The following is a 103,053-nucleotide window of genomic DNA, read 5'->3' as shown; positions in this document are numbered from 1 at the left end:
CTAAGATGGACTACTGCACAGCCTATGCCATTCCATCTAAAGAGTATGCAGCATGTACTCCTTAATAAGGTTCAGAGACCCAACTTTGGTCCCAGTGGCCCTCTCACTCAATACAGGCAACTCTGTAAACCCTGCCAGCAAAGCCTGAGATCATGATCTAAAGGGGAAGATAAGACAGTATTGGTGTCTGAGAGGAAAGGGCAGTAGTCATGATGAGATGTGTATGCCCTGTAAGCTTGTAATATCTACTTAACTGTTCCAAGTCCCCATATTATACAGTTCCCCATATTACTGCCAAGGCCAAGGGTAAGAGAAGCAACCTTCCAAAATGCAACAGCTGAAATTATCAGATAACTAAATATTAACCTGCTCTGGGCCATGGCGGAGGACGCCCTCCAACATCCATGGGACAATCTGGACATCTATGCCTTTCCCACCTTTTGTCTAATCTGCCAAGCTATCAACAGAGTGATGATTTCGCAGAACCTCAAAATGACCCTTGTAGCTCCCTTGTGGCCACACACACAATGGTATCCCGATCTTCTAATCTTATTGACAGAAGCACCGAGAGATTCCTCCTTGGCACAACCTTCCATGCCAACCACAAATCGAGAGATTTCACCAGTCGGTAGGGTTACTATCTCTTCACGGTTGGAGACTATCCAGTATCTCCTGCAAGCGAAAGGCTTTTCTCATAGAGCAGCAACGGAAATGTCAGGTTACCTCAGGTGGTCAGGTTACCTCAGGTGGTCTTCTACAGCTGTGTATCAGGGAAAGTGGGCCGTCTACTGTGATTGGTGTTGCCAATAGTGTGTCTCTCCAGTCAGAATTACTAGCCAACAAGTAGAAGACTTCCTCATTTTCCTTCATAGGGAGAAACTTCTGTCAGTGTCAGCCATCAAGGGATATAGGGTTGCTCTAGGTTTAATTCTACGCTTGAAGGACGTAGACCTTTCTTCTTCATGGGAAATTTCTACGCTTCTCCAGAGTTTTGAGCAGTCCTGTTCCCTGAGAGATCTTAAACCTCCGAATTGGGACATAACACTGTTACTTAGAAGTCTTACACGTAGTCCATATGAACCTTTGAGAGTTTCATCAGACAGGACTTTAACCCTCAAGATGGTTTCCCTTTTAGCCTTGGCCTCTTCAAAGAGAGTTAGTGAACTGCACAGACTTTCTTTTGATGTTAGACACACGAGGCCTTTGAATTTGTCCTGGAATTCATGGCTAAGACTCAAAATCCCTCTGTTCACGATGACAGATTCAAGTCTTAATCCATCCCTTTGCTTGGAGATGTTGGTAATAACCCTGACGAATTACTTTTATGAATTACGATTTAGACCGGATTGTCGAAGACATCATGGCATTGCGTATATTATAGTAAAGGCCGGAACAAAAGGAATCAAGAATACTATCGTCACGGCACTGCGTATCTAAAAAGGACCGGGTTATCGAAGACTTTTTGTTAGTACAAGCCGGAACAAAAAGGAAATGTCCAAGAATACTTTTATCTCCGAAATGTCCAAGAATACTATCTCCTTTTGGCTACGATAAGTAATAAAGCAAGTCTATACTACTACTTCAAATCCAGATGCCAATTCAGTGCGAGCAAGAGCACATGATGTCGGGTCTAGGCCCTTCCATCACTTTCAAAAAGAACCTGTCGGTTCAAAGGATCTTAAGGCTGGCACATGGCTACGCCAAACCATCTTCACATCCTTCTATCTGCAGGACGTTGCCCACAGGTCCTTGGACACTTTTTCATTGGGTCCAGTGGTGGCTGCTCAACAGATTGTGTAGCTCATCCAGTGCCCCTAGTGGGACAGTTCATATCTTATGTACGATGTTGGTTTGAAAGTGAGAGTAAATGGGATGACTGGTCATCTTCCTTTCTCTTTTTCTCCTCTACTACGGGCAGTGGAGAGAAATTATCCATAATGTGCTGGAACTGGTCAGTTAAAGGTGAATGAGCCTCTTCCCATGGGTTTTTTTATTGTTCCTACACAACACAAGCTATTATGGAAGCAAGTCCCTTCCTCTCTCTTACAAGAGCAGAGAGGAAATGACAACAAACAAGGTTGGTGGCTAATGTAGTTTTGTGTCTGTGACAGTTAAAGTTCTTTATTTTCCTGCAAGACACAATGTGTCTGGAGCTCACATAGTCTCTTAACCCAGATATCTGGCTGACAAGTAACCTTTTACTTTACAGTTCAGAGGCATATGACTCTTTCCTATGTCCTACTTTGGCCAGGAAGTGAGCCCAGGTGAGCTGAACCTCCAGTCAGTTCTGAGGCTTTCTCTATCCTCCCTCCAAGAATGAGTCTCCCTTATGTTAAGACCAAAGGTTTGCTCTACATATGAACAGATAACAAATTTGAAATCAGTTTGTATTTTTCATAACTAACAAACCTGCAGTCTTAACATATATTGCCCACTTGAAGCCAACCCTTATATAATTTTATCTGGGCTAGGGGAAACTGACACGATGGACCTGAGATGGGGTAAGGTACAGTAGGTCGGCTACCCCTCGTCCTTACTGCCATCTTGGCTAACCCCTGATGCCACCAAATTCCTTGTAACTTTTTAACCGGACTCCAGCAGGCGCTAGAGAATTTTCCCATATGCTAAGAACCCAGGTTTGTTAGTTATGAAAAGTACAAATTCATTTAAAATTTGTCATATTAACCTGCCTCACTCATTCTTCCCCTTTCCCTGCTATCAACTGTAGGTGGAGTACGAAAGAGTTTGGAAAGTTTTCCTCACTTACTTGAAGAAGGACAGGCTGAGATACTGGTCTGGGTTCAGGGAAATTAACCCAGGGAAGTTGGTTTCTGTACAACCCAAGAAGCTGAAGGCCTAACTGCACCCAAAGGTTTGGCTACAGATGGATGCCTCTAAGGGTTGATAAAATACAGTTGGTGAGAACATAGGACTCCCAGTTCTCTTTCCACTGCTGACTCCTTGTTACCCCTGAAAGAGGTGCCATGAAGTCTGACACCAATTCAAGATCTAATCTTCTTCCCTCAACATTAGTGAGAGAGAATAGAAGTGTTAAGCAGCGATTATGGGAAGGAAAGGGAATGCCACAATTCCTTCTTGCCCCTGGTTCATGTCTGACTTTCTTCACAGGAGAACCAACAGGTTATGATTGTCTTTTAGTTGTGGGAGGAGCCATGATTGATGCCACCGAGTCATCATACACAGTTGAGGGAGTTGTTTGCTTGATTGCTAGATAACAGGAACTCCCCAACATGCACTTCAGAAAGTTAACCAGATCCAAAACACCACAAGCAGAATGCAACCACAGCAGTAAGAGCAACTGCCTTGCTTCCTGAGTGAACCTTCAAGAAATCCGTCAAGGAGTTCAAAGGAGAGAGGTGGTAGTTACTTGAGAGGTGGTAGTTACTTCAAGATTGTTAGGCTCCCTGAGAGCCCAATGAGATATATATACCAACATTGCTGCAAGGGTTCTGGAAGGAGGAAAGCACCACCAAAGATATAATTCCCTGAGGTAAGAATTGGGCTTCCCATGAAAAAATTGGCAAAATCAACTCCTATTGTTAAAAATTTTTTGAGATGTTCCCTCTAAAAATCATGGTTCACCAATCCATACATTTTCTCATAATAATGATTCAGGATAAGAAGTACCCTGCCCAAATCAGGTAGAAAATCTGTACTTATGTTTAAGCAGTTGAAACTGAACTTGCTGGACTAAACATCTCATGTAATATCACAGGGATTCGTAACTCAACCGTTCTGTATGTCTATACATGATAAATCCTACATACATCCCGACAGAGGGTATTACAGCTACCCAATCTTTTCAGGAACATAAGCTAATAAAAGACTGCAGAAGAGTGGTAAAAATTGCAATCCTGTAAAAGACCATCCAGGGCCTGAGTGTATGCCATAAGCGACCAACAGCCCAACATCCATCCAACCTGATGACTGTATTCACACTGAAGGGAGGAAGTGGTGTTTGCTCAACTGCTCTCAACTAGAAAGCAACCAAATAGTCTATGCGAAATGCAGATATTCAACAGACCCATTCTTCTACTAGACTACATGTCCAGAGCAATTGCTCAAATAGAAACCTAACTTTACAAGTAACATTTAGCCTACCAACGAGAGATGGTGTTTTTCATTCTTCACATCTTCATCCCTTTCTCTGCTCTGCATCATCTTCCCTCTCTCTGCTCTTCCTCCTCATTTCTGGCTTAGTCTTCCTTCCTAAATGGCCATTTAAGCATTATATAATTACAGCTCCATATGAACAAATGGATTTTTAATAACAAATGTTAGTCATAGTTTTAATAACAACTTTTCATTTTTTGGGGCATAGAAACTTGCAGGAGGTCTGGGCCCCTTTCCTTCATGATTAAGACTCGCTGGTGTGACTGCAAGCTACTGTAAGGCATTTCCTGAGTAATGGGTTCATTCGGCAAAAGTGTTTACCCATTTAAGAGATTATACATTCTTTAAAACCTCATGATTCTGTGAAATAAGTCATTAACAATTCCTTTAGCAAATAATGTTTCAATGCACTTCCTACTGACTGTATATTGTTATATTTGTACACATGAAGACTTCATATTCTTGTAAGCTTAATCTGCTCCATTATCAAATCCATGACTTCACATAATAAGCCACTTGTATTATTTTTTGTGATACTGAACTATAGTATTTCCAGATCCATGTTTGTTCCAGACCTGAATGCTTTTTCATTTCTGTCTGTATTTAATTGAGTATGAATACAGTATAATTCAATAATGCTTCATGAAGTTAGGGAATTGGTATTTGGTTGTTTCACAAGACTTAAGACAGAGCTTTTGAAAATCTTTTATATCCCTAATAAAATTAATACATCCCTTTTGAAAAAAAACTTTTTTAAATCATGAGAAGAGAGCTTTAGTCAATGGAAATATAAATGACTTTTCCTAGTAAAATGTTTTGCTGGAGATATATAATGATATTATTCAAAGATTCTTCATCAGTTTTTACAACTACCATGGGAAGAAACAAACTATGAAATCTAATCTCACAGGAACATTAAATTTACTTATGATCATCATCCACCGAGACAATATCTTGAGAAAAATGTCTGCAATGATCTAATAAATCTTATTTCTAAAGCAAGTAAGAGGCAGGGAAAATACAGATTACCACTGATAAAATGCTAGCCAAAAATCTATTTCACAATTTCTGGTAAATTAAATTAGCACTTCCTTTCTCCTCCCTGGATTTTTAGTGCTTGGTTAATTTGTACATGTAATTTTTTTGGCACTCATAGTAATCAAAGTCATGTAATATGGTATATTTAAAGTTCAGGTGAATGAATAAATTCACCTTCTACTTCACAACAAAAGTAAAAATTGCATGCATTTAACTGTGGATTAAAAATAGTATTTAAAATTCCACAATGAATGTAATATCCAATTAATTTAAATAGTTCTAAATGAACCTACTTGACTGAATCATAGGTCAAACCGAGTACCTAAAAAGGGCCTGGAATGTACAAATATAATTAATGTGGATTTTAACATTTAATACAAAACAGAATGCTGAAAAATAATGCAGGTAGTGATATGCCTCCAATGTTATTTAAAAGGCACCCTAACAATATTTCATTCATCTTATGTTTTAAAATACTATTTCCTTATAAAACTTACATCTCTGTCCTTCCCGGTTTTGTTTCATAACATCCCACACCAAGACATAAAATATGCAATTAGCATACCAAAAAATTGACCCATAATCTAATTACCTTACATCAGACCAAACCAATATTCTGTTAGGTTCCCTGAGGATAAAATAGTAGCTGCATAAAGACAATCATGAACTCTACTCTGAATGGAAACTCACTCACATATTGTCAATAATAACCAACTTTTTAAACTTAAGTCTTCTACCAAACAGAAAATAAATATAAAAAACATGCATACCATTTATATTTGAAGGTAACTTTAACTTAATTTTTGGCATAATTTGACCCTTGCCAGTATAAAATCAATTTTTCCCTAAAGCTTTGTAAATGTGTTAGCTTGTACTAGTTAAAGAGAATGCTGAATGTTCTTAAATAGAAATAAAGTTAATCACTGCCTGAATATTGTTTACTTTATAAGTAAAAGAACACAAGTCTACCTTGTAATGGAATCAGAACTATTCATGGAATTTATTTTAATTCAGTCATGCTGATTTTCTTTTATGCCATTCCATTTGAATTCTACAGTTCAAAATTCCAAGTATCTTTACCTTTAAATAAAAATAAAAATTAAATATAGATATTTCTTATTTAGAAGCATGGAATTCTTGAAGACAAAGATAACATGACCATTCTCCTTCTGGTGGTTCTGACAACGGTGGATCAAGACAATAAAGATGGTATCCTCGATCACAGTCATCACAGAATAACAGCTGATCCTAAAACAGACAGTGATGATTAAGCTAATATTAAGTAGGCAATATCTTAAAGTTACATCCCTTAACATGTGGAGCTTTGAGGGTAAAAAAAAAAAAAACAGGTTTTGGTGTAGGAAAAACCTATTTTTGTTAGTCGCTGTTTCGTCCTCAAGGAGTTACCTTCCATGGTCTACCAGAGCTCCATGCTGACCAAACTACTATCAAAGCATTCTCTTCTAGTTGGTCTTTTTGGCCAGATATTGTGTCATAATGATTAACATTATAACACGTGATGGAGTATATAATGGACTCAAAGATAAGAGGGCACTTCCCCTTATCTTCAGCAAAGTTGAACCCAGTTTTTCCAACGTCAAAGAACCTGCAAGAAAGAGAAGTGACTATTGCGCATGAGCATCCGCCCTCTTGTTTACAATCGGGTTGTTAAAGACCAAGGAGCCATTACTCTGTTGGTCAATGCAGGATGATCCCTTGCCCAAATCCCATGCCTTTTCATCAGGAAAGTGGGAGGGTTTTTAGAACTCAACAGCGACTACCAAAAATAGGTTTTTCCTACACCAAAACCTGTTTTTTGATAGGGCAGTCGCTTGTTTCATCCTCAAGGATCTTTACAAATATACTGACAGGTGACGAAAAAGGTTTAAACTCTCAATTTTTAATCCCAACACCCCAAAGGAAAAACATTTCTGGTCTGAGGTCAAGCCACAAATTTCGAGTCCCATTCTTTACTCCAAGTACTCTTCAGGTTTTGGTACCAAGGAAACTATACACAAACCTACGTTTTAGGATATAGTTCTACAGTGGCTTACCTAAGCATGCTGGGTTTAGTTGCAGTACTGTCGCCCTTCTCTCAGTGATAGTTAGCATTAGCATACTCACTGTCAACAGCACCCCTAGTTTTCTGCTGTAGTACCTAGGGGTTAGGACTAACCATGCCACCTACTGATACACAGTGTAGTCAAATTTGTTCTAGCACATGGCAATAATGTGTGTGTGTGTCCCTGATGACCACCCTGTACATTCGGAGACTTCTTCGAAAGGGACATTTCTGAAGAAGGCCAACAGCGTACTGTACTTACCTAATATCATGTGACCTAGGAAAAGAGTGTGGATCTGCCTTTTTAATGAGACACTACAATCCTACAATCATCCCCAGCCCTTGTCGGGAGAGTGGTTAGTTTGTGCTAGGGTGTAGGAAAATAGACCCTCTGGGATGTTTGCCATGACTTCTAGGTAAACCTTAAGTGCTTGAACCAGCCATAATGTGTTGTCTGCTAAACTGAGTTTTCTTATAAGAGCAGATTTCCTTTTTAAAAGATCCTCATTCTTGGCCAGAAATGATGGCCAGGGGACAATAATAACTGATGGTCAGCTGTTTGGGTGATGCATCGTCCCTGTCTAAGAAAGCCCAGTTCACTAATATGAGCTCCTGATGTCAAAGCAATCAAGAAGATCGCCTTTCGTAGCATGTGCAGTGTGGTTGTATTGAGTTCACTGAATTGAGGGGTTGATAGAAGTCTAAGCACCTTGTTCAGGGACTAAGTGATTGGAAGCCTTTTGGGAGCGGGTCTTTGTAGAGCAAAAGACTGCAGAAGGGAAGTGACAACTTCTATACTGGAGTCAATCCCGAATCCATAAAGCAAGGGTTCTGTTATTGCAGCCTTGTATGCCATGACTGATATGGCCGCAAAGCATTTGTCTTCAAAAGGGTATATAAGAAAAATAAAGTGTTTCTCTAGAAATCTCAACCAAGCTTTCAGTATGGATATAATCTAACCATATCTTCCATACAGACTGGTGTTGCTGGATAGATGATGTCCATAATTTTTGCACTAGGTACCTAGTAATGTTGGTGAGTAATTTTCTCGATAGATATTTAAAAAATCCATAAGTGAAGGTCTTGGCTCAGAAAGGAGGATGTGTAAATGACTTTCCCTCCTACTGTCTGGGATAGAACAGCAGATGATAGTGGAATTGATCTTTTCACCAACTGTTGAAGTAACAGGAACCAATGCCTGTTTGGCATATTGGGCTACAGTAAACCGCCCCTTATTCATGGTCTCATGATTTGCGGACTCACCTATTCGCGGATTTCTCTATGGTACATATGTATTATTCGCTGAAAATTTGCCCATTCACAGTAATTTTTACTGAGAAATATTCACTAACTACTGTATTTTCATATAATTTTCATGACTAAATGCACTTTTTGTGATAAAACTACTAAAATACTCAAGTACCCAGGTAGTGCTCGAGTTATGATAAATTTGATTTTGAGATGGGGTAAGCAATTAATACTGAATTACCTAGAAATAAGTGCTGAATGGACTTTTTCACCGGGTGACACGGGACCCCGATCCAGAAATATGTAAAGCTCGTACTATGATGAAATCAAGTGAAAATAGCAAACGGAATCTTGATTTTTTTTTTTTTTTACACAAAACAAACATGCCCCAAATGGCCAACATCATCTATTAACGAAAAAATAACTAAATTAATTTCACAAGAAGACGTATTTAATTTATATTTCGACTTAAAAACGCTTCGCACAACAAAAAATAACCTTGCCACATATAAATAAAGTATCTAGAAATTCATTTTCATTAACTAGAAGCAAGAAAAGTGCTCTGAACCGAGTTAAATACGGAGAAATAAACTTACCGCGTAATCGATTTCCAAACCAAAACATTGATCGCTATGATCGCAATTTATAATACAAAAGCAATATAAGAATATACACAATAAATACTATTGGATACAGTGAATTAAAGCATAACTTTTTAAGAGATCCATGGAAAAGATGCATATTTGTTATGTTAATGTTTTCATATAATACAATATGTGAATATAGAGTATAGTATAATGTAGGCTAGGCTACCATATCTATACGATATACCATAGTGTAGGCTAAGCTAATTCTTGTTTGTTATCCAATTTCTCTTTGTATTGAATTATCATAAGTCACTCTGCCTGAACCTCCAGAATTAGCTGATATTAATAAATACTATATCATGTATGTATAGAGTATACTGTACTTTATAGTGTAGGCTAGGCTACCATACATGTATACATGGTGGTACTGAATACCCTAGTATAGGCTAGGCTATATTCAAGATATGTTTTTTCAACAAATGATAGGGTTTTTGGAACCTAACCCCATCATAAGTAGGATAATACCTCTATGCACTTTTAGTTTTGTGTGTGTGTGTGTGTGTTTGAACTATCAAAATACTGTAGGCAGTTCTAAGTATTTTTAGAAGGGTTCTAAGTATTCACTGGTTTTAGCTATTTGCGGGGGGGGAGGGGGGTGTTATGCATCCCCCGCAAATATGGGGCTTTACTGTATTAAGAAAGCTGTTCCTTTGAAGGTTAGAAGTTTGCTCAAAACCTTTGACATCTGGGACAATGGAGGAAAAAGATATCGTCCTCCCCTTGTTCCAGTCTTCAGGAAGGCATCTCTTGTTGTTGCTTGACTGTCCAGGTTCGGAGACACATATATTAGGCATTTGTGATTCTTGTATGTGACGAACAGGCCCACTTCTCCCCGCACAGGTTGGTGAAGTGGCAGTTGTCGCAGAAATAATAGGCACCAATGCTGAAAGCCATTCTCCACCCACGAACCACCTAGTCACCAGTAATGAGTACCGCACGATCGAGCGACAGCCATTAAGAAGATCACAACGGTTGGCCCACAGGTATGGGAAAACAGCCATTACATAACTGTTAAGTCCACACAGAAAGATTGTTCGATGTTTTCCTGGACTGACACGAAAATTCTTTTCAACGTCTTTTTAAGAAAAACAAGTATTTTTATTCAGTTGGCTGAAGAGGACCGTTACGCAAACGGTCCAAAGCTCCCTTGTTTTTATCCTTTTTTGTATTTTTTTTTTTTTTTTTTTGTACCTTGAAAAATACAGTTTTTCAGTTACATTATTGTGGCTTTTTTACTCTACTCATGTTGGCTATTATTTGAAAAGAGTGGTTGTCATTTTCCTTGATAGAGAGTCTACTATTACAATGAGACCCCCTGTGGGGTGAATTGCAGACTTGTGCCACTTCCTTGCTAGCATCATCCAAAGGATGGCTAGTATTATCATATTGTGAAAAAGGATGTCCTTGCTGTTGTTGTTGTCCCTTTGTAAGGAATTGTACCTTCTGACCACCTACCTGTTTTTTGAGGAAAACTTTAGGGGGAGACTGAAGGCTTATATGATTTTTGATCAAAGCAGGCCTTATTTGGGGTTGGGTAAAGGGAAATTTTGGGTTCTTTGTTTTCTGAAGTTCCCTTTCCCCAGAAGAGCGTGCACTGTACAATTCTGTTGGCGGGCATGCTTGCTGAGTTGAGCCACAACAGACTCCTCAAACAGGTCCTTACAGAAGGGGTTACAATGTAATAATGCAGTGACACTGGAGAGTGATTTGATGGAGCACTCCAATGCTTCCATTCGTGGTTTTACGCACCATTCTAGGAAGTCAGTGTGCTACCCATCAGGTTCCCATAAGACTTTTGGCCTCAATAGCAAAAATTATCCTGGAATCTTCTGGAAGCCTTTTGGTGGCAACTTCCAGCAAGGTGGAAGAGGTTATAATACTATCGAGTTGGAGCCTAGCATAAAATTCTGACGAGGCTGTCTCCTCTGAGAGTCTTCTCATAGGGGTCCCAAACTGTAACTCCGAAATTGCTGCTTAGCTATATCTAAAGGGAGCTTTTCCTTTCAAAAGGGAGTTGTGGTATTGCCTGTTCCTTGGAATTTCCCAAAACTGGGATGACCGTGGCAGATGGTTTTAATTCTGCCATTGTCTCTTGTTTTTAGTCACTAAAAATTCTGAAAATCTGTCATCATATGATTAATAATTTTGAAAGTGAAGGGACAGAAGGCTGGGGCTACTTCGTGAGCAACTTGGGTCTTATTTAAAACGGAAATAGAGATCCATTTTCCATTGGCCTGGTAAGTTAAGTATATCTTAGTTTAACCAGACCACTGAGCTGATTAACAGCTCTCCTAGGGCTGGCCCGAACCAACTGGTTACCTAGCAATGGGACCTACAGCTTATTGTGGAATCCGAACCACATTATGACGAGAAATGAATTTCTATCACCAGAAATAACTATTGATCCTAGGATACTGTTTATATTAATCATAGGCTTATTTGTTCTTTCTTAGCCTAGTATAGGGTATTGCCTAATCCAGATTATTATAGATCACTCTTACATGTATAGGCCATATAAAAGCAAAAACTTACTAATATGTAACCTTATAGTTAGTCTACTATATATGTAACCTTATAGTTAGTCTACTGTTTTTTGTCTAACCCAGGTTGTTGTTTATATCCAATCCTAGGCTATTTGGGCTACTATATAAAACAGTAACTCACTAATTGTAACCTTATAGCCAGACTATAACTTACTCTAATCTAGGCTACTGCCTAATTCAGATTATTTAATTCACACTTTTGGGTATGGGTTACATAAAACACAATTACCTTAGTATGTAGCATTATGGCTAGGATACCATCTCATCCAGCACAGATTACTATGTCATATAGTCCTACTAGGTTACAATGGTCTAGGCTAACAATTTAGTCCAAAAATGGGATGTTTCATAAAAAGCTATCACTTAACTTAATATAAGGTAATGCCTAGTCCTGGATTATTTAGATCATGCTCAAGTGCACAGGCTTACATAAAATGAAAAAATTATACTAATATGTAGCCTTATTGTTAGCCTATCAATATCTTTTGCCCAGGTATTGTAATCTGATCCTATGGTCCTTGGTCTAAGCTAGGCCACTTCAGGATACGTAATCCTAGGACATAGGCTATGGGCAATATCCACTATTACTCTAGTCTAAATTACTCTAATTTACTGCCTAGATTATTGTAGACATCGTACAATATGAAAGGATTTTCTATATTAATACTAAGTTGTGGAAAATTTCTCTTAATTAAAACATTTAGTTAGATTTAAAACAATTTTTGCATTATGAAACTAGCAGTCCAACCAGCCGGATTCCGGCTTTCACACATAAATCATCAATTCCAAAAGTTTAAAACTAAAACTTTTAACTGAAACTTAATATTAAGCATTTATCTTGCTATTTTTGATGTTTCCATGATCCTCGACAATGAAATCGGAAAAATCGGAAAAAAGTCAAATTTTTTTGAAGCGCTGGTAATGACGTAAACCGTTCACTACAGACCAACAGAGTAATGGCTCCTTGGTCTTTAACAGCCCGGTTGTAAACAAGAGGGCGCATGCAACAGTCACTTCTCTTTCTTGCAGGCGCATGCAACAGTCACTTCTCTTTCTTGCAGGTTCTTTGACATTGAAAAAACTGGGTTCAGCTTCCCTGAAGATAAGGGAAAGTGTCCTCTTATCTTTGAGTCCATTATATACTCCAACACATGTTATAATGTTAATCATTACAACACAATACCTGGCCAAAAAGAACTAGCAGAGAATTCTTTGATATTAGTTTGGTCACCATGGAGCTCTGGTAGACCATGGAAGATAACTCCTTAAGGACAAAACTAGCGACTACGCTATAAAAAAAAAGATTAAAAAATAAAAAACTAATAGTACTATACATAAAATTATGTTCAAATGTTTCACAACTAACAAATCAGTATATTTACATAACTTCACCTGCCCTCTACTTAGAAGCAATGCAAATTACAGATGGTAAATACAAGCCAATAAGTAAGCCCTTGGGAGGGTTGATGCCACTGCTCCACTCACTACTACAGATAGCCATTACATTAGTTCTAAAAATCCAATCTCCAAAGAAAGGCAGCTGAAAATCGGGTAAAATTAATGGGTTTGTAGCAAAATTTCTTCTATAAGCTTACCCTACGTTATACAGCGAAATTTCCTCTATAAGCTTACCCTAAATTATATAGGAGTTCCTATATCATACACTATAAATCGGTATTTCACTTAAGAAAAGCCCACTGTCCCATTGGACTGAGATGAGAATGAAAATCTCATCAAGAGACTGATGGTGTATCAGCAAACTATCATGAACACAGGTTGCTAGAATCTCAGCTATTGCATTTCCATGGTATGTAGTAAATAATCCACAAATCAAGAAATGAGGCAACAGTAGTTGACTGGGACAAACCACTTGGTGCCAACTAAACTGACCTTTCATAACCTTGTCTCACCAGAGGTTTTTACCTTAAGACTTCCATTATAAACACTGCATGACCTCAGAAATGAATTCAACCCCAACTATAAACATCTTGAGTAAACCTGGAAAGTCCACTCCAAATGTGGCTCTGTTAATTCTCATCAAACAAGTATAGTATTCGGAAATTAATATCTCGGTGCAGAGACTGACGGGAAGAGTCATTGTGCAGTTAACTGAAAAACATCTTGTGGAGGATAAGGCACATTCAGGGTTGCTTTACAGACATTCAAATTATGAAATTCAGAGATGATAGTATAAGACTGTGCTAATTGAAACCCTGTTTACTGACTGCAATTAGCCATGAATGGATTAATTCCTAATAAAATGAAAGATTTGAAGAGGCAAAAATTATGCTTGCAAAAGCAAAATATCATGAAAATGCAGAACATTACCACATTAGCAACATGTTTGAACAGGCACAATGAAGAGGTTGGTTATAGAGACTAGGACAATATATTAAAAACAAATTAACGAATACCCTTACTAAAGTTAAATGCTAATCAAGAGGTTATTGCCCTCTTTCCCATCAATTATGGGCTCATATACTATTATTATTACTGCAGAGTCTCCTCTATTCTTCTTGTTATATTAGTCTCGTCTGCAGGTAGATAGTATAATAATTTTCCAAAGGACTTGGAAAGATATTCTTTTGTTGTTTATTTTATTGTTGCATTTCGACACGCACGCAGGTGGTCATCAACAGAGAGAATGAATGAAACACAAAGGTGAGCAATCATTTATAGCAAGAAGGATGGATTAATCTCTTGGCTGGTCAAATTTTAATTAAACGGTTGGGGGGAGGGGGTTTACAAATGGACTGATGAAAATTCGACCTGCTAAGACATTATCCATCCTTCCTGCTATAGGCTAAATAATTGACCAACTTTGTGTTTCTTTCACTCTCTCAGTTGATGAGAGCTGCATGCGTGTTGAAACTTAACAGTAAAATAAATCACAAAATCAGAATATCTTTCCATGTCCTTTGGAAATTTATTAAACCATCTACCTACAGACGAGAATAATATAAGAAGAAGAATAGAGAAGATTCTCTATAAGCTAAATGCTGTTGAAATAGCAAATGTTTTTAATAACAACGTCACTGAGCTGACTGGCCTGAAGAGTTTCTTCTTGAAAATTGTTTAGATCTTTATTTAATATACTGCAGCTCCCTAAAACCTAGTAATTATATCAATAAAAATGGAACTGTTACAGTTCCTTTCCAAGGATATGTTTCAGATATTTAATATACATTATAGGGCGAAAATACAGTCGACCCTCGTTAAGACGGACTAACAGGGGGTCCAGGTTGTCCATCTTAGCCGTATTTCATTATTTTTATAAAGAGTATGGATAATTAACCAATGTAGAAATGTTTGAATTAAAGCTCATGGTAAAAGATGAAAAATGAAGAATAAAACATGATAAAAACGATAGAATTCAGCCACATATATAGATGCCTAGGTCGAGACATAAACGCATAACTGTTAAGTAAAATGAAGGGGTCTCCAAAATGAAGAGTAAGTTTTTATTCCTTTTTTCACTATAGTTTATTATTACCTATATTAATATCCTGTTAAATAAATGTGAGATGACTGAGATCATCAGTAATAAAATAGTGGGACAATTAAGACCATGAATTCACTAACACATTTTGTTAAAAAAAAAAAAAATTCTGTAAAATGCAAAAATATGTGATCAAAATGATTGTAATTCAACTTGTGAATTTTAATGATAAGTAAGACTATAAAATACATTTTGTCATATCTATCTTGGAGAGGGTTGTTTTTTATTGTTACTAATGTCGCCATCAGTTTGCAGTTGTAAATTTGTGGACGGTCCGGGAATAGGATTCGCAAGTGATGATGCATCACCACGACAGACTGTCGTGGGATTTTTCATACCACTATATTAAAGTTAAAATTATTGTTGAATTCATGTTTTCATGAAGAAATAATTATATAAAGCAAATTACTGAGTAATTTTTACCATCAGCAGTCAAATACTGTAATCACGATCATGGCAACGTTCAAACTTAGTGCCGTCACGACGTATGTCTATAAATAGAACAGCTAAGTTTGTCGTATGTCTATAAATAGAACAGAAGTAGAGGGCTATCACTGGCAAGCAGATCTCCATGGCAATCAGCCAGCCAATCAGGTTTTAGCTGTATTCTGTCTGAGAAAGATCTTTTGCTCCAAGAAGCTGACGATGACATAAGTGCGTGTGTTTTGAATACAAAACGTAGTTTTTAATGGTGTTTGTATTTTACTAGTTACATGAAGGATAGAACAAATTTCCTCTTATTACTTCGAGTGCAAAACTGTTGGTTCAGAGATTCTTCAGCAACAAAATATATATACAGTATATATATATCACTGAGCATCAACGGTTTTACCTATCTGCTGCCCGACTGGTAGCTACAGTACGATGCTTTGTATGTTTTTTAGGAAAGAAAAGACATGACAAAGGTAAACTTTACAAAGACAAAAGCTGAGTTACTGAACAATACTTGTGTTTATGTGGCAAATGACATGAAAGAGCAAAACAGGTTTAGTAAATATGTTCTGCATGCAATATTTTTTTGCTTCAGAACATATTTACTAAAGCTGAAAATTGCCAATTCCTGTATGTAGTGTAACTATCCTTTAAAAGAAAAATTCTTTCAACACAGGTTTTAATCTGTTCTGAAGCAATATTTTTTTGCTTCAGAACATATTTACTAAAGCTCTCTCTTTAAAACATCTCTTTAAAACAAAATTCTCTCTCTTTCTCTCTCGGAGAATCTACTCTCTCTCAGGAACTGGCTCTCTCTCTCTCTCATTTGCCACAAAAACACAGAATTACGTTGCATAGACGGAACTGGCAATTCTCTCTCTCTCTCTCTCTCTCTTATGTCATTTGCCACATAAAAACAAGTATTGTTCAGTGACTCAGCTTTTGTCTTCGTAAAGTTTATCTTTGTCATGTCTTTTCTTTCCTAAAAAACATACAAAGCATCATACTGTAGCTACCAGTTGGGCAGCAGATAGTTAAAACTGTTGATGCTCAGTGATTGGCTATGATACTTCCCACTATTCCAGACAACAGCATTTCTTAATGACGGTACGTACCGTGCGCATGTTAAATTGGTTACAAGTTAAAAGCATTTCGGTTCAGTACAGTATAAATACAGAACATTATATATAAAATAAAATATAAATGAAAAGTTTTCTATTTACCCTTGGTAAATAAAAAGGAAAACGGTACGCAACAAGCGGAGGTACAGTAACTATCTTAAATCGTGGTCGAACTTACATATTTTAAATTGGCTGACCCTTTTCAGTATCCGTCTTATCCGATATCCAGATTAATGAGGTCCTGCTTAACGAGGGTCGACTGTAAGACAATAAATACATGAGTGTAAGTGTTGACTTGCATCTTTGCATTCAGGAACTAGGCTGTGTGGGTTACTCATCAAATACTCCTAGGTCATCCAACATGATCAATTCAGACATGATATTACTCTAAAGGTCTAATGGTGTCTGGAATGAAGAATACTACAATCCAACCGTTGCTTTTCTCATATTTTCTTATTTTTTGAGATCATTAGCCCACAACACTTTTCATACCTCAACATGCATCAATCTCCAAGCATAGGTTATATTATAGGGTCATTGTTACTCATCACAGGGCCAGACCCCCAAAAGCATCTGGGGGATTTTGCCATCTGTTACACTACTGCCTTAGCCAGCAGTTGGTTGTGTCCCCAATGACCTAATTTTTCCACTGCTGTATAGAGACAAAATTTAGTGCCCTAACCCCAGAAATCTCTGGTATCCCCAAACCTGCTCAATGGCCCTTACTAAACAAACCTACAAGTGACAAGTAATAAGGGAAGAATGGCTATGGATATTCGTGGCTGTTTGGAGTTTGGATTGTTGTAACAGTCAGATGCAAATGACAACTCCATTGATGTCCAACTTCTGGCATATATGACTCCCTTAAAATATGTGAATATCACTGACCTCTCTCAATGGAGCCAATGCCAAAAGGAGAACCATCTTTAGTGTGAAATCCAGCTGTGAGGCCTCTTGTAATAACTCATAAGGAGGCATGATGAGACTTTTTAGGAACAGGGAGTGATCTCAATGAGGTAGTCTGAGCAACCCTTGAGGAACCTAAACAAACTCTTGCACAAGTCTTTTTACACCAAAAAAACAAAGCCTAGTCAACTCAGCTCAAGTATCTGCTACAGGGCAGACCTATAGCACTAGATGGTGGAGACCATACACTTTTTACATCACAAGAGGAAGAGAATAAATCTGTAGTAACAATAACAATAGACTAAACTAGTTTAGTCACTCTTTTACAGCACCAATTACATTACTGGCTTCACTTAGCCACCTAGAGGTTGATGCAAGATCTGGTGACAGCTATGGCTTCCTCCTCTGAACAACTTTACCTCAAAAGCCTTACTGTAGCATCCTGAGGTTGCTGGAGAATCTTCAGAAGTTCTACTGCTTGCATAGAAGCCTCCTGTTATTGTACCTCCACTATTGCTGCAGCCAACAGGGAGTAATAGGTAATGGGACTATGATATTTTTTTACATTTTGAGATGCAAAACATCCAATTTTACCTTTAGCCAGTATGTTAGTTGTAAAATATGGACCCTTAGACACTAAAAAATGCATATCAGTTTATATGAATGATGGGGTTGTGGTGAAATACAAATTCACTTAGGCATTTAAAACAGCAAAATCAGATAGTTCATTCACAGTTTAAAATAAAGTATACACTAAAAAATATTCATATAGCATGAGTCTAATATATTAAAGTATACATTAAAAAATATTCATAGTAACATGAGTCTTGAAATGGAGAAACAAATCCACACTTATGTATGGGTACAAATATATTTAAAATAAATTCAAACAGAGAGCTTTTGGGAATCTGTTCAATTCCCCTTTTCAATCAAACAGACTCCCTAAAGCTCTCTTGTTTAAATTTATTTTTAAAGACATTTGTACCCATACATAACTGTGGATTTGCTTTTCCAAAGTATACATTGTAGGTATTGTATTGTACAGCGAGACATCACTTACTAAACCATTATGCTGACACACACTCAACAAGAATATCACAATGCAGGATAATTTTATCAAACTAAACTAGTTTAACGTTGGCAATCATCACAGTAGCCAAAGAGGCACAATACAGTACTTAGTTGTAGATCACAAAGGACAGCAAAAACATTGCAAAAGCTAGTGGCACTAGAGGTCTGGCTTTCTGTTATTCAGCATACTAATTTGTAGCCACATAGGGATTTGGTGCATCATCCAACCATCATCTGTGATCATCTTTCATACTAGATAAATATTTTGGATCAGTTCAATATAAAATGGTAAAATATCCATCATTGCATAAGAAAATACATTTCTTACTCACGTATTGTAAATCAGTAAATACAGGTAAAAGAAATGTAAACTATCATAAAATCATAGCAGTAATTAAGATTGGCACAAATGTTAAGATGCTCATAATATAGGTACAGAATCTCCAGCATACATCACAGAGAGAAAATTAAGATACGCAATATACTTTCCGTGTTAAAAACATGTTTTATACCCTTCATCCATAGAAGTCGAAAAGAAGCATCCAGTAGCATTCAGTTGGCAATGAGCCAAACTGCTGTATTAGGCTTTACCCTGACACAAAGAGGAATACACAATGAAGTAAAAGACTATCTTCCAACTGAAAATCCTGACAGGAAAACTGAAATCAGTCTGTTGATTATGGGGGCAGATAATGAAACATGCCTCATTTTCTGCATAATACTCAATGGACCGTTACAAAAATTAAATCACTGGTTTGTATTACAAAAGCTTATGTTTGTATCATGGCCTGACTGGAAGAAACACAGCTACCTATTGTGCGTGGAGCAGTTAAATCCTAGAATTACCACATTCTTGTTAACTACCATTAGTACCTCTTAGTAGCAGATAAACTTATGTAAAATACACTATGATTGGTATAATATGTAGGAACAGTTTCTCCATGCTACTGAAATTGTACCACTTAGGTCTTGTACTTACGTCATTTTCCGAAGTCCCACATAATGTGCAGGTTTTGCATTCAATACACTGCCATCGGTACTTTACAACACTTTTCATCATATTAGCTGTAAACTGAAGGCAAGTAGGATGGCCTGTAAAAAATAAACCTTTTTATTGCATTGAAAATTTCAAATAATCCTTACTTTTATACATACTTCCCTAATGCATTTCTTAGCTTGTCTATGAAGGTTGATTTGATTATCAGGTTAGGCCGCAAAGCCATGCACGAGTTTGTCCAATCAACTAGCTATTTCACATTGTCATGTCCAAACAGCCTTGTTAACTAGGGTACAGTACTGTACTAAGCCAACCTATTGGAGACATTTCATCTTCTGTGCCATGACCATCACTTTGTTACAGAGTACAGTGTACAGACAGTCTGTCAACTAACAAACAAAGCAAAGAAGAGAATACCTGCTAAATAAGGCCTTGAAATGCAAAAATTGTTTTCCATAGTCTCCCAGTGTACAAATAAAGTGCATATTGTTAATCTACAAATACTGAGGGGGGGGGGAAGAGTGAAGACTACCAAGTTCTTGACTTCTACAATCCTTAATGACAAAATTCAAATAATTCTCTTCAAAATGCACAAATGTGTCTAATTATTCATTATGCAATAACAAAGGACTTTTAAACTGAAGTAAAAGGTCTAAAAAGACTATCTATCCAAAGGATAATTGCAAATCACAATTTCTCATCAAAGGTTCTGCCTATTGCTCACAGTGGTAAGAATGGTTCTTTAAAAGCAACGATAGGTCATGAAAGTTGGCAAAAGTTGCAAATACATATTTCAACAGGGAAGTACTTGCTTGGCCACCAACACAAGACCTAAGTATTACGAAAAACGAACGATATATCTCTAGTATAGAAAGAAGAGAAGGGGAGTGACATTTCCCAATATAACCTTTAATCATTTACTCAATAACAAGCTGTTTAACACATTCTTTATAACTAAAAGTACAGCCCATTTCCAGATTGGAGTACACTGGCACCTCAACTTATGGACTTCAACTTATTGGATTTCATTATTAATGAGATGCATCCATTTCATTAATAGATACATCCAAGTCTGGAAACATAAAAATCATATTTCATACTTAACTGAATAATCTGGACTTGTTCCTTGGACTGATGCAAGGCCAAATAACTCACCTTCATGACCCAAACCTAGGATTAACGACACCTACTGAGCAGCAGATTGGCAGCTTAACTACAACAAACCAGACTGGTTGAGTAGTCAGAAGATTAACCAGGAACTTGATATAAATAATCTGTCCTTGTACAAATTTTTATCTCTTCATTTCCTATAACAATGGGAACACTAATCCTTGTAAATCTTAAGGAGACTGGCTGGATCTTTTTTTCTTTATTTTTGCTCTGACCATGAAATTGTTAGGTCATGAAGAACCTCTTACAGTGTACATCCATTTTAGCCATGGAAGTTGTCAGTGACCCTTGGGCTTGTGACACCTTAGACTTTTCCAATAAATAGCTATTTCTGTGCAATTTTCAAAATTCTACTTCTCTTTGCTGATTGTTTCGCCTCCATGATATATATACCATAAAAGTCCTGGTATATAACTACATGATGGGGAAGATTTTTTCTTTGAAAATCATTCTTTGTGGAGTATGAATTTTTAAATTTTTATAACTAATAATGCCCCTCAAAAACAAGAAAAAGACAACTGACAATTCTATATTTCAAAGATACCAAAAATATATTTTAAAGATAACAAAAATAAACTATGTGATGTCTTACTTGACAGATCTTGCCATGTTATAAAAGGAATATTATTAAAACTAAAAAATAATAAAAAGATGGTTTCAAAGATGAATAACTTATGTTTTGAGATAAAGCCTTACAAAATTTATGACTTACATTGAATGCAACCACAAAGAAGTGATAAATATTATGCATTTAATTATTAGTTTTGGATATTATTAATACAAAACTTCAATGTTTTTTCATATTTAATCATAAGTGATGATCCCCAGCCCTATTATTTTCGGTTATCATGCAGCTGAGCATTATTTTCAAAGGAAAGGGTTTCATAGCAACTCAAGCTAGTAATTTTTTCTGACGCCCCTTCTTTCTTCCTTAAAGATGTTTGATTTGCTGTTTTCTCTAAGGCAAGGTCAAAATTTACTATAAATGTTGATAAATAGGACAAATATGAAGATAATGATCTTCAGTGGTAAAAAGTGTACCAACCTCATCACTGTTCTGTTGCATGAAACTCAACTATGAAAGCCATGAGGCATGTATTCCCACTTTAAATCAATAGGAGAATTGCCATTAATCATATTTACAGAGGTCTATCTCTTAGGAAGTTATTGTGCTTTACTATTATAATAAAAAATATATCACACTAAGTTAATGCATCACTAGTTCTGGTTTTTTGAGATGAGATTAGAAAATACCAATTACAGTACTATAAATGTAAGGTGAATTTTGACAAAAAACTTAGTATAAAGATTTGTCAATGCCATAGAAAGCTTCTAGAATATTTTCAGATTGTAAATTTTTCCAAATTTCAATGTTTTCAGCCAGCCAATCCCCTTAAGGACTTTAAGTTTAATTTTAAAAAATATACCAAGATTTACAGATATGACAAAGGTCTTACTTTATTCTCATCCTAAAAGAAAGTGAATTCTTTGTATTTTTCAATAATTACTTTCCTTTGTGAATCGCTGTCTAATGTTTTGATGACTAAGCCTTTTGTGTTGCAGTTTGGACATGGAAAATGCACTGAATTTTACAGTGTGGGATGTACTGCTTCTATTCCTTGGAGCCATAACTAGATAAAGCAAAAGTAAATGCTAGAAAAGACCTAAAGCATCTAAAACACTGTGCAGTAAGCCCGGAAACTTCAAATTATGGTAGCCTGATGAATTTTAAAACAGTGCCAAATTAGTGAAGGGATCAGATTACAGGTAGGCAGATTAATGTCTACTTGTAACAGATTTGTGAAGAAATTAATTTTCTCACTCACATTATCTTTGGTGGCAAACAGCCATTGCAGAAATTATATACTTTAGTACCTGCTTTTTTTTGGTGTGACACCACCAACATGGCAGCATTATCTAATATAAACAAATTAACAGGTCGATGTGACTACAAGAGCTATTGCATGGAATAAAATCATTAATGACTGAATTTGTATGAGAAGCTGGTTTTATTTAGTGAAAATAATTTATGTTATTTTCAAGCTTAAATTGTACAGGTATGTACTGTAGTGTTATTTACTTGCAACAGTGAAAAATAAACCTGCCTCAATTTTCAAAATTATACCATTAACTGTACTGATTAGTATGTTTAACAACAAATCTTATTACAACATCTGTATCTAATTTTAATACATTTTTAATATTTCAGTGATCATTAAATGTTTTTATCTTGTACACAATAGTACTAAGTATTACAGAGTATTATTTTACCATGCTTATAATTAATATCCTATTATTTAAACATGGTTTTAATGAATATTAAAAAAAATTATAATTAAGAGGTCCTACTGTGAATGTCATTTAAAATAAAATTAATAAGTTTACATATTTCAATTTCTTCTAATACTCAACAGCAGTTGGAAATCCTTGAAACTACATCTGAAGATTCATATTATGTTCGGAATTTTTATTGTAATAAAGGCCAACAACACATACCTGAACGTCCACAATCAGCGCATGACACAAGACTTTCAGGAGACCCAGTTTTCTTATTTTCAGACGAATCTCCAAGGCAGAAGTCACAATACGGAGATGCAGACACTTTCTTCTTGCTAGCACCTTTTTCAACAGGAGTGTGTTCAGTGGGAGACGACAAAGCTGACGGTACTGCTGGTCCAGCCCCTACAGGGTTGACTCCAGCTCGACGGCCAGAGGAACGTCCTGATTAAATACAGTGAATCTGAAGACATTCTCAAACAGCAAAACCTATATATGAATAAGAACATTCTGATATGGAAACAAACATGTCGTATCTACATAATAGAGCACTGATTTCTGAAGACATGAATTAAATAGCTCATCAATGAAAAATAAAAATACAACCATATTCTCAAGAATATACAATTTCATTATTCTGTGAGATAAAACAAAACTCCATTCCTAGGCAAACCAACCACAACAATATACAATTCACTTTCATGTAATTTTAATTTTGGATCTAATGCAATATTCTTAATACATACAAACTGCTGTTCAATATTAGGTGCTAGTCCCCTAACTGCTGTCCTGAAAAACCCATCCAAACCTAAATTCTGCAAAGCTTACTGGTGTAGGTGAACCACTATTGAAAAAAGGAATACTATCTACTCTAGGCAATTTTGCTTAAGATATTGTAAAATATGCTAATTGAATACATAAAAAATAATGACAGACAAAATATTCTAGGCCAATATATTTCCAAAATTTTAAGTATATTGTTGATTGAAGTTTGGACAATCATTTAGTACAAAATGCTTAACTGTTAGTGTTAACCTGCATTCTTTGCATACAGGGACAGAGCCATCATGCCTACTTTGCAAGGTACCCATTGGTTAAATGAGTGAGCAATTTGAAGTTGAGGTAAAATCACTTTAAAGTTGTGCTCTTTTTTGTCAGAAGAATGTCATAATCCAAAGGCCTTACCTGTTGTAATTTGTTTTCAGATTCACTTTTCCAAAGAGTGTCACTTATTAAAGACGACTATTTTAGAGATGTCAAATACCCAGTCACAGGAATTTTCTTTTGATCTGTGCATAGTAGTTGCAACTGTCAGTGCTTTTTCAGCATCTTCATTTTCACTGATACAAAAAGAGCAGGTCCCCAACATATCCTTTAAACCATTTTCATATAATTTATGAAATGAACATGTAATGTTCTGTACATGAGAATTTTCAAGATGAGTGTGGAACGGCTACTACAGCACTTCCCAAGTCACTAAAAATAATATTTTTGGTGGCATACTATCAAGTGTTCTGCTATGATACCATAAGCATGGTTTGTTAAAAAATGTATTTTATTTTTTATAAGGTGTCATGGCCAAAAATCCTACAACTGATAAGAGTTTTCAAACCATCAGCATGAACTGTTTGGCATGAAATCTTACAGCAGTCCCTCTGACGCTACAGAGGGTGGATATTTGAAAGAGACACTGTTGACAAAAACTTTGTGAGCTGCAACTATAGGACTTGGCTGATGTTGGAACTCCTGAATCATTGGTAGTAGTCTTGATTCCTGTCTGCTTAAGTGCTGATCTCCATCCCCAAATAAAATCACATACACTGATGGGACTGAACCTGACTTCTTCCAATTGATTTCCACATCCTGGTGCAGCTTAAGTCACAAAAACAGTCCAACTTCTGCCTCATTTCTGTTGCTCTTTCTGCTAAGAACAACAGCCATCCAGATACCTCCACAACCTTAGACTGGAATGGTGTACCCTGGGTACCACTAGTTCCAAAGGCTGTGTATAGACTTCATCACTGTTACTGGCTAAAACACAGACATGGAATGATGAATACCTAACCCCCCACCAGATGAAACACTGGTGCTGCCTCAAGCCTCAATGTAACAGGAAGTGGAAGATTGCAGCCTGGATGTCCAAGAATGGCATGAAGTCCCTGTTCCTGAAGGACAGCCTCACTGACTCCCTCATCTCCATTCTTGAGGAAGATTGATTGAATTATGGTTACTAAAATTGTCATCACGTTTTGGTTCCTGATGCCAGCTTAAAGGGAGTCTTCTGCAGGAACTCATTTATTCAGCTGAGGCTGATGATCAGGCATTAACCTTTTGTCACCATCAAGGCTACAAATGGACAACTGTACAACCCTGGTGATCTGTCTATCACGTCCTTGATCACTTGCATCCTGATCACAAACTCTACTATACACCCAAAATCTACCGGGTGGAAGGGACTAGCCTCTAGGCAAGTGACTCAATATCCAAATCAAATCACATCCAACACCACAATGGCTCAACCCTATCTTCTTCAATGCCCTCCAGAATCCCTGGAGACAAGCCCCCACTGGCAGAAGAGATGTTTTTAGGCAGACAACTGCTTCACATTCTCCTCTTTCCTTGAGCCAGAGACTTGGCTACAGACTGAAATCCCTTTCTTAGCTGAAAGGTTGGCTAAGTGAGGTATTGCCAAATTTAGTAGAGAGATCTCACATATCCTCCTTCCACCATTTAAACTTTTGTGGCAACACAACACTCAATTTGTTCAAGAAACATTGGCAACTCAACATACAAGTAAGGGGGTTTATAATTTGTAAGACCATGTTTCCACATCACATCTATTACATTTTCTTTTTCAAGATTTCCTTTATAAAATACCAAAAGAGCAATAGAAAACCACTCTATAAACAAGTTTATTATGACAAATCTGTGTCAAGGAGCAAGTGCATTTGAGAAGTGAGAATGTGCAGGGCCCAATTTAGTGGGCAATTCTCATCTATCATCTTTCAACACGTCATAAATTCTAGCAGCAATGCACCACTCAATGTCCATGCAACTTGACCAGTTTGGCAAAAACAATTTAGTGGACTCGGCCTATTTTCTCTCTCAAGATGTCCTTTATGAATACAACATATGCAACAGTAGCAGTATTCCACAAAAATTTCACCCATAAATGAGTTACCTGTAAAAAAAATGGGATAATGTTAAGCATTAACCTATAACATTAAATTCTAACTATTGCAAATCTTACCCCAATTAGGTGTAGCAGTAGGCTGAGGTGCACCACTTAAATAGTCAGGATTTGGTTCACTAGCCTGAGGTGGCTCTGAAGATCTAGTTGGAGCCTTAGGTTTACTATCTTCTTTGTCATCTTCTTTGTGGGAGTGAGCATAATGATATGTAAGACCAGGCCTTGTTTTATACCGCATCCCACACACTGAAAAAGGGCAACAAAAAGTTTCACTTATTAAGAAATACCTTTTAAAACCAAGAAATACATGATAAATTAAGTACAGAAAAATACAAGCAAAATATGCATGTTGCCATTTCATCAAAATACACAAAAGTAACTATGGTTTAAATACACAAAAGTAACTATGGTTTCACCTACCTAAAATGTCATTTCATGTTAAAATTCTAAAAATTCTTCCATGTATCTTATAACCTTCTCAAATAAACTTACAATCTTCTCTTGTCATCAGGAGGATTTCATTAAGTACAGCTGACTAGTGATCTGTTGTATTTCACATTTGCTTACCCTAGCCCATGACCTTTTAAGAAATTTTATGCTATCTCCAAGGCTTTTGAGATGGCCTCAGCATAAAGATGCTTTAATAACAGCATGATAATCAATATGGATCACAGCTAACACAATGCAAGTAATGCAGTTAGTTCCCACAGTGGCTAGTTTTGATTGATTGATTGATTGATTATGAAATTTAAGTCTTGAAGACCAAGTGTCGGAACCCATCAGGATTATTCAGCACAGTGATGAAGATGAAATATACAAATTAATAATGTGATTGATAATGAAAAGGTGAATGATAACATACTGTACTAGTATGATAATGAAAAGGTGAATGATAACATACTGTACTAGTAAAATTCAGTGTTAAAATACAAACATAAAAATGAAGAATGATATTAGATAGAAACCATAAAAATAAATATGCATAAAAATTTTATATTTAAAATATATATATATAAAATAAATATGACAAATCTTTAATAAATATACAACATTATATCTCATTAAAAAGATCAGATTCTCTCAAGAATCAATGAATCTGGTTTGGTCACTAATCAAGGGAATTAGTTTTGTGCATTCTCACTTTTATAGCCTTATTCTTCTATTATTCTCCCTTACTCATTACCACTGCCTGCCCATGGTGATTCTCATTACTATAACTTTGATTGTCCAAGATCTTTCTACTGATTAACCCCTTAACCATAACTTTTAATTAAATTATAAACTGAGGTATTTTAGCCTCCTTTGATATCCAGGTCATCATATTGTTATTATTACTATTATTATTACTACTACTATTATTATTATTATTATTATTATTATTATTATTATTAATATTATTCATTATTATTTTTATCTCGGTCATCCTATTCGACTGGGTGGTATTTATAGTGGGGTTTCAGGTTGCATCCTGCCTCATTAGGAGTCCATCACTTTTCTCACTATGTGCACTGTTTCTGGTAGCACACTCTTCTGTACGAGTCCTGGAGCTACTTCAGCATCTACTTTTTCCAGATTCCTTTTCAGGGATTTTGGATCATGCCTAGTGTTCATAAGATTATGGGTAAAATTTCCACTGGCATATCCCATATCCTTCTTATTTTGATTTTCAGGTCTTGATACTTATCAATTTTTTCTCTTTCTTTTTCATCTACTCTGGTGTCCCATGGTATTGCGACATCAATGACTGACACTTTCTTCTTGATTTTATAATCAACATCACCGCTGGTCTACTGGCACATATCACCCTATCTGTTCTGATACCATAGTCCCAGAGGATCTTTGCCTGGTCATTTTCTGTCACTCCCTCAGGTTGGTGTTCATACCTCTTATTACTGCAAGCTAGCTGGTGTTTCTTGCACAGGCTCCAGTGGAGGGCTTTTGCTAATGAATCATGCCTCTTTTTGGACTGGTTCTGTGCAAGCACTGGACATTTGCTTGCTATGTGGTTTATGGTCTCACCTTTCATATTGCACTTCCTGTTTCCTTCTTGAGTTCTGCCCTATGTAGCCACTGCCATGTTTCATTGCTGGCCAGTTCTTTATCTGTCTCATGTACTGTCCATGCATTGGTTTGTTGTACCATTCCTCTGTTCTGTTTTTCATTATCCTGTCTCTCTATATTTCTGGGTTTCTATATATTTCTGGGTTTTCATCTACTTTTATCAGTCCTTCTTTCCATGCACTCCTTAGCACTCACCTTCACTGGTTTTCAGTTATTGCCCCAGTACTCTGCTCTCGATGCTGACACAGTCCTCTATGCTTAGTAGCCCTCTCCCCACTTCCTTTCATGTTATGTATAGTCTGTCTGTATTTGCTCTTGAGTGTAGTGCTTTGTGTATTGTCATGTGTTTCCTAGTTTTCTGGTCTATGCTGCGGGGTTCAGCCTTCATCCACTCCACTACTGCGCTATATTATTATTATTATTATTATTATAATTATTACAAGCCAAGCTGCAATTCTAGTTGGGAAAACACAATACTACAAACTCAATGGCTCTTTTGCACAGTACAGGCATCTCAGTCTTGACTCACGTAAGTATGGTGACTAGGATTTCAGCCTTGACAAAAAATATGCAAAACATTGCTGCTTGTACGTACTATCAGTTTTCGAAGATAAAAGCTATTATGTTCCATTGTAGAGAAAAAAATAGCACTTTAACAGATATACCACTGAACAAAACCTACCACTTCTTCACTGCAGTAAGATTTCAACAATAACAATACCACTTCTAAAACTTTTGATGGTTAACAAAGTTAAATATGGCACACTTCAAGCATTCTATACGAGTTATTTCCTTTAAAGGGTTAAGTACCATTTACAGATGGTACTTTGCATTTTCAGAATTGCTGCATCTTAAGAACTAAATAAATACATTTTCTTATTTTGGTTTTGACATTACAATATTTTCATTTTTTCATGTAATGATCATTTATCTGCTATAAAAACACAAACTACTGTACTGTATAACCATCTACTAGTGAAACATGAAAAATTATCATAAAAAAAAATAAAGCAAGTAATGTGGCTTATTACCAAGAAGACACAAATTCAGATGAAGATAGTTTGGATATTAAGTTTAAATTGTTCTTCACTTATCAACATGACTATGTAAAAATTGACTTGGAAGTTATGGTAGGCTAAGACTGTGTTAAAATTTACTATAGCCTACCAAATTAAATTATCATTTATTCTCAATGCTTCACTTTATCACAACTGCCAAGAACACAATATTATTTACACACCTCAATTCATTAAGAATATCTGTTTTGGCATAATTCCAAATGTGTTGCAAGAACTTTTGTGGCAGACAACCCTCTCAGATCCAACATTTAGTTCAAATTAAAGTCAGTGATCTATTCCAATCCCTTATATATATATATATATTCATATGTAACACTTACCTGTTTCAAGTACGGAAGGTTATAGAAATAACATTATATATGCAATACATGTCATTTTAGGACATGAACCATCAACTTCAAATATTGCAATTCCAAGAATTAGCCAACACCAAAACATTTTTTGTAAAAATATGGTTTTGATTTTAATACCAAACAGGATAATAGGAAGTTCTGTTATGGGAAAAAAATATAACAGAGCTTCCTATTAAATTATAAATCCATAAAAGTACCTGATTCTACTGCTTTCCCATCAAATGCTGACTGATCTATTGTTAAAACTGTTCTTTATGTCCATTAAAAAGAGTACAGAAGCAAATTTAGAATCCTTACATTCACAAGAATAGGGCTTTCCAGTGGTATCATCCTCATCTTTCTTTGTGTTTTTCATAGGTTTTGAAGGCGTCTTTCCAACACCCTTCTTTTTGGGCCCTCGCTGAAAGAAAAATAAAAATTGTAGCTTGATAAGCACCAATAAGCAACTAAATACCTATCTAAAAATAGTAATTCCTTGTCGCAGCAAACTTTTTGCTAAGTTCCTGAAATCTTCCTTACTCCAACTAACGCAAAATGTCACCTAAAATTTCTGAAAATGATCTAGTTCTACATTTGTCTTTAAAACCATACAGAGGATAACCAAAAATTGGGTAAAGTATTTTCATGTTAAAATCCCAAACTGCAACCTCTCTTTCAACTTTATGTTTATTTTATTTAATGCAAAAGTGCACTTTAACCCTGCCCTCTTTATTAGTTTCAAAATGGAGTAGAGTTTCATCAAGGATGCAATCCACATACATCAGTAAGTCATGCAAAGCTCAGTATGTTATTCAGGTCAATGCAAGATGCTCTCTCAACTCCCACATTAGGTCAGACCAACTGCTGGCAATTGCATTAAAAACCATGAACATAAATGATAATCATTCTGAGGGTTGCCTACTTGCAAATATCTCTACCTCTGGCCATCACCTATAGACATATCATAAATGTGGAAAAATTGTTTTCTGTAATTTTTGCTCTCATGGAATTGAGAGGATTGTATAAATTCAAAAACATTAGTACACTTATCAACTTTAATAATAAACATGAACAACAAATGTGTTGTTCATCACCGTGGCTGTCCAATCATCCTGTAAGAAGAGCTGGCTGTATTAAGCATTTCTTAATCACTGATACTACCTGTTCTTGAAAATTCTCCGGAAAAGTTATTGCTTTAAATTAGTTAACTGCAATGACAATAAACCTGCTATGTATCTTCTTTTTCAATATTCTGGGTGCTCAGATTATTTCCAATATCAAAATCTGAAAGATAACTTAAAAATTCCAAGTAAGTTTCATAATGGCATCATCTGTTCATTTAGTTTCCTTCAATACAGTAGAAAGAAAATGACTTACCTAATAACCTTATCTGTCTTTTTGCTGTTAATTTTTCTTTAAATCTGCCTCCACAATTTAAAGCAGCCTTGCAATGTTTATTCAACAAGTACTACTTTTGCAACTCTGGGCTGGAAGTTGGTCATTTGCCTACTGACCTGGGCTAAATAAAAACTACTACATCCATTACCCAATGCCTTAGCAGCAAGATAAGAAAAAGGTATCATCATCAATGGCCACAAAAATCATTTAATATTGTCACATCTAGCAACTTTTGTGACTAGTATATTTGTCAATGACAACCATAAAACATCCTGCAGAGAACTTTTACCCCACAACTATCAAGTATCAGAAGTCAAGGCAGAGAGTCTTCAGTTACAAATAGCACAAACTATTGCTGTACAACAAAATGAGATCGCCAATTTTACTGTCTCCATCATAAGGTCACCTCATCAAAGTCAATCACTGTAATCTCAATGGTAAATCATCAAGTCATAACAACTCAACAACCATAATAAAAATAATGAAATATCACCTAGGTTACTATATACAATAAAACACACTGACACATGTAGCAGTATCAACATTAACAATTACAGTATAACTCTTGTGTGTCATCTAAGAAGAAAAGGCAGACATTTTTTAGTTTCTATTAGCAAGAAGCATTATTAACCCAAATGTGACTTGGAAACTGGAATAGGAAGAGGGATCCTGAGTTCTCTATCAGCATATGAAAGCAATACCCCTGGGAAAATGAAATGTAGAGAAATATTTGTGTAACAATAAAAGTACTGTTAAAACTAATTCAACAGCAGTGCTTTTTGTTGTTCTTCCCTGGCTTCTGCTTACACGTACAGTACCTCGAATTAGAGAAATCCTATAAGGCAAGTTCAGTCAAGTTTAATTTCTCATAGGGCACACATGCAACATTATAATCATGCAATCACTTGCAGAGAGAACAATCAGAAAGTTGAAGGGAAGCTTTACCATTAAAGTATAATAATGCTTATTTTTGGTTAGAAATCTACAAGCTTAGACCTCCAATTCTGCAAGAGTAGATAAAAGTCTAACTTCTTGCTGACTAGGGGACTCGGATTACATCAGGAATAAAGTAATAACTTCAAGTTTTGCATAACTCAGCTTGGAGGAAATACCAAAACTAGTGTTACTTCGGTAATCACATTGCCGTAAATCACATGAGCAAGATCATACAGCAACAGACATTATCAACACTATAAAGACTTTGGGCAGATATTATTTAAAGGCAGATTTTATAAATATTAGACAAATCCTCTGAAAATGAGAGGCACTACATTCTGGCCCTCATTTACCAGATTTGGAAGCTTTGGTAAATGAGGGCCTACAAATACCTCTACCTGACAATACTGACAAAAAACACTCCAACAAAAACTGAATCTCCTACTTTCTGAATGAAAAATGACACAATATACCAATCCTGGCAAAGCCTGCTGAACTTTATGATCACTACTTCTCCAGCATTACCTCTATGTCCTCAACTGCTGCAAACATACTGTGACCATTGAAGGCTTGACACAAACACAAAAAAGTTTGAATAATGAATACAGGCAGTCCCCAGTTATCGGCGGGGGTTCCGTTCCTGACAGCGTGACAATAACCGAAAATCGTCAATAACTGAAAATCGGCGATAATAGCGCCAATCCCTGGTTATCAGTGCCGATAAGTGGGGATCAGCGCTGATAACCAGGGATCAGCACCGATAACTAGGGATTGGTGCAGATAACTGGAGATCGGTGTCAAAAATCCAGTTATCGTTGTCACTAGACAAGCACTGCAAAACCGGATCGCCAATAACCGGGGACTGCCTGTATCTGTAATATTACTAAAGTACTGGTACCCAATAATAAAGAACTTAAGCTATCAGAATTCTAACTTTAATTGTCCAGAATTCTACTTTTCATTCTACAGTAAGAATTAACAAAAGCAGCCACCTTCCTCCTGCCAGTTAATTAATTCCCTAGCCAACTTCAGCCTGCTCCAAAACATAACTACATATGACCTCAACCCTTTGGGATCATATTCAACAGGGAATAGTTTGCAGATTCCATTCCAAATCTTCACACAGTAAATGCAAGAAATCCCAAAGGCACACTCGTCTGAATGTGACACAGCTACAACCGCATCTATCTCAAGTCATCAATATTCAAAAGCAACAAGCATGAAAAATAATCTCAAGAGCACCCAGTATCAGCTGAATTCCCCTATACGATGTGCAGTGCCGACACTTCTAAGATCCTTCAATCATAGCCTGGGAGTTAAAAGTTCAACCATGATGCGTGTTAAATATAACAAATATATATGAAAGGCAAATTAATGAAAAAAATAAGCTCTAAAATTCACCTGAATTAGGAGGATTGAATTTATTCATTAAATGAAAAAGTAGCCTTTCTTGTTATACAAGCTTGACCATTAACAAACAATAGAACAATTAGTTCCAGCAGTTAACCCCTTACCTCTCTCTTCCTCCAAATAATAAATACAGTACCTAGTTAACTGTAAATACAAAATTTATTTCCTGAGGAATGAAGACTTAAGGCTACAAGGAAAGTAAAGTATAAGAGAATAACAAAGATGGAGAGAACAAAGGAAAGGGGATGAAGGAGAGCAAAAGCATATCATTCTTGTTACAAGAGAATTTCTAAAGCTTCTCCAGCTAATTAAAAAATTGGCTAGTAAATCGAATGATTTAAGATTAATCCTAAATCAATAAAATCTTAATACTTAAGCCTAACTCAAATCTATTTTACATATATTTACATAAGACCTTTAGAAGCTAAGGTCTTTTGTCTTTTTCTAAAGGCCTCAGCTGTTTTATAGGCCAATCTTGATGGGCAAGGCTCACATACTTCTTCAGGCTCTGAAAAATCGGCACAGCCAGCCATGTCTTATGAGTCTGTCTGATCAGAAGGAGCACTGTAAGTTAGAGGGTTACTTAATTCAGAGTACAACTTTAAGAATTTGAATACTGCTTCACTGCTAAGATCTAGCTTCATGGGCTACAAAACTATATTTTCTTCACCAGAAAAAGACTAGAGGCCGAAGAGGTTTGTTAGGTAGTTTCAACAAAATTACCTAACCTTCCTTCTGAATCTTAAGAAAACAATGACAGGCTCTATCTTTATCTGTAAAATTAAGGAAGCATTCCCTGACTCATCATACTTTATTTTTTTACTAAGAACAGAGGAATATTCAGTATCCTCCTAATATTCACAATTACTCTATATTCAGTGCCATGGAAAAGCATGGAAGGTACTAGTCTCAGGACTTAAAAGTAAGAGGTCTATTTTTCAAAACCTTTGGGAGGTCAGATAAAAAAGTAATAAACTGAAAAGGTGGTAGTTCCATAAAGTCCCTGCTCGATAGTCCTGACAAATCTTTCCCAAGTGGCCCCAAAACAAGTATGCATAGACTGGAAGACTCCAATGAGCAATAGCAGCTGTTTAGAGCTTTTCCATGAGTTCAGATAATAAAAGAAGCTGTTCTACAATTCCATTTGCTTGTAGAAAAGACTTCGTATTATCAGAATACACTGCCATAAAAACTCCAAAGCAATTTAAAATTCTGAGGAACACAAGAATTAATTCAGCTGTAGTCACAGAATCCATAGCGTTCAAATGCATAGCTCTAGTATCAAAACATGACAATCAAAATATACACCTTAACCTACCGACAAGCATCATGTCTACTCCCTAAGTGACTTGCAGCCAACACTAGTGTGAGCAAAGGAGAGCAAAAATGAATCAATCAAGGGGAAATTTCAAAATATCAACGGTTAACAAGCTTCAAAATAACAGTGATTTTTCCAGAATATTCCCCCAAAACTCAAGTGCATCTTATGAGATGGTAAATATGGTAATTTTTACCAGTGTTTCAATATTATCCTCTGTCAGTCCACTTGCCCTTATCCTGGTCCTTCTAAAGTTTGTTTAGGGCAGCTAATTGGGTCAGGTGTTTAAGTTTATCGTCAAAAGTCAAAACCTATTTTACACATTTAAGTGAAATTGCAGATTATAAGACAGAAATTTTAAAAAATAATAAGCTTTTAGTTCTTCATGGTAGGCAAGCTTACATGCAGCATTAAACCATGGCTTATCTTTATGGCAAAACATGAGGATTTTAGAAGGAATTCTCCTCTTAATAACAGTCTTTGGGTGGTCATTGAACACTCAATAATATTCGGACCTCTATGAATATCTCTCCACGTAAGCTCAAAAAATCATGATGAATACCATCCCAACTGTCATGGGATTTCAAATAAATTTTTCTTGAAAAGCTAACATCATGAACACCTTACTTGACTCCACATTAAGCTTACTCAAACTATGATCAGATGAGCCTATTGGTGAACCTACCCAAAAGATACAATCCCTCTAACAATTGTGAATACAATTCACAAGTGAATAATAGTGCAGATGTCTATGGCAACAGTTAAGAACTTATCCTTGTAAAATGCATTTCAAGTTCATATAGTAACAATAATTTTGGTATTCATATTAAGTTGCCTATTTTGGTATTCATATTAAGTTGCCTATTCTGACTCTCTGTGCTGTTTATTGTGGATTCTATAATAAATTGTATTCTATCATGGACTCATTCAATGATCCTCTGGTCACTACTATAATGTCCACTGGACTATGTAACTATGTCCATGACTGTCTACTTCAGGCACTTTTAATCTTATTCATCTATGTCATAAATCCTTTCATGTCTTTCCTATGTGTTCTACATCCACACTCAAAACCTGATCTACCTGAAATAGGGGAAGAACTATTTTAACAATGTTTCAGATAATCATCTAGAAGGTTTAACGTATTTTCAAAAATATTTTTCAGGAGTCCATTAGCCATCTACTGTCCCAAGCATTACTGTCTGAAAGCTTTAAATTAATGCTCCACAAAGGCCTTAATTTAATTTTTCTTTCACAATAGAATTAGAGTAAAGTCATAATGACTATATATAAATGTCTAACTCTAAGGGGAAATTGATGAGTGCACAGCTTGTACCCCACGGGCTGATTTCATTAATGAGTTTTAGTTCAAAGTGTCATTGTGCAGCCAGCTGGATAAAAGCAAATATACCAACAGCTTTTCCTTGCCTTTATTACCAAGCACAAAGAAAAGCCAGAATCAGTTCCAGGGCAAACCACTTGGCCAGTCTTCTCAAGAGACTAAAGACAACGATGCACAACAAAATGACATTTTTATAACAAAATAAAGTTTTATATATACTTGCCAAATAATTACATAGCTATTAGTTTCTACTTTACATGGTAGCTCAAAATTTAAAATTCATGGTAGCGCTCTTTTGTTTTGGGTGTAGGTGGCTACCCTGCCCACTTTCGGGGAAGAATAGGTACAACACAGCTAAAGAGATCAATTCGTTTATGTCCTCTGTCGACTGAGAGGGGAGGAGGGAAGGCTCCCATCATGTAATTATTTGGTAAGTACATTCATCACAATTAAGATCTGGAGAGCAAACTTGCTCCCTACAATTACAACAAATGGTATGATTGTCATATTTAGCTGACGTGGGTCAAGTCTTGCAGCCTTTGCTGCAGTATCTAACACTAGAAAGGCTAGAATCTGACATGATAAGTCCAAATTAAAGTCAATATCAGGAAAGTCACAAAGACAAAAGTCCTGATTATTAGCTAAGCTAACTGAAATTAGCACGCATCCAAAAATCCAGAATACTTCACCAAATGACGAGAAATTCGAAACCATCCGGTGAGAAAACGAATCCACAGAGCTGCTCAACAACCAATGTTTAGTCATTGACCAGTAGAAACGTATTGATCTCTTTAGCTGTGTTGTACCGATTCTTCCCCGAAAGAATGTTGGTTGCAGACACAGTATCTGTCATTATCTGGACATGGGGAACAATTAAAAACAAGTGTCCTATCCAAACTCAAATCTAAGCACTGCAGCAATATCCGGTTCTCATTAAGAAAGCTGTCCTGGGTATACATAGAGGGATAAACTGGAAAGAAGAGCTTCCTAAATTTATAACTTAATAGCAAGAATTTTCAAGCAAAGGACCCACAAGTAAATTAGCCATCAAGGAACAGTGGTTTTTCGTTGTAACTGCTGTACTGTTGGAGGGCTCAGGAAGCATCTTCGACTAAGGAGCAATATGTGAATCACATCACATATTGCTCCTTAGTCAAAGATGCTTCCTGAGCTCTCCTACAGTACAGCAGTTACAACGAAAGACCACTGTTCCTCATGAATTGCAGTACTGAAGACTGGTCAAAACTGGGGCACTTCCACATAAGGAGACACGAGCATTTTAGGAATCTCTTCTGCAAGCTTTCTCAGCCACTAACAATTACAACCATGAGGATAGGTACAGCCTACAGTTTTCTGGGCAGATCACTTTAGGCAGTACTGAAGGTTCTTTGTAGCATCCCTTTGGCCAAAAACTGCAATGTTTTCTGCCTTTTACCTTTTCTCCATTTCCTCTACTCTATTGTCCTTTGAAATCCAAATTCTTCAACCTGCCTTCGTCTTGACTTCCATTTTAGGAAAAACTTTTCAGACCAGTGCTAACAGTCTACAGATGACTCAATGGTCTGGTTAAACTACTATATAATATAATAATAACAATTTTCATGAATGGAGCTAACTCAACTAAACTGACACATGAAAATTCAAGACAAAATACACCATGCACAAATTACAAGGTTAACACAATGAGAATAACAAAAGAAGTGTAGTGTGTTGTCAACGCAAAAATAAAAACCTAAACTGCAGAGGATAATAGCAAACACATATAGTAATTAATAATTAATAATTATAGATAAAAGTAAACAAAACAAAAAAAGGAAAACACTGACTACAGCTCCAGCAAGAAATAGGTCCACTTGGCAAATAAAACAGCAGTGGAATTACAATAATTGTGGGGCAGTTGCTGCCCCATGTCTAGGCAGGCTACTCATCTCAGTAGCATATAAAATAACACATTGCTACGGCTGATGCATTAATGACTCATTTCCACTATGGTTTCCTTTTTTTTTACATGAAGCTTGTGGATTGTGACCACATAAAATATTTAAAAATTCTTCAGTTGATCTGTGGCTAAATACTGACAACACAAAGCATTCAATATCAGTAACGTTATGTCTTAGTACTGTTACTTTTTAAATCTTTTTCTGGTAACTTAAGCTGTCCAAAAGTCCTTGACATTCTTTAGAGAAACTCCTGGATTTCATATCAGTAATAGTTACAGGCAACCAATCTGAATAGCAAAAACAATCTTTTGAAAAATTATATTCTCTAAAATACAAATAAGATTTCAAGTTCCTTGTCAAATTAACTAGAAAACATTCTCAATTATTCTTGGCATTCTTAGTAACAATCTTTTCGGGTTCTATACTAACACCAACAATGTTTACTTCCTTGTAAGAATGGTAAAACCACTAATTGGGTTTCATCAGTTTATTGTACCTTTTTTTTTAAGCTGTTACCTTCCATTGCATTTCTATATCATTATTTTTTTAAATATATGATACCACAGATTTATGATGAGTCCAAATTATTTTCCTTTTGGAACCCTTCCCAAGACACCATACAATTCACTAAACCAGAAAAATATTCAACAACAATTAAATAAGGCCTATTCATGTTTTTAAATGTATGAGCAGCCATACAACTGATTGTAATTATATGCTATTTAGCTCCATCACAAAAATAAAGTGGAGCTACACCTTCAAGTATTCAAGGTAAGACTGCTTGAAGATCTGACATACAGTACTGCTAAAACAATAAACAATCAGGAGCAAAATATTTAGAAAATTAAATAAAAAGATAACCAAGAATAAACAGAGGCGACACCCAAGGCCATGGTGAGGATATTCACAACACTCAAAAGAAAAAAAGAAAAAAAAAAGTCTTGAAATATTAAATTTGAGAGGTTAAATTCCAATATGAACTAGACAACTGCTGCAAGAAAAGATGACTTCACATTCACTGCACATACATAACACAGACTGGAAACTAAATTCCTATTTTCAAATTCCTAAAAGCAAAACATCCCATAATGCACATCACTAAAACATACCTGCGTGCTATTCTCAGTTGTCTTCTTTTTGGAGCTTTTCTTAGGGATCCCACCAGGGACCTCATTGTAAGCATAACAAGTAAAGGAGTTCAATATCGTGAGAAGACAAAAGCTAACAGTTTACATTATGATAAGATGATGTTACTGTGACTATATTACGAGGGAGCTAATCAATAAATCATACTTTTGAATCATCAATCAACAAAAATAGCTATTCTTAAATAATACTAAACAATATTCACCTATGGATACTACTTTCAATCATTCAATAATTATTCACTATAAGATGAAGTTCACATTACAAAACAGTACTGTACTGTACTGTCCTCTACTTAAAGAAGATATACAAACTTAGTTCCCAAGCATAAAATTCATGCCTTCAAATCTATGCTGGAAGTTCATTACAAGGGAACATAAAATCTTACGAATAAAGAGAATCAAGTTGTGATTTAATTTATTTATATTTTCTCCCAAGTTGTTCACGCAGAATTAATATTTCTCTGACCTTATGGACAAAGGAAATATGTCATGTTTTAAACTAAATATTTAAAAAAAAAAAAAACTGTCAAGACATTAAGGTGATCTGAAGTGTTTAGCAGTGGCGAAATGGAGAAGATTCTATGGACCTATAAAAAACCAAAATTCTTGACCATTTACAGCCTATCCCCTGGAAACAGTTACATATCTGCTTGAGGGTAATTCAATTTATTTTTCATATTGTTCCATTACAAGTTCTGTTTTGCCTTAAAATTTCATGAATAAAATAAAAACTGATAAAAAATGTTGCTTCTTCCTATACGCAGATAAATCCACGAATCCTGAACCAATTGTTGGTGGGGAGATCACACATACAAAAGTGCTGGGGGGAGACTTATTACATAAATTGGTCAACAAAAAATTTTGGTGCTCTTAGCATACACATCGGTCATAGTCAAAGAAAACTACTATACAGAAAATGAAAAGCAAGTAAGTTACTAAAGAACTCCCAGTGTTTCAAAGATACTAAATTTTCTGAAAAAAAAAAAAAAAACTCTACAAAACACTAACACTATACACAAACAACTGAATTTAACAAGACTGCTCTACATTCTTACCTTAGGTTTCCTGCCAACAGGAGTCTTCTTTCGTTTGTTACCTTTGCGATTGTAAGTTTCATCATCAAAATCTTCCTCACTTTCAAATTCCTCTTCAAGTTCATCTTCGTATGTTGGCTCATCATAAAATGTAGCCCACTGCTCAGGCTGTGAAGATGAAAAATGAAAAGTCATTAGTATAAATTCCTAGGGCTAATTACCATTAACATAAGTCGGCAGAAAGACTTAGTGTACTGCAAACTTTTCATATTTATAGAACAGAAACTTGAACAGAGATGTCAACTTTACACCCCGTCCTAGGTTTGTTCCTGTCCACTTACAACCAACAAAATATTAGAGAAGTGTAAATTAATGACATACACAAACTACTTTGCTAATGAAATATGAATGGTGTAAAACAAATTATAACTAATACGAAGTGTATACAGTACTTGAAAGATCAAATAATGTAAAGAAATCAGTTTTGCAAATGTAATTTCAAATATGCAATTTTCATCTACACTTCGGCACTGACATTATGCCCATGACCACATCCTTCTCTATTAAAAAAAAAAAAAACTTTGGCAAGTAATCACCATAGCTCTTATCAGACTCCTTTTCAAAAAGGGTGAATTACTAACTACAGTACAGTTTAATTAGTTTGTTTATCTCCAGCTTATGTTTCCATACTGCTAAGTGAATGATTGGTAATGGAATACAAAAAAGAGGGCAACCCATCAATAGGAAAGAATTAAGATATGATATTACTACCTTTAAAAATGAAAATGATATGGAGTTCAAAACTTAAAAATTATTCTTTGTATTATAATGTATGCTAGAAGAACTTATTAATTAAAAAAGTAAAATTTTATGTTAAGAAATACAGTAAAGACAAACATTAACAGTCATGCAAATTCCTTATGCGTTACATTTGCAATTATAAAATTGCCCAATTTTCTTCAAGAAAGCTCTTTAAGCCTAGAATAACTCTGCCCACCAGTTTTACACAATGGTACTATGTATTCAAAAGGTAAATTTTCCCAGTCTTTACCTTGAACTTGGCAGGTCACCTTAAAAAATGAATGATGAGTATGCGTTTAGCCTGGCTTGGTAGGTCTAAGGTTAAAAAACTAATTTGGTGTTATGTCATATTTTTTAATATTATCATCTCAACTACAGGTTTCAATAAAGATTTTTTTTATGTAGATTAAATTTTTTTTCTAGTTTAAATCACTTGAGAGAGAGAGAGAGAGAAAGAGTGTTAGGTTAGGTTATTTGGTCTTGGCCAGAATAGTGCCTATGAGTTGATACAATGACAGTGTATGAAAGGAATCAAGGCAAGAGGGCTCTCTCCCTTGCCTACAGCATCTACCTGTTTCCCCATTCATCCCTCTCACACACACAAGACATCAGAACGCAAGTTGGCCAAGAACCTCACTACTCACTACTCACCAGGTCTGTGACAGAAAAAATTCTTACCACAAATTCCCATGCCTTTTCATCAGGGAAAGCACGTGGTTTGAGGACTCATCAACTACCAAAATTAGGTTTTTCTATCAAAAGGAGAATGCAAAAGAAATCACCAAATGACAAAATGGCATAGCTTCTGATTAAAAAAATCCTAACAGCCCAGATGAAAAAATGGTCAGTGGTAAAGTCACTCAAGTTATCACAGACTTTTATTCAGGATACCCATTAGGGTTTAAGAACAAAGGATAAGAAAACGAGAGCCTGTATGTGCTACTCTATGCAGCTCTAAAGTGACATACCTAGTTATATGCTGGGTTGGGATATAGGATTATTATGCGCCGTCCCTAGCCATATCTCAGAATTGACGCACTATCAAGAAGGCCCTTTGCTTTTCACTAAGACATCTATGGGGCTGGGACTCTCTATTCCACCTACCAGTGCACTGTGTAATTAAGTTCACTTGATGTCATGGCAGCAGTATTCGAGGAACAATGCTTCCAATGACCACCTCATAAACTTGGAGACTTCTCTGACAGAAGTGCCTATAAGAAAAGCCATGGATGCACCCACTCCTTGAATGTCATACAACCCATGAGGGGAGTGGGGTTCCTCCTTTCTAATTATGGACACTAAGACAATTCTCAGCCCCTTTAGAGAGACTGGCTTGTTTCTGATAGGGAGTAAGAGAAAAAGGATCATCTGTGATGTTTGCCACAACAACTAGGTAAACCTGGAGTGTTTGGATGGGGCATAATGTCATCTGTAATACTTAGTTCCTGTAGAATAATGGATTTCTTCTTTTTCAAAAGGTCCTTACTCTTAGCCAGAAGGCAGTTCAGAAGACTGTCCTTTTGAAGCACCTGAGTTGTGGTTGATTTACTGAATATAGTTGAATGGTGTCAACAAACCTCATTCAGACCTGGTAATGGGAAATCTTGAAGGAGACAGTTTTTGTAATGCAAAGGACCAGAAGCAGGAATTAAAAACTTCTCCATTTGAATCAATGCAAAATCCATAAAGCAAGGTCTCTGCTAATGCAGCCTTGTATGTTATATCTTTAGTTGTAACAAGGCACTTATCCTTAAACAGGTAGATACAAACAACCACACTTCATATACAGACTGGTATTACTGAAGTTCATAGTTTTGCACCAGGTACCTAGCAATGTTAGGTAAATAAGCTTCACAGTGGATTAGGTTTAAAAATTCCATGCGAGTCCTGTCTGGGATAGAACAGTGGACAGCATTAGCACTGATTTCTTGCCTGCTGTTGAGGCAGCAGGAATCAATAACTCTTTGGCCAATTTAGGGCCACTAGGTAGGTGGTTCTGTTGAAAGTTAGTAGTTTATTCAAAGCCTCTCAAATCTGGGACAATGGAAGAAAAGATAGACTGTTCTCCATTTGTTCCATTCTTGTAGGAATGCATTCTTGCTATTGCCTGACTGTCCAAGTTTGGAGAGACATACACTGGAGGGCAATGGTTCTCATGCATGGCAATCAAGTCCACCTTTGGATGAGGAAAGGAGGGTTTGTCCAACATCCACTCAGTCAAGTCTGCTGTCTGCCTCGACAGGAAGTCAGTTATTAAACTGAGCACTCCATGTAATCTTTACGTATTATTCAAGCCTGACTTCAATGGGCAGCATCCTTTCAACTTTCTACCCTTCAATTTTCTTGCAAGTGGGTCATCAAATCAGCGTTTAGTCGCAAATTCTTTACCTTGGCTACAGTCATATCACAGACTTCCTCTCTTGCATCCATAGGGCTGCCTCACACAACAGGGCTCTAGATATCAAGTGCTTCTCACCTGCCCTGGTTTTTTTGTTAGATGTTGCCCTCCGGCCCCTCTAGAAAGCGCACTATGTATTTCCTTGTAATGTCACTCTTAACAATACTGATATGTCTTTAAAAAGGCGACTTTGAGGCCCTGTAGCTAAGAGGGGAACCCTGCCACGGACATGAGACTCCTAATGCACCCCTTCTTTGCTGCACATTATCATAGGTAGCAATGTCCTTGCCTTGGGTATATTGTTACAGCAGTTGTCTCATTCTTCATCTTATTCACTCATAAAATATCTAGTACTGAGGGTATCTTTACCTAAAGTCATTCCTATAAGTCCCTGGATTTAGTGAGTGGCTGTCTCTGGACTTTTCCCCACTAAAGACCTGTGGCTTCTGGGAGTTTATGAAATCTAAAGATCCTTCCACTGCAAATCCTAAATACTATAGCACTTCATAAAGACCTGCATTTGTTATACAGTATCCCCATCTTTCCTTCTAATGACATGGCAGCTATGTCTTCCATCCTGAAATCATTTGCTATTTTTTTTTGAAGAGCAATTCAAGTTATTTCATCATGAATTGATTAATGATATGCTGCTTTTACAATAAAACAAGTTTTTATACAAATCCATTCATTATAAACTCTAGAGCACTATTCCCTTCCCCACTCTTTCTTGTGAGGTCTGGCACAGTAAAAATGAAGCATACCAACCTCAAGTAATCAGGTGTTGTCTGAGTATGCATGGTAGAATCACCCTTTTAGGAATGTTTTATTTCATGCACCTGAATGTGAACTGTACACATACAACTATTTTATAAGACTCTTCTTTTTGTAAAAAAAAAAAAAAGTATTTTCTGATGGACGTATGGCAGTCAGAAATACAACTAGCCATAAGTCAGGTACTACCTAAATTTAGAAATATTTAAACAAAAAGTTCACCAGCTGCAATGCACTCTTAGCTATTAACCAAACATCTATATACAGAAACGTTCAATATTATCATAAATGTAAGCACTTACCACAGGTACCACTTTCTCAGGTGGAGCAGGTTCTTCTTCAGCTGTAACAATTGCTGCTGGGTTTTCCACTGTTGTGATTGTGTGTTCATCTGGATCTGCTTTGGCAGCCTGTTAAGTATGAACATGCCACATTTATTACACAAGATTATGAGAGAAAGATTGAGAGACAACAATAATTATACTAAGAAAGCCATAAAACCTTGATCCCACAAATTTTATATATCAAGTTTTCAGAGAAACAGAACAGCCATTACAATATGACAACAGTTTAAAATTTGGTTTCATACTATCAAAGTCTTCATACCTGCATTAGGGACCCTAAGTACGAACGATGCTGTGCTCTCCATCTCCGTGCAGGGTAAGTATATACCTGACCTTGAAGAATTCCTGGCATGCGATGCTTATCACTGACAAACAGATGGCAGTGGCGCTGAGCAACACCTGCAAGCACAAGAACTATACAGTTAGTGTTTCATTTGCAAGGGGGTTTAGTTCTAAAACCACCATCCACTCCGTCATAGGTTGCATGAAGCCGGATCTCTTAGCTCAAATGACATGTTCACTGTTTTGAGTAAGTACTTTCATGCACATCCTCCTGCATACAATGGGCAGTATGAATCATCTTTAAATAACTCAAAATACCTAAAACACACATTAATATTATGTAAGTTAAAGAGTTGTTAAAACTAAAACATATAATTAATTTGTGAAAACAATAATTGGTTGGACAAGTTCAGTAATAATGCAACCACTATAACACAACTACATTCATGATACACATATGCACACTTTCTTCTATTCAATATAATAGATGGCTTTGTTTAATGACTCAAACTGTAAATACTGAATTTATGCAAATAAAACACAACATAAATTAATATAAATATTAATAATTCTATCTCTCCCAATTATTTTTTTAAAAGCCTCAAGAAACCGAATTATAAAAAGTTATATTGAAATCTGTAAAATTGTCAACACATCATCATTATCAGATAGAACATCAAACTTGTGCAGCATACAAAATCACTATTTTAGTCTTTGGCCTACACCTTAACTAAATAAACACTGCAAACTCACTCTCTTATTGAAATCTGTAAAATCTGTGAAAATTACAGAAAAATACAACCAATGGAATTATACATAATAATTATTTTAACCTTTAAGATACAGCTCAACTAGAAAACACTACAATTATTATTATTATTATTATTATTATTATTATTATTATTATTATTATTGGTTTTGTTAAACAAAATGGCAGTTCCAACAGCATTTATTTTATATAGTAAACACTCAATTTGTCTTATCAATTGTTTTTCTTGCACTGGAATGGCTGCAAGCAATTGCCCACAACCAGAGGACCTGCCGCAGCAACACTGTTGGACATTTAGAAATTATTGACAGTGTCCCCGACCTTCGTCGTCTTCGCATCTTAGAGGGGCTCCACATAGGGAAGGAAAAACTGAGCATTAATGTGACTCAGGAGACCTTCCTTCTCCCTACAGCCTCCAAGAAAGCCAAGGACAACCAGGCAAGACCTGCATCCCAACCTAAGCCCCTTGAGGACGACCTCCAGAGCACCGAGGGTGATCGTCTAGTGAGATCTCACTCTGAGGACGACCTGCAAGATCGCCCCTCTCACCCACCTACTACCCAAAGACGCCCTGACATCGAGGACGACTTTAACCCTCGCCCCGATGACGCCCTTCCAAAGGCAGAGGCGCCGCCCTTCACCTTGGGAACAATCGGTTAACCCGCCTTCCTCGAGAAATTGCACCATCGCTGATCAGCAGTAGGCTTAGATCGAGGAGAAGACAGCCAATCAGGAGCCGCCTTTCCGATGACGTCACAGCCGGATAGCCAATGAAAACGAAACAACTAACTCCACAAACCAACAGACATGGATAAAAGATGAAAAATCCACACACCACAGCCATTGCATCCTGCGATCCTGTCCTGAATGATGCCCTAACGAGAATGGCGAAACTAGTTGACACCCCATGAGAACTACCTCCTTCACATCACTAAACCACCGGATATGAATATTGGTCAGTCCCTTGCAACCGGTTGCCAGCGCAAGAAAAACAATTGATAAGACAAATTGATATTCACTATATAAAATAAATGCTGCTGAAACTGCCATGTTTGTTTAACAAAACCTGTATTAAAGAAGAAATATGGCCCCAAAATGGCAGAATAATCCCGGTTTGAAGCGGGTTTTTTGATGTGAAAACTCAAAATAATGATTTTAGCACTTTTTCAATGACCCAGAGCATTAAAAGTAAGGTTTTCTTATGATTTTTGACGATTTTCGACGATGTTAGGTATGTATCGGCGCGATTTTACCCAATTATCGAGCGCCGATAAGCATAAATCGGCGATTTTCGGCCGGGACCGAAAATTGGTCAATTTTCGCAACCATGCAAGCACCATAAAAACAATTGATAAGACAAATTGAGCATTTACTATATAAAATAAATGACCCTGCTTTGAAACAGCCATTTTGTTTAACAAAACCTATATTATTCAGTCTCTTTTCTAATATCATTATTATTATTACAGGCAGTGATGTTATCAGCAAGTGGGGTTCCATTTGGAAAAAGGATAGGGTGTGATGATAACTGAAAAATCGATGATTTCAGGTTCTATTTTTTTCGACCAGCGTTGGTCATCCACTGGGGTTATCAGCCAATCATAAAGCACGATCAAGACCCCATAAATACCATCGGCACCTCTGTTGTTTCTCCAGATCTTTTTCAACCACGTCCAGAGGATGACCAAATTAACAGCGCCGATAGAACCTGAATCCAGGCAATTTTTGACTGGATATTTCAATAAAAACTTGCCGATTTTCCATGCACTATCCAAGCACCATATGAAATTGGAGTTGCTGTTAACATCACTGAGCCCGCGAATCATAAGAAAAATAGAAAAGATACTGTATTATTATTTATTATTTTTTAGTAAGACCATATTATAAACAGGTCTTATTAAAATGATGAACTGTATATGGAACAAATTTATCTTATTCAAAATCTTTTCTATTTTGGTGGTCACTGAAAGAAGTAACAGAGGTAATAAGAAATACAGAAAGTGAAACAGTTGGAAAAAATAATTTAAATTAATGAACAAATAGATAAAAATGAAAGTAAATTATGAAAAAAGGAATTGCTTTAGGGTAGTATTGTATTGTATCTTTTGGAACGTTTTTATTGAAATATCCAGTCAGAAATGCACATAATTCGTCTGATTAAGGTTCTAAATGAAAAATCAAGAGAATCGACATGGAAAGAACAGACGGTGTCAGTGTCTAAGAGAAGGGAGGGCAGTGGTCCTTGAAAAGACTATGAAGAACACCTGAAAATACACATGTCTCCAGTCCCTGTATCTGCTCCACTGCAAGACATGTCTTCCTCTACTCATGGCAACAGCATAGTACAATCTTGAAATTCAGCGATCCCCACTCATTTGGGCTTGGAGGGGTGGATTCTCTTTCCAACCCCATACCTGAAGGCCAACCTACACCTGTAGGTTTGGCTACAGATGTCTTTGCTCCACTAAGGGTTTAATAAAACACCATGCAACTGACTATAGTGACTCGAGACTCCAAGTTGTCTTTTCCACCACCAACTCTGCAATACCCTTGACTGGCATAACTTGGAGCCCCATGACAACCTGATTATGAGGACGGTCACTCCTTCCTCTGTGTTGAAGAAAGAGGACAGGAAAATGCTCAACAATAACGATGGGGAAGAGTAAGGAAAAGTTTGTGATTCTTTCCTACCCATGGTTCAAGACTTGTGTCCCCTTTGTGCAAGAATAAATCAGGCTAAGATTTGAGTTGGTGTTGTCAAAGGAGCCATGATTGATACCACTAAAGCATCTTCAATGGTGGTAAGGAAATGGTTTGTTGATTGTTGGATAGCATCTCTAATCTGCAGATCAGACTGTTAACCTGATCCAAAACACCACAAGCAACTTTCATGCATGTGGTAGCTGGGGCAACCCTTTCTCTTGGTAAACCAGAAGCTAGTCAATCACATGTAGGTGTTCAAGTCATCCCAAAAAGCCTGAAAGGAGCATTTGCTCACAGCCCTGTAAGACACCTTATGAGAGATCTGTACAGGCAGTCCACAGCTAATGGTGGGGGGTTCCGTCTCCGGCTGAGCACCGCTAACCGAAAATCAGCAATAAAGGCACCGAAAACCCTCCTTAACAGCACTGTTAACTGGAGATTGGTGTCAAAATCCCCACTGAACAGTGCCGTTAACTGGAGATCGGCACTGAAAATCCGGTTAACAACATCGCTAGCCAAGCGCCATAACACTGAAACGCATTAACCAATGCTGGCGGTAAGCGGGGACTGCCTGGTGGATAACCTCCAGCCGTGAAGGCACAGGGACTGCACTGCCTGGTGATACTGCTCTACGTGGGGTTGACACAGCAGGTTGGGCCAGGGGGTAATCTCTCTCAGTGTCTCGGAAAGAAGGGCTAGCAGGTTGGGATACCAAATGGCCGGGTGCCACCAGAATCATTCAGAGATTCGGAGTGACCATTGCCTGGTTGATCACTCTGCAAATCAGACAGAACGGAGGAAAGGTGTATACATCGAGGTTGTCCCACGGGTGTTGGAACACATCCCCCACAGCAGCCCATGGGTCCGGCATGACTGAACAGAAGACCTGGAGTTTTCTGTTGTGCCGGATGGCGAACAGATCTATGACTGGGCGCCCCCACAGGAAATCTCCCTAAATGAACTTTAAGGTGAAAAGGAATACTTAAGTGAATTTGAAGGCACCGACAACTAGGGCTGAATCTCCTGAGTCCTTCCTAGGTACAGCTATGCTGCATCAGAGCTGTAACAAGACTGACTTCACGACCGTCATTGACCAACACCAAATGTTCAATTAACAACCAAACCAACAAACAACCGACGACTGATACTTAAGCACTATTACACGTATACTTACAATTAAATAAACAAAACAGCCAAACACAATGCTTTTCACAACTAAATACAAACACAACAAAACATAACACCCTTCTTCCACATAATATTTATTTCCACTTTATGTAAATAGGGAAAACAAACTAAACCATGACTTGCAGAAAAGTACAATCTCTCGTCGAAGTTTCGACAATTGGAATATAATTAATATAATTGTGTTAACCAGAAAATATAGTGCACTACAATTTACCAAGTTTCAACCAAAGATTTACGAAAGCCTAAGCTCTAGTAGCTTACAATGTGCTTCAGATGGTGGAGAGATATGATGAATTTTTAATCAATTTGTATTTTTCATAACTACAAACCTAAGGTCTTTACTTAGGGGAAAATCTCTAACACTAGCTGGATCCAGTTAAAAATAGAACAGGGTTTGGTGGCAGCAGGGTGATAGCCAATGGGGAGAAAGTAGGCGGCGTCTGACCTCCCTTCACCCTCTTGTACAATGTGACGTATCAGTCATTCCTTAACTGTCTCCCTCAAGACGTGTGCTGCCCTACCTTGCATAGAAGCCAGTTTATTACGTGCTTCCTGGCCTATGTACGCCTTGACATTTTGGATTTTTCCTTCTTTTTTTTTGTTGAGTGATTCTGTGTTACATTTGTGTTTATCTGTGTGTACTATTTGCATTAGAGATGCAAACACTTTACTCATAGCCATACAAAATGAATAATATTATTGCTGTATGTAACACATCTTTAAAAAGCCCTGCACACACACACACAATTTTGAATGAAATTTTTACTATATTTTTAATAGTACAAAACAGTAGCTACCAGTGAAATATAAAATCAACATATGCATACATACATGTATGTGCATGTGCATATACATGGCTACTCGGTATATGAATTTAATGTGTTCCAAATTCCAATTTGTACATCGAAATGTTCATATATCGATCCCAATATTCCCATAAGGAATACGAATGAGAATTCATTAATTTGTCCCACACTCATGAACTTCCCCCATACCCACCCTTTGTACCGACTTAAATACAATTATTTTAAGTTTAATGATAACGATATTCAACAAAATAAAAGAATACTGTAAAGCATTTCACAATAAAATTCAACATAAAAGATGAACAAAATCATATATCACTGCAGTGATGCACAGTTGACTTGAGATAGAGGGAGGGAGCATTTATACTGCTGAGGAGAGAAGGAGAAGAGACGGTAAAAACATTACTGTATGTATGTAAAAGGAAGTAATAATTCACATAAAAAAATAAAAGGGAATTTCATAATAAACATAACATAATGATACAATATAAAAACAATCAAATGCAATACATTAACAATAAAAAATCGAAAGTGAGTCTTATATGAGTGAGTGTTCGGGACTGCGCTGAGTGAGACAGTTGAGAGGAGAGGGTGGGGATGGTGATGGGTTATTGGGCGGGAAACAGGGGTCTACTTCTCACTGACTTCCCAGCTGGGGCCGGGCTCGTATGATTTTTTCTGTCACTAAATTTTGCCAATTTCTTTCACTTACACTCGATTCACTTATTTTTGTTACAGTAAAATACCTATCGAGTAGCACTTGCTTTTTACAATTTTTTAGCACTGCAAAAGTAACTCATCCCCACATCGTGAAACACACTGGCGCCATGTTTTCTGTGCGTCTTGGATTGTTTGTTTAAAAGACTTCCTTGTGAAAAGTTATTAGATCTCTCTTTCCTTTTCTTACTTACATTCTTTGCTTATTACTTATTTGGTTGCAAATCCTCATGTTTATTGGATTATAATTTTAAATTCTGCCATTTGCCAACAATAAGTTGATGTGTTGTGGCATAATTAATCTCCTTTTTGAACTCAAGACCCAGGTGTAAAACACTCATCAACAATCATACACTCATGAGGGATTTGAGGGATTGTTTTTACATCTGCTGGACGCTGATTACTCTCTCTCTCTCTAACATACATACGCACACACACAAAACACTATCGATTCCTTTGATTATCCTTGCAAAACATGAATACAATTGATTTTGTTATCAACCTTTGCCTAATGCAACCATTTCAGTTTCCTCGAAGGGATCCTGTCTCTCCTCCCTCAATCCCGGCCAGCTACACACCATTTCCCATCAAACAGCTCGTAAATCGAGTTTTTAGCTTGTACACAGAAAAATTTTTGAAAATTTTACTTCATTTACCGAAAATTCAAATAACGAATCAGTCGTATGATGAGGAACCACTGTATACATGTATGAATCATGTTGCTATCATTGCCTGCCTTTCTCTTGCTCTCTCTAGGTTCATCCTTGTGAAAAAAAAAAAGGGGGAGGACTTTCCAAGTTCAGCCCATGTAACCAATTTCGTCACTCCTCACAGAAGAGAGAGAGAGAGAGAGAGAGAGAGAGAGAGAGAGAGAGAGAGAGAGAGAGAGAGAGAGAGAGAGAGAGAGAGAGAGAGAGATTGTGTTTTTCTTTATAACCTAATATACAGTATACACTGAGCAGTCTGGTTTCCATTTTGTGTACAGTACTGACTGTGAAGTGTACCCCGTTGTTTATAAACATACATATGCAGTACTATGTAGTCACAAAAATAAGAAGGGTCATGAAATTGCTGATTTTACATCTGTAAAGTATTTTTTTTTTATATCTGGAAACTTCTAATATACAGCTGGTCCGTGAGTGTATTAATATGGAAATACAAAGGACTTCTGTAATCTGGGGACTGCTCCTACTGTAAATTAGATTAATAATAAGATACTAGTTTAAATTATAAAAACTTTCTGCGCCCTGCAACAGTTGCCATATCTTAATAACACTAATAGGTAAAGCAACATGCATATGTAAATGAAACAATTGTCCAGTGCATCAGTTAACATAATGATTACATTACTATTGTAGTTATGTGGTAAAAAATTATATCACCATACCTGTCTGGCCATCAATATAAGGCTGTCTGTATATTCTATCCTTTCTCATTCGAATGTTATATCTTGCCGAATTTTGCATCAGCTCCTTGTAGCCATTGTCATTTACAAAACTGGAAGTCAATAAATAAACATTAATAGTAGCACTGATAAAGATATAATAAGCACTAAAAATGAACACAGCTGAACTTCACAAACTCCTCAATTGCCAGATTTTTCTCAGTGACCTATTGCATACTCAGGGAGATTTGGGTATAGAAAGATATACTATTTTCATGATAAAATTAAGTTTCATATATACTTACAAAGTAATTACATGGCAATAGTTTCAACTCACACGGCAGCTTAAATTTTAAAAATCGCAGTAGCGCTACTATTGTTTTCGTGTAACTGACTAGCCCCGCCCACTATCGGGGAACAATTGGAACAACACAGCTGAGGAGCTCAATTCGTTTGTGCCCTTAAGTCCATGAAAGGGGAGGAGGGAGGGCTCCGATCCTGTAAATACTTGGTAAGTATACTGTATATGAAACAATTTTATCATGAAAATAACATTTTCATATAAGTAACTTGCCAAGTTATTACATAGCTGAATCCCACATTAACAGGTGGGATACATGGACATATTCTACTCCAAAACATTGAGTAATGGTAGCCTTACCTGGTAAACGGGCTACTGCAGGTAGATACTGCCGCTGGTTAGCGCTCATCTTAACCTGTAATAGAGTGGCGGTAAAGCTGTGGAACACCTCTACCCAGGTGGGAGCTTTGCAGCGAAGGATGTGTCTGATGGCTAGCAAAGCCCTTGGCACAGTACCACAATAAAAACAACCAGACAAAGCTGTCATTTACACTGAAATAAAAAACCCACCCATCCACTAAAAACTGGTTGGTACTCCAGGTACATGGTACCCCCAAGGCTCCCCCAAGACTCAATACCATATATCAAGGTGAAGAGATAGAGGATAGAAGGAATGCTTCCTATACTTTGTCCCCCAATACTATGCCAGCCACTGACAAAGGACTCAAGCGCTGCAGTTTTCGAACACTTTTTCCACTTCTCATAAATACTGCGATGTGACGATGGATTTACACTCCAATAAGTAGACTGTAAAATAGAAGAGATGGACAAGCTATGTCTGAAAGCTAACGAGGTAGCGACTGCTCTGATCTCATGGGCTTTAACCTTACAAGAAGGCAAGATGTGGTCTTGAATCTGAGAATGTGCCTTAGTAATGAGGTCCCTTATGAAGAATGACAATGCGTTCTTAGAAAAGGGTTGGGAAGGATTCTTCACAGAACACCCAAGGTTGTTGGAAGGTCCTCCGATCTTCTCAGTCCTGTCCAGGTAATACCTTAAGGTTCTGACAGGGTAGAGCTCTTTCTTCCTCTTCCAGGCCAAGGATCCCCATCAAATTCTTAATAGTAAGAGAACAGGGCAAGGGCTTGGATGGTATCTTGTTCTTGGCCAGGAAACCAAGAGTAAACGAGCAGACTACATCTTCTTGAGAGAATCCTATCCTTTCATCTATGGCCTGAGGTTCACTGACATGCTTGGCAGCAGCCAAAGCGACAAGTAAGAGGGTCTTTCCTAAAGATGTGGAACGAAGGGACTCGAAAGAAAGGCTAGATAACCACTTCAGAACTACATCAAGATTCAAAGCGACCGAGTCTATCTTCCTCTGGTTGGAGGTGTCGAAAGACTTGATAAGGTCGCTAAGACCCTGGTTCGACAACAGATCCAGACCTCTGTGTCTAAAAACGCAACTCAGCATGGCCCTGTATTCTCTATTGGTAGAGGAAGAAAAACCTCTAGAGGATCTCAGACAGAGCAGAAAATCCCTGATCTGAGTCAGATGTCTGAGAAGATGAGACGTTTTGTCTTCTATACCATCTGCGGAATGTGGCCCACTTGGTCTGGTAGACCTTGCAAGAAGACTGATGTCTAATAATAATAATAATAATAATAATAATACAACTGATTACAAAATTTGTATGTGATACATATTTTAAACAAACAAATATCTTTCCCACATCTTTTGTAAGAAGCTCAAAGGCAAAACTGTCAGATATGTCGATTTAACAAGACAAGAAGGGCAGGTCTCTCTCTCTCTCTCTCTCTCTCTCTCTCTCTCTCTCTCTCTCTCTCTCTCTCTCTCTCTTTTTTAACTCAACCTACGTATTACTGTTTCTCTGTACGTATTACTGTTTCTCTGTATGTCTTCAACTGTACAGTAGATAATTTTAAATACTGTAGATCTAATTTTACCCGTACCATCTACAAACTGTAAATGTGCTGTTCTAAAACATAGAGACATAGAGCATTTCAGAACAAAGAGAAAGAGACAAAATAAAGTAGTTTTTAAAAACGAGGTTGAGAAGACTTCTAAAAATAGATCAGTGAAATGGGGAGAGACAGAGAGAGAAACAGTATACTAATCTTCACACTTTCCTATACTTTTACGTCAACCATTTATTTCTTTTTTTAAGGGTAATGTATTACACTAACTTTTAAATGAAATTACGGTAACTTTACTTTCATTTAAAAGTTAGTTTAATACTGAATTTCCATCTTTTGATATCTAATGTAAGAATAACTTCTCTCTCTCTCATGTTATTCTCTCTGTCTCCGTAATAATTCATAAATAATTTAACTTGACATTTCAAGTAAGGACAATCTCTCTCTTTCTCTCTCTCTCTCTCTGTCTTCGTAATAACTGATAAATAATTTCACTCCCTTAAGGACAATCTCTCTCTCTCTCTCTCTCTCTCTCTCTCTCTCTCTCTCATAGTTAGCACTCACACATTTTTACAACTTATTATTTCTCTGTACGTCTCTACCTGTACAGTAGATAGTTTAAATCGATCTAATTTTACCTGTACCATCTACGAAAAGGAGGTTGAGAAGACTTCTAAAAATAGATTGGTCAGAAGGGGGGAGAGAGAGAGAGAGACAGAAATTCTCTTCCAACTCTATTTTTATGTCAACCATTTATTTAATTTTTCAAGGGTAATGTATTAAGCTAACTTTTAAATTAAATTACAGTAACTTTAATTTCATTTAAAAGTTAGCTTAATAATTTGGGAGCATGATTAGGGTCATATTTAGTGTTTAAACTTTAGAAATAAGCATTTATTAGCATTTTTTGAGACCATGCCAAACTTACGCAAAAATTTGCCTTGCTCGAGGGGGTTCTGGAACCTAACCTTGGGCAAGTTCGGGGTATGACTGTATACCTTTTCCCTGGTGCATGGGAGCCTGGCAGTGACCTTGGCCTAGGAGCGCCAGCAGGATGAGTAGACACCTCCTCCACTAACACTGCACTAACACTTGCACTTTTAACACTGGCTTGATCCATAAGCACTTCAACCAACACACTTAACTGTTCCATGGTCGAAAAAATGAGCCCAAATTTCATATCAACACAGGCTTCTAGGCTAGCAATGGTGTTAGGCTTGGAAATATGGGGGCCAGGTGAAGGAGTAGGTTCGATAGGTAGAGGACTGGTTAAAGGGGAAATATATACGAGTAGGAAAGGGAGACAAAACAGGTAAATCAGTATTTGCCAATTTAGAGAACATTCTACATTAGCTATATTTCTAGCTTCAGCTCTGAGAGCCGCTTTCCTCTTCCTATCTCGTTCTAACTTATCTAAGTGAGATTTTAAAGTTTTCCACCTACCTTGATCCCAGTCCTTACATTCGATACATATCAAATCAATAGAGCAAGTTTGTCCCCAAAATTAGTACAGATTGTGTGGGAGCCATAAGACGCTTTCGTAAGTCTAGTTTTGCAGCCTTTGCTGCAAAACCGGATACTAAAGAACTAGTGTCGGACATCATCATGAAAAGTCAGAATAGGGAAATAATTTGCAAATACTGAGTCTAATAAATCCTAGGCTATTTGAAAATAGCTTAAATGCTACCAAAAGTTCGGAATACGCCACCAAACGGAGAACAAAAGCAATCATCCAACGACCAATCTCAAAACAACAGCTGCTGTGACAACTGAATTACAGTCATTAAGTGGCAGGAATGGACTGACACTATTCAGCGGTGTTGTACCCTTCCTACCCCGATAGAGGGCAGGGCCTAGTCACCTACACTACAACAATCGACTGCTACTGTGAATTTCAAATTTTAGAAATATAGGCTATGTAATTACTTGGTAAGTTACATATATGCAGTAAACCACCCCGTATTCGCGGGGGATGCGTACCACACCCCTCCCCCGCAAATAGCTAAAATCCGTGAATACTTAAAACCCCTCTAAAAACACTTAGAACTGCCTATTTGGATAGTTCAAACACAAAAAAATTCTCTAAAAATGCTTATACCTGAGTATTTTAATAGTGTTATCACAAAAAGCGCATTTAGTCAAGAAAATGATATGAAAATACAGTAATTAATGAATATTTCTCAGTGAAAAATACCTTGAATGGGCGAATTTTCCACCAATAATGTGTATATATGTTCCATAGAGAAATCTGCGAAAAGGTGAATCCGTCAAATTGTGAGCAAGCGAATATGGGGCGTTTACTGTAAAACTGTGATTTGTTCTGACACAATATACAAACCATCGGTCCTTTACATTAGGAAGACTCGCTGGTTGGAGGGAGGAATCTGAGTGAGTCTCTATGAACTGACTTAGAGTTCGCTACACCTTGGGTTCCCTTCCTGGTCAAGAGAGCGAGGAAGGGAAAACCTGCCTCTGACAAAGTGATTGGGTTGTGAGAAATGCGAGATCAATTGTCAGACTTCTGGGCTTTTCGTATGAATGAGGAAGACGTCATTTCAAACAAAAATAGACTAGGATGAACCTTAAAAAGTCGGTGACAGTAAGGCAAATACAAGTATCTGGTTTGTCTTATTATCATAGTCTCCTTCCTCCCCTTGCTAGAGGAAGGAGTGGGTTTGCTTCTATGACCTTGAAAGGAAATAGAATGGAAGCTAAAAGTGTACTGTTACCTGCATCGACCGCCAGATCCAGTATATAGCGACACGTCCGCTCTCTGCCCACAGGATGAGAGCCAGGGGAAGAGAAGGAGGAGAGGCCAGTCACTCCCGCACTCATTCACACATCCACAACCTCACATCTTAGGCGAGATGCAACCCTGTCCTGTTAGAGGAGCCAGGTAAGCTACACAACTTGAACAGCCACAACAGGTCCCAAGGAAAAGATGTCCAAGGACTTGTGGACAATATCCCGAAGGTAGAAAAAAGTGAAAGTGGTCTGTTGAGACCACACTCTCCCCCACTTTCAATAACTGAGGAACCGACAGGTTCTTCCAGAATGAGAGGGTCGGACCAATGCTCTGGACTTCGTGCGCTCTCGGGCAGAAGGTACTGGTGTTGTCTTCTCCAGCAGCAGAGTATGCTCTCCTAAACGTCTCACAAAGCCAGAAAGAAACTGTGTTCTTGGACACCTCTTTTGGTTGAGCCAGCACTAACGAAGAGTCGTCGACACTCAGGACCCTGCACTCTAACAGGACACAGTAGCATCTCATCTGGGTCATTACCAATAAAGTCCTCTAGGGACGGGATCGTGAAAGACTCGAACCTAGCATCAAGGACTGATGGGTTCTGAGTCTTCACTATGAAGTCCAGGACGAAATCAAGCATAACTGATCCCCATCCCCTCGAATGTTTAGCATTGAAGGAAAGTCCATGAAGTTCTCCTACCCTCTTTGCAGATGCCAGGGCAAGCAGGGAGATGGTCTTGACGGTCAGATCCCTGTCTGACAACTCTCGTAAAGGCTCATACGGTGCACGAGTCAGGCTCCTTAGAACAAGAGTCACCTCCCACGCAGGGGCCTGAGGTCCCGGCATGGGAAAGACCTCTCAAAACAAAGAGGGGATTTCTACCCACTTCAGCCGCAAGACTAGGCCAAGTGCAGCTATGTAGCCTTTTACGGCTGAAATGGTGAGAAGCTTCTCTCAGCGAAGGAAGACGAGGGAGTCCGCAACCTGCTGAGCAGTAGCTCCAACTGGAGAGATACCCTGCCTACGACACCAACCACAAAAGACGGCCCACTTTCCCTGGTACACCGCTGCAAAGGACTGCCTGAGGTGTCCAGCCATCTCTGCTGCTGCACAGTGTGAAAAGCCTCTCCCTTGCAGGTTAAAGTTAAGTATACCTTAGTTTTACCAGACCACTGAGCTGATTAACAGTTCTCCTAGGGCTGGCCTGAAGGATTAGACTTATTTTACGTGGCTAAGAACCAATTGGTTACTTAGCAACAGGACCTACAGCTTATTGTGGAATCCGAACCACATTATAGCGAGAAACGAATTTCTATCACCAGAAATAAATTCCTCTAACTCTTCATCAGCCGGTGATTCTGGATAAATGCCAGCTGTGAAGACACAGGGACTGCACTGCCTGGTGGTTCCACTCTATGTGGAGTTGACACAGCAAGTTGGGCAAGGAGGAATCTCTCTCGGTGCCTCGGAAAGAAGAGCTAGCAGGTCGGGATACGAACAGCCTTTGGCCATTTGGGAGCCACCAGAATCATCCTGAGATTCAGGGTGATTATCACTTGGCTGATCACCCTGCGAATCAGACAAAAAGGGGGAAAGGCGCAGACATCGAGGTTGTCCCTCAGGTGTTGGAACGCATCCTCCGCAGCGGCCCATGGGTCTAGTGAGACCGAACAGAAGACCTGAAGTTTCCTGTTGTGCCGGGTGGTGAACAGATCTATAACTGGACACCCCCACAGATTGAACAACCTCTCCGCGATGTCTGGGTGAAGGGACCACTCTGTCCCTATCACCTGATTCTGGCAGCTGAGCTTGTCTCCCACTACATTCCTCCTGTCTGGAAGGTAACTGCCTGACAGCTCTACCGAGCAGGCCAGAGAAGACTCATGCACCTGCATTGTCAACTGATGAAGTGGAAGGGACACCAGGCCCCCCTTGCTTGTTGACGTATGCCACTACCATGGTGCTGTCACTCATCAACACCACGGAGTGTCCCATCACTCGATCCTGAAACTCTTGGAGGGCCAGGAAGGCTACCTTGAGTTTCAGGATGTTGATGTGAAGGTGCTAGTTGTCTCGGTGCCACACTCCTGAAGTCAGCAACTCCTCTAGGTGTGCGCCCCATCCTTCAGTCGATGCGTCCAAGAACAGAAACATGTCCGGAGGGGGAGTATGTAGGCACACTCTTATTAAGAGCTTCCTGTCGTCCATCCACCAGTCTACGTCCTCTCTCACATCCTCCGAAAGAGGGAAGGGAAAGGACTCGGAGCCTTGACACTGGGACCAGTACTCCTTCAGTCGCCACTGCAGGGACCGAAGGTGTAGTCACCCATGAGGGGCCAACTTCTCCAACAACAACAGGTGACTGATGACGACTTGCCATTGCCAAGCTGGCTGCTCCTGTCGAGACAAGAACAGCTGTGCTGCCTTCCTGAACCTGCTGATATCAAGAGTCTGAGGGGAAGACTCTTGCTGCTACAGTATCTATCAGCATGCCCAGGTAATTTATACTCTTCTTGGGGGTGAGATCTGACTTCTCGAGATTTACCACGGTCCCTAGATCATGGCAGAACTCGAGGAGCCGATCCCTGTCCTGAAAAAACTGTGAGCAAGAGCTCACCAGGCCCAGCCAATCATCGAGATACCTCAATAGACGTATCCCGTGTGAATGGGCCCAAGCTGACACTAAGGTGAACACACTCCCGAACACCTGGGAAGTGATCGAAAGCCCAAAACAAAGTGGCCTGAATTGGTACACCGTCTCCCCGAGGATATAGCAAAGGTACTTGCCGGAGGATGGGTGAATGGGTATTTGAAAATACGCATCCTTCAGATCCACCGTAATTATGAAGTCGTTCTCCCTGATGGAGGCAAGAACGGAACAAGCAGTCTCCATCGTGAATGGAGTCTGGTGAACGAATCAGTTCGGCGAGAGAGGTCTATGACTGGTCTCCAGGCCCCCGAAGCTTTCTCCACAAGACAGACACGGCTGTAAAAACCTGGGTACCGATCCGACACGACTTCCACAGCACCCTTGCTCAGCATGTCTTGCACTTCTTGTGTGAGTGCGAGATTCTTCGTTGAACCAGGAATGTAGGTAAGGAGACGGACCAGAGAGCTGGTGAGGGGTGGCGAAGACTCAAAGGGGAGTAGATATCCCTCCCGAAGGACATCCACTGCTCAGGTCTCGGCTCCATATCACTGCCCTATTGCCCAATGGCTCGAAAGGCACCCGCCCCCTACCATTGGCAGCAGCTAGAGGGGAATGCTACCCATGGCATTTCCCCTTCTTCTTCCTCACCTTGCCCCCTTTACCAAACGGGAAAGAGGGCTGAAAGAGGCGCAATTGCCCACCCTTCCCATCAGAAGAAGAAGGCTGGGTGTTCCTACGGGAACCCTTCGAAGTCTGGGACTTCCTGGGGGCCGAGGAAGTGTTAGCCTGGCCCGAAGGTTGAGCCAAAGTGGAGCACGAAGACCCGGAGGTCTTGGCCACTGCCTGGTGGACATGGCGGTTGCTGTCTTCAGCCTGACACTTGTCCACCGCAGCATCTACCAACACTCTAGGGGAAAAGAGAGGCAGCACCCAGCAAAAGTCCGTTCCGTAGGGTTATCATCAACTCGGGACCAACAGACCTGGCAAAACAAGAAAGGACAGCGTCTCTTCTCTTTAACTCCAGGTTTGCCCACAGATTTGCAATCTGGTGGGCAAGGTAAGAAATGGCTCTACCTCCAGACTGGAACAGCCTCCCAAAAGCGGAGTCCTCCCCAGGCACAATGGCACCCAAGGAAGCAGCCACTTTGGATGCTATGAATGACCACAGATCCAGCCAGGAGACTGCCCGGAGAGAGATTCCTTCTGCAGTAAGCTGCTGCGGTGATAGATCCAGGCCTAGACACACCAGGTCCAGGTCAACCTGCTTGGTCAGCAATGCCCTCTCCGAGGGCATATAGAAGTACTTCTGTCGAAGCAGAGGAGGAGGAAGTGAAGCAGCTTATCCGTAGAGTTCGAACAAAGTGAATTATCTTGCCCAAAAACATGACATTTTTATAATAAAATAAAGTTTTATATATATGTAATTACATAGCAATAGTTGCTATTAACCGGCAGCTAGAATTTTTGAAATTCATGGTAGCACTACTTTGTTTTGGTTAAACGATTAACCTCACCCACTTTCAGAGTAAGAAAGGAACTAGCTCAGCAAAAAGAGCTCAATATGTTTATGCCTTCCTATCCATGTGAGGGGAGGATGGAGGGCTCTGATCATGTAATTACTTGGTAAGTATACAGTATATATAAAACCTTATTTTATTATAAAAATGTCAGATGGGCGAGGAGACCCTCCAGTAATGGGACGCCAGGGAGATCCAGGTGGAGCCAGGTAGAAGTCAGATCTGTCCCTGCCCCCCAAGAGAAGCCTATACTGCCAAACCTGAAGAAAAAGTCAGGTCAATGGAGGGAGTCTCTACCTGCCCTGAGGGACAAAATTCCCCCCAAGGGCTACGAGAGGCTCCCCAAGAAAAGGTCATCCTGATTGTTCACCCTGCTTGTTCTACGCCTGACGAAGCGAGCGAAAAAGACGAAGGGGGGTCCTCTCATGAGGGAGAGGCAGCCAGAAGGGAAAGTTTGATGGGAGAAAGAAATGATCCCAAAGGGTTAGCCAGTCATCAGGGGCGTATAACCCTCAGATGATGCCTTGGAAGGCTTCCTCCGGTACTGTTTCCTCCCCTCAAACTTCACCCACTGCTCAGCTGACCAGGAGCAACACTCGGCACAAGTAGATGACCGTGAACACGCACTCCCCCTGTAAGAGGAGCAAAGGGCATGCAGGTCCACATCAATATTAAACCTGAAGCTATTGCACTTCTTCCCACCAACCCCAGGACACACACACGCTGGGGGAAGGCGGCCTTACAAGGTTTATTTCCTTCATGGGCTTGCATACTGAGAACAAACACACAAAGCGATAACAAACGAGGAAAAAGAAAAGATCCCACCGGGAAAACAGCTCAACAGCAGTCAGGGCAGAGAGCAAGAAACATCTGTATCGCATGGCGGCTGAAAGCAAATTAGAATGTTCACATCCAGGCAGGTGGGACTCCCACCTACCGGATGGCAGTTAACTGTCTAACCACCTTGTTCAAAAGTTCGAGGGCCATTTCCAGCTTCGCTGAAAGTAATTCCTACTGTAAAGGACCAATGGTTTGTATATCATGTCAGAACAAATAGGCAGTTAGTATAAGCGTTTTTAGAGGGGGAGAACAACTTAGCATGGACTTCGCTTTTTGCGGGTGGTTGTGATCCCTAAGCCCCGCAAATACGGGGGACATAGTGATACTATTGCATCACTGATATGTTTTTATCTGTATTATGTTAATTTATAATTTTACACTGGAGTATGAGGTGCTTCACTCCGACCTGCTAGTGAAGAACAAGAGGAATTTGTTTTTGGTGATAGAAATTCATTTCTCGCTATAATGTGGTTTGGATTCCACAATAAGCTGTAGGTCCCATTGCTAGGTAACCAATCTAATCCTTCGGGCCAGCCCTAGGAGAGCTGTTAATCAGCTCAGTGGTCTGGTTAAACTTTGATATACTTTTTTCTGTGAGTGGCTGGTGCCATACTGTGTTCACATGTTTTAGCATATCCCTTGTGAAGTCGCTGTCTCTTCTTTTTTGCTGTTATAAGATTCTTGATTTAGGCTTTTCACAAGCAAGAAAATAATAAAGCAAATGTGTGAGTTGCTGTTGGGGGTCACTAATTATAGAAATGCATCCTTTTACTCAGCAGTGGCTTTGGTAACTGAAGGGGTTTCATACATGGAAGACAACAAAGTGTACTCCTATAAAATGCCAGGTGTTGACAGAAATTGATAAACTGAATGAAAATTTAAAACAGTTTGAAGTATACTGTTTATAAGTACTAATTCAAAGTAAAGTATAGGAAGGATGATACAAGATACTTTAATACTGTATAATGTGCAGCACCATTATTATAAGGAATTTTACAATAAAAATTTTTCAGAAGGTGGCCAAAGGTATGAGCAGTGCCACAAACATATAATTTTTTTTTATTCAACCATTTCACCTCATTTTCAGCACAAACGACCTCCTTAAATGGAGAGGACAAAGTATTTCCTACCCATACTCTTACACAGTGGTCTGTTAACAAGAAAATAATGAACCTTATATTTCTTTTTTTGACTTATATATGTATCTGTTTGATAATTCCATAACGCAATGTTGTACAAAACACTGACGAATTTGATTAAAAGGTTTAAGCAGTGGGTCAAACATAGATCTGTTCTTGCAAAAGCCAATCTGGAATAAAGCAATCTGTATGTTTCTAAATGCCAGCCTAAGTGAAAATTGATCATCTCCATTAGCTTGCAAACAAAGCTAGTTAGAGCTATAAGCCTGTAACTGGTGGTTTGATGGTCTTGATTTGGTTTTTAAATTTGAATAACTAGAGCAATTTTCCATTTCCTTGGTGAAATCTTCAAGCGGTAAGCTTTACCTCTTGAGGTTATTGTTTACGATGCATTACATACAAGATGGCATCTTTACCCGTTGAGGTATTATCTATTAAAGAATGAGCATCTTGTAGTTCATGCAGAGAGACTAGCATTACATATTTTCTTCACAATTACCACCAGATATATCTAAAGGAACCTGGGAGTTCCTTATCCCCAGAAAGTCACAAGAGTAATTATTTGGAAAAGAAATATTGGAAAAGTGCTGACCTAGGTATTCAGCTATATCTGTGGGATTTGTTATTAGTGAATCTCACATATTTAAAGAAGGGGTTTTAGGAGAGAGGATTTCCCTGCAAACTTCTGTACTCTTCCCCAAACTACTCAGGATGGAGTGTTTGAATTTATCCCATTCTTGCGTTACAAAAAATACCAAAATATTGACACTATTTGCCATAGCACTCTGACGTATTGTACAAGCAGCAGATGTGCCTCATGATTTGTATTTTTTATATTATCATCAAGTAACTTTCCTGAGAAAAGAGCATTTCTTATCCCACCAAGAGACAACAGGTCTTCATGGTTTTCCACTGGGTTTTGGTATAGCAGCTTCTTCACTTGTTAAGACTGTTTCTGAAATATAATTAAAAAACAATCATACCTTTTATGGCTATTTTTTTTATGGAATTTCCATCTGTGATATCAAAATCCATTGCCTTACATTGGTACTGAAGTTTAACAGACGTTTCAGCTCGCACTGAGATATACTCCTATAAAAAAGGCTTTGGTTTGTATTTCCATAAGAATAAGTTGAATTTAAGTAACAGAAAAAAGATTTTGATATTAATTTATGAATGAAAATAGCCTGTCACGACCATTTTGGTTTACCGTATATAGACTTTAAGGCCATTTGGGACTTGGTTCCCTTGGTGACCCAAGCTTAAACAAAGTTTGTGGAGAATCAACAGTAAATTTGCACAAGAAAATGTCAGTACCTAGGGTACTCTAGCTTGTATACAGATGGACCAAGGTGTTGTTCTATACAGAAATAGAACACACTCATATACTGTTGCTACACATTTTAATGCTGAATTATTAATGTGCAATGTAGCAAAAAGTATGCATTTCCAAAGTACAACATAGCCACCCAAAGTCATCCAGCTAAAACTAGTACTATCTGCTACATTTCCATTTTTTTCTAAAGTAGCAGAGAAGACAGAAAACAAGGGTGGTAACGATTTATACTTTGTCTTCTTCTAAACAATGCATAACCCATGGGTTTACAAAAATACCCTATGCCTAGTGTAGGCTAGTCCTCTTTGCCAGGAATATGGTATCCTGTAATTGAGAAGACTACAGAAATAATGTTAATAAGAAAGCAAAGGAATTAATCACCAAAAAGACAGGTATCATCATTAAGTCAACTCCACAACTATACAGAATTTTTGTGCTGTGTGCTCAAGTCTCCTGGATATACTTATAATGAAAATCATACCAAAATTGACATATGTATACTTTAGTACCATAGCCACTTTCATGAGTGCCAAGTTTAGTATCACCCCATAAGAATGAATGTTAAAACAAACAAAATAAAGTAAAGGTATAGCCTATCTCAAAAACAGTATATGGTAAAACAGCAGACTACTTCTGCAGCCTGATTCCCACTAGTCAATATCCGGAATATTTATGGCCTCTTATGGGGTAGCATGCAGAGTTGGAAGACAGGGATAGGTAATTTGAACCTACTAACACAAAGGGATAGTCTTGGCCAGTCCCTGTGCTCAGTGTCAAGCGTTAAGTGTTACCTGTGGGGGAGGGGGGGTCCATGGGGGGAAGCCCAACACCTCCCTCCCCCAGACAGGTCAGGGCTTAGCGACCTCAGTCAGGTTAGGAAGGTAAGTCCTGGTTAGGTTAGGGCACAACACTTTAGGATAGCTTAGGTTAAGGTTGTTTTAATTAGGATGTAGCCAGACCACGTGCCCTAGTGGAAATTTAGTCCCACCAAACTGTTTCCAATATTCAGTTACCTCGGGGTCCAGAGAGAGAAAAGTCCCCCAAGCCAGTTTAGGGTGCAGTGGCCTAAGTCAGGTTAAGAAGGTAAAGTGTGGTTAGGTCAGGACACAGCATTCTAGGAAAGTTTAAGTTTGGCCCGTTTTCACGGTCAGATTTCCCACGCCTACCTGTTTCCCTACTCTGCATCCACTCCCTTGTATATTTTTGTTTACGTCGACGATAGGCTATTAAATGCCTGTTTGTTTGTTTTTACATTTATCCCCAAAGGGCCGTTAATAAAAACAGTGCCCATTTTGCACGTAAACTGGTCGTTACCAAACTAGAGGAATGCATTAGGTTAAAACTGAAGGCTACTACCATGCCCCTATGGTTTGGTAACTAGGTGTTTAATAGCCTAGGCACCATGTTTAGTAAACATGGAGAATATCACATGCATAAACCAAAGGCATAAGCATAAACAAAAACATAAATCAAAGGCGGTATATACTCTGGGCGGCAATTGACGGGAACCAGGCTGTGGTAGTGGTCTTCAGTTTTACCTGCAGTAGTAGGCTGCCATTTTACCCAATAAATCTGCACGATATTTTAGCCTGGTTTAGTTGTAGAAATAAGCATAAGCTACAAGGAAACTTAGGAGCATAAGCACTAAAACTCTAACATGAGATTGTGGTAAATTATCCTAAAATTATCAGAGATTTACTGTTATCAAGATATTTACTGTCTTTTGTTTAAGCTTTAACCACACACCTATTTCAATCTCATGGGGCTGGTGCTAAATACGGCACTCGTGGGAGTGGTTGGGGCAATAAATTTACCCTATTAGGCTAGGCTATCTCTACTTCACTATCACTGAGGTGTTATTACCGTAGTCCTGGAAAGGAGGACTAACCTGAAACAGATAGAGTAATCTACTAGGGAGAGTAATGGCATCATGTAAGTCGCCTCTAGCCTTCGATAGCTATGTCAAACTTTTTTCTTTCGGCTTGGTCAAGATTAAGGTCTAAACGAGGTTTTACTCCTCTCCTGATTAAATACTCACTTCAGAATTTTTTCCAGCGTGGTACTTTCAACCGTTGCAACTGCCATGGTAGCAACAAAGCAGAGGTGAGGAACTGATAAACGAACAAAACACAGACACTATAGAGAAGTTAGACACTAAAGAGCATTTTGTTTACGTCTTCCACCGCTTTGACGCTTCCATGCGTTCGAACTCGAAGTAAATTTTCTGTCAAAATAATGACAATATATTCCGAGCAATATGTTGTTAAAAGTGAAAATTTTTTTTGTAAAATATTCACGTTTGATAAAAAAAAGAGAGCTTCGTGTCATTAAAAAATTACAATATATTAGAATAGCTTCATTCATCAGTAATAGACTTACAAATCGACGGTGACCAGACTCCTTATTCACGAGAGTGTCACAACAAACACCATTTTACCTAATAGATTGCCGCATTTGACGCTAGTAAAATTGTTTACACAAAAACACATACAAGCAAACAAATCAGTGAATATATATGCCTTAAAAGATTCCAGGATATAAAAAAAAGTAGAATCTGACTTTAATACCACAACTACTCCCATAAGCGCCATGTTTAGTACCAGCCTTAAGGGAATCAATAGTGAAACAAACAAAAGTCGGTAAATATCTAGGTAACGGTAAATATGATAGATTTTAGTATGATTTCCATATGAAGCATATCAATGAGACTTAAGGGCATGGCATAAAAACTCCAACATCGAGTTATGGTATTAAAAAAATTAAATAATAGCAGTTAAGAAACTACTTATCAGATTATCATAAAATAATAATTATATATATATATATATATATATATATATATATATATATATATATATATATATATATATGTATATATATATATATATATATATATATATATATATATATATATATATATATATATATATATAAAGGGAAATGTTTACGAAATTATGAAAAAACCAGACACCCCAAATAGCACTAAAAGATTCATAGTTGCCATCATTAAATTAAAAATGATAAAAACATGCACATGGTGAGAGCATAAAAATCTGGTGCGCTGATAATTCTAAATGAGAGCGAGCATTTAGAACAAATGAATAGCCTTTTCAATGATGAATTTACGTACAAAGAACTAAATTAAAATCCTACAGACAATATGAACAACAATTTTGATTAAAAAAACTAAAGGGCTTTAAGAGAAAATGAAAACCTAATAATAAAAAAGCTGTGACCTCTCTATCGCTACCATAAGAATATATGAAAGGAACAATAAAAACTCATAAAACAAATTTTCCCGCGGGGCCGATTATTATAGTTCTGTTGTTCTGCATCTGACACACTTTAGCAAAATACCAATTGGACAATCTTAAGCAACAGGTTGGTACCACTTCTGATGCTAATAATGTTGACCAGATAAATAAACTCAATAATTTACAGACTGATAGTGAATCAAGGCTCGTGAGTTTTGACGTGATATTATTATTGACAGAGGTACCTATTGACGATCTGCCGGAGTTTTTATCGGATATGCTAGTGAACAGACAACTGGATAAACCATTTTCCAAGGGCATTCTAACAGAATTTCTTAAATTGTGTAAAAGAATGTGAATCTGAATTCAGTGGGAAATTTCGCTCTCAAAATTTTGGTATGGCAATGGGTAATCCTCTTACTTCCATTTTTAATTAATTTGTATGTATATGGAAATTTTCAAAGGCAGAATATTACGAAAAATCAATCCATGTAATGTAGTGTGTTTCACTTTATTCACTTTGTTTGGTTTTATGTACAGCCCTCCACAGGGATAATTTCCTCTTGTACGTTTTCAAAATAAGGTGCTTCTTATACTGTATAATTGTCTTTGTGTTTTCTCGTCATATATGTTGATATATTACGTACATATTTGGCCATGGAACGGAAATATAAACAACTTCTTCGACAAGTTAAATGACTTAGTACCATCGAATAAATTCACTATAGAAAACGGAAAGGTTGACCGCCTAAACTTTTTGGATTACCAGATACACAGAACTAGTGATGGGGTTAAAGACAGCGTTTACAGAAAACTAACCTTGGACAATCTTGGGCAAGAGATTTGCTCCCAGGTGAACCATCACTACCCTCTTCTTCATGGACTCTGGACTGTATGCTGTATGTGCACAGTCAAAGGGTTCACCAGCAATAGATCTCTGATTGGTACTAACTGGTATCAAAAAAATCTGCTTACCTGCGATCATATTGTTCTTGCCCAGTTGCCCAACCTGTGGCTCACCATTGGCCCTAAGGTCATGTTCACATGACAGCGCAGTTCCTGTTCACCAATACCTTCTATCAATTAAGCCATTACTGAACTTAGGGAGTCGTATGAGGCAGTTGCCTACAGCTTAGAACTCCTTTCCACAGGCCGGGTGCATCGACTGGTGCCAGTTCCAGTGTGCCATGATCCTTTGAGCAAGCACTGGAGCAACTGGTGCAAGAATTAGGAAGTACCATCTTTTCATCTATGCTTTAGGCTGGTGAGTGGCACCATGGGTGTTCATGAGAGCGTCCACCCATGCTTTCAGCTGTGTTATCTAGTTGACTGGTTTCTTATAATGTCCTCAGAGACACGGCTGCTTCAGAACAAAGATAGCCTACTCACATTTTGTTACAACCTGGGGATCATGATAATCTGGAAGAAACTGGGTCTCATCCCCAAGCAGGAGACAAAGTACTTTGGTGCTCTGTCCTGTCAACCAGTTTGGTTTCAATGGGTCTCTTCACCCTCCTGTCATATTTGAGAAAGCTTACCTTGCACAGGTGACTCCCCCTGCTCTCCCTTTGGCGACAACTGGAGTTGCACTGATTAGCTCCAAAGGTCCTACCAGTTTATTTACGTCAGAGAGGATGTCGCTTGCCTGATGTATGGCAGGAACCTCCCAGCGGGAGTTACCCAAAAATTCTCCATCTCTTGAAATGTGTTTGCCCACAGCTGCATTGGATCTTCATTCGCACATTAACATTTTGGAGAGGCAAGTGGTGTCACTAGCTCTGCAAGTTTCCAAGACTATTTGATGAGTGAATTTTCTGTTGTTGAGTGACAACATGTCTGTAGCAACTCACATCAACCAGCAGGGAGGAGAGATGAGTGGACAGTTTGCCACATCATTCAACTGTTGGCCAATTACATTCCATGATAGAAGAATGTTTTGGTAGACCAGCTCAGCTACCAGAAGCAATTTGTAGAAACTAGTCATTATGTCCTAGTTGGGGGATGGGGTGGCAATTTGAGTTCTCAGCATCACCGGTGATTGACCTGTTCACCACATGATTAACTGGTAGCTCTTATTGTTCTGTTCTTTGATGAAGCTAGCCTGTTTGGGCCTGGAAGGCACCTCCAAGTTTCACTGGAACATTCTGAACTCCTATGGATTTTTCCCCTTTTCCCTCTTTTCTACCAGGTGGTCAACTGTGTGTTGATCACTTCAGGACTTAGACACCTTGGTAGCTCCTTGTGGATCCCATGCTGAGTAGCTCTTCTGATCAGCTAGCTCTTGCCAGTCCCCTGGAGAGATTCCTAGTGGCTCAATCTCCCAACCAGGGGAAGTGAACCATGTTCTGCATGAACCCGGATGACTATCTCTCAGACTGGAGCTTCAGTGCAGCATATTGTGGACCTTCTCATCTACCTTTATCAAACCAAGCTCCTTCAGTCACTGCTGTGAAAGGCTAGCTTCCTTAAACCAGGCCTTCAGACTGAAAAGCACAGATCTTCCTGTTTTGGCAGAGTTGTCTTTTCCAGCTAGGAGCTTCTGTCAGTCTTACCCTCCCTGGGCTTTGGCTTCTGAGGAGGGATGTGACTCTTGTTCTCCATAGCCTACTTGGGTCAAATTAAGTCCTCGAAACAGGCTTAGGACTGAGACCTCACAGAAATTTTGTTCTTTGATGAAGCATACTGGAGAATCTTTTGGCCTTCTTATTTTCCCAGTGTGTGTGCATGCAAGACTAGACATAGATGTTGGTGTCTACTCAATCGAGCAACCAGTCTTAGAGCTTCAGCAACTAAGATGTGACTCGCTTCACTTTTCCTTTTAACAAGGGGTGGCAGTGATAGAGCTATGTTCTGATTTCAGCATATAGCAACCTTCTGACCTGTGCACTCCTGGGAGAGTAGCACATGATTCTCCAATCCTTTCCTTACTCAAGTGAGGGTCTTCACCCTCTCTTGGGCCCAGACCCTACTGCTCTGTCATCCCACGACAGACTGAGTGGGTTGTTTCTCATCTTACAGTCTGTTGATGAAAATGACCTCCCACCTAGTGAGTGAGTCTGCTGCATAAAATATAATTTCATAGTGCCCACCTCACTATCCTGCTTTATCCCCAAGGCTAAAGGAAAAAGAATTTGATGAAAGCTGATAAGTAAGGGTTATTCCCCAACTCAATGCCCCTAACAACCACCATTTAACTACCTTGTTAACGAGTTCAGTGACTGTTTCCAGCTTGCGCTGAAGGATACTCCTACATAAAATACTCTGGTTGTATATCTAATAAAAATATGAATTACTTAAAAAAAATTATTGTATTATACAAACAGCACGTTGTTATATGACATACAGATAATCATTCCACATCTTTACTCAGTGATGGGCATTTTGTGATGCTGGTAAGGTACTAGGTCTGTTTCTGCACATCAAGTTCTGTCAGACTGAGTTTTCTTGGTGATCAGGTTTCATGGTATGACTTGGATATGTTGATGGGAAGGGGTGGGGGGAATCCTGTCATCTTTGAGGTATTCTGGTTTTACCCTGTTGATAGGGACCTAGTCCTTGTGCCTGTGTAGCTGAATTTTTAATAATTTATTTGTAATTTCCAGGACAGGGTAGGGGTCCCTGTATGGGGAATCAGAAGGGGTTTGTGGGTATCATTCTACAGGGATCCAAATTGAAAAGTATGTTGATGATTCAGGTTGTGATGTTTCTTCATCTTGTATTTTTGTGTATAAGGACAGTTTTTTCCAATAATTTTGCCAAGTGCTGACAGCTCTTGTCTCTGCTGGCTGGTAACTTTGATGGAGAGGAATTCCTTTGGAAATGCATGGTTTCATCAAATATTATTTCAGCATGAGAGGCATCAATTCCTTCTTGGGGTGTGGTGCTTAATCCAAGGAGGACCCAAGGCAATTGTGGCTTCCAGCTGGATCTGTTGCATCTAGTGATTGGTGGGTTCTTTCTGTCATACCATTGGTGATTGGGTTGTGGGCAGTTGGGTGGTGAATTTTCAACCCCATTAATTTGAACTTGGCTAAGAAGGTCCATACATCAGAGATGAATGCCAGTACTCTGTCGAATGTTACATTTTCAGGAAAACCCAAATAGCTGACCCAACCCTCGAGGTATGCCTCAGTCAGGTGTGAGTTGTCTCTTTTGACATAGGTATTGCCTCTGGCCATTGCATAGATTGTCCCATTGCCATGAAGATGTAGTTTCATCCATATAGATAGGGATAGGAGTCACATGATGTCAACATACAAGTGACCAAATCATCTACGCTGAGGGAAATTGCCAATGTATTATTTCATGTCGAGTCGTTTTAGTTGTTTAGCACTTTAGAGGCTGTTTGGTCCATAATTTCACATCTTTTGTTTGGTACCACATGAATTTCTATGTCACCAACTTGGCTGCAGTTCTCCCAGAGAAGTGGAACAGGCTGTGGATAAGGGTGAATAATGTCCTCTTGAGGCCCATATGCACTAGAGGGATAGGGCGGCCAATGCTGGTGTTGCAGAGGATGGTGCATCCTGTGTTGCCAAATAGGATATCTTCCCATTGCAGATTCCTAATGGACATGCATTGCTCATTTGTTTTGGTTTTTTGAAGTTGTCATAATTTATCTGTAAATGGACTCCACTCACTTCTATCCAGGATAGTGCATCTGCTACTGGGTTTTTCTTGTCTGGTATATGGCATATGGTACAAGTGAATTTAGTGATCTCAGAAAGTTGACACTTGACCGAAGCAGTATGTATTTGGATTTTTGGTTAGGGCTCATAAAAGTGGCAGATGGTCCATTAAGTTGGTGAAGGGTGTACCTTTGAATAGATGTCAAAGTCTGGCTATGTAAGGGGACTTGAGTTTGTCCCATTTTATACCCAATTAATGTGTTCGGCAAGTAAAGGGTTCATCAAGTGTAGATGGACAGCAGCAGGAAGATCTTGAATATTAAGAAATCGTGCAGGTCATTGTAGGCAATCCTTTGATCTTTGGTGTGAGCCAGTGTGCGATCCAGGCAGAAGGAGTCTTGGATTGCCTTGAGGACATAGTCAGCCTTTTTAGTCAAACTTGTGATGTTTCAGAGGTAGAGCTGTATGTCTGTCCTTTGGAACTCATCATTAAGCCAAGGACAGATGTAGATTTATGACATTTGCATTCATTGCTGCGCATTTTGTGATGCCTTCCTTACTTGATCGTATTTTAACAGTAGGCCTGGCCATAGTTAGTCTGTTGGTCCCTAACAAACCCCAGTGGTTAGGTGTGAGAACTGTTAGGTCTCATGTTACTGAGATCTTTAACTCTCTCATGACAGCAAAGCCAGAATCTGAATATTGTGGACTCAAGGTCAGGAACCAGTTCCCCAGACTACTACACAGTGATGGCTCAAGCACATATAAATACAATGGGTTTGTGTTTGTGTGATTTACTTGATAAACAGAGGAAACTAATTTTTTATTAAAAATTTGTTTAACCAAAAGATTTACAAGTTTGGTATCTGTTTGGTGGTGGTTAACTCTAAACCAGTACTGTGAAAAACTTGCACACACACTTACTCACTGGCTGAACTCAATCCTTCTTACATTCTTGCTGCTAATTCTAATTTTTTATTAGTTGCATAAATTTATGCACTTTTCAGTTGCTTTACAATTACCCAGTGCAACACCATCTGGCACTTTCTTACAGCATTGACCATTTAAATCAGTTATACTGTATTAAACTCATTCATCTAAAGTGGTCTTTAATAAAATTGATAGACCCTGGAATGGCTAGATTTCACATAGCTCTCTGGTAACCACTAACTCAAAACATTCAGCCTAAGGAAATGTTGCACTTTACTCATGGGGTGAACACAGGTAAAACTTACTGTCACACACATATGAGCACATTTTCTGACTTTTTATTTATTTATTAATTCAAAATCATTTGGGTGTCATTTGTGCCAAGACCAAGGCTGACACCAAGGTGAACACCTAAGGGGCAGTCACTGGAATGAAGCAAAGGACTTTGAATTTGAAGACTGTCCCATCGCACATGTATATGGATATAAAAGTACATGTCCTGTAGGTTGATCAAAATCATGAAGTCTCCTTCTCCTATGGAACCTAAGATTGGACAAGCAGTCTCCATGGTAGTTGAAGTCTATGGATGTACCTGTTCAATATTGAGAGGACTATGACCGATGTTCACCCCCGATGCTTTGTCCACCAGGCAAAGGCAGCTGTAGAATCCCAGGGACTAGCGGGGAATGATCTTGATCATACCTTTCTGTAACATTGTCTCAACCTCTGCCCACAGGCCTTGTTCAACACATATGTTGGGAAGGGAAAAGGATCCACTGAAAAAGGGGAATGAGAGTCCTTGAAGGGGAGTCTGTACTCCATTTTGCTACCACAATACCAGATGGCACAACAGGCAACCTCCTCACATATGGCACTTGAGGAGGAGAAGAGGGGAGGGGATAACTGCTCTCAGCAGCTACCTACTTTCTCATTTCTTCTACCTTCTCTCTTTGGTTGGCCCTGAAAAGTTGGCCAAAAGGGCTAGGAGGTGTCAGGGCCCTTGGTAGAGGCACTTGTTGGATTGCCTGGGGCAGAGGTTTCCTCTGAGCACTTGATGCAGAGGGTTTGAGGGCACCAGATGTTCTTGCAGGCAGTGCTCTGCCTCCCTGTGAATGGCTTGAAATGTCTGCCTGGTAGATGAGGGTATCTTGGGAGCCCTCCCTCTTCATCTCAACTGCTGTTTCCACTCAACCTGGGGAAAAGTAGAATTGTGACCCCAAGAAATACTACTGTACTGTGCACTGAGAGCCAGCTCTGAGATACCTGTCTCAACACTAAAGTGACATCTGACTTCTGTTCCTTTTCCTTGGCAGAGATAAGTGGAGAGAAATTAGTAGGACTCTAGCCTTGGTGCATCCCCGATAATGGGTCCAGGACAGAGCAGAGAGAGTGGAGAGGAGCATGTGGCAGAAGAGCTATGTTCTGCCTCTTCTTTGGGTCAAGGTAAAGGGGAAGTAGAGGAGATGGAGGAGTTGGGATACCTCTCCCAAGAGCGAGAATGAGCTGACTTCGTAGGTGAGGCAAGTGTGGTACCATTAACGGGGTGAAGGAGCGTAGGCCTCTCCCACAGTTACCTGCAAGACAGCTCCAACTGCTACTCTACCACTTGGTAGAGACTGAGTGCAGTAGGGAGAGCAAGAAGGCTAAGTGTACTGCCTCTGAGAATGCCTGTGAGAACTATGAGGAGAGTGATTATCCTGTGAGATAACCTTGCCCCAGGTAAGGGACTAGGAGTGGGGAGGCTGGGAACATACAGCACCTTCCTGGTGTTACCCCAAAGGAGACTGGTGGGAAGGAAAATGGAGCACAAGTCCTATTCAAGCGAGAGTGTGACACAGCAGTCCCTCTGTCACAGACACTGGTCACTCAAGGGGAATCTAGCACCTCTGGTCTGCCACTGCTTGAGTGACAAATGATGAAACCTTTTCTTGAATGCCTTGGACCTCTTCTTATGGTGGCAGTCTGAGGACGAGGAGGAAGAGGCTGAAGAGTAACACAACCTCCTGTTCCGACCTGGTGACCTCTCCACCTCCTGAGATAATCTACACACCTAGGAGGCCAATGGGGCAGGGTGGGGGAACGTCATCACTTCCACATCCTCAGCAACAGGTGGGACCTGAGTCAGATGGAAGGTACCTGTAGGGGGAAGGGGGTCAGTAGCCATAGCAATCGTGATCTGTTGATCTTTGTTCCTCCTGAAGGAGTTGAGAATAGCCAAAAGAGATGAAATAGCAGCAATATTGAAGAAGGGCAGACCTTCTGTGGATGTATCAGAGAAGAAATTTGCTTAGCCTCTCTAACATATGAGGGATGAATAGGTTTGAAAGATGGGGACTTTGTCTCCCAGAAGTGAAAGTGCCAGGGGAGGGGAAAGGGGGATCGTCACTGGGTGTAGGAAGGATCTTGACTAAGTTTCACTTCTGGCATGGCCCCTACCATAGCACTTCCACTGGAAAGAACACCAATAAGCACATTCATCACAGGATAAATCAAGTATACACCCCCTACCTCTACATAAAGTGCACACAGTATGAGGATCTACTGCAATGGGCGACATAAACCAGTTACAAGGCCAGTCACGGGGTCAGACACAACAAAAGACACAAGAAAATGCAATACACAAGAGACACAGTGTCACACCAGGGAATATGATGGGATAGTGATAAGGGTACTCAGCCAGTCCATAGGTTAAACAAAGGAAGAGGGTGACACAAAGCTTCTACTCAGTACTGTGGCTGAAGTAACAATGGATGGCATCAGTGAGAAGAGCATGGGCAATCCCTTCTCTCTCCCCAAGTTACCTTCCTTGTTAGTTAGCTTATATCTGGTGCAGCACATGTGCTGAAGGATACTCCATAAATGGAGGCATAGTGTTTGCATCCCCATAGGAACAAATTTATTTTTCCTAACTTATATGGGTACTATTTTTCCAACATGGTATGTCAGTAATGTGTTTTCAGCTCATTTGTATCTTTTTGAGTGACATTATTATTAACTGATTCTTTGTCTTCTAGCAGCATCATAGTTCTGTGTACACCATTTGTGATATATCTAATTATCCTTACATTTAAATTTTCAGTTTTATCAATTATTGTATAATTTATGACTGGGTTATCGTGGTGACATGAACCAGCCATCTAATCTTTTTTTAATTGTCCACTTAAGGGCATATCCATTGAATGACATCTTGCAGGGAAAGTAATTTTAGTCTTTGACATGTTATTTTTGTCTGATTTAATAATGTCCTCAACCAATTTTTTCTACAAAAGAAGTTAAACCTGGAAGGACATACAGGCAGTTTCCGGTTATTGGCGATCCGGTTGTATGGGGCTTGTCTAGCAACGAAAATCGGCAATTTTCGGCGCCAAAATTGCCACTTATCGACGGTGATAATTGGGTATTGGCATAGATACATACCTAAGAGGTGCCGATAACCGAAAATTGGCGATTTTCACCGATAAGCCCCGAAAATCACAGATTTTTGGTTATCATCACACCGTCAGAATGGAACCCCCGCCGATAACCAGGGACTGCCTATACTGTACTGTGGTCTGAATTTATCCCTAGGTATTGCACACTACAGTATTATGGAGAATGAATTATTCATGTTATCATTGTTAGGTAATGTAACCATACCCGAGTAAAAAAATAAACTGACTCAGGAAAGGAAGGCTCCCAAACTTTCCCCCTACCTACCATAAAGCTACTTTTCAAAGAAGGATGAACTAATTTTTTACACTGACTGCAAAATTTACCTAACAATGCTCCAAGTCCCTTAAGGCTCATCAGCCTGTCAATACTGGATTGAGCACTAAGATGAGCATTTCATCCAACCTCATATCATAAACAAGAGAAAAGCTTATTCAAAGCAGCACAGGGTCCAATCTCCAAATATTAATCCTTATAGTATTAATGTGCTTGTATGAAAGGACTTTTTTTTTTTAAATCTAAGATTTTTGAAGCAATCTGTATTTTTCAAGTATACAACGCAACCTTTTTATACAGTATATGGAATATCGTTCAGCATGAGTTGAGACAGCCATTAAATCTTGGTAAACAAGGTAGTTAAAATGGTGGAGAGGGGGTGTCACCCACATTCTCCTCACGCTCACCACTCCATTTTCTTTGGTCACAGGGACGAAGTGGGGCAGTGGGGGACAGGTTTTGGCTTATATACCTAGGAAAAATACAAATTGCTTCAGAACTGTTATTCGTTCCTAGAGGGACACAACCTTCTCCTTTCATGTATAGAGACTTACCCCTCAGCAGAGGGGTAGTCCAAGATATTGAAAAAAGGAGTTACATTCCATCCAGGAATGCCTTGCTCCCTGCTACCATACAAGGGATGCAGGACTCCAGCAACCTCCTACAACATGTATCCTCATAGAGAGAAAGGATCAGAGAGGTAGGGCCCTGTGCCTTGGATCCTGGAAAATTTGAGGGGAACAAGAACTCCGGAGAACCATGACAACTCCCATAGGAGTCAGCAAGCTTTTTATTGGCTATTCATAAATCATGGTTTCAGAGAAATGTTGTGCCATACCTTTGCTCCCCTATGGTAACTTCTACAGGCCAGGCTAAATATACATTAACAATACTTGGAGACCAGGCAAACTTTAAGGTTGGCCAATTTAAAAAAACATATCACGGAAAAGAGGATGATATGCAAATTCTAAAACATTTTCTGTACCTCCATGGGAAGTTGAGAGTAAATGTTTCCAACCCTGTGTGGGACCTCTTTTCAAGACACTTGGGGGAATAGATTAGTTTTGGCGAGTTATACATGTTCTTTTTAATATTTTTTTGTACTTTGCAAAATTACAATCACAGCTATATACTTTACAATTACAGCTATATACTATTGTAAAAGATAAGAACTAAAACCAGCAGCAATTCCTGAGTACAGGCAGACCCTGGTTTACGATGGGTCCAGCTTACGACGTTCCGAGGTTACGACGCTTTTCAAATATATTCATCAGAAATTATTTCCCAGTTTACGACGCATGTTCCGGGGTTACGACGCATCATACGCCAATCCAACGGAAGAAATATGGCCCCAAAATGGCAGAATAATAAAAATTTGGAGGTTTTTTATGAAAAACTCAATAAAAATGCAGTCTACATCAATTTCAATACACCCAAAGCATTTTCTTAGGATTTTCGATGATTTTTCGGTTTACAACAAGGCATAAAAACAGAACCCCCGACATAAACCGGGGACTCCCTGTATATTGATGGGCATATACATACAAAATGTACTGGAACAGAGGATGTAGTACATCCCTCCATGGAATCTCAAGTCAGACTAATCTCCCATCTCCCTCATGTCCTGACCTGAGGTGCGTTACCATAAGCGTTGCCATATAGTCACTTATGGCTCATTCAAGTGATGTGAATGTTTTTCTGTAAAATTCGTTCAAATATGGCACAAAATAAAGCTTATCATATGTTGTGCACCTGTAGATATCTTATGTCATTTTTGCGCATCCTGAAGAGTTAAAGGAGAAAGTTCAGAGGAAGACACATACTAAGCTACTTAGAAACAGTTGCTTGTTTTTACATACCTTGATCTAATTCAATTCCAGTATGTAATCTGGCCAAGATGTGCTAAGGAAAGAAAGGGATAACCATTCATTCCTCAATCACTCTTCACATACAGATGTACCAAGCCTGAGTATCCAGATGAGATGCAGGGTACCCAGTCAGGACTAGTACTTACACAACCCGTTGTGCAGCCTCCATTGGTCCCAAGGAGCACTTCTCCAGGGACTTGTGGGTGAATTCCCTGAAGTACGAGGTAAGAGTAGTCTGACTGCAAAAATCCTACCCTCCTTACCTGGGAAAAAAAAAAAAAAGTTCTTCCAAAAGACAAGGTCATACCCCCTTAACCTTGTGTGCTCTCGAGACCAAACTCCTATGGGGGAGGAATTGTAGGCCCACTTGATAACTCACAAAGCCTAAAAGAAAGGTGTTCTTAGACACCTTATTGTACTGCCTGACTGATGGAACCTCCTACACTGGAATTAAGGACGAGAAGCAGTGCTTCCAATGTGGTATGGCCGTTGGCTGGAATTAAGGAAGGGATCCTTTTCAAATAATAATTAAGAGGCACAGACTGTGCACAACAGCATCTCACCCAGGTCTCCACCAATTTAGTCTGAGGGAAGGAATTGAGGAACGCTTAAAACTTTTGTTCACAATTGAAGGGCTCTGAGCTTTTGCTATAAATTTTAGAATGAAAAAGAAAATGAGAGATCCCCACCCTTCCCAAGCTGAACGAGATAAGACAGACCAAGCAATTCTCCCACTCACTTTGCTGAAGCTACAGCTAAAAGAAAGAAGGTTTTCAATGTTAGACCTTTGACCAAAGAGTGATAAAGCACTTCATAGGGAAGCCATGAAAGGCTTCGTATCACCAATAATACATCCCGTTCTGGGAGCTGGAGCTCTCAGGGTGGGCAAGACTGCTTGAAGTTCCTCATGAGCATGGATAACTATACTGATGTGGAAAGATTCATCCCCTTCAGTTTGAAAACTGAGATAAGGATCAATGATAGCCTTTTACCATAGAAACTGAGATGTGCCTGGCTCAGTAAAGGAAGACAAGGGAATCTGTAATCTGTTAAACATACACTCTGACCAGAGAGCAAGCCCTTCTACAATAGCAATCACAGATGGCCCACTACCCTGGTAAATTTTTGCTGACGAATGAAAGAGGTACCTAGATGTTTCTTTCATTGGCCTGCATTAAAAGCCAAAACCTTGCAGATGCTGGATAACCTCCACACATGAAGGTGGAGAGATTGAACTGCTTGGTGATAAGAGCAAACATGTGGTTGACATAGGAAGGTAGGCCATGGGGGCAAATAGCTCAGCACCTCGACCAGGAGTGCCAGCAGATCTAAGTAAAACTCAGCGTGTGAGCAACAAAGAGCCACCAGTTATCTAAAGACCTGGGGTGATGAAAACCCTGTGGAGGAGTCTGAAAGGTGGAAAGGCATACACATCCAGATTGTTCCAAGGCTATTCAAATGAACTGTTCATTCCTGCTCACAGGTCTGGGACTGTGGAACAGATGATGGGAAGTTTCCTGCTCAGTCTGGTTGCAAACAGGTTGATCATGGGAACCCCCACGGATTGAACAACCTCTCCACTATCTGACTCCCGTGGTTGGGCTGATCCACCAGAATATTATACCCGCCCTGAATGTTTTGTTTGTGAATCTAGCACCGGCACCACACTGTCCCCCCATTTAAGGTGTAATTCTCTCACTTCTTTCAGATTGTTCACTCCAATGCTCACAAGTTGCTTGTGCCCACACACCTGACACAAGCTCTCCTATCAGGTGTGCTCCCAATCCCTAGTTTGATGCATCTGAAAATAGAAGAGCAAGGTTTTGACCAATTCTCACTTCTGACTCCAATGGACAAGTTTGCCAATGAAGACCAATTCTGCTTCTGTTGCCAATGAAGAGATTTTGCGAAGGTGGCTCTGGTCCTGGGGACTACTTGCCACTGCTGACTGGGTTGTTCCTTTCACAAGAGGAACTGAGCTGCTAACTCCTTTAAGGTGTCCAGACATGAGCCCACTACGAAGGCTCTCACTGATACCGCATCCAGAAGCATACCCAGCCATCTTAACCGCTGCTTGGGAATGAGATTGGATTTCCAACAGTTGATCATGACCCCAGCGTCATGACAAAATGCTAGCTAGCAAGCAATCCTTGTACCATAGAAGATATTCTCCAAAGGAAGCCAGGATTAACCGATCATCAAGGTACAGCAGAAGGCAGGTGCCCTTTGAATGGGCCCAAGCTGTGACTAAGGTGAGCAGCCAAGTAAATGCCTGAGGAGCTGTCACCAGTCCAAAGCACAGAGACTGAACTTAGAACACATTCTTATTGCAGACAAAGAGTTATATTGGTTGGGTATTTGAAAGTACACATTTTGAAGATTTACCAAAATCATGAAGTCACCCTATCTGATGAAATTTCCATCACGAATGAAGAGTCTACCGAACATACTTGTTCAGTGCTGGGAGGTTGGTGACTGGTTTCCAACCCATGGATACCTTCTCTACCAGTGCTTATCTCCATTATTGTTTCCACCTCTGCCAACATGGCTGAAGATTTCCTGAAATCCTGAAAGTAAGTCAGCAACAGGATCAATGTAATTTCAAAGAGAGGCAAGGATGAAAGACCTTGAAGAAGCTTCTATCTATCCCTTGTTGTTGCCACTTTGCCCAAGGGCACACGTATTTGGCGACCCAAAAATGTTATGAAGCATCTGGATATTCAGGTGGGGAATACGGGGTGAGTAACAACTTTCCTTACCACCTTCTACCTACTCACTTGGCAAACTTTTTATATGAGGAGAGAAAGAGTTTAATAAGAGAGGGATCGCCACTCTCAGTGACTACTTTCCTTCTTTTTTCTTCTCCCATCCCTCTTGAGCTGGCCAGAGAAGGGGGGACAAATGCAATAGGAAGGCTCCTCACCCTTCCTAGCAGAAAATGAAGACTGCTGTTCCAATCTGGGCTTATGAAGCTGGGGCATCTGCACACCAAACATGGAGGGTTTTACAGCATGCACCTTTCCTCTGTGGGGGTTAAAGCTGCAGTGCAGGTGCACAGGGTGCCCTGAAAGTCCTCCAGCCAAAGCTCAACTGCTGAATCTATTTTTCCTGGAGGTAAAGAAAATAAAAGGTACACCTAGCATCAAACTACTCCACAGGAAGAGGCTACTCTCGTGGGACACCCATGGAGAGACTATAAAGAGAACATATTCTCTCCTTCAGGGGAACAGGTTTGCCCACTGGTTGGTTACATGGTGTTCCAGGCAGCTATGGACCCTACAACCTGACACCAACAACCTCCTATTGTCCACAGATGAAAACCTGTGATGATATAGTCAGTAAGGTCACCAATCCACAAGTCTAACCAATACACTACTGTACTTGCACTGAAACCATCACTAGATTCCAAGGCTTCTGCCCCCAAAGCACTGAATGAAAAGCCCTCCTCATGGAATCTCCCAAGAGGGAGGTTGTTGGTCAGTCAGCAGACATGCACCTAACAGTGGCGAGTCCTCTGCATCTTTTGATATGTAGAAAACTTGCTGGCATGTAAGAGGCAGGGGAAGGTATTAGCATGATCTGCTGGTAGCAAGGGAACTCTCAGACCTGCAGATCAGGGTGTTCACCACTGCCCAACCACACAAGATATTTGTGGCCTTGGCAACCTAACCAAGTCTAACTTTTGGAGCACAGCACAATGTATGCTCTGAAGTTGAGATCATGGGCAGATTAGAAACCGAAGTTGCATCCTCAAGATTGTTGTACTCATGAACGCGTGAAATAATTTCCTGAAACAATACTCGAACTCTCAGCCTGCAGGAGTTCCAGAGGAGCAGGTACCTCAGAACCTAAAGGATCCCACAGGTTTGAATACCCACTCCAAGGCAAGAGGAGACTATGGCAGACTTCTGCTCCCTCTCTCACTCTGCTCCCATCCAGCATCTTGATGGAGAAGGCAGACAGGAACCTGCCCTCAGCCCAAATAGAGTTCAGACCTTGACTCTAATGCTCAGTTGGAATGGAGTACACAGAATGAGGAGAGGTTGCACCATTTTTCTCTCTCTCCATGTCGAAAAGGAGAGCCGTGCCTGGAAGAAGTTGATGGCCATCTCTCCCTGCAGTGAAAATGCGTGGGTTGTAAATGGACTGGTGATGCAGGGTCCCATCTACGTTCCCGTGAAGGTGTACGACTGGTAGATCCTGACCTGTTGCTCACCTTTGTATAGTATAGTGACTCCATGGAGTGGAGAGCAGACAGGCTGCACATACCCTCTGTAGTATCTCAACAGCGCTATGCAAATGAGAGTTACCCTGAACCAAACTAAAACCCAAAGTAGGAGACGTGGAGTATGAGGGGCATGGGGGAGTCTGGGAGCTCATGGTGGGAGGGTAAGGTCCTATGTCCAAGTAAGCATGTGCCAAAGCACTAACCCTGCCGTGATGAAGAGTGATAGGAAGAAGTCTCCCTGAACTCCTTCCATCTGGCTTGGATTTTCTCTTCTTTCTATGACAAATCCAAGGATGAGGAAGAGAAAAAGAGATGATGACAAACTAGATGATGATGGTGATGATGATAAGAACATCTTATCTGACTCCTCAGTTGACTTGCACACTGGAAAAGTGGTCGAGGATGAGGAAGAGAGGTCACATCAGCTTGCTCAGCCAGAGACATCACCTAAGCCAGCGAGGGATCACCTGTAGTGTATGAAGGAGTTCACTGGAACTGCAGAAGCACCCCATCAAACAGATTCACTATTTCCCTCATCCTCAGATGAGAGAAGAATGGGTTTGTTAGTGGGTGAGTATCCCTCCTACAAGGGGATGAGCCTGAGGTGGGAGGGAGGGGAATGGTAACCAAAAGCAAGAAGGTACTAGAAATGTTCAACAGTGTTCTGGCAGTGATACCCTCTGAAGAATCTGATGAAACTTTCCTAGGCTTCCTCCTCCTCATGCAATAAGTCCAAATATCACTGAAGAGAATGAGTATATTTGCTTCCTCTACAAATAGTTCAACACACAAGTGGGTCTAATGATAGAGAAGACATGAAACCAACTACACGGCCGCCTATGACCTCTACACTGGCGCTGAGAAAAACAGGACCAAAAGACACAATAAACACACAAGATAATTACACTATGCACTGGGCAAGGTGCAAAGTATAAGGAACAATGGTATCTGGGTACCCATCCAAAATTCAATGATCGCACAGGAGTGCCAGCAGATGTGACCTCTTACTATGGCAGCTTAAGAAAAAATGGAATAACAAGCATGGGTAATTCTCCCCCCCGCCACCATCTCCACCATTCTAACCCCCTTGTTTGACCAAATTCAATGGCTGTTCAAGCTCACACTGAGGGATACTCCACATAAGAAAAATGAATGTTGTAGCCCAGAAGAAACACAGATTTCTTCCTATAGAATACCATTATGAAAAGCTAAGTTGGTGTTGTCACTAATGTATGGCTTTAAATTTCAAACATCCTTTCTCCCAGGATCATAAAACAAACAATTAACTTCTTGTCACATTTATTCTACACACTGTACCACAGGGCTGCCTGAGGTAGTATGCTCTCTTATAAACTACACTAATCAATTAAACTTTATTCTACATACAATGCAATCAAACACAACATAATTGAGAGTCACTCTAATGTGCCATATTAAATGATTTTAAGTGAATGTATAAATTTCAACTGCAGTTGGAGAGCACCAACCTGCCACAACCCTGTGCTAAAGGAACACATTCCTTCTCACATCATAGTCCAGCAAAATAAATTAGTTTCACTTGTATGCAAGGCAGTGGGTACACTATTGGCTTTCTAACCTTGGCAGTGATGAACCTCAAAATGAGCCTCACAATCATCACCTGTGTGAAGATGCACTTTACCTCAAGCACATTATTCTAGTTATAAAGAAATGCTTAAATCAATTTCCACATCACTACCATGCACAAGAATGTCCGTATCTGTGACAACACTGAAAATCAACAGTCAACTTGCTTGACAACTTGAATAATGTGCCCAAGGAAGTACTGCAAAAGAGATCATCACAAGCAACATCAGCGCACCATAGCATGGCAGTCTTCTAACTGGGGGGGTCAATTATCAGCCCTCACAATAGAAGTGTTTACACACCCAATATTCATAGACTATTTCCCATTAACATCTAAAACAATTAAATAGCCAACGCAATTCATTAGGTGTCTTTCATTACTTTACTCATTCAGCTGCTCTAGGGATGCCAAATTCATTATGGTCTCATGAAATTACTAGATTATGAAAACATAATCCTGCACTACTAAATACAAAGGTACTCTTCAGAGGCAGATTAACCTGTATTGAGAATGAAGCCATAAATGAACCTGGTTATCAAAATACCTAAATTGAACGATAAACCATTTTACAAAAGTATAGATGTAAATAAAATAGGGATAAATCTTGCGTTACAAGAATAAGTTGATATACAGAAACAAATGCAACACATCAAATTCCATAAAATATTTTACTAAGCCTTAACCACACTTTTATGCCAATCAACTGGTTTACATCTACCACAAGTTCATAAATACTCGTACGGCCTGGTCAGTAGGATTATTGTTTTCATAATAAAAATTCTTCATGTACAATAGTAAGAAACAATGTAAAAAAAAACAAACTAATGAAATTCATAAACCGAAAATAAATAACAAAGTACTGTATTAATAAAATTCTGCCTCAGTTTTACCGATTCCAAGCCAAAGCATTTGAACCTTTCATCTACTAAAATATCATATAAAAACTATGAATTTGAAAACTTTTCAAACAAAAACTTTGCAAAACTGTATTCCAATCCACCTTTTTTGTAAATATAAATTAAACTGTAAAGAATTACTAGAGACAGAATGCACTGGCATCCCCATCCAGTCCTCCAGAAACGAGAGCTTGGTTTACAGTAGCACACCACAGCACCTAGTTAGACTTTGTCAGAAATTGTTTCACATGCTTGTCACATGTAACTACAGGCAGTAATAGTAGCTGGCACACAATTGTTTATGATATATACTTAGTTAATAAACCTGACAGTACTGGCAGTGCTTGTTTCATTATATCACCATATTAACAAAAGTATCTGGAAAACACACACAATACAAACCTAAAAATGATAAATATCTTCCAATACATGAGATCTCCAGTTTGGGGAATGAGTTGATAAAACTACCATGAAGTGCTTTTGAGTAAACTGTATAGCTTCATAACAGAAACTAATGACATGGAGTGATTTCCATCTGCAGAGCTCTTTTTCTCTTTGGATCATGCAATCTTTTGGGCGCTGATGTGCTGACACTGGGGCTTTTAAAATGTTATAAACTTGTGTAGAATTTTCTTAAGCCTGAAAGGCTGGTTGCTAGCACCAATAGCCTTAAGTTTTATGAAATATGGGTGTTATGTTCAAATGCAAGGGTAAATACAGTATTAGTTTTTAATGTAGTTGAGGCATAATTTGATATTTGGTTGGTTCTCCCAGACTCATGTTTTTAAGTCTATAATACATTTTATAATGGCACCCAAGATTTTGTTGTGATACTATCTCCATTCCTAAGTGAAGGTTGTTAAGATACAAGTGAACAAAAGAAGCTACAAGATATGTTCCCTACTACAGAGGGAAGGCACTGGATATTCTGTGGCCAGGGCTCTGAGTGCAACAAGTAGTATGGGAAATACAGATACATGGCCATTGGGAGTTTCATTATTATATTCATATTTGCAGTAGTGTCCAAAACAGGGGAGGGAGAGGGTGAAAAGACCTCTAAATTGGTTGGGTGAAACTTTATGATACTATGTGTTTGTAACTTTGTGAGAGCTAGATCAAAGAGCACTGCGACATACAATGAAAAGCAGCTTGGAAATTCATGGATGGGTGAAATACTGTTAAAATACAACAACCCCCTCTTCTAGTCATCTGAGGCTGGTGGTGGAATTCAGGATTTACATTTGTAAACTTATCAGTGAAACACATCAACCTAGTCCAATGCTTGACAAAGAACCTATAAAATATCCTGACTTCATTTCATTAAAATTAAGAGCACAATAAATAAAAATGTATAAAATATAAGTGTTTCATAGGCCTATGAATGCACATTACTAAAGAAAAATTTTCATATAGGCCTAAAATGACTTAAGAATTTCTAACAATAAACATCCAGTAAATGTAGGTGATTTACGAGGTCTACCAGGATATAGATAAATAAATTTTAATCTTTTGATGTTGCTAAAAATTGCCTACATTACTTGGATAACACCAATATTATATATGGTAAGTTGTTCACAGCTTCTACGTTACAAACCAGTAACTCAAGTTTATGAAGAGCATGTTAATACAACATATGAGAATCAAACTAAATTGAGCACACATAATGAGGAAATTTTTCACAAAACTAGTACTGAACAGTACCTGAGTCAACCTAAAGTTCCATTAACAATAATGCTTTTTATTTTACCTTGCAGTCTTGCATACTCATTACATAACCCCACACACCTAATGGACATGTAAAACTGATACAAAGTTAATCAGACAACAGGGCAACAACTTCCTCACACACGCACTTTCACCTGATGGAGCTGAGTAACCCTGAAACTGAACATTACGCACTCATTATTATTTTGCAATTAGTACTGCCTAACTTTACAACCTCATTAATCTTCTCATCTACCTGAAAAGCAGAAAGTGGAGAAAATTATGTGATAAAATCACATAACTACTTGATCTATGCTTCTTCTTCCTTTCATTTTCTTACTTTTTATTTCTTACTACAATTGTCTTCCTCTTTTACCCATTACTGTGAATGACAGCACATAATGGATAGAATACCATGTAATCTGCCTGTGCATCCCATTGTGCTACGGACACTCAAATAAGTAGATAACATAGAAAAGTACAAAAAATCAACAGAACAGCATCATCTGTGTCTAATGATAAACAGCCAACAAAGACAAGGTATAAGTCACATATTAAAGAGGACACAAAGGCTATAGAACACATAAATAAATTAGGTCAACCTATATGATAGGCATAATATACCTGAAACAGAGAAATGGATGTGCTGTACATTTTTATGTATAGCTTAGGCTCTGGTCATATCTGGTCAACTTAAATTTAACAATTTAAAGTATGCCAGTATTGGGGAATACTGTAAGTTTTCATAAAAAAGGGAGGGTTAGGTTTCCTTCACTTCTCTCATCTATCAAGAAATTATGAGCCATTTAGCTTTTAAAAAGAGCTGTGATGAATTAGAAAGAACTACTGTATCTGCAGATATACATCCATTAGATAAATTATGATTTTTCTTAAGGAACTTATGCACATACAGTTCAACCATAAATTTGTATATGAATGGTGTATATTTTACATAGCAGTATGACTGATGTACAGAGATCGTAAGGCACCTTTTGAAAAGGTCAAGCAAGCTCAGCCACAGCAAAAGTAAAATATGAACCTTACTAAAGTAGTTGATTTTACAGCATTTTTTTTTTACCACCAACCAACACAAAAAGACGCCACTTAATTTCATCATTCTTTGTATACTTGAAAGTCTGAAAAATCTTCAATTCATTCTACTTCAGACATGAGATACAGAGAGAAGTGCAGGAAGCCTTTGGAAATTCATGGAACAAGGAGTAGGATATATAGAGGGATGATGGGTTAAAAACAAACTTCTTCACTTGGATTGACACAAAAGCCTCCTCTGGCATTTGATTCCTTTCAAGAGCTCACAATTTTTTTTTTATAAATAGTCCTTTTAGGTACAGTTCCAGTTTGATTCTTTAGGTAGAAAATGCCCTAGTTGGAAAAAATTAAAAATGAGGTAATATACTTATCACATACAGCTACAAAACCTGAGACAGCAAATCCATTACTACCAGGACAAATAACTAAACTCACTGAACAGAATCCATTTGATGTACAGTACTTCACTTACTCCATACCTATCCTGGAGCAATAGCTGAGATCGGTTCATATTCTGGCCACAAAAACTTTGAGCTCCTTCTGGAATTATTTCACAGCCACACGCTTGTTTCCTTTTTAATTTTGGTGAGAAGCTTGTCTTTCATCCAGGCATCCCTTAGTGACTAGTATGATGGTGCAAAACAGTGTAACACACACACTGAAATGCCAACCATTATTTTCTTTTTTACTGGTTTAGTAGAGGGTAACAGGACTATTTCTAATAACCATTTAATGTCATCAAACAAAACTGTATAAAATATTCAAATCACACTATTTCAAAAATGCAATGACAGCATCAGAGGTAAACTATCAGTTCTACTGAATAATCTACTAGCAATTACGTGTCCTCTTACCTTCACTAAACCACCAACATGCACCATGGTCAAGCCCTAGTGCTTTTGCAAAGAGATCACATTGAGCGTATCTGATACTTAGTGGGGGAAGTTTGGCAATGTATTACACAACTGGGCACGTAGTACACAAATGTGCAATATATTACAAAACTGGGTAATGTATTACACAACTGGGTTTTGGGTGGGTTTCTTTTTGTAAAAATATGGCACCAATGTTCGGCAGAAATTATATAGGTTATGAAGTTAAAACATAGAATGGACAGGAAATGTGAAAGGATATCAGAAGGCATTAATTCAAGATCAATTAAACAAATTAACAACTACAACAAACGAAATCAATAACAAGAAAATGAAAAACCTAGCGGGAGGAAGATTTTGCTGCTGATACCAATGGTTGGTACTATGTTTAACAGTTTAATTCTCATATAATTAAATACATTGTCTGGGAGACTTCCATGTAGAATAAAAATATTGGGAACAAGAATTAAAACATGATTTAAAATACGAAATAATTAAATAATGATAATCTTATATTACGGGCAGTGTTGGCATACAGGGAATCATCTCCAGCCAGACCCCACTTATGTCCAAAGCTTTGAGGACTTATAAATAACAGAACACTAACATTCACACATGAACATATAACTTAGCAATAAAAATTGGGAAAACTGGCAATCTACCCAAACAGAAGGGTTACAAACATGGAAAAGCCACATCTGAAACCCACAGAGCTGTTAGGAGATATACAATTAAACAGACAGACATAATGATCACCCGTTTTGTTGTCAGTGGTTTGGTCTGGCATAGATCAGGTCCTGAATGTCTGGCAGTGATGGTTTACTTCAGCGGCCAAAACTATCGCCACGTCTCCACATTAGTGAACTATGGCATTTGCAAGTATTGATCTTAACAAATAAATGTTAAAAAGAAAACGTTAATCTAAAGGTAAAAAAGTAATGATGCCATAGATCCTGTGGATGTAGTAATGCTGGCTCACAATGATGACATATAATACCCTAACACTGGTCACGTGACCCTTACAGACACAGTAATAGTATAAGAGCTCCTGGCAGTGGAAACTATGCTGGTTGTTCAACTCTCACACTATATACAAATATACACAGGCAACTGTACACAAAGAAAAGTTTTCTAGTTTGCACAGAATTATTTTTGGTCCAGTATTTGGTCCATTTCACTTGGATCTATCCAGAATCCAGTTCAACATTCTGAGCTCCAACTGTGGGCAATATAGCATTCCTCAGATATGACACCTGGGGAATGCCCTCTCCCACACACACACACACACAAACACACTTATTGTGTTACTCCACAATGGAATGAGATCAAGACCTAACTTCTGTCTAATAAAAATGAAAGAAAAATATATAAAGTTCTCCCTACACTTCTTTAGATCCTTCTAATAAATTGACAGATTTTGGACACGCAGGCCGCTTGCGTCTGTGTTTTTGAGGAGGTGGCTTTGTTGGATAGCAGAGCTGGGCAACTGTTTGTTTGGCTTCAGGAGATAACTTTTCTAGTGGGATGACCTTGGAAGGCTCCAGCTGGTCTATAGGCATCCACTCATCAGGTAAACTGCGGACAAATGGAGACCAATCAAATTCTGATACTTGGCAGTTGCAACCCAAATGCCAAATTTAAAGACAACATTCTGAGAAACTCTATTATTGTATTCTCTAAATAACCTGGAATTAGAAGAAACCGGTTTTATACAAGCAATTTACTTACAAGAAATTAAATAAATTCAATCACCTTCCACAAACCTATCCACGTCAAATGTAAAACTAATAAACTTCTGTTCACAGCATATACTATGAGTCAATAAAGATGAGTACAGCAAACTTACACTCCTGAAGGACACCACTTCACTAGAACCTCTGTACTTCCTTTGGGAGAAGCACGCCTTGCAAGAACCTGCAATAAATATAAGCATTCTAGGCATTAACTTTATGGCAATAATTATATCATAAAAGTAACTGATTAGGGAGTCTTGGAAAAGTTTTTTTTTTCTGCGCTTTCTATCCGACATCATTTAAACACACATCATACCCCATTACTCATAAGGATGGATTGGTAGCAAGATGTGTACCAGTGCCAAAGCCTATACATCGGAATCAAGATGGGCCTTCACCACAATATCCATATACTGTACAGCTAAAGATGATGAAATCACATACTGTACTTTCCATTTGTTCCTCATTTCATATTAATGGTCTAAAGTTTTTTATTCTTTATCTAAAACTGTTCATACATAACTATTTTCTTTGGCAAGGTTAAAAGTTTAAAGAATTATAGCAATGTTGCTTTTTATTATACTATCCAAAACTGGAGACTTAAATCAAAAAGAGAAAATGCCCAAAATCCCACAACTTGCATCTAGGTCAGGACAGTTTTCATTATACTTAATGTTAGGTCAGTTTTACTCATCATTTGCCAACCCTGTGCAAGGTAAATAAATTAGCTCAGTGGTCTGGTTAAACTACTTGATAATGACAATAATAATGTGGTCTGGTAAAACTAAGGTATACTTAACTTTTAACCCATCACTACAATGCACAGCCAATCAGTCTGTCACCCAGCTTGCTCAGTATGCAAAACATGAAGAGTTAAATGCATGTTTATTAGCTAAAATATTTGACCTGTGGTTGGACATGGCTTAGCCTCCCTGACTGACTTAGACTTGAGGGCGGTCCCTGATCCCACTTATAAAGAGAAAGGAAGGTACTGTAGTCAGTTGACTGTCATTTGGTAACTCAGCTGGCATACAGGCTACAAGCATTGATTCATTTTTTATAGTTTACATAAATTTCACATACTCAACTGTCTGGGGTCAATAACTTAGTGAAACTGTTATAGATGTTCAAAAGTTACCGATGCCAGAACACAATAACACTGATTCTAGTTGATCTTGAATGAGGGTTGTGAAGGCAAAGTTATCTAAGCACAATAAATAAATGAAATAATGGATTATTTATGTATGAGTGAGGCACACCGAGAAAGTGCATATAGCTGAAACCCCTGGAAAAAGCTGATCTTTTTATGATTTACTTAATATACCAGATTTGAAACTTTAGCTTGACATTGCCAGACTAATTGCTAGCCAACAAAGAGAATGGAGAGAAAATAATCAAAATGTTGATTTCTGGGAAAAATTGCATATTATCATTGCCAATCTCCTTCATGAGTCTTTCTGGTACTCTGTCTTTATTATGCCTATCTGATCATTTGTCTTGGTACTATGTCACATGCCTTTTCAAGATCTACAAGTAGGTGGTATAATGTCTTCTTTGCGTGGAATGTTCCTGAAGTTGCCTGGCATTAAGTCCAACCAAAAATTATCAAGTGTCACCATTTTTCTCAGCTTTTTCTCCAGAATCTTTTCCAGTACTTTCAAACCATGTTCAAGTAAGCACAGGACAAGGAACAATGCAGATGGTAGCTCCTACACGGTAGTAAGTCAATGGGGAGGCAGAGAGAAAGAAGATTCCCATGTTTACTGTCGGATTTACTTAACTTTACAGAATGCTCTAATACTGTAATTACAAATTGGCTGTGTACTGTAACATTAAGCGACAGCCATTCAGACAAATGATTTACTCCCTCTGCTGTAAGACTATTCTCTATTATCATATATTAGATACTACAGTACCATATAGTGCTTTATTGTGTATTTCATGAGTTTTACTGGCCTACAAAGATACCACTTATGCTTTAATCACTTAAATAACCAAGAAGCTAATGTACTTAAACACACTTCCTTATTTGCGTCATTACCATGACAGCACTATGGTAGACAGTAAAATCTTCAAAACACTGTTCTGTAAGTACTTATTGTTTGATATGTGTACATATGTTGTACTGCAGAAAACCAGCTGCCTGATCTTATAGGATTTTTATTTAATTCTGTATATCAAAGGTTTATATTCTAGTTTGAATAAACATAGAGTACAGATGTACAGTATATGGTAATTTACCATTTCTGTAATATCCCTTTATCAGGCTTCACAAGCTTCTGACATGTGGTTAAAACCTTTTCAATTATTGAGTTTCCCTTTACTTTTCCATAAAAGTCATTTATATTCAGACAGTTAACAGATGGACAGATCAGGCCACTGAACCAATCCACCAAGGTAAAATTCTCAGCTCATAACCTGAAGTAATATCTACTTTATGGTGCCTGACTGCTCTACATTCTTTCCTGAGGTTGCTATAATTGTATATCTTTCAAGAGATTTATTCCAAGAATCTGATAAGCAATCCTAATTAAGCCACACAGTTTTAAGGGTTACCTATTGGTCCAAAGATAAAATATTGCCTGTTAGGTATCCTGGGAAAAATAGCTTTCTGGTAGCTACTACAGTAGGATATCAAACCAAAGATGTGAAAATTATATCTCTCAATTATATACAAACTGCAGTTGTTCTTTTAATCTTGATGTACAGTACTGCGTAGAAGATGAGAAAGATTCAAGTGAGTAATGGAATTCACTTTCTCCAATGTTTGACTGAGCTTTTCCTTAAATTTCCTTCCCTTTTTCTTTCATACCTGGCCTGCATTGGCAAGAGCATTAGCAGTATTTTTTGTTCATCTGTGCTGAATGAAAAGGCAGTACCTTCCCACAGTTGCATCGTAATTTCCTGAGGCAACATATACAAAATAGTGAACAGTTTCAGTAAAGCAACAACAGAAAACAACTGTGAAGTTCTGACAACCTATATCTTTCAAAAATTGTTTAGAAAATGGAGCATCTAATTAAGTACTTTAGATACAGAAGCACCTTCCATTAATGGCATTGTCTTAAAAAGGCAATAGAGTATCTCCAAAATAATGCACAGTTTAGGCAGAGCAGCAGCTTCCCACAGCAGTGCTATCACAAAGTACTTTGATACTGCAGTGTCTTCCAGTAGCTGTAATGTGACAATTTCTCATTACTAAACTAGGTTGACATACATTCACACTGCAAAAGATTTGGCCATCAATTTGAAAATAAATGTCAGAGTTTTAGGCATTCATAAAGTAAAGTTGCCAACTTCATCTCATCTCTTTATTATTAAATCTGTTGGTTAGAAAACCTAAGTTCCAACTCTCAAGAGGAATTCAGGCCAGTCATGACTTTCAATAATAACATGATGAAGGTTTTCCATTCAACTTGATTTATGGTAACTGTCAATGAATGAATGTACTCTTTCTGTCGTATACTACTGGGTAGATGTGGCAATGTGTACCTAAGCATCTTAATTACAACTTGTCATGCACAGCAAATAAGATGAACAACATACCTGAGGTCTAACAGTGAAGGCATTATTAGGGGCCTGAGGAATGCCTCCATTCTGCACTTCAGTTACACACATCAGCCTCCAACGAACACGTTCCATGACACCCACATCAAACACGTCAAACATGCGAGCTGCTGAAATAAAAAATGTATGAGAGAGAGCCAGTGGATTCTATCAAGAATAAAAATAACCTAATGCCTACCTTGCTATATGGTAAATGTTACACATCACTCAACTGATATCCAAGTAAAGCCCTATTTATGAATTACTAATTTAAATTTAGTATAAAATTAAGTATATTTCAACAGAGACCTCTTAAAACAGTTTAAGGCTAATTATTGAGCTTAGTCACAAAGAAAAGTACAGTATATCAAATTTGAGATCTTCAGAATGTGCAGTTACAAGTAAGCAAGTGTAGCTTTTTGGGAGAAAATTCTACATGCTACATGAAATCAAAAAAGCATAAAAGAAAAAGTGCAGAGGTATACCAGGCAACACAAAACTTATAAACAATTTTGCTATGCTAATGCACAGAACTCCTAACCAAGACAAAACTACACACCCTATTATATATTACTGTATTACCAATGAGGGATTTGGTTGCCATTAAAACCAAAAACTTGAACATGAAGTACTTATACACATCATTAACAATTTAAAACATAAACAATCATTTATAGTGCATTAAATAAATGAATTTTGCAACATTCTCATATGACATGACGGCAAAACGTCTGTGCAGCATTCCTTGCGGGGAGAAAATGTACAGAAAGGCAACTATTACCCAAGGTACTGCTAACAAAACATTGTACAGCATCATCTTCCAATTACCTACACAATTTCATTTACCATTGCTTAGATATTATGTGAATGGACTTACTCATTTTGAGTAATTTTCCAAGCTAAGCCTTGAGCAAACAGATATTTACCAACTGAATACTTACTATGCTCAATTACAAAATACTTAATGTGCATAATTCCACAATAGCAAACTAATCAAGGTGTCATGTTGACTCGCTCACTATTTTGCAGTTATGCACAATAAACATTCAGTAAATACTAAACTAATCTAGGTATCAAGTTGACTTCAATGGTTTGGTTAAAGCATTTATTAGTAATAAAAATAACCTTAATGATGACTCAAGTTTGATGGCAAAAGGGTTTCTGATGATGAAAACTGTGTACTCCTCTATACTCCTGTATGTCCTACAAACAACATCACTCAAGACTGATCTAACTAAACTTCAATCATAATGAACCACAGGATTAGGTGGAAAAAACATTAGAGTTTATACTGTCCATTTTAAAGGTTCAAAACGTGTAACATACAGCAATCAAAATTTTAACTTGTTCAAGACAGTGAAGTAATCAATGTGTGCTCTGTACAGAGTAGATCATATTAGCAGTATTTATAATAGCTTATTTACAAATAACTGGCCAAAAAAAGAAAATATTCCACACTCAAAAATAAAACTCAGGTAGAGGAAAACGTGGCAGTACACACGAATAAAGTGTGCAGTGAGGAAACCTAAAAGCTGCTAAAGTCAACCAAAAAATACTGGTGCTGAAATGCTACCAGTAAAAAAATTTGGATTTTAAGCACGATAAATCATTAATTTTTTAAACAAACATTTACTTACGGACTGGAACTTTAGCCCTTGAGTCTGGCATTGTCAGAAGAGGAAGTAAAATATCAGATGCTGATCACATACCCTATAGTGTACACAATCCTACTGCCTCAGTGGGCAACAAATCTTTGAATCAAATCATAACAGAAAGGCTTCAGAAATTCTATTTCAATGTTCTATACCATATCAATGGTGTTACTTTAATAGCATGACTTGTACTTTTCAAATAATTATGCAAAATTTATCAGCTTCAAGTCTTTTTGATCAATGCAAAAGAAAATATGTAAGAGAAGTTGACCAAAATCACAGTATGCACTTTACCATGGGATTAAAACCTTACCTGTAGAATACATTATTACTTAATCTTATTCTGACTATCCTATTAAGAAAACATGGTACTGTATACAATATTCCAGAGAAAAAACAGTTGCTTGTAACATGTCTGGCAAGTGCTCTGAAGCACCAGGTCTAAGAAGTTTACTATGAAGTTTACATGAATATTAAAATTAAAGTCTTATACTAGCACTGTATATTTCTTATTGAAAATGAGGACTGGGAACCAGTAAGGTTCTGTTCAACATACCTGACCAAGGCTTTTTTCTATATCGACACTTCCGTCCATTTTTTCGTATAAGTTTTGTGGGGGATGGTTGTGAAGGCGGCCTTGGGGAAGGGGTTGTTGTCGTAGAATTAAAATGATGGTTCACATGTCTCCCTAAAGCAGTCTGGAAAAGGATAAAATAAAAAAAATAATTTCCTTCCATGATTACATCATTACATGGCACACCACAAATGGTGCCAAAGATTTTCTGCTGTCCCTTCAGCCCACGCTGTATTACCTTCTGCCTTGTATGTAATTTCAATTCCTTCCCTTCATTCTCTTCCCATCTCAATGTCCAAATGTCTATTACTACCTTACTCCAATTTTCATTTTTCATTTAAGAATCTATCCTTTGGGCAAGCCAACATGTGATGTACTGGTCTTGAAGAAGAAGAAGAAGAAGAAGAAGAAGAAGAAGAAGAAGAAGAAGAAGAAGAAGAAGAAGACAAAAACCTGTCGAAAATTTTTTATTTCCTTGTGCTTATTTTTTCTCATTACAGTACAGTATACAGTAAGTTGTTTTTCCAGTTGATGAAGACAGTACAGAGGGGAAAAATTATGAAAGCTACCAGGGCACTGATATGCTAAACAGTAAAGAAGGATATCAGGAGAGAAGTAAGATTACAAAGAAACCAAAAATTAAAGGATATTCAGGAGAGAAGTAGGATTACAAAGAAACCAAAAATTAAAGGGCATGAAGTTATAAGAATATGGAAACAGCAATTTTGTGATGTTCTCAATATATAATAAACAATTATCCCAGAATTACCATATGGCAAAGTGAATACAGATGTAGAAGAGCCAATCAGAATGGAAGTATGAACCACAAAAATTCTACAAAGCTGACCTTACAACATGAAAGAGGGGTATTGAAATAAATCTTCAGTATTAATGCCAGATGAAAGAGGGCACTGATAAAATCATGCAAATAACAGAAGATAGGTCAGCATAACTGGTAAATCCTGATCCACAGGACTGGATAAACTTTTTGACATCATTTTGCACAATTTCACATTGAGAATCATCCATTTGGCACAACAATGCTCTTCAATCCATGCCACGCCAGGGGCAAGAGGAGAAAGATTAGTGATCAAATTCTCCAAACCTTCTTTGATATTGGCATACCAATATTATACAAGGAAAACAATCAAATCTTCCCCAACACTAATGGTAGAGGAAGAGAACCTTGGACAAGACAATGCAGGCAGACATCCATAAATTAAATGAGGACATATAAAATATAAGATAAAACTTCATACACCTAATGTGTGACAGGCTGTTACCGAAATGCCTAAAGAAACAAAACATCAGCAACAAATCTGATACATTACCATTATTGAATATCCAGTAAATAATGGGAAACAACAGGAGTTCAGTACAGTATTAAGAAATGTGACAAATCTTTGTAAGTTCCAGAGAGCCAATTATGGATATAATTTAGTGTTCTACAGGGAAAACAAGACAAATATGTTCAGGCTGGAAGAATAGAACAGAATGCTTTGATGTTAACAGTGACGTACAGCAAGGATGCTTAAAGGTCAGCAATATTGTTTAATGTAGTCTTTTAAAATGAAAATGTATCAAGGAAGAAAATTCCTTAGGTATCTAGTTTAGAGACAGCAGTGTCAAACTGTCGGACTTCAAGGGGAGTGCCATAAATTTGTTCCGGAAAAATTGCCCGACATATTTTTAGCCAACTTCCTCGTTTCAAGGCCCCATTAATCACTGAGAGTTAAAGTTCGTGACCTCTGTCAGGAGCTCTAATAACTCTGGTGATTCACACAAGTTATCCACTCAACAGAGTTTTCTTGGAGGTAACTGTAACCAGGCAATAGAAAATGGATGAGTTTTATATTATTCAGGCATAACTATAAAAAAAACATTCCTTTGTGCATAAATGAATACGCCTGCACACGAAAAAATATCAACAAAGATGGTTATATGACTCTCAAAGTGTGTAATTGTAATTAAATGTGTTGCAATATACATAAGTATACTTTTTTATCTGATCATCATGAAGCTTTCACTGTTTATCCTACCTCTGAAGAGGTACACACTTTTACAGAAAATATAAACTTTCTATCTACCAAAGTTTTGAAGTACTGCACCTACAAAGACTGCAATTATTTTTTCCTGTTTTACTTTATTCTCAAAACTTAAAATTTGTTTCAGAGAGGGGAAATTCAATGAAACTAAGGTTATGTACTATTAAAATTGATGTTGAACCAGTGTAAAGAAAAATATTTTTATGATGTAACTTTTTTTACCAAAGGGAAAATAAATTAATTTTATACTTTAATTATTACTTGAAATACATGAACTTCAGAGACTGAATGTTTGGTTTCCTTACCTACACAAATAATGCATTAGTGGAATACTAATGTCATGTAAAAATTTCAAGCCACTCCCTTCAGCTATAAACTCAAAACATAAATTTTATTATAATGGGGTCTTATGCTGTCAGCACTCCCCTTAGAGGACGATGTACACATCACAAAACAATCCTTACTAAGCACTGAATTTCTGTATCAGTCATTTAAGAAGGCAGTATCTACAGTGGGATTAGATAAAAAACAAAATAAAATTCCTAAGATTATGAAGGAGTCAACATACGAAACACATTATGCAACAAATTTTTGCAAATATTCAACATACGAATATTTAGAACGCATCTTTGCGACAAAGACTAAGATATATGCAGAAGCATATAACTGCTGTTAGCAATACACACAGGTGCTATTAACTTTCTCTTCTTACTATGAAGACAATATCAAGGGCCACCAAACTGAGAACCTATTATAGGACTAAAGACAAACAGCACTGCATGGATTTGGATTCTCGGTAAATGTTTAGAAAAGATGTTGATATTGTTTTATTATTATACTGTATAATACTGAACGATATCAAGAGTAGCATGACCTGTGTTTAACACAGATGGAGTGTTATTGGAGAGATGGCCATAACAATTAAGACTTAGCTCACAATCACTGATCTCAAATTTCAAAATATTTTAATAGCCATAATGGGCATGGCGCGCACCACACATGGGGAATGAGAGGGCACCATGGCTTGTGATGGGGAGAAAATGAAGGGGAAAGACCAGCAGACCAGCAGGTATGACCTGGAGACATTGGAAAGACAAACTCCTGAAGAGTATACAAGCAAAGGGTCATTGGAGACCACATTAGGCAACTAAGATGACACAATAGTGACTGTATGGGTATCGAGTCAACAGCAATGTGTAACAATGAGGCCTGAGAGCCACTGGAGTAGGTAAGTGTACAGTAACTGTAAAACAATAAGAAAGAGTTAACACAAATTTCATATATTAATATATATTGATGATTTAAGATTTGTAAAGCTATTTCTAGGCAGATTTAAATTTTTTTTCAAATCACAACTATTCCTTGCAAAGTTAATCTTCAGTATTTCCTTTTCAGTGCAGAACGCTGATGACAACAACAGAAGATACAACTGGTTCTTTCTAAGTCAAAGTAAAATTGTCTCTACATAGACTGTTGTTTTAAAATAAGTAGTAAAATTCGTTTAAAAGGACAATTTACAAACTATTTACAAGTATTCTGACAACTCAAAAAAAGCAATATTCTTTCATACATGAAAAATTTTGGGTACGTACTCTATAATTCCCATAAATACTCTTCTAAAAGCAATGATAAAAATTCTCATAAATATTCTTCTAAAAATAATTATAAATGTACATTTTTGCTACTCTGTTTAGGAGAAACATTCTGAAATACGAAGACCTTTTGAGTAAATGAATCACCTCCTTCCCTCCGTGAAAAGTGGGAAGCGGAGTGCATGCAAGTGCCACTCACCTGTGACGAAAACCTTTGACCACAGCCGTCAACGATGCATTTAAAAGGCTTGTGTCCTCCGTGCGTGAGTACGTGTCTTTCTAACCACGAAACCGAGCAAGAAGCCTTGTCATACACCTTACATCCCACCCATAAGCACCGGAAGCTCTCGGCTTCCAGCTGACCCTCCACATGCACAGCCTGAAACAGTGGGAATGATTTAGATTGCGTACAGCATTAGGATCTGCCTTCATAACTGTTCTGAAGAGGAATGTTCCAGTTAATGTGAAGACGGGAATCTGGATGCAATTTGTCATAAATTAACACGTTCATTTGAATGACTTCCACAGGCGGAGAAAGGGTTTGATCAAGAATGGTTTTTCATAATTATAGGCAAACGGGAGATTTTTTCATATATGCATTGTAAGTGACATTGTTTGGAAAATAGCCCAGGAGAGCGTGTAATAACACACGATATATACAAAATAAAATTAAAATACTGATACATTTAAAAATAGTATATAAACCACATCACTTGAAAATGATTCCATTTTACCATGTACCAAACACCTCCGCAATGGGCATTAAATGTAAATAGACTTCACTTTTCTGTATCCTATCCATCTACATCTTGTCATAAAGTATCATCCTTGATAAGCACACACACACACACACACACACACACACACACACAGGAAACAAACATGAAAACTTCTTCAAGCATGATTGTGTAATCCGCATACTGTATACCGTTTTCGTATGGAAGCTGCTTCCCAGTGCTTTATTTCCCTTACATAATTTAATTCTGAAACTACTGGAATATAAAAAAAACCAAAGGTCATTATTTTAAAAGGACCTAAAAATAGACTATGCTTGGTTACTGAATAATACCAACCATTGTTATAATGTCCCATGTATATATGCAAAAAAGGTCGTCTATACTTTAGATAGCCCTCACAAAATTACCATTTTAGCTTTATAAGTACTAGACACTTTTGTGTTTGCAATTTCTCTGTCCAAAACAATAAAAAAAATTGCCTCAAAAAGTCCGCAGTCCAAGAAATCTATTTCAAAGAAACAAATAACCAAGAATTCAACAACGTAATCATGTTGCCATGTAACTGTCACAAGTCATCCGGAGATGCAACGAATAAAGGCCCCGAGAGAAAGAGGGGAGGAGAGAGATGGGAGTGACAGATTACCTTTGCCAGGTACGTTTCGGAGTATTTAATAAACGTTACTTGCTCACCACTGAAGCATGTCTGGCAACATCAAGTCTTTCATAAATATTACGAAATCGTTTTCACCAAGACATATGCACCACTTTAAACCACTGTACTGGTATGGGTCTCCTTATGCAAGGGTTACGTCACAGCAACGAATGCTGCTGATTGGCTGCCCAAGCTCCGCCTACCAATACACAGAGCGCGTTGACTGGGTGAATCCAGTAGCCAAAAAGTGACGTCATCCGCGCATCGTGTGTGACCTTGACGGGACTGAGGACGCGCGCCACACCAGACACTTGCCAGACATACTACAGAGTGGAAGGAATAATGTGACGCTCTGTGTCACTCTCCTTACAACAGCTCAACTGCATCACATTTTACAAAATGAGGGAATCAGTAAGCTAGCAAATAAAGATATCATATCGCCTCTACGCCATTTTTCGTAATGGAGGGCGATGGGTTACGTGCAAAATGTGAGCAGCGGGACTAGAGAGTGAGAGCAGGCCCCGCGGCGCCCTCGGTCACTACCCTTTGTGATGGTTATTGGTACTACAACGCACGAACCCTACTGCCAACACGCTAAATAATGCCAGCACGCAAAATTTTATCTACTCCATGACTTAACAAGGACGCGATATAAATACTTTAGATGCCATATCCACTTTTACACTGAATAAGAAAGGTTTCCTAAATCCTGAGTAGTCCTATCTTTAAAATTACATAAAAAACCGCTGCTCAGACTACATAAAAGATCACTGCCTGATTCACCGGTTATGGGATGGCCACGGCAGTACTTGTTTTTCTG

General features: G+C 38.4%; 2 protein-coding genes across 6 annotated transcripts in view; both read right to left on the bottom strand.

Annotated features, from left to right (window-relative positions):
• Positions 1-5,031: 5,031 nt before the first annotated feature.
• On the bottom strand, positions 5,032-67,179 carry LOC136828842 (zinc finger protein ubi-d4 B-like). Of its 2 annotated transcripts, XM_067087113.1 has the most exons (11): positions 67,000-67,179; positions 52,500-52,609; positions 44,910-45,046; positions 44,606-44,713; positions 40,355-40,501; positions 39,261-39,320; positions 30,126-30,228; positions 26,396-26,581; positions 23,365-23,589; positions 19,681-19,793; positions 5,032-6,420 (listed from the first exon to the last, which is right to left on the bottom strand). In XM_067087113.1, exons 1-11 carry the CDS (start codon positions 67,044-67,046, stop codon positions 6,289-6,291), a joined length of 1,368 nt encoding a protein of 455 aa, XP_066943214.1. In that variant the 5' UTR covers positions 67,047-67,179; the 3' UTR covers positions 5,032-6,288. The 2 variants fall into 2 exon arrangements, with proteins under 2 accessions (XP_066943214.1, XP_066943215.1); XM_067087114.1 differs by lacking the exon at positions 39,261-39,320.
• A 17,677-nt stretch (positions 67,180-84,856) lies between these two features.
• The window catches only part of LOC136828840 (zinc finger protein jing-like), a 145,786-nt gene continuing 127,589 nt past the window's right edge, over positions 84,857-103,053 (bottom strand). Inside the window, exons 3-8 of one of the 4 annotated variants that reach the window (XM_067087109.1) lie at positions 101,044-101,223; positions 97,190-97,331; positions 96,619-96,642; positions 94,982-95,109; positions 91,549-91,616; positions 84,857-91,277 (exon numbers count right to left, since the gene is read on the bottom strand). In XM_067087109.1, the coding sequence (XP_066943210.1) occupies positions 91,082-91,277; positions 91,549-91,616; positions 94,982-95,109; positions 96,619-96,642; positions 97,190-97,331; positions 101,044-101,223 (738 nt within the window). In that variant the 3' untranslated portion in view covers positions 84,857-91,081. Of the gene's footprint in view, positions 91,278-91,548; positions 91,617-94,981; positions 95,113-96,618; positions 96,643-97,189; positions 97,332-101,043; positions 101,224-103,053 lie in introns of all 4 variants that reach the window. The other 3 variants (XM_067087111.1, XM_067087110.1, XM_067087112.1) reach the window with 3 other exon arrangements.

The sequence above is a fragment of the Macrobrachium rosenbergii genome, chromosome 43 (genome assembly GCF_040412425.1).
Source record: "Macrobrachium rosenbergii isolate ZJJX-2024 chromosome 43, ASM4041242v1, whole genome shotgun sequence".
Lineage (NCBI taxonomy): Eukaryota > Metazoa > Arthropoda > Malacostraca > Decapoda > Palaemonidae > Macrobrachium > Macrobrachium rosenbergii.
Note: the sequence above shows the minus strand (reverse complement) of the source record. Positions and strands in the feature narration are given on the sequence as shown.

What these genes read in the sequence shown, in the direction of transcription:
- LOC136828842 (XM_067087113.1), bottom strand. Translation starts at nt 67,046, where the DNA reads ATGGCAGTTGCAACGGTTGAAAGTACCACGCTGGAAAAAATTCTGAA. An exon ending in CGCTGATTGTGGACGTTCAG is followed by an intron (nt 19,794 to 23,364) that starts GTATGTGTTGTT and finishes TATTTTTTACAG; the next exon opens with GCCATCCTACTTGCCTTCAG. An exon ending in GTGGGACTTCGGAAAATGAC is followed by an intron (nt 6,421 to 19,680) that starts GTAAGTACAAGA and finishes TGTCTGTTTTAG; the next exon opens with GATCAGCTGTTATTCTGTGA.